The 144,179-nt window shown below is 40.8% G+C and overlaps 2 protein-coding genes across 2 annotated transcripts; both read left to right on the top strand.

Annotated features, from left to right (window-relative positions):
• The first annotated feature begins 14,136 nt into the window (after positions 1–14,136).
• Positions 14,137–78,192, top strand: LOC134587340 (alanine--tRNA ligase, mitochondrial-like). The gene is made up of 22 exons (XM_063443640.1): positions 14,137–14,399; positions 19,174–19,362; positions 20,361–20,506; positions 35,487–35,678; positions 37,068–37,212; positions 39,197–39,342; positions 40,144–40,252; positions 41,366–41,404; positions 41,664–41,775; positions 44,151–44,278; positions 47,220–47,367; positions 47,836–48,005; positions 55,453–55,566; positions 55,722–55,862; positions 56,460–56,597; positions 57,585–57,694; positions 57,832–57,940; positions 58,180–58,302; positions 64,239–64,349; positions 69,065–69,148; positions 72,309–72,419; positions 77,897–78,192. Exons 1-22 carry the CDS (start codon positions 14,184–14,186, stop codon positions 78,053–78,055), a joined length of 2,940 nt encoding a protein of 979 aa, XP_063299710.1. The 5' UTR covers positions 14,137–14,183; the 3' UTR covers positions 78,056–78,192.
• A 26,836-nt stretch (positions 78,193–105,028) lies between these two features.
• Positions 105,029–128,135, top strand: LOC134585880 (NLR family CARD domain-containing protein 4-like). The gene is made up of 8 exons (XM_063441363.1): positions 105,029–105,064; positions 110,503–110,763; positions 112,264–114,156; positions 115,062–115,154; positions 115,960–116,130; positions 119,673–119,765; positions 119,852–120,019; positions 127,500–128,135. Coding segments are annotated over exons 1-8 (3,009 nt in total). The 5' UTR covers positions 105,029–105,063; the 3' UTR covers positions 127,829–128,135.
• Positions 128,136–144,179: the final 16,044 nt, after the last annotated feature.

Below are 144,179 nucleotides of genomic sequence, written 5' to 3' on the forward strand. Positions count from 1 at the left end.
TCTAAAAAATCCTTTCGTGGATTTTGGGGTGTTTCCTCTGATAAAACTTCGAAACGATTCTTCGTATTAATATTCTTTTGTTCTCTGTGATAAGGCCCATTTCTTGCTTTTACCTTCGTCCATTCCCCTTGTGTCTTATGTTCAGGGGATCTCCATGTGGTCTTTTTGTATGTTCCATAGCTATTTAGCCTTTTTCTTTGGAAATTATCTTGTGTATTTATATTTTCCCTGTTCGGATAAGGACCATACTGGTTATTCCTAGGTCTGTCTTTCTCAAATCTAGAAAAGTTTCTAACTTTGTTATTTTTATAATCTGACATATCTCTTTTGTATTTTTTATGTTTACCAAACTTTACCTGTTCCTCAAGTCTACCCAGATTTTCTTTGGTTTTCTTTGTCAGTTCTTCGTAATCCCTTGTCTCTGATGCCGGTTCTAGTCTTTTTTGAAACATTTCTATATCTTTATCTAGTTGAGATAAAGCTTCTAATCTGCATGCTATCACTATGTTCATCATTTCTACAGAAAATCTTTCCAAAGCATCATTCCAAATATTTACATATTTTTGATTATTTTCATTTTCAAAGGTGGGTGTTTTAAAAAAACGAAGACCCCTAGGCATGATTTTATCCTTTAGGTACCTCTCCATTGTTGCCACCTCCCATTTATATTTGATTTATTTTGCTAATAATTTCTCTAGATTCTTAAAATTCACTTCTATATCATCATTTCTAGAGACATTAATATCATCATATTTGAGACTTTCTGGTCCATCAAAACCGAATTTAAGACTTTCTCTAAAATCAAACAAAGACATATTACAGCAGCCTTACTTGGTGAGAGCTAAATACAAAATATACACAAAAAACAAGTAAAAAGTAGGCGCTCGTAAAATACTAGTCTCCAATAGATGTTATCTACCTTTAAATGAAGCTGCACCAAGAAATAAGTGTAAAAACTTCTCTAAACACTCTTGTGAATACAATAAAATGATAAGGTGCGCTGTGTCTTTAAGACCCAAGTGATACAAAGTGCAACTAGTGCAATATTTTATAATAAAGTGCAAAGTGTTTTAAGTGCACTCAAATGTGTAATAAAATGTTATACATACATATGTCCTCTCGAATTATACATAAAGGAGAAAGAGAGACATAAAGAACACAATAGTGTAAAATCGTTTTTTAAAAAAATATATATAAATAATAAATGCCAGAAGTGTGCACTCACAAACATAGAGCAGAATGAGCCTGCTCTAGCTTTAACTGCTTCTTCAGATATAGGACTGCATAAACGGAGATACTTCAAAATATTTATTTGCCCAGCACAGCATAGAAAAGTCACCTTCCTTCACATCCAAATTTCAAATAAATACAAAGTTCGGTAAAGTGCAGCTTCAGGGTGTCGACTGTTCCCTTTGTTGTGTTCGCCGCTGTAGTTACCGTCTGTATCCGAAAAGACTTCCGGGGGGAGGGACTTCCTTGTATGCGTGACGTAAGGTGCGTAACTTTGCGTGATGACGCGTTTCGCCGTATTCACGGCTTCATCAGATCTGCCCATACATGTCCTATTCGTTCTTTTATACCCATCTCCAGGGGTCAAGTCCTGGGGAAAAAAGTGTGGGAACTCACACAAGATCCACTGCCACCCCCCCCCCCCCCCACCCCACCTAAATAAATATAAATTTCGCAGAAAATTTTCAGTGCATTGAAATTCACAAGATTGGTTATGTTGCCTTTGAGACCGTATGGTAGCCCAGGAATAAGAATTACCCCCATGATGGCATACCATTTGCAAAAGTAGACAACCCAAAGTATTGCAATGGGGTTTGTCCAGTCTTTTTTAGTAACTGTGACTAAGTAGCTACTAAATAAGACTGAACATACCACATTTGCAATACCTTGGGTTGTCTACTATTGCAAATGGTGTGCCATCATGGGGGTAATTTTCATTCCTGGGCTACCGTACAGTCTCAAAGGCAACATAACCAACCTGGCAAATTTCAATTAGAAAAAAACTGAAAAGCAAGCCTTATATTTGACTCTGTAACTTTTGAAAACCCCATAAAACCTGTACATGAGGGGTACTGTTATACACGGGAGACTTCGATGAACACAAATATTAGTGTTTAAAAACAGTAAAACATATCACAACAATTATATCGTCCGTGTAAGTGCCATTTGTGTGTGAAAAATGCACTTTCACTGACGATATCATCGCTGTAATACATTTTACTGTTTGAAAACACTAATATGTGTGTTCAGCAAAGTCTTCCGAGTAAAACAGTACCCACCATGTACAGGTTTTAGGGTGTCTTGGAAAGTAACAGTTAAATATAGTGCTAACAAATTAAATTCCCTGGACTTTCAGCCTGGGTTGTCAGGCAGGTCCCACAAATTTTAATTAATAAAAATACCTAATTATGTAAAATTATTACATAAATATATACGTAGATTATTTATATATATATATATATATATATATATATATAATTTTTTCAAATTCTTTTTATTTATATATAGGTATATATAGTTATGTATATATATTATATATATATATTATTTAGTTATACGTGTATTTTGATATATATATATATATATATATTAATTTTAAAATACAGTTAGAACGAATTTACACACACATATATTTATTTAATTTTATTTTTTAACGTATTTACATACTTATTTTATATTATATATAAATATATATATATAATGAAAATTATATATATATTTAATTAATATCATTGTACGTGTACTCCAACCCCCTCTCCAACCACCCAGCCCCCATCTGCATCCACCCTACCCCCCCTCCAACCACCCAGCCTCCATCTGCATCCACCCTACCCCCCTCCAACCACCCAGCCTCCATCTGCATCCACCCTACCCCCCCCAACCACCCAGCCCCCATCTGCATCCACCCTACCCCCCCTCCAACCACCCAGCCCCCATCTGCATCCACCCTATCCCCCCCTCCAACCACCCAGCCCCCATCTGCATCCACCCCCTCCCCCCCCTCCAACCACCCAGCCCCCATCTGCATCCCCCCCCATCCAACCACCCAGCCCCCATCTGCATCCACCCTACCCCCCCTCCAACCACCCAGCCCCCATCTGCATCCACCCTATCCCCCCCTCCAACCACCCAGCCCCCATCTGCATCCACCCCCTCCCCCCTCCAACCACCCAGCCCCCATCTGCATCCACCCCCTCCCCCCCCTCCAACCACCCAGCCCCCATCTGCATCCCCCCCCCTCCCTCCCCCCATCCAACCACCCAGCCTCCAATAGTAGTAAAATATACTTACAGTTCTGACTCAGGGCTGGCTTGGCCTCAGGGGTGCTGGCTGGCTTAGCCTCAGGGGTGGGTGCTGGCTGGCTTGGCTGTTGGCTTCTTCTCCCTCCTCCTAGCGATACACTCCGTGACTCCGCCTCCGCGTGACGTCACATCACTCCGCGTAGCCGCGTACGCAAAGGGCAGGGGAGGTTGGAGGAGGAACAACCCGGAAGTAAGTCCTCCGTCGTCCGTCCGCTCCTGAGTCCTGACTCCTTCACTATGCGACGCCGCGCCCGCTTGCATAGTGAAGGCTCTGCTCAGGAGGAGCACCGGCTGGGCTCAAAAGGCACCTGCCTTTGTCCTGCAGGAGCAAAGGGAACGGCGTTCCTGCCATGAAAAAAGTGCAGGAACGCCGTTCCCACGCGTTCCCGCAGGACTCGAGCCCTGCCCATCTCAATGGGTAAAATCAGATGGTTGGCAATCAAAGTCCATTACTTTAACGTTAGTATCAATTGAATACATATATACAGAAAAACCAAAATCATACTTTATTATGAAAAACTTCTTAATTAAAAATATCTTTGTATTACTATACTTATATAGAAAAACTTTATAGGTATCATAAAACCTTATGAATATATTAGAAATGTATTAAAAACAGGAAAAGTTTATATATTGTTACAAATCACATAATTTCCTAAATAAATATATTTAAATAGACATACTTGAAGAGACATATTGAAGAGGCATTTTAAAGAGACATACTTTAAAACATGCAATTTATAAAAAAACGGCATATTGCCTAAACTACGTATTTACAATTAATGTATATTATAAAAAAGAGAAAAATATATCTAAAAATAAAAGAAATGGGGGCGGGCCGGACCGCCATGCCGATAAGCCGCATGTCTGATGGGCTCCTGAAGCCTATGGCTTTATAAATCGATTAAAACCGGCTTCGACACATTCTTGACGCCAAAAGCTGTGCCATAAAGTAGATAAGACCGGGGACAACACTGAATGACCCAGCTACAGAAACTTTGAAGCTCCGAACAAACTCTGAGACAACCGGAGGTCTGCGGCCTAGCCGAGTGAGAGGTGAGGTGGACGGCCGCCTCCTTACCTTTCTACCGCTTACTGATGTCTAGCAAGTCGGAGGCGAAGGCTGCGAGTCCCCCCCCCCCTTTGGACCGGTGGGGGTTATCCCGGTCCCCGCGGGAACGGTATTTCCACATCAAAACTAAAGGCTACTATCTGCGACATGGAGAGGACTGCGGTTCCCAAGATGGCGCCCGGACTCGCTCCTGAAAAGCGGAGCCTGAATCAAATCCATTGCGACATGCAAGATCACATAGACAAAACCCTGCTACACCTTGAAGAGATTTTTGATCGCTTCTGGGCAGCACTAGAAGAACGTGCAGCAGCAGTACCACCCCTGCCCCATGAGAGAGGCCAGAGAGGTAATAAGGGAGAGATCCCTCCAGGCAGAGCACCTAAACCAGCACCTGTCAGTACCGTCAGAGGCCCCCATGGGCCGAGGTCAACTCAGGAGTCAGCCCCGCCACACAAACAGAAGCCTGCAAACCGAAAGAAGCGACGGACCGCCAACACCTCCTACAGCTCTCCACTGAAGTGGGGCAAGGACTTAGCATGCTTCCGAGTCCATGTCTCGGTGATCACTGCCCCAGAAAGACTCGGGGTGAGAGAGGCGCCTTCCCTCAGTGACTCTCCTGTAAGTGCCCGGCCCTTACCGACTGTGGGAGTCGGGTGACTTTCGCTGCCTCATAGAATGATGGACTGCTATTTTCCCACTACGTCCATGCAAATCTAATAGACCCTCTCTTGTTTTGTTTTGTTATGCTTTGACCATTTTGATGTCAGGTTAGAGTGCTAGCCTACTAAGGTACATCGTTTCAGTGGTTGCTACATGGTATAACAGCCTGATTTTGACACTAGAACGTATTCAACACTCACCATGTCTATAATTTTTTTTTAACTACCGGTACTTACTTACACCAGCCTTTTTCAGCAGTAAGACATGCATATCGTTATCAGGGCTTCCGCTCTAGTTTCAGCCCGCTATAAGCAATATGAGCAGAGAACCCCGGCTAATTAAACACTATGAGAATGCCCCTACTTGTTTAAATGTTGCAAGCCTGACACCCACGACGCAAACCACTATAACAAGACTTAAATAATCAGCTTGTATTTTGCTTGTTTATAAACTTTTAAAAAATTGTGCATCTCTTTGCATGCCATGTAACTGTCGACTTGTTTCCAATTTGCCTGTGAATGCTGTTGTGGCATTAGACATGCGTATGTTATTTCACTTCATGCACAGCAAAAATAAAGAATATAAAAAAAAAAAAAAAAAAAAAAAAGAAATATATCTAAAAATGAGGAGAAAAAGAGGACAATATGTTATAAAAAACAATAAATATATACCATATACCAAAATTAGCTATCCTACACCTATCCTAAGGATCCCTGATACACACTGACACAGAACAGAATAGGGACTGTTCCTCCTACATAGGGTCACTTCGCAGATATGGATTGACACCTATCCTAAGGATCCCTGATACCCACTGACACAGAGCAGAATAGAGACTGTTCCCCCTACATAGGGTCACTTGGCAGATATGGATTGACACCTGTCCTCAGAGACCATGATACACACTGACACAGAGCAGAATAGAGACTGTTCCCCCTACATAGGGTCACTATGTGCCTTTTTTTTGGTTTGGTTTTTGAAGCCACAGTGCAGCACCAGAGGGCCGAAAAATTAGGCATGTACACATGCCTGAAAAATTAGGTATTGTTGCAGCCGCTGCTGTAGCAGCGGCCATAAAAATTGATGTTTGTTTCCCAGGCAGAAAGTGCCCTAAAACATTGCGGATTGAACCCTAGTTGGTGGCGGATAAGTCACGCAAGTCAACCGGCATTCAGAGCTAAAATACAGCAGCGTGTGGACCATTTTTAGCCCAAGGCAGCTCATCTCATGAGGCCTTTTTTAGTCAAATGTATCGCCCAGTGTCAGTCCCTTTGGGATCCATCCCTCATTCATCTTAATAAAGGTGAGGTAATCTAGACTTTTTTGACCTAGGCGACTTCTCTTCTCAGTGACAATACCTCCTGCTGCACTGAAGGTCCTTTCTGACAGGACACTTGAAGCGGGGCAAGCCAGAAGTTCTTTCGCAAATTGGGATAGCTCAGGCCACAGGTCAAGCCTGCACACCCAGTAGTCAAGGGGTTCATCGCTCCTCAGAGTGTCGATATCTGCAGTTAAGGCGAGGTAGTCTGCTACCTGTCGGTCGAGTCGTTCTCTGAGGGTGGATCCCGAAGGGCTGTGGCGATGCGTAGGACTTAAAAAGCTCCGCATGTCCTCCATCAACAACACGTCTTTAAAGCGTCCTGTCCTTGCCGGCGTGGTCGTGGGAGGAGAAGGATGACTTCCACCTCTTCCCCTGTTAGATTCCCTTTGTGCTGTGACATCACCCTTATACGCTGTGTAAAGCATACTTTTTAATTTATTTTTTAAATGCTGCATCCTTTGCGACTTGTTGTAATTCGGTAACATTTCCGCCACTTTCTGCTTATACCGGGGGTCTAATAGCGTGGACACCCAGTACAGGTCGTTCTCCTTCAGCCTTTTTATACGAGGGTCCCTCAACAGGCAGGACAGCATGAAAGACCCCATTTGCACAAGGTTGGATGCCGAGCTACTCATTTCCCGTTCCTCCTCCTCAGTGATGTCAATGAAGGTATGTTCTTCCCCCCAGTCACGTACAACACCACGGGTACCAGATAGGTGACAACGAGCACCCTGGGATGCCTGTTGTGGTTGGTCTTCCTCCTCCTCCTCAAAGCCACATTCCTCCTCTGACTCCTCTTCCTCACAATCCTCTTCCAGCGTTGCCGCAGGTCCAGCAAGCGATGCTGATAAGGCTGTTTCTGGTGGTGATGGTGACCACAACTCTTCCTCTTCCTCTTCATGCTCATCTACGGCCTGATCCAGCACTCTTCGCAGGTCACGCTCCAGGAAGAAAACAAATGGTATGATGTCGCTGATGGTGCCTTCGGTGTGACTGACTAGGTTTGTCACCTCCTCAAAAGGACGCATGAGCCTACAGGCATTGCGCATGAGCGTTCAGTAACGTGGCAAAAAAATTCCCAGCTCCCCAGAGGCTGTCCTAGCACCCCGGTCATACAAATATTCATTAATGGCTTTTTCTTGTTGGAGCAGGCGGTCGAACATTAGGACTGTTGAATTCCAACATGTCGGGCTGTTGCAAATAAAGCGCCTCACTGGCATGTTGTTTCGCTGCTGGATATCGGCAAAGTGCGCCATGGCCGTGTAGGAACACCTGAAATGGCCACACACCTTCCTGGCCTGCTTCAGGACGTCCTGTAAGCCTGTGTACTTATGCACAAAGCGTTGTACGATCAGATTACACACATGTGCCATGCACGGCACATGTGTCAACTTGCCCAACTTCAATGCCGCCAACAAATTTTTTCCGTTGTCACAGACCACTTTGCCGATATCCAGTTGCTGTGGAGTCAGCCACTTTTCCACCTGTGCGTTCAGGGCGGACAGGAGTGCTTGTCCGGTCTGACTCTCTGCTTTCAAGCAAGTCAAACGCAAGATGGCGTGACACTGCCGTATCCGGGATGTGGAACAGTACCTGGGGAGCTGGGGGGGGGTGCCGTTGATGTGGAGCAAGACGCAGCAGCAGAAGAGGACTCAGCCGAGGAGGTTATGGAAGAGGATGGAGTAGGAGGAGTAGAGGAGGTGGCAGCAGGCCTGCCTGCAAGTCGTGGCGGTGTCACCAACTCCTCTGCAGAGCCACGCATTCAATGCTTGGCAGCCGACAGCAGGTTTACCCAATGCGCAGTGTAGGTGATATACCTGCCCTGACCATGCTTTGCAGACCAGGTATCAGTGGTCAGATGGACCATTGCCCCAACACTGTGTGACAGACATGCCATTACTTCCTTTTGCACAATCGAGTACAGGTTGGGGATTGCCTTTTGTGAAAATAAATTTTGTCCGGGTACCTTCCACTGCGGTGTCCCAATAGCTACACATTTTTTGAACGCCTCAGACTCCACCAGCTTGTATGGTAAAAGCTGGCGGGCTAATAGTTCGGACAAGCCAGCTGTCAGACGCTGGGCAAGGGGGTGACTTTCTGACATTGGCTTCTTACGCTCAAACATGTCCTTGACAGACACCTGACTGTGGCCAGATGAGCGGGAACTGCTCAAGGCGGGAGACGGAGTGGCGGATGGTTGAGAGGGGGCAAGGAGGACAGCAGTGGTTGACGTGGCTGAAGATGCTGGACCAGGAGTAGGATGGCGGCTTTGAGTTTGCGTGCTGCTTGTACTCATGTGTTGATCCCATAGGCGTTTGTGATGTGCGATCATGTGCCTACGCAAAGCAGTTGTACCTAGGTGGGTGTTGGACTTCCCACGACTGTGGTGCTAGTTTTGGTGGTGGCAGCAGGCGGGTGAGTGGTATCTTGAGAGGTGCCCGAAGCTAAGCTGGAGGAGGATGGTGCGTCAAGGTTCCGAGCGGAAGCTGTAGAAGATTGGGTGTCCTGTGTTAGCCAGTCAACTATGTCCTCAGAACTTTTCAAGTTCAGGGTACGTGGCCTCTGAAAACTGGGCATTATTCTAGGGCCAAAGGGAATCACAGCACCACGACCAAGATGGCCCCTGCGGGGTGGCCTGCCTCTGCCTGTCATTTTGTTTGGACTAGTGGTACCATGCGTGCAAGCTACTGTGAGACCAGATATGAATGGCACTGTTCAGTGGCAGAGGTTGGCAGAGTACACGCTGTAGGCCTGACACACCCGCTTGAAGACTACTAACTGCTATTCAATCTATAACAGTGAAAAACTTTTTTCTTTGCAAAGGCACGCTATAGAGACACCAGATATGAGTGGCAAAGTACACTTGCAGAGGTTGGCAGAGCACACGCTGAAGGCCTGACACCCGCTTTAAGGACACTGACTGCTATTAGCTTACAGTGAAAAACTTTTTTTCTTTGTAAAGGCACGCTATAGAGACACCAGATATGAGTGGCAAAGTACACTTGCAGAGGTTGGCAGAGCACACGCTGAAGGCCTGACACCCAGACGCTTGCAGACAACTAACTGCTATTAGCTTACAGTGAAAAACTTTTTTCTTTGTAAAGGCACGCTATAGAGACACCAGATATGAGTGGCAAAGTACACTTGCAGAGGTTGGCAGAGTACACGCTGAAGGCCTGACACCCAGATGCTTGCAGACAACTAACTGCTATTCAATCTATTACAGTGAAAAACATTTTTTTTCTTTTTAAATGTCAAGCTTAAGCTATTGTGACACCAGATATGAGTGGTGGCACTGGGCAAGTGGGCACAGTATCCACTGTGAGCCTGACACAGAAGCTGGCAGACAACTAACTGCTATTCAATCTATTACAGTGAAAAAAAAAATTATTTTTAAATGTCAAGCTTAAGCTATTGTGACACCAGATATGAGTGGTGGCACTGGGCAAGTGGGCACAGTATCCACTGTGAGCCTGACACAGAAGCTGGCAGACAACTAACTGCTATTCAATCTATTACAGTGAATTTTTTTTTTCTTTTTAAATGTCAAGCTTAAGCTATTGTGACACCAGATATGAGTGGTGGCACTGGGCAAGTGGGCACAGTATCCACTGTGAGCCTGACACAGAAGCTGGCAGACAGGCAACTGCAATTAGATTACACAGGAAAAAAAAGCAGACTGATGTTCTAGCCCTAAAAAGGGCTTTTTGGGGTGCTGTTCTTACAGCAGAGATCAGGACTGTAGTGGACACTGAATACCCTAGCCTAGCTATCAATTTCCCTATCTAATGAGCAGCAGCTACACTTTCCCTCCTCTATCTAAGAATGCAGCTTCAGAATGAATCTAAAATGGATGCTGTACAGGAGGTGGGAGGGTCTGGAAGGGAGGGTCTGCTGCTAATTTGCTGGAATGTATCTGCTGACCGTGAGGCACAGGGTAAAAGTTTGCTCAATGATGACGAATAGGGGGCGGATCGAACCGCGCATGTGTTCGCCCGCCGTGGTGAACGCGAACACGCTATGTTCGCCAGGAACTATTCGCCAGCGAACAGTTCGGTACATCACTAGTTTTATATGTTAAATAGAGGATCTCTTACTAACTATATAATATTATAGATAAGTGTGACAAAACGCCTTTTGTCACTGGATGGTTAGGTGACCAGCGGCCCTTTTCCCCTGGCTGTTGGAGGAGCCTGATTGCCAGCCTCCTTCCGCATGACTATGGCCCCTGGGAGATTGGACCCTTTAAAAACATTATTCAGCCATACCGGATAATATTTCACTACTTCTGGCCCTTTAAACACTATAGGGGAGGATTGGTACCTTTTTATATGGCACTTTTGATGCAGCCGAAGTGCCGAAGTCGTCGAAGTGTCCGCCATTCGACAAAGGAATAAGTGGCGGCGGCCATTTTAATTTAGTCGAACGCAGTCAGCGGTGTGTGCTAGTAAATCCATGGAACTAAAATCGGCTACACAAATACAGCTGACCCTTACTGTCTCCTCCAGTTCCACGCTTCGGCTAAAGTCGAAGTGCATTCGACAATTCGAACTCCATGTTACACTGTGCTATTTGCACGAATGGGGCCCGTTCGCGCATTCAAATGGGACTTAGTAGTTTTTCTAAGTGAACTGCCTTTAACATCGGAAATAGACCGGCCGCACAGCCCAAATCTATGGAACTGTTTTGGGCAGGAAAATGTGCTTGCGGTCGGTCATAAAGGACTTCCGTCTAACTTTTTATGTACTGGAGGGATTTGAATGATTTTTGGTTATGTCTATATTTAAAGTATGCTGATTCCGAATACGTATGTTTAATGTGAATATGATGCATATTTTTAAAGTTATAGTATATGGATAAAAAGTGTATTTTTTCCTGCCTGTGATAAATTACATTAACCCATTGAGTTCAGTAATTATATCACAGGCAGAGGGGAGGGATTGTATGTGTGTGCTGGGTGTGTTTTACGGTTTGCCTGCAAATGATTGGCTGTATTGTGTCCCACCCTGTGGGATGTCCCCTGGCATGGGGACTTGCATAAAAGCCGGTGTATGGTCATTAAAAGTTCAGATCATCTTGGACCTTCATGAAGTTTCGGCTCATGTTTGGGGGATTGGAGAACTACACTCTGGGGATTGCTATAATCACTATACTCCCCAGGGTATAATCACTAAGCTCTGCTAAGAGCTGGTTCTTGTTCCTGCTCTCTGGAATTGGAGAGGTTGACCTACTGGAGCTGGACCCTGGTCTTGGGTCCAGAGTGGGTGGAGACGGCGAGACCCCAACCAAGCTGTGGTGGTTCGTGGGGTCTGCAGTGGTTATAGTGTCTGGCGGAGTGCTTGGAGTCCTCGGGAAGCACTAGGAGCATCCATCAACGGAAGGTATCCAGTCGGGGTGCCAACGGTTCCGTTACACTAAGATATCCGTATAGTTAGCCCTGCTAAGTTCTATACTTTAAGACGTTATAGTGGTAAATAAGGGAACAAGCCGCGGTTACACTGGGTTAGGGATCGACCCCAAATTATTTTTTTTAGAGCCGATACCTATAATCTGGGAACTTTCAGGCCGATAGCCGATAGCTTACCAATATTCTGTACATTTACTGTTTTGAAAAAAATAAAAATTACTACACAAATCTACTGTTAACTGAACATGATGATTATTTTCCTTCTCCCCCCTCTTGAACCACATCAGGCAGGTGGTGACAAAAAGAATTATAAAAGCCACCTAGGCTTTCAAAAGATTCAGATTGGCTCAATTGGATCAATTGTACAGCTCTAAAGAGGATAAGGATTTCTTTCAGGACCAACAGTTGAGCTCATCCTCTAAGAAACTGATTAAGTCAGAGCAGTATCGAAGGGCATGGTATTGTAATAGCAGCAAGAAGGGACCGATGGCTTAGGTCATGATCAGGAGATACACCTTCTAAAAACAGGTTGTGTGCTCTTGCTTTCCTTGGTGAAAATCTCTCCTTCAAACATCTAGAGAACAGCATTAAGAAGAAGATATTAAGTATGAAGGGGTACAAGATGTAAGGTCCTTTTGTAAACAGGCTCTGTACAGGAAAGTAGTAGTGTAACAGGCAAATAGAGGTTGACTGTGACAGGCAGAGTTGGGAGGTTAGTGTGTCAGATTGGAAATGTCATATTGCATCTCAGTTTTGCTCCCTGTTATTTATGCTTATTGTGCGTAGTTGTCCGTAGTCCGTAGTTTTGAGGCCTCCCCTTTCACTGTTCGATGTTTAAACAGTTAAAACCCTTTTTTAACTTACCTCTTTCAAGGGCCAAGCCTCCCTCTATGCTGGCTAGGTCTGCTCCTCCCACAACGTCATGGCGAAGATGGAACCTAATGCGCATTCAAGCTTCCCCACAGGAAAGCATTGAATTAGTTATTTCCTGTGAGGAAGTTTGCACGCGCACTAGGTCCCACGATTGCTACCATGTGAGGAATACAAAAGATGTTCAATGTCCTCATGCAAAACGTGAGCACGTCCAATGTTGGATAGAGGAGTAAAACTTAGAGAAGGACCTGGAAGCCCCTCGAGGAGCTGTCTGGAAGGCAGCCAGTAGAGGTGGAGTTAACCCTGCAGTTTCTCCGAAACTATGTTTTACATTGCAGGGTTAAATAGACAGGGGCACTTCTCCCAGACCACTTCATTAAACAAAGTGGTCAGGATGAATATATAGTGTCACTTTAATGAGAAAGTGCATCTAATGGCTGTATGCCTGACAGACACAAGAATCATTCTGACTGATAAATGTAACCATTACTGTATCTTGAAAATTATGTTTACATTTATCCGAGTGAGGGGACATATTTGCACCATAACCACCAAATTAAGATATAGTTGGTTTGGTGCCCCAACATTTCAAATTTAAAGGACCATTATAGGCAGCAAGACCATTTCAGTTCAATGAAGTGGTCTGGGTGCCAAGTCCCCCTAGTCTTAATCCTGAGAGAAACGGCTATGTTTACATTTCAGGGTTAATCCAGCCTCTAGTAGCTGTCTCCGTGATTCTCAGAGTGAGTTCAGATGCCCATTTGCTCCAACCTGAAGGAGTTTTAACCCCTTCAGCCCAGCGGAATGGGGGAACCTAATAACCCTATAGTGCCAGGAATACGGGTTTGTTTTCCTGGCACTTTAGTGCTCCTTTAATTTTAGGGGACGTGGGTGGGGGAGTAGCCAGGTGACTTACTAATAACAAATTGTCCAGCAACAATAGAATTTAAAACAAGAACTTTATTGTAGTTTACAGACACATTGTGGTGAGTATTATTGCAGTAGAGTTGTGCTATACACTCAAAAATACACTGTGGACCTCATAGAAAAAGAGGGACATTAGAACAGAATAGAGGTACAAATGGATTTATGTCCCTTCTATATAGGGCCAATTGGGAGGTGTTGTGCTTTAAATTCAGCAGACAGCAAGGTTTTCTCTCAGGGATGAAGACAAGGAATGGACACAGCAGAAACACAAGCTCGTATTTCTGCTGTGTCCATTCCTTGACCTTCATCCCTGAGAGAAAACCTTGCTGTCTGCTGAATTTAAACCACAACAGGAGCTATGGCTTAGAAGAGAGTGCCTTTAAAAAAAAAAAAAAAAAAAAAAAAAATGGAGCTGTACATAACACTGTTAGTATACGTTATTGTATTTACAATGCTTTTCAACTGTTTAATTTCCATTAAGTTTCCGAAGCATGTTTCTAAAGTGTATAAATAAAGCTAATTTAGTGAAGAAAAAAAAATACTATCCCTACGTTTACATATGACACCACTTCCTATAGCCTCGCCACTTCCTATGCCTTTGCCAGCCACAAGATGGCGGCTCCCTGGCGTTTTGTGGTTCCAGCTGCCTGTGTTTGGGCTCATGGCTACCGCTCGTTTTCATCGTCCAGTTTACCGACCTCAGCGGCCATCCGGCGCACATTTTTACAGTATTTCCAAGAGTTACACGGCCACAAGTTTGTCCCGTCCTCCTCAGTGAGGCCCCGAGGTGACCCCACGCTGTTATTCGTCAACGCCGGCATGAACCAGGTGAGCGTGTCACGTGACATGGCGCAAGCGCTTCCGTATTGGCGCTTTTAAATGACGCGGTTTTTTTTATTCGTTTCCCTGGCAACAGGTATGCTAGGACCGTGCCGTGGAAATCCTAATGCTAGTTGTTTATCACAGCTGATTATAATAATAAGTGTGATGGAAAGGAAACAACTCGGGTCTGCACGTTAATAACGCTCCGTGGAATATTTGGAAGTTATCACAATGTGTCAAAGCAATAAAACATTTACAGTAACGTGTTTGTGTGTATAATTGGAAAGCTCCCACGTTTGTCACTTCGCCCTGAGAAGTGACAGTCCCTCCATAATGCATGGTGTATAACAAGAAACAAAAACACAGATATTTGTTGTTTTTGTTTTATATATATTAAAAAAAAAATGTTTTTTTTTTTTTATAGTGTGATAGTTATTTTGCAGATATTTAGATAAGTAAACACTATGAGTGCCGTGTGCACGTCTACTAAACAGCGCCTGATTGGTTACTTGCATGGCTCAAGATTTACCTATCAGAGCACTCTTATTAGTTCACTTTAACCAAACTCTGAGTCAAATTGCAGGGCGTGGGAAGGCTTTATAACCCTTTCCCCGCCCTGCGGAGCTCAGTCTGCGCGGTGCCCTCACTGGGTGAAGATGGATCGTTTAGTTTAGTGGCCGCCAGTTGCGGTGCACAAGTGGGCACTGGAGTCGGGGTGGAATCTTTACTTGGTTTTAGTAAATTTGTCTGAAAAACCAATTTAGGTCTTTAAGCCTTTTAGTAGATAACTCCCTAATACCATTGGAATTAGGGAGCTATTTACTAAGGGGCTGCAAGATGCAGCCGTGGCACAAATAGGATCGATATTTAATTAATTTGAATTAAATTCCGATTCAAACAAAAAGTACAGAATTGCGTCCTAACACGAATGGACAAACTGTTCTCATTCTGTTAGAGCGAAACTCAATAGTTTCGCTGGCGTTCGAACGGTGAATGAAGCAACAGGAGGAAAGGTGAGTATTGTGGGAAATTGCTTTGACCACAGGGAATGGCGCGGACGTAGCTTCTTCTCTGGGTCAAAGCTGGTCAAGCATAGGAAAAATACTTTGTCTTATGTTTTAACGAAAACTAGATCAGTTAGGAAGAAAAGAAGAACAGATCCTGAGAGAGGAAGAGAAGAGGAAGTGATTGGGGGAAAGGTAAATTTGGCATGACAAAGCCTTTTTAAGTGATCTGATGTGGTCATCGTGCTAGGAGTCTATATTTGCAGAATTTCACTGGGAAATGCTGCACATAAGGAATTAAAGTAACTCAACCTCTGGCAGCATCATAAGCCAGCCCAAAACAAGAGTTCCCGTCTGGCTAATGTTAAATTTGGGCGTAATGGGCGTCAGCACCCTTGGCACACTTAGCATATGACCAATGGCGTTTTGTGCAGTGATGGGAAGTAGGGATTGACCGATTATCGGTCTGGCCGATATTATCGGCCGATATAAGGTATTTTCGGCAATATCGGTATCGGCCTATAGAGATACCGATATTGCCGATAATACATACCAGGACCGCCGATCCCATTACAAGCCCGGCGGTCCTGGGGAGCCCAGCAAGCACTTACTGACCTTTCCAGCAGCTCCCTGTGTAAATATTGCGAGTCCCGCAGCTGTCAGAGCGTTGCCACGGGTCACCATGGCAACGCTCCGCGCGGCACGAAGTCTGCGAGATTTACACAGGGAGCTGAAGCTGGCTGCTGGAAAGGTAAGTAAGCGCTTGCTGGGCCCCCACTGTACTTTCCATGCCACCGGACCACCAGGGAATACTATATCCCACCTTCCTGGTAAGAAGCAGGGAGGGGGGACTAAAAAATAAATTAAACATTTAAATATTAAAATTAAAAAATGCCCCCCCCCCCTTTTTACACAAATTATATCCCTACACAAACACACACACACACTCTGCATTATATACACACACACACACACACACACACACACACTCTGCATTCATTATATATATATATATATATATATATACATATACACAGGGAGTGCAGAATTATTAGGCAAGTTGTGTTTTTGAGGATTCATTTTATTATTGAACAACAACCATGTTCTCAATGAACCCAAAAAACTCATTAATATCAAAGCTGAATATTTTTGGAAGTAGTTTTTAGTTTGTTTTTAGTTTTAGCTATTTTAGGGGGATATCTGTGTGTGCAGGTGACTATTACTGTGCATAATTATTAGGCAACTTAACAAAAAACAAATATATACCCATTTCAATTATTTATTTTTTTACCAGTGAAACCAATATAACATCTCAACATTCACAAATATACATTTCTGACATTCAAAAACATAACAAAAACAAATCAGTGACCAATATAGCCACCTTTCTTTGCAAGGACACTCAAAAGCCTGCCATCCATGGATTCTGTCAGTGTTTTGATCTGTTCACCATCAACATTGCATGCAGCAGCAACCACAGCCTCCCAGACACTGTTCAGAGAGGTGTACTGTTTTCCCTCCTTGTAAATCTCACATTTGATGATGGACCACAGGTTCTCAATGGGGTTCAGATCAGGTGAACAGGGGGCCATGTAATTAGATTTTCTTCTTTTATACCCTTTCTTGCCAGCCACGCTGTGGAGTACTTGGACGCATGTGATGGAGCATTGTCCTGCATGAAAATCATGTTTTTCTTGAAGGATGCAGACTTCTCCCTGTACCACTGCTTGAAGAAGGTGTCTTCCAGAAACTGGCAGTAGGACTGTGAATTGAGCTTGACTCCATCCTCAACCCGAAAAGGCCCCACAAGCTCATCTTTGATGATACCAGCCCAAACCAGTACTCCACCTCCACCTTGCTGGCGTCTGAGTCGGACTGGAGCTCTGCCCTTTACCAATCCATCCATCTGGCCCATCAAGACTCACTCTCATTTCATCAGTCCATAAAACCTTAGAAAAATCAGTCTTGAGATATTTCTTGGCCCAGTCTTGACGTTTCAGCTTGTGTGTCTTGTTCAGTGGTGGTCGTCTTTCAGCCTTTCTTACCTTGGCCATGTCTCTGAGTATTGCACACCTTGTGCTTTTGGGTACTCCAGTGATGTTGCAGCTCTGAAATATGGCCAAACTGGTGGCAAGTGGCATCTTGGCAGCTGCACGCTTGACTTTTCTCAGTTCATGGGCAGTTATTTTGCGCCTTGGTTTCTCCACACGCTTCTTGCGACCCTGTTGACTATTTTGAATGAAACGCTTGATTGTTCGATGATCACGCTTCAGAAGCTTTGCAATTTTAAGAGTGCTGCATCCCTCTGCAAGATATCTCGCTATTTTTGACTTTTCTGAGCCTGTCAAGTCCTTCTTTTGACCCATTTTGCCAAAGGAAAGGAAGTTGCCTAATAATTATGCACACCTGATATAGGGTGTTGATGTAATTAGACCACACCCCTTCTCATTACAGAGATGCACATCACCTAATATGCTTAATTGGTAGTAGGCTTTCGAGCCTATACAGCTTGGAGTAAGACAACATGCATAAAGAGGATGATGTGGTCAAAATACTCATTTGCCTAATAATTCTGTACTCCCTGTATATCATCCCACACCATCCTTCAACCACACTCAGCTATTGTCCTGAAGGAATAAAAGGAGTGGGATAGAGGTATGTTAATTCTCGGGGGCAAGAAGAGCAGGGCATGAACCCTGGTAAGTAATATTAAAGAGAAGAGAAGAGGAGAGGCTCTTTGCCCAGGTTGATAAATGATATGGTAATTAATACATAGCTTTTAAAAATGTATTAATTAAGAAGGCATACATATATATTGTATGGTCGCTAGGTAGAAAAGGACAGAAAAAAGTGACAAGATTGATCGATGTGTTAAACATAAGATACTAAGTAAACTATTTACAATATATACAAGAGAAATAAAATGTATACAAATACTGAAGTTTACTCCAGGATATGTGAGGGAGTAGTTGCAGGCAGACGAGAATGGCAACAATAATGGAGAATGAGGTCCTTTAAAAATATTAAGGCAACATGTAGCCAGTGTCAAAGAGATACATCTTTTGCTTGATTAGTGCTGCTATACGGTGCAAATTTGATTGGCTGGGACCATCTTCATTATGTGGCTATATATGTGTTGTATAGGAAGCATTTAAAGAAAAAAGGACATCAAGATAGCCAGGACACTTGCCATTCATGTACATGCATTCTGTTGTTAAAAAAAAGGACAAAGTTACTGTGTGTGTATATATATAGATCTTCCAGTAATAAAACTCATAGGTAGCAAGTTGTTATTAAAATTCAAAGTAATATATGTAGACTTGTATCGCAGAGATGCACAACACTAAAATCGTAATGAACATTGTGTAGACGGGTATAACAAAAGTGTGCATTCCGTATATCGGAGCTCTATATCCATATAAAACAAAGTGCAGGGTGGGGGTGTGTATAAGTTTGTTAAACTTTACATTTTGGTGAACAACCAGGGAAAGAGTGTATCCCTGAGTATTTATTTATAAGACCAGATATGTATAAAAGATTGGTCATTGAACTCTTAAATTTATCAGTATCACTGTATTCTATTTTTAATTTTGATAAAATGTGAAGCTTAGGTAAAAACAAGGAAAGAGGGAGAAATGAAACCTTTGCTCAAAACAAACATAACAATTGCAGTTCAAATATGAATATTTGCCAAGCCCAGCCCTACTGTTTCACTGTTTTGCACCTTGCAGTGATAGTTGCATAATAACTTTTTTTGCATAACACCGCCTTTACAGTTTAAACCCATTTTCCTTGGCATGGTGGATCCTCGCAGTGAGATGGCACAGTATCGTAAAGTGGTAAACAGCCAAAAGTGTGTGAGGGCAGGCGGGAAGCACAATGATCTGGACGATGTTGGGAAAGATGTATATCATCATACTTTCTTCGAGATGCTCGGTAACTGGTCTTTTGGTGATTACTTTAAGGTATGGCTCTTGCTGTTGTTAATTGTTAGCAGTCAGCGTTTTTGCTAAACCAATAACAATTACAATAAACTGAAGACTTTGGGGATGTTCCTTAAAAGGGAAGTTATTTGGTTCTGTATGCCAAACATCAAATGACTGGATGGACAAACTTTGCTGAAAGTGGTGGGATTTTGACCGTGTTGACAATTCTCATATCATATACAGCCAGCACACACCACACACACACATCACATACAGCCAGCACATACCACACATTACATAAACAAACATTGCATATAGACAGCACACACCACATATATGTAAATCGTACAGACCAAGCACAGTGGTGCAGCACTCATTGCACAACACACACATGACATAAAATCAACACACACATTATGACAGTGGGATACACTCGGGGAGGTCATAGGGTTAGGCACTCAAGGGTAATTCATAAAGCTGAACAACTGATGCAAATATAGCCATGGTGTGGCTGTAGTGGAGTCACAGAATTTCCAGACAAACGATTTTGTATTTGTGAAAACTCCATGAGTTTATGTCAATGTCCAGGTCTCTTGCCAGAGATCCAAATCTTTGTAAACTATTGTATTTTGTGTCAGGACAAATAGATTGTCATGGCGGACAAGTACATTTTTTTTTTTTTTTTATTCCACACCTCTGCATTATTCACTGAATACATTTGTGTCAATTTGAAAATCATCTTTTGTGCTTTCAAATAATTTCAAATACTATAGAAATGTAGAATGGGACATTTGGGGAAAAAACAAAACTTGTCAGTGAATGTCATTTAGAAAGATACGCATTTGCAAAATTACCAAGTTACCATTCATTGCTTTTGCAACCAAACAATAATTGTAAATACTATTTGCCTCGTGGCAGCGCTAGCGGGCAACATGACCACTTCAAAGTTCTGATAGTAAAAAAAGGGTATTACAAGATACTAGTTTCATCTGTTATTTATATACCTTTCTTAAGGTTACCTATTGCCTTTTTCTTAGGAGAAAACATGTACCATGGCCTGGGCTCTCCTCACTGATGGATATCAGATTCCTGCAGAACGCCTCTACGTCACTTATTTTGGTGGAGATCCAGCGCTGGGACTGGCAGCTGATGAGGAGACTAAAGAAATTTGGCTCAGCCTGGGGTAAGTACAAAATAAATCATGTGATAAAAAATATCCTGATAGCTACAGGTTACTAGAATTACATACATAATGTGTCATAGCACATTTAATGCATGCAGAAGAAGAAGGCACATGTTCTCCACCAGCAGTTTTATTGATGACACAAAAGCAATGTTTAATGAGAGCCTTTTTCAAGCCTGAGGCTCACAATGGTCCTTTATATATATATATTTCACTTCTGAGCTATTCAACCTCCAACTCAAGAATAATGTAGATCAGTATGGTTTTGCTCATTTTCATAAAGTTCAATTTAATTTATCGGTAATTTGGCAGTTAGTATATATAGCAAATTTCAGTTACATTAAAGAAGAACCATCTTTTCTCTGTAAACTACATCTTTAAATAAAACATTGAAAGTCAGCTATTAACAGGGTGGGTTTAATTTAAATCAAGTTGATTTAAATCAAGGTAGCAACACAGTTATCTTAAACAAGACTGATTATGTTTCTATGTTGCAAAGATTAATTGAAGATAGAGATACCTATGAATACTAAGCAGGGATCCCACGAAAAAATACTTAGTAGAACTCAAATATATTCTAGACGAAGCATTTTCACTATCTCTGATCTCTAAGGATGAATATAATTTTATGTTTATAAAAAAATCCTGTGACTGCCACCTTTTATTCACTTCCAAAAGTACATAAACAGCAACCTGTACTTAATGGTAGACTAATTGTCTCAGGCAGATCCAACTTGACTCAAAATGTGAGTGTATACGTGGATCAGATTATGAGGAAATCAGTTATCGAACTCCCTTCATATCAAAGATACCAAACACACATTAAATACTATATATGGAACAAAGTTGTCTGATAATGCCATCCTATGCAGTCTGGACATTGAGAGCTTATATAGCTCTATCCCACATGAGGTAGGCTTGCAACATCTAAAAGCCTTGCTAGACATACACCCAGCAGCATCTCCAAGACATAACCAATTTGTTCAGGATTTGATGCATTTTATCCTGACACACAATTATTTCATTTTCCAAGGCAAATACTACCACCAGGTGAGAGGGACAGCTATGGGACGGCTTGTGCCCCCTCATATGCCAACCTCCACCTGGGTTAGTGGGAAAAGACTACGGTGTTTGGCACAAACTTGGATAGGTACATCAGATATATCAGACTTCGGAAAAGATATATCGATGATATTCTAATAGTATGGACGGGTGCCATCGAAATTTTCAAAGAATTTGTTGCAGTACTCAACACCAATGACATTAATCTGAGACTGACCAGCAAAATAGGGGGGGGAGAAAATTAATTTTCTAGATATCACTATTATGATTATGGATGATGGTTACCTGATGACTACACTGTATCGCAAACCGACAGCGACCAATAATTTCCTAAACTGGGATAGCTATCATCCTCCAGCCCTCAAAAACGGTATACCAGTGGGACAATATTTGCGCCTTCGACGCAATTGTTTCACAATAGAGGATTTTAAACTGAAGGCTAAGACACTGAAAAACCAGTTTAGAAACAAGGACTATCCAAATAGATGCCTTAAGATGGCATATAAGCGCGCACTTCTAGCGGACCGCAAGGAACTTCTAGCAGAGGATATCCACAAAGAACCCTCACAGGAGACCATTAGATGCATAGGGAACTTTGATGCCGGCTGGCACTCAATAGTAAAGATTCTTGGAATACTCTTGCCCCTATTGCACCAAGATCCACACATACACAAAGTGATAACTCCTCATGCCTCAGTTACAGCAAGAAGAGGACGCAATATCAAAGACATTTTGGTCCCTAGTCATTTCAGAACCACCCCACATAAGCAAACATGGCTTAAATCTCCAGTGATGTGCACCTACCAGTGTGGCAGGTGTAAGGCCTGCAAATTCATACGTCGACCATCCAAGAAATTCTCAGATTCCACGAACACTTAAGAATTTAACGTTAGAACAGGTCATGTCAAACTAACTTGATTGCGTTCTACGAAGAAGTAAGTAGACGTATAGATCAGGGTGTTGCAGGCCTTTGATACAGTTCCACACAATAGATTAGTGTTCAAACTCAAGGAAATCAGTCTCGATGAAAATGCTTTTTCTTGGGTAGAACATTGGCTTAAAAACAGAGTACAAAGAGTTGTCATTAATGGTAAATTTTCAAGCTGGACAGAGGTGGCAAGTGGTGTCCCTCAGGGGTCTGTTCTGGGACCCCTTCTATTTAACATGTTTATATATGATCTTGAAGACAGCGTTGAAAGTCATGTTTCAGTGTTTGCAGATGACACCAAACTCTGTAAAGTAATACAATGTGAGCAAGATATTACCTTGCTGCAGAGGGATTTAGATAGACTGGGGGACTGGGCACTCAAATGGCAGATGAAATTTAATGTTGAAAAATGCAAAGTTATGCACTTAGGCGTAAAGAATACACAAGCAACGTATACCCTTAATGGAAGCGAATTGGGATAACAACACATGAAAAGGACTTGGGAATTGTTATAGACAACAAACTGTGCAACAATGTGCAATGTTCCAAGGAATGGGACATATCAGCTATGAAGAAAGGTTAACAAATTTAAACCTATTTAGTTTAGAAAAACATCGCCTGAGAGGTGGTGTAGCGGAGAGGTAGTATAATCCACAATATCTCCGCTGGTAGACAGGAACACAGGCAATAATCAGCATAGGCAGGTACAGCATACAATATTCCAGGTAGCGTAGTAAGAATCCTTCCCTCCCAAGAACTAGACGAAACATAGGCTGGGAGTCAACTGAGTTCTTTATTCACAGGTCACAGTATTTATGTGATTCCACATGCAAGGGGTTTCCCTACTGCCATTACAGGGGTTGTACAGTAGGGGACTACATGGGGAACTTAACAACCTGGACATTTCTCTCATAATACACTGCTGCACGAGAGGGACACTCCCACTAGAATATGCAGTTAAGTGGATTATCCCCTCGTGCAGCAGAACCACTATTCTATATAAAAATACATAACTTACATTTTATTCGGTAGATTTATACGAACGGACGTTCGGTAGATAGCTGGGGTCTGAGTGCACATTGCGTGAAAGTGCCGCTCCGATCCCAGCTTAAATAACCGAACGCCGCACGAAATACACATATTTTCTAAGTTACCTTCAAACTACCGAATGACTCTATAGAAACACATTACCGAAGGACCGGGGCTCCCGAACGGCTTGGAAGTCCAGCGGTATCCGTGCCGCCGAGTAGCCGATTTTAGTTCCAGGCGCTCGACGACCAAATACCGCTGGGCTAACAAAGGATCCAAGATGGCCAACCGCCACGTGGTCGGTAGCCGAATGACGGCCACCCCGAATCCTCTTAATTACCGATTGCAACAATGTTGCAATCCTTAATGGGAGCCACACGACCTCCTGTGTGTGGTCTTCATTCGGTAGTTTGTTCATTTCACGAATGGTGTTGAAATTCACCGTTCGTGAAACGATTGTAGGAATGCTGGCGGTTTTGTATGCCGGCAGCATACGAATGCTATCATTCCCCTGAACCATTTTACACAGAATACAAGCGCTTGGTTCTTAAAGGTGTATACACGTATGCAGAACAGTATATAGATACATAAAGGACAATGTACAGTGGCTGGATTTGCCACAGGTGGTTTTATCAGAGTCCATACAGATGTTCAAACAGCTACTAGATGCATACTTGCAAAAACAGAATATTCAAGGATATAATCTTTCAATGTAGGGTAATAACTGTTTGATCCAAGGATAAATCTGACTGCCATTCTGGGGTCAAGAAGGATTTTTTTTCCTAGCATGTTGCAAAATTGTGCTTCAAACTGGGTTTTTTGGCCTTCTTTTGGATCAACAGCAAAAAACAAATGTGAGGAAGGCTGTACTTGATGGACGCAAGTCTCTTTTCAGCTATGTAACTATGTAACATTCAATTTTTTTTATTTTTATTTTTTTAGAGTTGACATAAAATACAGATATATTCCTGGCAGAGTTTCTGACCCAATGCAATATTAGTACAATAGATATAAAATAGCAAATACAAATCTATTTCACATCGTTCGCGTTAAGTCCTCTCCTTGAGGTCGGGGATTAGTTACAGCTAATAAGATAGATAAAGATTAGATAGAGCAAGATGAAAAGAAGAGCGTGGGTGGGGGGTGGGGCGATATGATCGCGTTCTGGTTCTCGTTTACCCAGAAGTACAAGTCCCTAGCTATACGGGGGGGGGGGAGGGAGGGGCTATTCGCTCATGGGTCCCAGATCTTCTGAAAAGTTTTCAAGGTTCCTCTAACTCTGGCTGGTAGGTCATCCATTAAGTGTACCTCCTTGATCCTTTTTATGACTATAGAGGGTGTGCTTTGTTTAAGCCAATCTGAAGCCACCTCTCGTCTAGTTGCTGAGGTAATTTTGTGTATGAGCTTTTGTTCATTCCTGGACCACCCGTCGATTGATCTACTTAGTAAATATAGCCATGGGTCTAGCGCGGGGGCTCTAGAAAATACTTGGGTTAATAGATCTTTAATCTGGTTCCAGAAGCTTTCTATCTGTGGGCATTCCCACCAGATGTGGATGTATGTTCCTTTCATTCCACACCCCCTCCAGCAAATGTCTGTTGGAATCTTGTTCATGTGATACAGTTTAACAGGTGTTAAGTAAGTCCACCCCGTTCCCTGGTTTCCGAGCAGAGGTGGACGTACAGCAGCATTATGAGGCCTCGAGGCATGGTTTCCTGTATACATATGCGTTCGTAGAACGTCAGTGTTTTTTGTGCCGCTGCTTGGATGTGCGGAAGTTTTGCAAAATCTTTAATATGTAAATATCTAAAGAAATCAGATGGTGTAAGGTGACCCCTTTGCCTCAATGTGTCAAATCACACGACCTCTGTGCCCTGATAAAGATGGCAAATGCGTTATAGACCTACTTGTTCTAGATTTCGGAAATCCCTAGCTGACATGCCTGGAGGGAAAGCCCTATTGCAGAGATATGGCATCAGGGGGGATGGGGCTGATGCCAGACTATATTTATGCATGGAGGAGTCCCAAATGTACAGGGAGTTGAGTATTGTTGGGCACGTGACCCTTATCAAGGGCCTATGGTCTTTAGGAACCCATATGAGAAATTGTGGAAGATCCGCTCCCACCATGAGGGACTCTAAATCTACCCACGTCCTTTCTCCCGGTGGTGAGTGCCACATTGCTACTTGCGTCAATTGTGCCGCAACGTAATAAAAATATAGGTTTGGTAACCCCAGTCCACCCCTCGTTTTTGGCCTGTATAAGAGGTGTCTCGATATCCTGTAACGTTTATTTTGCCATATAAAGTTCCCTATAGCTTGCTGCAGGGGTGAAAGGTGTGCCTTAGAGAGGTGTATAGGTAGTGTTTGGAATAGAAATAGGATCCTAGGCAACACATTCATCTTAACAGCATGAATCCTCCCTATCCACAATTTAGGATTATTAGTCCATGTTTCCATTTCCTTAATCAGCTGTTTTATCAGTGGTGCATAGTTTTGTTCAAACAGCTACTAGATATATATAAGTTGTCTGTGTTTTCCGTCAATCGAATACCTAAATATTTAATCGAAAGGCGTTCAATATGTATGTGATGTGTGTCATGTATTAAGGTTATATCTGTCTCAGGGACACTGATCGGGAGGGTGCTAGACTTAGCCATGTTCGCTTTGTACCCAGAGATTTACCCTTATTCTCCAAGGACCTCCTGTAGAGTCGAAATGGGCGGAGTGGGGCTCCTGAGATCCTCACCTGCGCTCGTACATTGCTGTACATAGCTTTTATTAAAGTTATAGCCTGCTCTGGAAAGCCTAAATGCGACAACAGTGTAAATAAGTAGGGCCATTTAACTCTGTCGAAAGCTTTAGAACGTTCTTTAACTGTCAGTCAAAAGGCTTGGTATACCTCCTCACATGCTCATGCAATAAACTCTATGTGGGTAAAACATCTCATAACTTTAAGCTTAGGATAGATGAACATGTGAACCCAGGAGATTGATACTCCTGTCTCAAAACACCTAAAATTACATCATGGGGGTTCACCTGAGGGAATCTGATTCTGTGGCATTGAAAAAGTCACACTTGGACCGAGAGGGGGTGATTTAGACACAAAACGCTTACAAAGAGAGAGTTTTGGGATAGATAAGCTTAAGACTTTATCCCTTCTGGGTCTAAATTAAGGGTTTTCTTATACATCCTTTATCTCAGACTAAATTATAAATATATTTTTTTATTTGGCCGATACACGTGTAAATAGTAGTTATAGTGGTTTAATTTTATTTAATTTTGCTTGAATATTACAAATACGGATACCTAGCTTTTGGTGTTTACTATATGATTTCCACCTAGTGTATGTATGTATGTATATATGTATGTATGTATGTATGTATGTGTGTGTGTGTGTGTGTGTGTGTGTATATATATATATATATATATATATATATTCACATAATGGAAGTTAAATTTGCTAAGGGGATCTCCCAAGTATCTACTAATTATGTGAGCTTGACAACCACCGGATATAGTGTGCACATGTTCCAAAGAAATATATGGAGCCGATTGCATAAGAATCAATCTATAACCCATATGGTTATTGTTAGCCCAATATATGTATATAGCCATATTATAGAGTAATAGAGCGTCATATAAGACTTCTTGTATATATTGAACCAGACGAATATGTTCAAATAGACAATGAAGAAAATTGTTCCAATGTGGTAAGAAATGGCACATATATGAAACCATGGGACCTATATATAGGTATAGGGTACATTCTAGGGATCAATCAATATACAGTATCTATGTGTCACACTATATATATATATAAAGGAAGTTCCAAAGATAGCACTCCAGGGACTTTATAAAAATTAACTTTTATTTTCTTTACTAAAACATCAAATGTCAAGCACCGGGCATTGAAAAACTGGACAGGTGGAGTGCAAGATCTTTTGTGTTTTTTTTTCTTTTTCATATATATATATATTTTTTTTTATTTTTTTTTTCGATATACATTTTTAGACTTTTATATTGGGACAGTAACCCACCAGCCAAGGGATGCCTTAACATGATGGGAGTAAATACCCATCACTGAGATACGTTCCATGAGAATATAGTCGTAATGGGTAACAATTCGCCGTGTTGGACGGGTTCATTGGTATATCTGCCCACTCATTACTCATTGGACGGGTCCGTTTGTAAACCCGCCCAATTACTAATCATTGGCGAACCCGGAGTTGTAGATGGACGTTTCATCCCGCCCTGCATACACCACATGGGGAGGGACCACGGCTCCCTCCCACTAGAGCATACTAACCAATCAAGATTAGACTGACAATTCGTCACAAGGCACTAATCAAGCCGGTATTGCATCATGATGTGGATACTCTCTGTAGAGGAGTAGTAGTATTATCCACGGTATCTCCGCTGGTAGACAGAGTGAAGCAGGTAAAAAGTAGGCAAAATGCAGGTAGCGTAGTTATAATCCCTTTCTCCCAAGAACTAGATGACACATAGCTTGGAGGTCAACTGAGGTTTTAATCACAGGTCACAGTATTTATGCAGTTACAAATGTAAGGGGTTTTCCAAGTCACATTACAGGGGTTGTCCAGTTGTGAACTACATGGGGAACTGAGCTTACAGGCTGATTACCCATCATACACTGCTGTGCTAGAGCGATAATTACCCCAGAATGCATTGTTAATGGGATTATCTCTTGGTACAGAAAAATACAGTTTATACATAAAAATCTATAACTGACATAATATTCCTGCTATGCAGCTAATAAACCCCTTATTACATAGCTGGAACTTGCGCTCAGATCCCAGCACAAAAAAAACGAACGCCATTCATTTTACATGGTCAGGACCACTCGGCTTAAAACAGTTGTACTAACTGAGGGAATGAGCTTCCCGAAAGAAGAAAACCCCCGAACGGCTTGGAAGTCCAGCGGGGCTTGTGTTGCCTAGTAGCCGAATTTAGTTCCAGGCACTCGACGACAAAACCCCGCTGGGTCTCCGAGAACAAAGATGGCCGCTGCCACGTGTACTGTACACGAACGGCGGCCACCCGCAACATACATTAATTGGGCACGGATACAATGTTGCAAAGTACCTAATTGGAGACACACGACCTACTGGGGGTGATCTCCCATTCGGTACTTTGCTTGTTCCATGAACAGTGCGGAGATTCACTGTTCATGGCTAACCAAGCTGAATGCTAGCGGTATTCGTGTGCTGTAACACACAAATGCTTTATACATGGATCTTTTAATCGGGGAAACAGACGATACGGGAAATAGCAGAAAATATACAATTACATTCAGTAAGTGGCTATGTTTGCCACACTCTCCCTCAATCACACCATTGGCTGCAGGTAGATCGAATTCTTGGCGATACCATGTATTTAAGCTAGATTCTGGTCATTAGACTGTTGGCCCCTGACGAAAGTGCATCTCATTTAGCACCGAAACGTGCGTCAGGCGTTTTTTCTTCCTGGGTTATGGGCACTGGGCACTTTTTTGTTTAGCACACTTTATTTAATTATGATATTATAATATAACTTTATTATCTGATCTTTTTGCTCCTATGTCTGTCTAGCTAGTTTACCAGGGAGAGAGGCTTTTTAACTTTGAACTGTCATCTTCTTTTAAACTGACTACGGAACTTCTACTGCCTACTCTCTTCTCTTACAAACCTTTGACAGCATTTATTCTCTGTCACGATTCGGGAACCTAACACGCTAACAGGTCACAGAAAGTAAAGGGTGTAATACCGGTCCTTAGAATGGCCGGGTTAAGCAGACTAAGAATAGTCAGGAGACAAGGGAGCCAGAAAACAGGAGAACGGGAAACAAGCCGAGGTCAAAGGAATGGAGAATACGGGAAAATCGGAATAACAAGCCAAATAATCGGTAACCAGAGAGAGACGCACGAACAGACTGCAATACAGGTATCACAAGACCACAACAGGGCACTGAGAGACAGGAAAGGTAAGTATATAAATCCTATGGTTAATTCTGATTGGATAACTTCCAATCAGAATTAACAATCACACGTGGGAGATATGGTACTGTGACTTTAACGCCGGGTCGCGTGACCGACCCTGGCGTTCGCATAAATGCTGCCGCTGGGAGGCGAGGAGGTGGACGCGAGCGGCGCCTGGAGCAGAGAGGACGCCGCTCGCTGACAGGTAGGGGAAGGGGAGACCGGGGTGCCCTGACATCCTCTGTACCATTTGAGATATTGGACATAAATCCATACATTTTTTACTATATCCCATTAATCACTACTAATCCAAGACCATTTTTTCTGGTATCCAAAAGGAATGCTACAGATTGTTACATTTGATGTCCTTTATGGAACTACCAGTTTATACAATATAATAGGATTTGAAGTTTAACAATACTATGGGACAGGAACTTTAAGGAGAATCTTTATAGTATCCAACAGGTATGAGATATACTGGTGGTGGTTCTCTTCTATTTAGAGCCGCTTTCAATAAAGCTCACATTTTATTTTTATATTGAACTACACCTGTATATATGATACCTTGACCTGTTCTATACTCTTGATACATAGGAGCTTATTAGGTTACTTAGTATTATTTTCGATCAGTTGATCTAGCGATATATACCTACTGCTTATAGCCATTTGGTATTCATCTTTATATAGATTATCCACAGTACTATCTGTATTTCCAGGAGATGCTTTTAGTCTCAAGACATTGCTAGTGGTGTGACTATTTGCATATTTCTTTCTGTGTTTGTCATTTCTATTGGGGTTAAGTCCCTAGAGAGCCCTGGAGTCTCATTTCGGTACCTAAGATAGGTGGACACTCCTGGCACTGTTCCTTCGGGTATAGCGCCTTTGGTGGTGCCCACTATCTTATTTTCTGTTCACTCCTTTTTAGTCCATAAGACTCAATTTAAGGTAAACCGAATTCTATATCGATGCATGTCCTTGCCTATGCCTCTGTATGAAGGCATGGGCTTGATTATGCATCTGTATGTTTTCAGTTTGTTCCTACTATCCGTGGTATGAATGGCTGAGTGTAATCTGCATTCACCATACCATCATTGGAGGCCGAGCTGCAGGCTCTGACTCTGACTGTTAATCCTTCTAACAGCAACCCCTACACTACAACCTATATTACCCATAAGATTGCCATACCTTAGTAATAACTGTAGCACTGATACAAAAACTGTAAGATAAGCTGCAGAGTTTATTTATTTATTATTTATTTATTATTGCCATTTATATAGCGCCAACAGATTCCGTAGCGCTTTACAATATTATGAGAGGGGGATTTAACTATAAATAGGACAATTACAAATAAACTTACAGGAACAATAGGTTGAAGAGGACCCTGCTCAAACGAGCTTACATTCTATAGGAGGTGGGGTGTAAAACACATTAGGACAGGAATTTACAATCAAATAAGGTGGGCTGCCCTTTAGGAGAGGGCAAGAGACAGGTATGTGAGGTAAGGGTTAGTCTTGGAGGCCATAAGCTTTCCTAAAGAGATGGGTTTTAAGGCACTTCTTAAAAGATGCAAGACTAGGGGAGAGTCTGATGGCGGTAGGCAGGCTATTCCATAGGAAGGGAGCCGCCCGTGAGAAGTCCTGCAAGCGCGAGTTGGCCGTACGAGTGCGGACAACGGACAGGAGGTGGTCACGGGCAGAACGGAGAGACCGAGAAGGGACATACCTATGGATCTGTGAGGAGATATAAGAGGGGCTAGAGTTGTTCAGTGCTTTATAGGTGTGAGTTAGTACCTTGAATTGACTCCTATAGCATACAGGAAGCCAATGTAAGGACTGGCAGAGGGGTGAGGTGTGAGAGAAACGACTAGAGAGGAAAATCAATCTAGCAGCAGCATTCATTACGGACTGTAAGGGTGCAGTACGGCTATTGGGAAGACCAATCAGGAGAGGGTTACAATAATCCATGCGGGAAATTACTAGAGCATGGACAAGCTCCTTGGTAGTATCTGGTGCAAGAAAGGGGCGGATGCGGGCTATGTTTTTAAGATGGAATCTACAGGATTTGGCAACATGCTGGATGTGAGGCTCAAAGGTGAGACCAGAGTCAAGTATGACGCCAAGACAGCGCGCTTGCAAGGATGGACTGATGTTGGTACCACAAACTTGGAGGGAGAGCGAAAGAGGAGGATCAGTATTAGGAGTTGGCATCAAATATTGCAGAGCCTATATTGTGTGCTCCACCTGGCACCAATTCCCAGACATAAACACCCATACAAACTCACTTACAGATACACATTCCCAGACATACGCTCAGTTTCCTGCAAACCTAGATAAATAAACTAATTTACAGACACACACAAATACACACCACCAGACAGACACAAAGATTTACCCACTGATCTACACTGTTAGACAGACACCCTACCACCCACATTTAGAGACATGTTGCCACACTCACAGATTTCACACGTAGAAAAGTCATATCTCTCTTACTTTTGGCTCCAGCAGGGACAAGGGACCTCACACAGCACCAAAGGATTACTAAAGTTTGAGGATGCAGAACTTGAAGAGTCGAGTTGTACTTGGTCTTCAACCAGGAAGGTCCCTCTAGTGGCTTTCATCCTAAAAGGCACTGGGGGGGGGGGGGGGGGGGGTTAGCTGCAGAAAGTAAATATTGCTGTTTCTATGAAATGGCAATGATTTACACTGCAGGACAAGAATGACAGAGGCACTGGCCCAGGATGAACTCATGAAGCTAAAGTGGTTTGGGTGCGTTCTTGATGTTTGTTATGAACTTTAACATTTGGAACCAGATGAATATTTCATTTTGAGAATAATATCGATAATAACTTTTTAGAAATTAGAAATACATATATAATGATGACATTATTGCAAGGTGAACTATCTCCAGTTTAATAGATTAATCACTCATGTTTGTAATACACGCCTATATTCCACTTTATTGTTCCTGGCCCTAAGTTTATGGTCCTCTCCCATTCGGCATAAAAAGTATTAAAAAATAAATAAAAATTATTTCACTTTTTTTTTTCTCCCCATCGCTGAGTCTCCCTTGGCACGGCTTACCTCTCATCCTCTTACAGCGTCACAGATGAGGCATGGCCTGGTGACAGTCCAATCCAACACATGCATCAAATCTTCCCATAGGAAAGCATTACGTCAATGTTATCATATGAGAGCTCTAGTCAAGTGATAAAGTTTTACTCTGTTACTGCAACAGGAAGCACTTCCAGTTTTTGTCAGTATGACAGCCATTGTAGTGTGTGTTTAACCCTGCTATGTAAACATTGCAGTTTCTCCAGAACGTCAGTGTTTTACATTGCAGCGTTAAACATACAGTACAACTGCAGCCAGACCACTTTGTTGACGTCTTGGGGACTTTAGGTCTTTTTCTGTTTTAAGGTCTTTTACTGTTCTTTGTTTATTTTATAAGATTTTTTTTCTGTGAAAAGTGCATGTTATCTCTGCAGACAGAAGTTCAATTAAGTTGGCCTAATATTATTTACCAATAATTTAAATGTGGCATTAATAATACAGTCTCATGCTACATAACTAATCCATATTGTATGCTGAAAAGCATTTGCAGTACTATGTATCTGAAATAGAAATCTATTTTTAGATCGATTTATTTTTTTATTTCTTCAAAAGAAAAGAAAACCAATTTAAACTTAAACAAAAACATCATGAATGCTGAAATCAATAATAAAGAAATAGTGTTATGTCTCACTGACAGCAGGCACTCAACAAAAGAGATGTACTGCTCTTAATGAGACAGTGTCAGTGTGGGTAGTACCAGTCTACCCAGGGCATAAACCCAAATATATATACCCGAGAAAGCTCTATCCAAAGACAGAGACCCCTAGCTGGTAGATAAGAAATTACAGACAATCATACTCTCTAAATTGTGTCTTAAAGTAATATGATTAAATAAAGGTATAGAGGAGATTCCCAGAAATGGCTACAAATATACAGACTTTATTAAGTGCGGTCAAATGTACAAGGTAACAACGGCTAAATAGCGTTGTATAGTGGTAGAGACCTATATTAAAATAAGTAAGTAGTACACAGGGGTTTAAGAATAAAAGAAGATGGATACAAGTTTCCTCAGATAATCCTGTAAATAGAGGAAGGGGTCAGTATCTGTGAAGCATAGAACCCTCCTCAATGAAATGACTTTTAGATACCATTCAGCGAGTATGATTATCTGTGATTTCTGCCAGTTAGGGGGCTCAGTTTTTGGATCGAGATTTCTCCAGTATATGTATTTTTTGAAATAAATAATAAAATAAGTTAAAATTTGCTTGAAATATAACATTCAGTGACGCTTTCAGCGATGTTCTGCACTCTCCTGTCTGATGACACGGCCGCTGTCACGAGGTCCAATCAAAGGCTTCTCATAGAAAAGACTTTGGTTGGACACTTTAATCGTCTGAGCGCACGCACATGCTCTGCCTTCAGGGACGAAGCTAATTACATCTGTTTCTGGCAACGGATGTATTTTTTTGCATAGAATTGACATTTGGCAGCCCAGACCTTTTCTGGATTTCCAAAGTCACATATGCAAGGGTTGTAACTAGCCCCAGGCACAAAAGTGCAAATATCTCGATGAGCAATGTTTCAAGCAGAAACGCTACAGACGCCTACCACTAGAACCACAACTAAAACCAGAAGTGGTCATGGTGGTTGAAATAACCCTTTAAAGTAATCAAATTGCTTTTTGTTTTAAATAACACTCAAGATACTCATCCATTTCATCTTTAAAAAAGGATCAAACTGCAAAAAAATAAAGTGTGCATATGTATATGTAAAAATAATACATTGTTATTAAAATGTAGGTAGAATTTTAAAATTTGAACTGTATCAACTGCTAATGTAATTTCATTACTTATTGTAACTTTGTAGTATTGCATTATTTGTGCTTCCCCGTAGGGCTACAACTAATGATTATTTTCATAATCGATTAATCAGCCAGTATTAATTTTTACACAATTAATACATTATAACACACTTCGACCATTTAGCCTATCTGGTTTTGTTAGGCTCCAGGTCCATCCCAATGTGAATTGTTACATTGTTTGCGGAGATTTAAAAACAAAACTACCAATACTAATGCTATATGTCTGCGAAGTGCGAGCCAGGCTACCACATCTGTTTATTGTTTATGCCTGCTACATGTCTTTGCAACAAATGAATCCCCAGGCACTCAAAGTGTTAAAGCCGCACAAACAAAACAAACAAAAAGAAACCGCAACGTTTCGATCGCCTAAGAGGTCTTTTCCAAGCTTGAAAAAGACCTGTTAGGAGGTCGAAACATTGCTGTTCTTTTTTGTTTCATTAAACCTGCCTGGGGAATTTCTTTGTTGCCTTGTCGTTGTGGGATTGCTGGTCCTGCTCCGGAGCACGGGGTGGCTGCTGGGGTTGAGTGCGGCTCCTACCATCATCTTTGCTACATGTCTTTGGAAATCTCTCCCATGACCACGACTCCTCCATTCCTGCTTTTATGCTTTGCAGCATTACAGCAGAATTGAGCAAGACTTACTTAAATGTGGTTGCCAGTGGCTTTTAAATTAATGGTTAAAACTGAATATTAAAAACTAGATAATAAAAATTTAAATGGCACAAAGCATTTCACAGTTTTTTACGGCTTTTTCGAAGAGCAATTGTAACAAAATATTTTTTATCGCAACGATCATAACACAATGAGTAAACATGCCCTATGCCCCTGTGTAGATCAGCAATTCAAAAAGAAAATTAGTAGACAACGATTTTCATAATTGATTATTATTGGTTTTATCGATTTAAAAATTGCGTTAGTTGTTGAGCTCTGCACTCCAGGGTATAGTTTTTCCCTATTCCAAACACTCCATCAATACATAACCATAAAGCGTACAGTCAGTTTGCTATTATGTGCATATATGCAAAGTACTGAAAAAATGCCTACATTTTCCTTGTCTCATGTTACTGTTAGCATTCCCTCATCTCACCTGCTGCCATTTGGATTGAAAGACAACTTCTGGGAAATGGGCGAGACTGGCCCATGTGGCCCCTGCACTGAAATTCATTATGATCACATTGGAGGACGTAATGCTTCTACATTGGTGAATTGTGGCAACCCAGATGTAGTGGAGATCTGGAACCTCGTATTTATACAATATAACCGGTAAGTAAGTAAAAGAAGGATCTATATACCAATAAGTGTAAGTTAAGACTTTCAAAAATAGAAATGTTAAAATAGTTTATTTGTATAAATTAACAAAATGCACGGTGAGTGAACTGAAGTAAGTCTAAATCTAATCACTATTTGGTGTGATCACCGTTTGCATTCAAATTGGCATCAATTCTTCTAGGTACACATTTTTTTTAAGGAACTCAGCAGACCATTTCTTCTGTGGATTTAGACAGCTTCAGTTGCTTGTGTCTCTTCATAAAAACCCCAGACAGACTCGATAATGTTGAGATCAAGGGGAGGGTATACCATCACTTAAAGGACTTCTTGTTTTTCTTTATGCTGAAGATAATTCAAGTTTTGACACTTCAGTCAACAGTAGATGGGCATCACTGGTTTCTGCCAATTTTGAGCTGATAACACTACTGTACATCTGCTGATTATAAAGAAAAGTAAGCATGATGTGTCTTTTATTTCCTTCACTGTGTTTTTTCGGCGAGCCACTGCGTATATGGTCCTCAGTGGTGCCTGTTTCTTTGTGCTTCTTCTGAAAAAGCTTTGACCACATATCTGGAAATCCCTGTCTGTCTTGAAACGTCTGCCTGGGAGAAACCCTACTGATGCAGTTTAGCTACTTTATGTTTTGCTGTTGTACTCAGCCGTGCCATGTTGTGTAACTATTGATATTAGACTGCCTTCTGCAACCTCACCTTGTTAGCAACGTTTGTCTTTTCCTCGCAGTTGTATTCCTCCTACACGGCTATTTTTGTTTTACTTAATTTGTGTTTCAACCCATATATTAAATTAATGTTCATTATCAACTATTAAAACTATAACTATAACTGATTAATCATGCTCCTGAAGATATGCCTACACAATCCCTGATTTTGCTTTCAAAGCAACATTAATTTTTGGAGTACAATTGAACAAAGCGTGTTCTCATCAAAAATTGATTCAATTTTTTTTTCTGTTCACTCACTTTGCATTTTGTTCATTGACAAAAAAAAACAAAACAAACACATTAGCAACATTTCTATTTCTGAAAGTACAGATGGAAAGGGTAGCTATCTTTAGGTAAATATATTTCTATTTAACATTTATCTTACCTACCTGAAGAGGACATTGTAATTAATATATTTTGGAGATGCCCATGATGCTTTGAATGGCAAACAGAAAACAATGCCTGGAATGAGGAGAACATTAACAAATAAGAATAAGAACGAACAGTGATCACAAGAAGAAAATATAATTATTTGATCTTACAGGAGAAACAAATAGGGAATATATGGGGATGATCTGTAGTTGCTATTTAAATTAATAGCAGTTGGCTAGTAGGACTGTGGCATCCTAAATAACCTGTCTCTTCTCTGTGTTTGTGGATAGCGAAGCAGATCGGACTCTGAGGCTGCTCCCACAACGACATGTGGACACTGGAATGGGTCTGGAAAGGCTGGTAACTGTGCTTCAGGGAAAGAGGTCAAATTATGATACAGATCTATTCACACCGATACTGGAGGCCATTCACAAGGTACACTTGATGAAGATCTCCTTTCCAAGGTTCATATTGTAGCACTGACATGGCATTTGTTGACATAAAGCCCATTCAGCCAGTTCTATTGCTTGGCTGCCGTAATATCTGACAAATATGATACAAATACAGATCTATAATATCTGCAGCTTTTAGTGGGTAATGATTTTTTTTCTGCAACCAAGAGGAGCTAAATGTAGGTTTTTTTTTTGTTTTGTTTTTTAATACGAATATTTACCTTGTTGTCAGATCTTGAATCCAGTATTAATTGGTTCTCCCATTGTGTCTATAGTTGATAATGATATAATAAAGGGATAATAGAATATTTGGAACCATGGCTGCTTATTCCTGTTTTCATGAGAAGTTTTCTACATTTAACAAAGACTCACATCGTTTTGTAAAAAGTAGTTTGTTTTACTTACCGATCACTCTTCCATTTGGTCACTAATTGAGGTACTCAACTTTGCAACATCTCATGAATTACTCAAAGAGTGCAAAAAAAGTCTGAGGGTTTGAGAGACTTTCTACATAAGCTTTACTTTTTCCCAAAGAATGCAATGTATTAATGGCACGGAAGTATTCTCCTTACATCTGTAGGAGTGTTTATATTGTTTACAGAAAAGTATTAGTAATAGCATGTTACATTATAAGTCATAGTATGTTATGTGTTAATGCAAAATAACCACAAACATGTTGTTTAAAAAGATATTTTAGTTGTAGAAAACAGGATGCAAGTGTATAGAATATATATATATATATATAATATATATATATATATATATATATAATATATATATATATATGTAAGTTTATGTTAAAATACATACACATACATAAATAATATATTTGATATGTTTAATATATTTAATATAATAATATATTTAGATGGAGCCTTCACAGGCGACAGGTGGTGACAACTTGATATAGGTATGACAGTGGAACAAAGCTTTGATATATGCTGTTTTAAATCGACACTATAGACACCATAACCACTTCAGGCAGGAGTACGGCCATCATTGGAGGCTGGGCTTCAGACTGCTGGTGAATCGAAAATCTCTACTAAAAGGTGGGTAAATGCGGGAAAGGGGGGACCCCATGCCTGCCGACAGCATGCACCAGTTCAAGCTGTAGAAGTGTTCATGGTGCCTACGGTGTTCTTTTAAAGTGGCTAAATCAAAGACAAGTTTTAAATTTAAATAGTTCAACTAAATCCCGAGTGCTTCATCCCCTTGAAGATATATATCCAGCCAATCTTTTTTGGCAGTGATTGCAGCCAATCATGGAATTGTTTGTTATTGTGTATTAGATGAACTGTCTGTTTAAAATTGCATATTAAACCATGTGAGATCATGCAGTATGGGAAAATGAGCCAAACAGTGAAATTAAATGGTAGGCTAGTTGCAGTGACGTATTTTGCAGGAGAATATGAATATCAATATAAATATATCCATCACCCATCTAACATTCTAACTTAATAAAAGTGTGATTGCGTGTTTAGGAGGATTGTGTTTGACTAAGTTTGTTGCGTTTTCCATCTACAACAGCTTAGGATTCTCTGTTAGTCCAGTAGGTTTAGAACAAAAAATAAATTAAATTAAAAACAAATTTTTATTACAATTTGTTTACCAAGTGGTACACTGTTATCCTGTCATAGATGTGGTGATTTGCGAAAGTTGGCAATGTTTGTACCCTCACTCCTCTCACTTTCACTGTGAGTATGAAAGTACATAAGTGTTATGGTATTCCCTGTTTTTAATACAGATACTGGAAAGCATATATTTTAAATAACGCATTTTTTTCCTTAAAACAATTAAATTATAATTGATGCGTAACTATGTTATCTGAAAATAACATCTTCGAGTATGGAGACATCTCACAACAACTTCAGTCTCATGTTTCTAATGTCACCAGAATTCCTCATTTAAGTTATTGATTCATGATAATTGTCTTCTAATTTTATGAATTATGTGTGCCTGTTTTTCAGGGTTCCCAGGTGTTACCATATCGGGGTCTTCTTGGGACAAAGGACTTAGGTCACATAGACATGGCTTATCGCGTAATAGCAGATCACATCAGGACGCTGTCTGTTTGTATAGCTGATGGCGTTTACCCTGGAATGTCAGGTGCAGAGTAAGTACTGGGGAACAATACCCAGTTATTACTATTGGGATTTTATCTGCATTGCTTGTATTTTGCTTATTTCCTGCTTCCAGTGTGGATTCACATCAGCTCTGACATTGTAAGTGATACTGAAGTGTTTTAAATACTTTTAATAATCTAATCAAAGCTGATTAGTTGAGTGCAACCCGTATTGTAAGATGCACGATTAAATAGGGGGAAGCTAATTCCTGATTATATGCAACCTCTCTGTTCAGTAGTAAACCCTTCATTACCAACAACCAAAGTCATCCTGAAGATGTCTATTTTTGTCTACATGCTTGTATTTTCGGTATCTCAACAAGCAGGGTTTGTGACTAATTTATATACATATATTTAATTAAATAGTTGCAGAAATATTGAGATTAAACACTATGATTTCACAGTATTCTTTATCTTGCAACATTTCATGTAAGTTGGGAAATACCATTTTGCATGTATCCTCTATCAACATATACACAAAATTACTGTTTTTATCTTTATTGTGTGCTACCCATGTATACCGGGTTTAAAATAAATGTTACATTGATTAAATTTTTTTTTTTCCTTAAAAATTTTAACTTGATAATGAAGGATTTATGACTTCTAATGGGACATGCTTTATAATAAGTAAATCTTAGTAGCATATTGTTCTATCGCTAACACAAATTGCTATGATTCCATGAACTTGTAATAATTTCATGGCTACCATGTTGCTGATATTGTCCATTGTAATTGTCAGACAAGCTAATTTGGACCTAAAAAAAATAAACAATCGGTTTCTTTACAACTTAGACTTGTTTTGCGTCGGATCCTGCGCAGAGCTGTCAGATTTTCCTCTGAGATTCTCCGTTGCCCTCCCGGCTTTCTCTCCTCTCTGGTCCCTACTGTTGTACAAATTCTTGTAAGTATAACATGTCTACATCATATTGCATGGTATGATATCTTATCTAAGCAATCAGCTATATTTAGCATTTAGCAGTATATGAAGTAATTTTTTTTGCAAATACAGTACTCTGCCAGTGGCTGACTATGCATTTAGGCATTTAGATGATTAATAAAAAAAGTTACCTTTTTTCCAAGGCAGTATTCTCTCCACAGCTCTGCCAATGCAATGATTCTCATAGAGAAGCCCTACCAATAGTCTCATAGAAGTGTTGAATCAAATGGTTTTGTATTACACGTGCTCACTACCACTTTAAATGCTCATTAAAACTAAGCGAGCAAGAAAAACCCTCACCGCTCTAAGGACTCTTTCTTTTTATTTATTTATTTATTTATAAAATTGCAAATTTCTCTTGAATCCGCACTTTTCTATGGAAAAAAGTGGGTACAACCTGAAGTGCTGACTTGGCTTAAAAGGAGTGAAACATGCAATTATTTGTTCCAGTGCTGGACAGTAAAATAGAGGATAATGTATCAGTAAATCGGACTTAAAGGGATACTATAGTGCCAGAAATACAAAGCTTTTTGTGGATTTGTGCCCAGTTTTTCACTGCATAATCTATGAGTGCATGACACTCTAAACAACTGAGAGTGCTAGACTAACCCACTCTTAGCATTCTCCATCAGGCACTCCCTCCAGGTTGGACAAAATTGGTATTTAATAATGCAGATTAATTAATTCATCATGATCGATTTGGGAGAAGTCTTAGACTGACATAAAATTGGGCATGGCACCCAGAGGTTTTAGGCAACCTAACCTCTACAGTGAGCTGTAGAGGTTATATTGCTTAGTGTGTCCATTTATATTATAAAGAGGCCAGTTCTTTTCATGCCCATTAACCTTTAGTTTTCCTATTTATGGGAAAGTTATAAAATGAGTTTGTTATTGAATCAATGTGATATCATCTCCCTAGATTAGCATGACTTTCATAAAGGTGACACATAGCCAATTCAGTAACACAGGGATACTTGTGCTTGTTTTTTTTATTATTATTAAAATTATGCACTGCTATATTGAACATCAAACATAAACATTACACTTTAAGTATTTTTGTGTCTAATCTTTTCACAGCAGGAAGCATATCCAATGCTACAGAGGGAACAAGAGCAGGTCAGTCACTTTATTTGTAATGAAAAATCTCATTTTTATTGTTGTTTTATTCTTTATGAGACAATTACATGGCCTAAAGACCTGATGGAATATTTTGTTAATTACAGGCCTGCTCAGGCAATGGTCCATTTATTAACCGTACAAAACAAATTTCAAATTATGTCATCTGTTCTCAACGTTTTTGGTACTCCAAAGCATTTTGTTATATTTGCTCTCTGTTTATTAAGCTGGTGGTAAACTTTGATTTCTTTTACTTTAGATAATGAGCATTCTTAATGAGAACGAAGAAGCATTCCTCACCTCACTCCAACGGGGGAGACGTATTATAGACCGAACACTTCAGCAAGAACAGTCTTCAAATATTTTCCCAGGCAAGTTCTGCCATTATTTTTTAGTGCAAGTGTCTTATGTAAAAATAGTGTTTAATGATTGGCACTATTGTAATGTCAAACACGGGCCCGGATAAAAAAAAAAAAAAAAAGGATCAGAAATATTTGCCCACGAGCATCGCTAGCTGCTCAGTAGCATTCAGTCTCTACTCATGGTAGAAACTGTGCTATGTACATATTCCCAATACGATACTTTGTATAGTGTTCAGATATGAAAAGCACTTGTTTTCAATCAGACACCGAATGCATCCAACTGATTGGTGCAGATTCAGCCAGGCTGACCGAAATCCAACCAGAATTAGTTTTAGTAAATGTGAGAATTTCCATTCCAGTCGGAATTTGTTTAGTGAGTTACTGTGTAAATCTCTTATCTATCACTTGACTGCGAAGTCCACTAATTCATCCAAAATGGTTTGAGATCTAGGCTGTAGTAGTTATGGTGTTGGAATGTTCCCTTAACAACTATTCACTGCACTCCATCTGTTAGACAATGTGCAATCCTATAACTAATTGTCGTCTCCCATCTTTCATTTGCATATTAATCCTTTGTTTGAAATTGTATCAAATACATTGGCAAAATTCAAGGAGATTACATCCACTGGGTATGCTGAGTTATATTTTTACTGACTTTTTCATAGCATGCAATTAAAAGGACCCTGTGGGCTAAATATTGCACACCATATATTTCATGTGCCTTTGATATTGTCACTGCTATTTTTTTTTTTTTATTATTGTGAATTGAATAAAATTCAATATTTAGTGCCTTTTCTTCTGCTTCTATTCCTCTACTTGGGTGTTAGTCTGTCATTTCCTCCTCATATCCAAGTCTTCCAACTGTCAGATTGGTGTCATTCACAGTACCAAGTGATACGTGAAGTGACAGCCATGACTTTCACTGAGAGATAGATCTGTGTAATGCTCATGCAGATGTACCTCCCGTTAATAATTATTCCTATCACTTCATGCTTTGATCACTACTCTGAGTAGCACAAATCACACACAGTGCAAAGCTATCTGGCAAATTGTGACTGGCTTTTGCAGATTGTGATTAATACTATACTGTGACTGTAGCTGAAGTGAAGAATTTTCGTTTCCATTTTTTTAAGTGAGTTCTAACAGATATTTAGTCTGAATGTTGTCATTTGAATTTTCATTTTATTACTCTTGTTACTGTTTCATTTCATGGCCTTTCTCTTTTCTTTTTTTAGTTTTCTCCACTAACAAAAGATTGTGTCTAGCCATGCTGCCTAAAAAACAAGCAATTAACTGAAATTCTATTCTTGTTTGTCAATTAAATCAGCCTATTGGCAACACATAGGAGGTATGCCCTGCTTAAGGGTAGTGTGTGCCTTATTGAACAAATTGTTCCTTTCAATTATTTCATTAGAAAAGGTGCACTTCTTGCGTTAACATCTGCAGTGGTAATATGATCCTAGCGCTAGTTACTTCTGCTACTGCAAGTCTTCTTTGCAATGAACCACTTAGTACATCAGTACACTGACTTGAGATCTGGTCTCAGCAGCAGATGAGTCATCACTAGAACAGTACACTGACTCAATGAGCCTTCACTTTCCCAAAGATTTGTAATCCTTTTGGACCCCCTTTAACCAAAGGCAGTGGTTTCCAAACCAGTCCTCAAGACACGCCTACCAGTCCAGGATATAGGGATTACCCAGCTGTAACTAAGGTGTTTTTAGAAAATAAAAATAAAAATGCCTAAATCCCTAAATCCTGGACTGGTATACGTGTCTTGAGGACTGGTTTGGAATCACTGCCCTAAGGACTCCTGTCAACTTAGCCCCAACCTCCCCTAACCTTCAACACCCCAAATATGAACTCTATAGATAAAGTGATGCATCTATGCTACTGCTGCCACCAGAGTAGGCAGGCAGCATTTAACAGTGGCATCACCATAGCAGTTTTGAGTGTTTAGGTGAGTCATTCCCAGAGACCAGCTCACTTAGCAAGTGAACTAATGAATCCGTTCATGAACCATTTCTTTTTAAGAACAATCTGAAATAAACTGATCTAAGTGAATCCGACTTCCCATTACTAGTGTGCACTGTGAGGAAGTGAAATAATTTTCACCACTAATGTGGTACAGAAAAGCTGTTAGAGTTTGTTCAGTTAAACAGTGGGGAGATATTCCTTTTTCAGCAACCAGACTGTTAAAGGGATCCCAGCACTTGATCAGGCCCCTGATACGATTGGGCTGGTGATAGACATCATATTATTTTAATTTACAAAGCACCGTACTATTCTAGAAATTGCTCTTAAGGTGCCACCAACTTGCATATTGAATGCATTATATGTTGTGAATACCAAAGTTGAACTCATTGCTATTTTGCCTTTTCTAGTGAATGTGGCATGGTCTCTGTACAGAAATCTTGGATTTCCAATGGATCTTATTGGGCTTATGTTGGAGGAGAAGGGAATGTCATTGGATAAGGCTGCTTTGGATCAGCTTGCACTTGAGGAATCAGAGGTAATGTATTTATTTCTGGAATTGCTACATTGCGAATACTAGCAAAATGAATGTAGCCCTACTTCATGTACAGTCATATCTCCCACTAAAAGTAATAAAGAAACCAAGCAAGCTATATACATGTACATAAACTCTTAGTGTGGCTTGAAAAGTGATTAAATATGTTTACATTTTGAAAAGGGCATATTAAGCCTGGGGATTTCAGAGAACGAACCAGAGGCCCTGCTGAGTGCTGATCTGCAGTACTATCAGATTGGTCCTGCATGGTTTAATATTTTTAGTACAAAGTGCACATTTTGATGTTATTTTAATTTCCCATGATTGTGCCCCAAAAGAGCGGTCGACACAAGCGGAAACCAGAATACATCGTATCCAAGATCAGATACAGGCGTGTGAGGTCGAACATAAGAAATAAGAAATTGTTTGGAATGTCCAGGTCAAAGAGAATCTGTGATAGAAACTTATTGCTAAAGACAATGTGCTACGCTGAGTTTTTGTCTGTAGGTGAAATATGCAAAAGAAATGTATGAAGAGAAAGATTTAGTGTGACGTGTCACAAAGAGCGTGGCACCCTCAGAATGAAAGGAAATCAGGTTCACATTGAAGGCTTGGATATCTGAACCTCTTTGGAAAGACACTGGGCAAAGGAGTAAAGAAACCGTGCCTGAAAGTTGGCAGAGAGCTGAAACCTCTTGTCTGGCCAAGTCTCGAGAAAGGAGAGGCGTGAGCTGCCAAGATGGCAGAGCAAAAATCGTGTAGTAAGACTTGTCTAGGGTAAACAAGGAGGAGAGAAAATTGAAGATGACAACTACAGGAACGATAAAAGAATCAACGTGTTCCATGCACTAGCAATGCCAAACTTACAGGGAAGATTGCCTGGTGTCTGGAGTCAAGAGTCCCAGAGTAGGTAACCATAACATTTATAATAAGCCTGACATATCTCAAGAACCCTGGAAAATGTCCAAATGAAAGCCAATCATGAAGTTCCAGTGGGTCAAGATTCCTGTCAGTGTCCCAAAGAAGGCATGGAGAGTGGGGATGCATGCAAATGCCAGGACAATCTCTGGGTACAGCATCCATTTGCTGGAGTCTCTCCAGTAAACAGAGAATCAGTCCGCCACCAGATTGCCTGTTCCTGGAAGATATTCTGCACATATGGAGAGGTTTCTGTCCAGATCAAATTTGTAGAGGTCCTTGGTCTGTTCAGTGATGAGCCTGGATCGAGAGGTACCTAGGCGGTTAATACAGCAAACAACCTACATGTTATCCTTACATAGCACAGAGGTGTGGTCATAAAAATAAATTTAAAAATCTACTTGGGCTAAAGTGGTAGCCCAATCTACTTTGCAGTCATGACAATACAAAATTAAAAATTAGAAAGTTTGGAGACCCTGGAAGAACCCGATCTTCTTCCTGATAAGGAAAATGTTGCACGAGAATACAGGAGGTCCAGAAGCCAGTCCGATTTGAGTGCTTGGTGAGTTAGTTTGCCTCTGCATAAATGACACGGTTTGGAGCAGGAGGAAAAAGTTTAGGAGGGAGGACAAAGCCTATGAGATTACCTGAAACAATTTGCAGGATCCATTGATTGTGAGAGACATTCAGAATGGAAGGCAAATAGTTAACATAACAGCAAGTGGATGATGAGAAAAAGGAGAACTGCTTACTTGTGTTGATTTGCCCTGTGGCTGCAGGAGCCACGTTTCGGGAAGAAGGACCTGTGTTTGTACTTAGGATTGGCAGACTGGAGTAACTCAGAGATTTGGGGTCTGTTGCTTTTAAATGCTGTGTGTTTGGTGACCTGACCACGTGTTTGGCCTGCCCTGGCAGGAAAATTCTGAGTGACATTTGACCTTTATTGAGGAAACTAAACATCACCATATGACTTATGTTATTTGACAAATTTTGCTTAGAAGATCATGCATTGGACAAAGTTCTTGTTCTTCTAGGTTAGTCAGCTTTGGATCTAGATGATATAGAGCCGCTTTGTGGCATTCGGTCGAGATGGCCACATTTGCATTGCCTAACAATCATATAGCATATTATGTCCACTCCATAAGAGTGTGGTAATCTGGTGTAGATCGGCCAGAAACAACGGTTAATATGAAGAGAAGAGTTAAATGGTCTGTAATATTTAGTAACTTGTCTTAGGCTTGAGACTTTAGACTTCAGACCATGTTCCAGGCTTTTTCTTGGGTTCCAGCTGACTTGATCAAAGTACACGTCTATGAGGTCAAAATCCTTGGTGGACAGGTCCTCTTTGTGGGCTGTAGCATAGAAGAACTAAGACTGGTGGGAGGAAGCGGTAGCTTCACTGGTCCTTTGCCAGCAGAGAGGCTGCCACTCTTCCACAGTCTTTTGCATGGGAAAACATTAGGGCAGGATTTGTGATAAGCCCATGGAGTGGTCACCAGATGGCTGCAGTGAAAGTGAAGCATCAGGGCATTAATGGTATCTCACCCTATGTTGTGAATAGGAAGCTATTTGTAGGCTGAGAGCATCAGACTGCAACAGAAATAACTAGGCTGAACTGATAGGTACCAGATTCAAGATTTTGTGGTTAAACTGTTAACGCTTTAACACCTTGAGGTAAGTCGGCACCTATAAACCACCTCACACCAAACAATTAATAACTTAATTGTTACAGTTATGGTGCCTGGAGTGTTCCTTTAAGGTAAGAAGACGCCCAGGAACTCTTGGCACCATGATAACTTAATTAAGATGAAATTGTCATGGTGCCCACAGTGTTCCTTTAACACTGAGGTGTTTTTTCATTCATAATTTTAGTCAATCTTTTATCAATAGTTAAGTTTTGAACCGTAAAACATCAAGATAAATAATTTTGAACAATTATTCACCTTTTTTGTTAGTACCGGAGATAACACCTAAGCACAATTTACGAAGTGTCTGTGTTTTATATGTCCCCTTGTATTGTGTGCAGAAGAAAGTGAGGAACCAGCAGGTGGATGATGCTGAGACTGGTCTAGAACTGGATGTACACTCCTTAAATGAGCTACATCGTGCAGGGATACCACCCACTGACGATTCCCCAAAATATGCATATTCCATGGGGGCTGATGGGAGATATGGTAAGCCATTTTCAAGTTTTGCAACAAAAAATTAAATACGTACATATAAATTAAGAAATGTATATTTTTAATAGTAAAGAGTTATTTATTTTCCAAAATGCCAATCTGATTTTTCTCTTTAGATAAACAAGTTGATAATGGTGCTAATATCCTACCAGTAAAGCATCCAGACCTTCTTTTTTTTGTTTTTGTTTTTTGAATGGGACATAGAAGGGATGTCTTTTTAATCAGGGAGGGGCTGATTACCTAAATGTCGCTCCACTTCTTGTAATATATTTTTGAAATCTTCAATTTCCCTAATGAATTTTTGTAGACCATTGCCTTTTTTTATTATTGATTGAATTTTCATAAACCTACTAGCAAGTTTGGGTCCAGAGTCGGGTGAAACCTGAATAATTTAACCCTCTTCAAATAATGTGTACAGTTGTGTCATTCTGAAAGTAACACCTAGCCATTCTCACCCTGCAGTGTTTAGTCCATGCCAGGCCACCATACTCATGCTCTATAAAGACCAGACCCTGCACTCTGAGATCGGAAGGGGTGTGTCCTGTGGTGTCATTTTCAATCAGACCAATTTCTATGCAGAGCAAGGAGGACAGTCCCATGATGAGGGATACTTTGTGCATCAGGGTGCTCAGGTAAGATTGTAACGCCTTCATATTTTTGGTTTCTAACTTGTTATATAGCCACATGCCACCATAACAATGACAAATGAAACAAGGTAAAAATGTTTCCATACAAATAAACATGCTGCAGACAATGCAGTTAAAACAGAAGACAATGAAATGCACATGGGTTGACTGTGCAATTTAACTTATAAAAATGTGGCACAAACCAATCAAAAATACAGCTAAAACAGGGAATGTCTAACACTGTATATTAATCAATCTGCTTTCTATAATGTATAAATGTAGGGAGATGAAGTTTGTGATATGGTCTTACTCATACTTCAGAGCATCAGCTTGCTCTAATATAAGGATTGGTGAGTTGCTAAATAGAACATGTTAGTGAAATGTTTGTGTTCATGTATTTACGTCTATCCTTGAGTAACAAGTGGACAGACACTTTTTGCCTGCCCACTGGTTAAAAAAAACCCTGGTTGGGGTTGAGTTACAATAATGCATGTATTCCACTGTTGTAAAAAGCCCAGATTTATATTGCCTCAGAGTAGAACAGTAGCAAACATCTAGACCTTTGCCAGACATTTGAGAAACGATCGGGTCAAATTACAGATGTGCCAGTTTAAAATTCACAATTTTCACTGATTGATTTAATGGGACCATACTTTTCTTTACGACAAATTAGTAGCTCCTGGCTGCACTTTATCCCCATTATGACATTCCGTTTGTTAAAGGGGACACTCCAGACACCATAGCAACTTCATTTAAATAAAGTTGTTATGGTGTCAGGGCGCCCTTACGCACTTTCTTACATAGTTACATAGTTACATAGTTACATAGTTAGATAGCTGAAAAGAGACTTGCGTCCATCAAGTTCAGCCTTCCTCACACCTGTTTTTTGCTGTTGATCCAAAAGGAAAAAAAAAAAAAAAAAAAAAAAAACCCAGTTTGAAGCACAATTTTGCAACAAGCTAGGACAAAAAAAAAAAAAAACAAAACAAAAAAAAACCTTCTTGACCCCAGAATGGCAGTCAGATTTATCCTTGAATCAAGCAGTTATTACCCTACATTGAAATATTATATCCTTGAATATTCTGTCTTTGCAAGTATGCATCTAGTAGCTGTTTGAACATCTGTATGGACTCTGATAGAACCACTTCTTCAGGCAGAGAATTCCACATCCTGATTGTTCTTACAGTAAAAAAACCTTTCCTTTGCCTTAGACGAAATCTTCTTTCTTCCAGTCTAAACGCATGGCCTCGTGTCCTATGTAAAGTCCGGTTTGTGAATAGATTTCCACACAATGGTTTGTATTGGCCCCGAATATATTTGTATAATGTTATCATATCCCCTCTCAGGCGACGTTTTTCTAAACTAAATAGGTTTAAATTTGTTAACCTTTCTTCATAGCTGATATGTTCCATTCCTTTTATTAATTTTGTAGCCCGCCTCTGCACTTTTTCTAGTGCCATGATATCCTTCTTTAGAACAGGTGCCCAAAATTGCACAGCATATTCAATATGTGGTCTTACCAGTGATTTATAGAGAGGCAAAATGATATTCTCGTCCCGAGAATGAATGCCCTTTTTCATGCATGACAATACCTTACTGGCCTTGGCCACTGCTGATTGACATTGCACATTGTTGCATAGTTTGTTGTCTATAACAATTCCCAAGTCCTTTTCGTGTGTTGTTATCCCTAATTCACTTCCATTAAGGGTATACGTTGCTTGTGTATTCTTTACGCCGAAGTGCATAACTTTGCATTTTTCAACATTAAATTTCATCTGCCATTTGAGTGCCCAGTCCTCCAGTCTATCTAAATCCTTCTGCAGCAAAGTAATATCTTGCTCACATTGTATTATTTTACAAAGTTTTGTGTCATCTGCAAACACTGAAACATGACTTTCAATGCTGTCTTCAAGATCATTTATAAAAATGTTAAATAGAAGGGGTCCCAGAACAGACCCCTGAGGGACACCACTTGCCACCTCTGTCCAGCTTGAAAATTTACCATTAACGACAACTCTTTGTATTCTGTTTTTAAGCCAATGTTCTACCCAAGAACAAGCATTTTCATCGAGACCGATTTCCTTGAGTTTGAACACTAATCTTTTGTGTGGAACTGTATCAAATGCCTTGGCAAAATCCAAATAGATCACATCCACTGCAACACCCTGATCTATAATTCTACTTACTTCTTCGTAGAACGCAATCAAGTTAGTTTGACACGACCTGTGCTTCATAAAACCGTGCTGATTTTTGCTGATAACCATATTCTTCTCAAGGAATTCTTGAATATTATCCCTTAATAACCTTTCAAATATTTTACCAGCCACAGAAGTTAAGCTCACAGGTCTATAATTTCCAGGCAAGGATTTTGAACCCTTTTTGAATATAGGAACCACATCTGCCTTCCTCCAATCCTCCGGAACACTTCCTGAAAGAAAAGAATCTTGAAAGATTAAAAACAGAGGTTCACTTATTTCTACACTTAGTTCCTTAAGTACACGTGGATGGATACCGTCAGGCCCTGGAGCTTTGTTTATATTAACTTTCTTTAGTTGCTGCAGCACATTACCTGATGGGTATGGATGTTTCAGGTAGATCCTCAACTGGTTTAGTAAAACAAAATCATTTTAATGAAATAATGCAGGAAATATTACAAGAAACTCAACCAATTACCCAGGAATTGACAAAGCAGTATTTAGGGAAAGAATTAAAGTAAATTAACAAAAAATGAGTCAATGGAATTTGAACTAAAAAGTGTAATGGATGATTGCACACTATTAAAGAAGAAGCTACACGATTTGGAAGAAAAATCGATTGACATGGAGGACAGAATGCGCAGAAAAAAATAGAGAATTAGAGGTATAAATGAGAATCTAGATCCCAATTTATTATCAGAATTCTTATTGGATCTATTTAAAAACATGGGAGTTTCAGAAGCACAGAAGGAAGACATAATAGAACGAGCACATAGAACAGTAAAACCCAAGGGAATCTCAGAATCCCCTCCAAGAGAGATAATTGTTCGATTTTCATCTTTCTATGTCTGGCAAAAAATCCTCCAAACTTCAAGAAATTTCAAATCCAATGAGGAAAAATATAAAAATCTGCTCTTCTTTCAAGATATATCTAACGGCATAAGGAAAAAGATATATGCTTTTTAAAGACTTAAATATAATATTGAGATCCAGACAAATCAAATATACCTGGTGATTTCCTACTAAATTATTTTTGTGGCATGAAAATCAGCGATACATCATACATAAAGTTGAAGAAGGCCACAAATGGTTAGAGGCACATCCAGCAAAATAGAAAGAAGTTCCAAGAATTAAAGGAAATTATTTATTTATTTGTTTTCCTACCTTACTCTCATCATTTTTTTTTTTTTTTAATTCTTTATTTTTGTTGTGCAGGTAGGTACAAAGCATAGTCATGCGCCACAACAGCGAACGATTACATATAAACATAAATAGGGTGAACAATGGCATGTGAAACTTGCACATTTTGTTTAAAAGGTATAGTTAACAAAGCAGGTACGTCTAAACTATAGACTATTAGTGAACGTGCAGGTTGGCATCGTCCTGGCTTCCGTGGACCTCAGAATTGCACGTAAGATAAAAAACAATAAGATGGTGTCAGCATTTGTGTCTTTCAACTATGTTGTGTCGTGATGATCGTTGTGTTAAGTAATAAGTATTTGTTGTGTGACTACTCGTTGGTTAACCCATTTTGTAAGTTGCTAGCCCGAGTGATGCTCTTCAGTGAGTGCGAGGGTAGTCATGGACTTGTCGGTCTGGGATGTCCCCTAGGACGTTGGCATGTCCTGACTAGAGTTGGGTGCGGTAGACTGCTATTTAAAAAATAATGTAAAAAAAACGCATAACAGATAAAAAGCATTAACAGTTAAAGTAAATTTGACGCCCCTCCGGTTAAGGTCGTGTTGAGCCTGCAATATGTGGCAGTGTGTTGTGACTAGGGGTGGGGTGGGGGTGGGGGGGGTTAGCATTCGCTGTGTAGCCTATCCGTCTGGGTGTGTGTTAGCTTCTTTGAGCTAGGTAAATATGTAGTGAACATTGTAAGAAACAAATATCGCATCAGAGACATGTTTCAAAGGTTAAGAGAAAATTTAACAAAGGTAAGGAACAAAGTAAACAAACTATGTGAGGATCTGCTGGGGTTGGCTGGTAATAGTCCCGTTTCACCTTGTTTCCAGGGTAGGACTTAAGTTGCCGTTGCCGCGCCGGCGCTGGCTGTCGCTCGTTGTGGGACAAATGGGGTGATTTTAGTGGGGTCCCATCTGCGTGATACCGCTGGGGCCTTCTCCCGTCTGGGGGGTCCCAGACAGTCCCGTGTGAGGCCGAGTGCCTCCAGTAAGGTATCCGCCTCGGACAGTTCATGTATTGAGTAGGTGGCTCCTCCGTGCATGACCAGGGGTGTCCGCCAGGTGTATCTGATGCTGCGGTCTCTGAGGAGAGTGGTTAGTGGCTGGAGCGTTCTTCTCCACTCCATCGTGCTCCCGGAGATGTCCGTGTAAAATGTAAGTCCCATGTTCTCGAAGGAGTATTGGGTGGTACCCTGCAGGGCCGCAGTCACTGCCGTTTTGTCTTTCATGGTTTGGAAGCGGATTATCAAGTCCCTTGAGGCCTCCGCTGGGGCCTTCCTCGGCTTAGGTATGCGGAACACACCATCCAGAGTGACGGCCTTGGCGTGCTTGGGAGTCGGCAGCGCTGCCAGCAGGCGTCTCACCACATGAGGGAGTTCAGCCTCCGGGGTTTCATCAGGTATTGCTCGTATTTTAAGGTTCTTGCGCCGTCTTTGATCTTCCAGGGCGGCAAACCTCTTCTCGGTGTTTGCTTGCTGGCACTGGAGGTCTCTCACCATGTTTTAAAGTGTCGCAATCTTCTGTGCCTGTACGTCTGAGGAGGTCTCTAGCGTGCCTAACCTTCCCACTAGGCCTGTGATATCTGTGCGGAGTGAGGCCACATCGGCCTGGAGATTCCTTTGGAGGCCTGTGAGTAGGTCTTTCAGTTCCCCCATCGTGACCGGTTGGGAGTCTGGGCTTTATGTATGATATTACATGGCATGTAGGAAACATGGCAAATATAAATACTGATAAATATCTTGAAATGTTCTGAAGTCCCCTATACATTTTTTTCCTCTTATACTTCTTTATTTGGAGGAATTTATATAAACCTTGACTCAAAGAATCTATGCAGTATAACTCATGTTTAATTATATCTAAGACTATAATAGTAATATATTGCAGATTATAAAAGGGATAAGAGTTAAATAATAATATTACGGTACTCTTATTTGAGGGATTTGTTTAAAATGTTTAATGAAAGAACCTATGCAGTATAATATATGCCTAATTATATCATATATAAATTATATAATATTGTATCTTATAAAAAGGACAAGAGTTAAATCATAATATAATATATAATTCTCCTTAGAGAAGGAGGGTATGTTAAATGGGATACAGTATGATGGGGATACATGGAGGGGAAGGATTAAATGAGGAAAAATTAATTTAAAGACAAATGCTACTTGGTTTATGGTAAAACAAAAGGGATAAAATAATTTATGTAGCATAATCTATGCCTATTATTTTATTAATCTGACAGCATGATATTAGAGGTTTTAAAAGGGATAGTCCCTGAGAGTGGGTGTGTATATATATATATATATGTATATATATATATATATAAATAATAATAAAAAAATATATATTCTCCTTGTACCATCAAAGAGTTATCGGATATAGAGACATCTCCTTGTCTCGCCTAAGCTCACAATATATATATAATTTTTTATTTTTTCTTCTTTAGCATTGTCGTTATTATTTGGGTAATAGAGCAGATAAAATAATGACTAATCAACTTAAAAAACGTATATATATATATATATATATATATATATATATATAAAGGATAGAATATTCAAAATAACTGAAGAGGATAAGGAATACACTAACCAAGAACATATAGGGTGAATGTTTAACATTTTTTATTCAGAACTATAATATCTCGGATCAGTTAAAAGATAGGGAACAAATAAGAAAATATCTATTTGACTCTAAATTAAAACGATTTATCTAATGAACAGTCCAACTGTTTGGATGTCCCTATTGAATATAAATAATTTATGAGTGCAATTAGAACTCAGAAGCCTTATAAGGCATCCGGCCCTGACAGATTCCCAGAGGAATTTTACGAAAAAATGTCTATACTTGATGGGTATATTTAAGGAGGTCAGAGAATCTGGATCCTTTCCCACTAATATGCTTCAAGCATTTATTCTACCTATTTTAAAGACAGGTAAAAAGGCGGTAAAACTATCTAATTATAGACCTATTTCCTTGATTAATACAGATACAAAGATATATTCTGCTATTGATGCACGTTTAAAAAATATATGTCCAATTCTTATACAAAAAGATCAGGTTGGATTTGTTAAACGACAATCTAACGATAATACAAGGAAAATAATTTCTGTCTAGTCTGTAGAAGTATGTTTTGTATTTTTATGTGTATCGATTTGTCAAATTCCTATTCATAATGGTGGTCTGTATGGTATGAATAATGATTTAATGCTTGACCTTCTATATTGATATGTAGAAAATTGTTTGACATAGTTGAGTATTTGTCAAAAATAAATAAAAATGATTAACTTAAAAAAAAAAAAAAAGGAATAGAACTTGCAAAGGCTGTAGACAAGAAATTTGCAGCTTTTGCAAGCGGTTTTAGATTTACTGCTAATTAGCACATGCACATTTAAATGCATACATGTTTCTATTGGGGCATTTATTTATTTATATTTTTTATTTGGGCAGTGGAGTGTCCCTTTAAAACATTACAAACAGTATAATGATGAATGGGAGAACAGTGTACCAGGGACTTTAAACATTATAACAACTTTAGTGTGATGAAGCAGTCATAGACATTTTATTATGTGGAAATATGCAGTTTCTCATATATTAAGCAATTATTTAATATACGGTAGGTATAGCCATTTTAAAAATGTATGTTTACATTTTAGAATATATATACACTTTTTAGACTTTCCACTAAAATGTGCGCATCTTCTTGAAATTGAATTGTTTTAAAAGCATGGAGAATTTAGTGACTGAGGAAGTGTTATGAAAAGTGATAAAAAGGGGAAGTATGGACCTGAAGTACTTGATTGTTTTTCTTTTTGCGTTTTTTTTTTTTTCTCATCATTGTGGGCCATCTTCAGTCTCCTTTCTTCGAAACTAATTTGTGCTATATTTGGAAAAACAATCTGTCATAAACAATCAGCCCTGTTGATGTTCCTGTTAGGGATATATTTTATTTGTGGATTTGTACAAAGGTGATGGATTGCCTGCATCTCCCAGGGTTAACGTGTCTAATATGACAGAGAGCTAAATGTGATCTAGCAATGCACATGTCATCTGGAGTTTTTTCCCCTGCAGGACTTGATGTTCCCAGTGGAATCAGTGAGGTTATCTGGTGGCTACGTTGTGCACAAAGTTACAACTTCAGAAAAACTGCAGATTGGAGACAAGGTCCTGCTCTTTCTGGATGAGGTACTAAGTGGTTGTGAGAAACACTGATTAGTCCACCTCTTGGTGGCTGATATTGATGTCCTCCACTGTATCATATACCCTGGAGTGTGACTTGATGCTAATTATAAAAACAACAGATTAATATGCTCGGACTCTCATTTGTTCTTATCTCACAGGCACAACGCCTTTCCTGCATGATTAAGCACACTGCCACTCACTTGCTGAACTTTGTCTTGAGTCGGGTCATAGGGGAGAGTACAGCCCAGAGAGGATCACATGTCACAGCAGAACGCCTGCGGTTTGATTTCAGCGTTAAGGTAAGAATGGGATTCCTAATATAAAGAATAGTAAAAGAGAAAAGCAAAGAAAGAAAATTCTGGTTTATAAAAATCTGCATTTCTGTGTATGTCATCAGTTTGTGCATGGAGATTCATGGTATCGTTGTCTCCTTGACCCACGAATGTGTTTTTTTGTTGTTGTTTTTTAAATATTGATAGGGGTATTTACTAAAGTAAACTGCATTGTTTTAAATTAAATAAGAATTTTAGGTTTAAGGCCAAAGTAGTCCAACTGGAAAAATTACCCTTAGTCGACAATGCTTCATGTAGAGCTCTTTTTGATCATATATTTGAAGTTCACTTCATTTTTCTGACAGTTCTCACAATAGCGAATAGCCCTCGGTGCTTTAATGTTGCTCTGGACTTCAGAGTCTAACCATAAAATGAAAACTGCAGCCCACTGGAATAGTTAAAGTTGATGTTTCTTCTACTGAACAGTGTTTATAGATCAGGATTTCTTGTGTTGTGTCCTAATAATGTCACATAGAACCTACATTAAATCTTTGAGTTTTCTACACTCCATTGCCACACTATGTTGTCACTATTTGTTAGGTTTTTGTCTGTCATTTCTACTAGGCCCCTATTACAACCCAGCAGTTACAGGAAGTGGAGCACGAGCTGCAGAAAATTATTGCACGTAATGAACAAATCCACACTGCACATGTAGCACTCGGAGATGCCAAAAGTGTCAAAGGACTCCGTACTGTGGATGAGGTATTTCTATTCTTCCCCAGTATTAGGGTGATTTATATTTTTAGAAAATATTCAGGGATACAGTTTTTTTAGAGTAATTGAAATTACAAATAAATAATTTAGGGGAAAAAGTCATCAATACTTTTCATTAAATCAGGTGATCTCAGTACAGAATTAAAATTTTGCACAATTTGGGGCAGTATGTAAGTATCTGCTACATACTGCAGGGTTGTTTGAATGTACCAATCATTAGAGCCACATTATATATTGGGAAACAAATATCCACCAGATTCATAGGAAAAGGTGAATAGATATCTCTGATGCATCTTTGCAAACCAGATGCTTAAATATTACTTTTCCCATTTTACACATGCAAGCATAACATTACTGATGTAACATGTCATGTTCATTTTGTTGTCTACAGGAAACTGCCAAACAGTTGCCTGTGGATGTGAGGCTATAACATTTGGTTCTAAGCATATTTTATATTGTTTTCTCATTTCTCTTAAAAGGACACAATAGTTACCCCGACTACTTCATCACATTGAAGTGGTCTGGGTGCAATGTCCCTGTCCCTGTCCCACTTAGTCCTGCAATGTAAATCATTGCAGTTTCTGAGAAAGTGCACTTATTACCTTGCAGGACTAAGACTGCCTTTAGAGGCACTTCCTTGATGCTAGGTGATTCCGTGTCTCCTAAATGACGCAAGGCAATGCTTTCCTATGGAGGGGGCCTAATGCACTTGCAGCGCATTTGCAATAGCCCCTTAGTCGGATAACGTTGGAGGAGGCGGAGTACCGACCCAGCTCCGAGGGACAGATTTGTATTCCTAACACTGTCAAATCCCTTTAAATGTATTTTCCTTATTTTTTTTATTTTATTTCTGTATATTCTAAACAATTTAACTGTCTTAACTTTTATCCTGTATAGCTGAATTATACATTCCACTCTATTACCTTCTTTATTTCCTGACATCATTTAATTTTGTATTTCTTCTCATGCCTGCAGGTTTACCCTGATCCAGTGCGTGTGGTATCTGTGGGTGTTCCTGTACACAGTTTGCTGAAGCCAGACTCACAAGCTGCCACGCAGACATCAGTAGAGCTTTGCTGCGGCACGTAAGTATTTTTACCATCTCACCTACTGCTCTATTACAAGTATTTGTATGATTGTTTTAGTCCTTTTTAGAATAATTCCTTAAATCACTCACAAGTCCTACTCTATATTATTTATTTACTGTATTCTTTACACACAGACACTTGCACAGGACAGGGGCCATTGAGGATCTGGTGTTAATTTCAGAACGGCAACTAGTAAAAGGTGTCTCTCGTCTGATTGCTGTCACAGGAAAAGATGCCAAGCAGGTCTGTGACTTTGAAGCCTGCCCCTTTTACCTCTTTATAAATTTGCTCATAATACTGAGGCTGAGCCCACAGCTATTCTATATACTGTGTATACAGGTTTAATTTACTGAGTGTGTCCCCTCTATACTGTATAATTTTGCCAGCAACACATAGACGGTCTCTCTACCCTATGTTGAAATGTTCTTTATGTTTTAACAGTGTTGCTTCAATCCATACTGAAATAATTGTTATTCCTGCAGGCAAGAGAAACCGGAAAGGAGCTGTCAGTAGAAGTGGAATCCATCACAGAACGCCTTCGGATAAAACCTACTACACTTGATGAAGCATTTCGTCTCTCAAGGGAAGTAGGGGCTCTTTCAAATGTGAGTGTAGACCGCTGCTCTGACATTTCCCAAGGAAAAACTACTTTGTTTCTTCTGAAAATAAAGAAATGGAGATAATGAGTGGTCCCTTTTATGTACTAAGTGTACCAGCTAGATTTACTTTTTTTTTTTTTTTTTATTAATTATGTTCTGTATTCGAAAGTTATTAGTTTTTCACAATATGTAAAACATCACTAAAAACTACATATCTACGGAAAATACATATTATTACAATAGCTGTGTTATACAGTATTTTGTAAGGACCTAGACTGTAGACAATTTGGATGCGTGCCACCGATGGTCCAACAGAGATTAAAGGGCATATTTTTAATAGCTTATAACTTGCTACACCAAATCTTATCGAAAGTCAGGGGGTAATTTGTAAAGTGAGAGAGTACTATATTTAATCGGTTATCCTGGAAGGCCACATTTAAAATCATCGGATTGCAAGTTAAAGTGTGAGGGCTTTTCAATTAAGGTCCCTATCCATGGAAGCCACCTTTATTCAAAGACTGAGCTTTCTCCTAATTGAAAATAAATGCCCCTTTCCATATTAAATTGATATTTAAGTTGGGAGAGGACCTGAGGCCAGTTAGGCATAGTTTGTTGTAACCAATGTCTTGATAGAACTACTTTTGTTGCCATTATAGTTGTATTATTAGATATCTTTTTGGTAATGGAAATTTTGATATATTAAAATGAAATAGAGCTGTCATAAAATTTGGATCCAAGTCTTCTAGAACCAGAACAGGGAATTTATTTTATGGCCCTACTCCATAAAGGACTGATCAATACACAGTCCCAGCAGATATCCAACATAACTTTGAGTTGTTAGAATTCATTTTATTTAAAATATTTGGAACCACGTTCCATTGATGCAGTATCTTATAATGGGGTTTCAACAATATTCAGACAGTGAATTTATTTTTTTCACCTCTAGTATGGATTTAAATGACATGTCAGGCTGTGTAGTATATCCAATTTCTTTGTCCCAATTTTAGGCTCTAGGTTTAAGTTCGACCTCTTCCAGGTTCATAATCTCATAGCACTATGCTATGGAACTAAATTTTATTTCATTTTTAAATAAATCATTTATTTTTTGATTTAATACATTTATCTCTATTATCAAATGGGAAGCCAGATAATTATTTACTCTTAGGTTATTAAAGATCTAATTTGAAGGAAGGGTAATGGACTGCTGTAATTGCGGGAAAGATTTTATAGTATTTCCCTCTATATTATCTATTATTGTAAGTGGGACATGTCTTAGCCAATACTTTAACTGCAGATCCCCAACAGTTTGTTCAATTGTTTTAAATTTTATAAAGTAGTTTATTTATTTTCTCATAGTCCATCCAATAAGAATATAATTATTTTAAATGTGGGCACTCAATTTTTGTAAGGAAGCTATTCCCAGCCTTCTTATCGAGCTAAATCAGATCAGCAAGGTCTCATTTAGTTTATTTAACCCCTTAAGGACTCAGCCAAATGTACACGTTGTGAACAGAACAAAACGTAAACAAAACCTGGCATTTGCGCTTTATGTCTGTCCAACCGTAATTCACCTCTTTCATATTAAATGCACCCCCCCCTTATTATATATAATTTTATTCAGGGGAAACAGGGCTTTCATTTAATATCAAATATTTAGCTATGAAACAGAATTTAATATGAAAAAAATATAAAAAAATGGGAGAAAATAAGATTTTATTTTTATTTTTTTAGTTCTACATGACATTTTAACTGTCAATGTCATAATACTGTTTGCTTTTACTGCAATAAAATACACATATTTGTATTCAGCAAAGTCTCACGTTTAAAACAGTACCCCCTATGTACAGGTTTTATGGTGTTTTGGGAAGTTACAGGGTCAAATATAGCGTGTTACATTTGAAATTGAAATTCGCCAGATTGGTTACGTTGCCTTTGAGACTGTATAGTAGCCCAGGAAATAAATTTACACCCATAATGGCATACCATTTGCAATAGTAGACAACCCAAGGTATTGCAAATGGGGTATGTCCAGTTTTTTTTAGTAGCCATTTGGTCACAAACACTGGCCAAAGTTAGCGTTAGTATTTGTTTGTGTGTGAAAAATGCAAAAAACGCCAATTATGGCCAGTGTTTGTGACTAAGTGGCTACTAAAAAAGACTGGATATACCCCATTTGCAATACATTGGGTTGTCTACTATTGCAAATGGTATGCCATCATAGGGGTAATTTTCATTCTTGGGCTACCCATAGGGTCACAAAGGCAACGTAAGCAATCTGGTGAATTTTAATGTGAAAAAAATGAAACACAAGCCTTATATTTGACGCTGTAACTTTTGAAAACACCATAAAACCTGTACATGAGGGGTACTGTTGTACTCGGGAGACTTCGCTGAACACAAATATGTGTGTTTCAAAACAGTAAAAAGTATCACAGCAATAATATCGTCCGTGTAAGTGCTGTTTGTGCGTGAAAAATGCAAACAACTTCACTTTTACTGGCGATATCATCGTTGTAATATATTTTACTGTTTTGAAACACTAATATTTGTGTTCAGCGAAGTCTCTCGAGTAAAGCAGTATCCCCCATGTACAGGTTTTATGGTGTCTTGGAAAGTTATAGGGTTAAATATAGTGCTAGCAAATTAAATTCCCTATACTTTCGGCATGGGTTGTCAGGCAGGTCCCGCTAATTGTAACTAATTAGGATACCTAATTATGTAAAAATATAACATAAATATATGTGTAGAATTAATATATGTGTGTATATATATATATATATATATATATATATATATACATATGTGTATATATATATATATATATGTGTATATGTGTGTGTGTATATATATATATGTGTATATGTGTGTGTGTATATATATATATATATACATTTTTTTAAAATATTTGTATTTATATATCGGTATATATATATAGTGATATATACGTGTATATATATATATATTTTGTTCTACGTATATTTTGATATAAATATATATATATTAATATCACAATACAGTTAGAACGAAATAACACACATCTATATATTTTGTAACTATTTTTTAATTATTATTTATTTTTTTTACGTATTTACATTTTTTATATATATATATATATATATTTAATCAGTATCAGTCTACGTGTAATTTGATATTAATATATATATATATATATATATATATATATATATATATATAATAATATAATATATATATATAATAGTAAAATACACCTTGACAGTAGAGATGTCCCGAAATATTCGCCAGCGAACATAGCTTGTTCGCGGTCGCCGCGGCGGGCGAACATATGCGATGTTCGGTCCGCCCCCTATTCGTCATCATTGAGTAAACTTTGACCCTGTACCTCACAATCAGCAGACACATTCCAGCCAATCAGCAGCAGACCCTCCCTCCCAGGCCCTCCCTATGTTCGCCGGCGAACTGTTCGGGACATCTCTACTAGACAGTGTATGTGTGTGTATGTATTTGTGTATATATATATACTTAAATCATATATATATATGATCTAAGTATATATATATATATTTTTTTTTTTAACACTGATTTAATTAATTTTAATTTATTTCCAGCCACCAGGGGGGACTAACTGTCATTACAGTTAGTCCCCCTGCTGGCAATACCTGAGCCAGCTATCCCTGCCATGTGATTGTGAGGTCCTCGCAAGGACCTCACTCTCACATGGCCGGGGGGTGTCGGAAGAGGACGGATGTGCCGCGGGGGGCTCCCTGGGAGTCCCCCCAACCGCGATCGCCGGCGTGGGATTGCCGTTGATCGGGTAAGTAAGAACAATTACGCCCGGCTGCGTTTAGAGCCGCTTAAAATAGGGCGTAATTGTACGCCCTCCAGTCTTAAGGGGTTAATATATAGATACTTAAATTTTAAACCGGGTATCTTCTCTTGAACTTGGGTCCTGCTATCTCCACAAGTGATACATTCTCCTTGCCTCATAGTATTTTATGATATTGGGAACCCCAAGATCCCACCCTATCTGCTCTCTTCATTAAGTGGGAAGCTGCAATTCTTGGTCTCGTTTTGCCTCCAAATATAACTCATAAAGAGACTATGTATTTGTTTAAGTTTCCATTGTGGTATAGTTAAATGATTACTATAGTCCCCCTAATAAATAAATCTGAGTGCTTTTAAATGTGTAAACTTACCTCCGTTCCAGTGCAAAGATCCTCGGCAGGCCACGCCCCCTTTTTCATCAAAATTACGAAATAGCAGGGCTCAATCAGATGCTTCTCTTAGAGAAGCGTCATCGGTATGTGGTGCGCATGCGCAACTTCACGCTGCACCAATCTCATTGTTCTTCATAGAGCGGCATTGAAATCTATGCATTCACGTTCACGAGCTGAGCTAACTGACCACTCAGCCCGCTGTCTATGCCCGCCCCCCTCCAGCGCAACCTTCCTAAGCCAAAAGTTTGTGTGTGCATAGAAACACTATATATAGAGATATTTTGTATACAAACATCCAATTTTTAAATATTGTAAACATACACACACTCTTTCTATCCATCTATCCATCCCTCTCTATCTATCCCTCTCTATCCATCCCTCTCTATCCATCCCTCTCTATCCATCCCTCTCTATCCATCCCTCTCTATCCATCCCTCTCTATCCATCCCTCTCTATCCATCCCTCTCTATCCATCCCTCTCTCTCCCTCCATCTCTCTCTCTCCCTCCATCCCTCTCTATCCATCCATCCATCCCTCTCTATCCATCCATCCCTCTCTATCTATCCATCCCTCTCTATCTATCCCTCTCTATCCATCCCTCTCTATCCATCCCTCTCTATCCATCCCTCTCTCTCCCTCCATCTCTCCCTCCATCCCTCTCTATCCATCCATCCATCCCTCTCTATCTATCCATCCCTCTCTATCTATCCATCCCTCTCTATCTATCCATCCCTCTCCATCCATCTCTCTCCATCCATCCCTTTCCAATGTGTCTCTTGTATAAATCCCACCGTTACGTGTTTTTTTTTCTCATGTAATCTTACAATAAGTGGTGTTTTTTTTTATCTGTGTTTATCCCCTTAACATTTAGTGTTGCAATTATAAATTTGTCATCCATATTCTTTTAGCCCAAATACCCAACATCTTCTCTGATAGACCATTGGCCACCCACACAAACACTTAACAAACAACGAGCATCGTTAGAATACTAAGACTCACTTAATCTGGGGAGGTGCTGGCCACAACCCCTCATTGTAGACAACAAGTTCCCAGATGAGTGTCCTGCCCCACAACCCTGGTTGGACACTACTTTGCGCTCTACTTTTACGAGCAGAAAAAATGTTGAAATGTTTTTTATGTTTTAACAGTGTTATTTCAATCCATACTGAAATAATTGTTTAACCCACTTACTTGGGGAACAAAAAGGCCTCCCTTTCACAGGTGCCTCATTCCAGGTCCCTATTTAACCTTGTACTACAGAGAGCCCCAGATTAAATTTGTATTCCCCAAGTAAGTGGGGTAATCTCATAAGATTAGACATTAGGTTGTTAGAGTAGGACCTGCCAAAATAGAGATTGTAGCCGTATTAGTCCAGTGATGTAGATGTAAAAAACAGATACAATTTGTATCTTGTAATACCTTTTTTATTGGACTAACAGAATTTTTTCATGACAAGCTTTCGGGAGAACCTCCCTTCAGACGTAAGAAAGGGAGGTTCTCCCGAAAGCTTGTCATGAAAAAATGCTTTTAGCCCAATAAAAAAGGTATTACAAGATACAAATTTGATCTGTTTTTTACATATATATATATATATATATATATATATATATATATGTGTGTGTGTAAATATTACATAAGTAAAAAAAATAGTAAAATATGAATGAGCTAAAACATATGACAATGTTAAACTAATTTACATTTGTTCTGGAAACTATTTTATAACTATCCCTTTTGTTGCTGACTCAGATTGTAGATAGCGCCATCATGCCTCAATGGCAGAAAAAGGAACTGCAAGCAGGTCTGAAAGCTTTGCAGCGTTCTACTAACACGGTCATTCGCAAGCTGGAAATTAAACAGGTAATATCTGAAGGCAGGATTTCTTCATCTCAGTCAGGATTAATTTCTTCTTTAAACTGTCCAAGAAATGATTCTGTTGTCAGGTATATGTAAATAATACTCATTCATTTATAAGAATGCCAAACCTGTAGTCCTTTTTATAATTTAGACTTCTTGGTTTGCTTTTGTGATGAGCCATGATTATAAATAAGCTCTGCAGAGCCAGGCAGTATTTTCTTAGCTCTGCATGTCCATAGAGCATAGTAGATTTTTGCAAATTTCTAAATAGCAGTGATAGATATTTGCTTATTAAACATGAATTGGGTTAATAAAGAGAAATAAAACAAAAAAATGTTTTTATTTTGTATAATGTAATTCCAGCAATTATAATCTAAAAGAATAAGAACATGATAGACTTTGCCTAAAAACTCATAATAGAACCTATCAATAATACAAGTGAATTGATATGTCTAACTTTACACAGGTATACAAAATAAACATACTTGTCTCATTTCTTAGTAATTTACTTGATACATACATAATCTACTAAAATGAATGTATTACATGGTACAGTCCGTGCATTTATTTTCTATTGCAGAAATAAATAAAGAGAAAGAGGGACATTTATCTCATTATCCATATGTATAATTTCAAATAATGCATGACTCAATTCATACGCTCCTTTTACAAAAAATGTTTAAATTCAGTAGAGAAATAGAATAGAGACATTAATCTCATATTTTCTTAATTTACCTGTTCGTATATAGAATCTAAAATGTATGGCTTAAATAGTACGTACCTCAAAAATATGTTCCATGTAAGTTTCTAATTTGTTTTTCTCAATGGGAGGCCAATTATTTTTGGCCTATCACTGAGACCCAGCTCATTAAAGCCAGGGCTGAAGGGTGAAACAGAGGAGGTAGGTGCCATCTGGAGCACTTTTGGGTTAAACCATTTGTAAACGGTTTAACCTCTTACAATAAGACAGTGCTCAGGACTTCCACACACCTTAACATTTAATTGCTTTCACAGGCCAAATGATTAAACACTCCTTACTAACAGGTCCTCAATAACAGACTCCATCAAAGAAAAGCTTTATCCTGTATTTTGAACTAGGAGAAGCATTTTGTAACTTGTTTGTGGTTAGAATACGTGTATGCATATATGTATATAAAATAACATAGCATTGAAGAACAATAATAATAATAACACACCAAATATACACTGAACAAAATTATAAATGCAACACTTTTGTTTTTGCCCCCATTTTTCATGAGCTGAACTCAAAGATCTAAGACTTTTTCTATGTACACAATAGGCCTATTTCTCAGAAATATTGTTCACAAGTCTGTCTAAATCTGTGTTAGTCAACACTTCTCCTTTGCCGAGATAATCCATCCACCTCACAGGTGTGGCATATCAAGATGCTGATTAGACAGCATGATTATTGCACTGGTGTGCTTTATGCTGGCCACAATAAAAGGCCTCTCTAAAATGCGCAGTTTTACTGTATTGAGGGAGACCGGGGGGTCCGAAAACCAGTCAGCATCTGGTGTGACTACCATTTGCCTCACGCAGTGCAACACATCTCCTTCGCATAGAGTTGATCAGGTTGTTGATTGTGGCCTGTGGAATGATGTTCCTCTCCTCTTCAGTGGCTGTGCAAAGTTGCTGGATATTGGCAGGACCTGGAACATGCTGTGGTATATGTTGATCCAGATCATCCCAAACATACTCAATGGGTGACATGTCCGGTGAGTATGCTGGCCATGCAAGAACTGGGATGTTTTCAGCTTCCAGGAATTGTGTACATATCCTTACATGGGGCCATGCATTATCATGCTGCAACATGAGGTGATGGTCGTTGATGAATGGCACAACAATGGGCCTCAGGATCTCATCACGAAATCTCTGTGCATTCAAAATGCCATCAATAAAATGCACCTGTGTTCGTTGTCCATAACATAAGCCTGCCCATACCATAACCCCACTGCCACCATGGGTCACTTGATCCTCAACGTTGACCTCAGCAAACCGCTCACCCACACGCCATACACGCTGTCTGCCATTTGCCCTGTACAGTGAAAACCGGGATTCATCCGTGAAGAGAACACCTCTTCAAAGTGCCAGACACCATCGAATGTGAGCATTTTCCCACTCAAATCTGTTACGACGACGAACTGCAGGCAGGTCGAGACCCCGATGAGAACGACGTGCATACAGATGAGCTTCTCTGAGACGGTTTCTGACAGTTTGTGCAAAAATTCTTTGGTTATGCAAACCAATTGTTGCAGCAGCTGTTCGGGTGGCTGGTCTCAAACGATGCTGGATGTGGAGGTCTTAGGCTGGTGTGGTTACACGTGGTCTGCGGTTGTGAAGCCGGTTGGATGTACTGCCAAATTCTCTGAAATGCCTTTTGGAGATGAATTATGGTAGAGAAATTAACATTCGATTCACGGGCAACAGCTCTGGTGGACATTCCTGCAGTCAGCATGCCAATTGCACACTCCCTCAAAACTTGCGACATCTGTGGCATTGTGCGGTGTGATAAAACTGCACATTTTAAAATTGCCTTTTATTGTGGCCAGCCTAAGGCACACCTGTGCAATAATCATGCTGTCTAATCAGCATCTTGATATGTCACACCTGTGAGGTGGATGGATGATCTCAGCAAAGGAGAAGTGCTCACTAACACAGATTTAGACAGATTTGTGAACAATATTTGAGAGAAAATAGGCCTTTTGTGTACATATAAATAGTCTTAGATCTTTGAGCTCAGCTCATGAAAAATAGGGGCAAAAACAAAAGTGTTGCGTTTATAATTTTGTACAGTGTATAATAAAAATGCAACATTCTACATATACTAAAAAGCAAAGACAGATGAAAACAGTGATTATTTGGCTGCACTAATACTGACATTATGCAAATGGTCACATTTCTGGTCGACTAACGGCAGGCACTGTAGGGTTGTCAAAACTATGTATTGCATGTCATCCTATTAATAAGATGTTTGCTTAAATGTGTTTAAAACCATGACTTAAAACAAATTAAAATAAGGATGAAATAGCCATATTTTAAAGTGAGTATTGTGATGTAAATAGGCAGTAGTGTATTTTTTATAGATTATAAAACAGAACATTTTGAAAAAAAACTTACTGTAATTTTCTTTTCCTTGCTAATCACTAATGGGTTAAGATCCTTCCTCTCAGCTGCTATGACATGAATATTCAAATTCAATTAAAGATACAAAAGGTCACATCTTCCTATTACCCTTAGTGATGAACCCAAGTTAATCCAGAAAGGGAGGGATTGCTGGTGCTGGATATTACCCAGGAAAAGTAAATTACGATATTTTCAAGATTTTCTGTTTTCCTGGCTAATCCATGTCCGCATCACTAATGGGACTTCCAGAGTTCAAAAAAGAGTGGGAAATAATTACCAAGTCAGGAATGGGTATATGCTATTAAATTTGCCTTTTGTGAATAGACGCTTTTCTGGTCTTTGCCATTCTGTTTCTATCAGTTCTTTAACAGAAGAATGAACCGGGACAGATGTTTAGTTTCTCCACAATCTTTAGGAACAAATCTCTAATGAGAGAGATGAGTGTATTCACTGTCTCCCCATCCAGATTATATGGGTATTCCCGAGTATCGTCATAATCTGATGAGTCAGATTAGAGATTTCTATATCTGACTGGGAACTAACCTTGGTCTTTTATTTTTCTTTGAGGAATGACTTATAGAAGTCGCCTCCTTAATTCCAGCAGCCACAGCTTTAGATATAATTTCAGCCAGTCACGAACTGGGAACCTCAGCCAAAGTAGCGATAATGCGAAAGCAATATTTGTAAAAGTTGTCTTATTTTCTCCGTGGACACTCCTTTTTTCTCAGGTGGTTTTGGGCTGCAATATACATATATGTCCGTAGTAAGAATATATATAGGTTTGTATATATATGTTTGTATATATATATATATATAAATATATATATATATGTATGTGTATATATATATCAGGGCCACCTAAAGGATCACTATAGGGTCAGGAACACAAACATGTATTCCTGACCCTATAGTGTTAATACCACCATCTAGCCCCCCTGGGCCCCTCATGCCTCCATAAATATAGTAAAAATCTTACTGTATTCAAGCCTGAAGCTGTAAATCTGCATGCTGTTAGACTCAGAAAAACAAGCAGTCTGCTGACATGTGGTAGCCTGATCCAATCACAGTGCTTCCCAAGGGATTGGCTGAGACTGACAAAGAGGCAGATCAGGGGCAGAGCCAGCAATTGCCCCGTTGATCCCCCCCCCCCCCCCCCCCCCCCCGGCCACGGCGGTGCAGCTCAGCTCATGACTGGGATCTGGGACAGACTCTCTTAAAATGTGGGACTGTCCCGGGTTATCTGGGACATGTGTGCACCCTACCATCGACCTATGGCTGTGTGCTTACAGAGAGGGCTCGGCATGCCATAGGTTCGCCATCGCTGCTCTAGGGGGTGCATATTGAAAAACTTATGGCAAGGTGAATAAAATATAGAGCTGCCTAACAGGAGGACAGGAAAAAATACTAATGGTAATAAATGAGGTGTGATCTTTTTTATCATCAATTTAATTTGAGTATTTCTGTCCTAGCAGCTGAGAGGGAGGAACTTAACCCATTAGTGATGCTGACATGTGATTATTGAGTGCAGAATGTGAGTGCTTGTCGTTATAACACTGTTCTTGTCCTCTCTGCAGGCTGCAGAAAAAGCTCAGAGCCTCTTGGTAAAGCATGCTAATCAGCCACTTATCGTAACCACAGTATCCGTGGAGTCTCTCTCTGTAAGTTAATTATACTTTGACCAGAATTTCGTATACATGTTATAGGTTTACAATCGCCATTATAAACAGCTGGGTTGCAAAACCTTGTTTCCTATATTCCCATTGTGTGCAACAAAAATAGAATGACAGGGAACTTTTACTATTATTTGTGATTTATGTGGAGTTTATTCACCAATCTCTAAATTGTAGAGAAATTAAATGTTTGGCGTGTACCTTTTGGATTCAAGAACAAGTCAGCGTTTAGTGATTACACCCCTCTGTCTAGTACAGGGAATTGCTGAAATGGTAAGTGGTTCAGAAAGGCAAGATTAAAAGTAAGAGGAGAGGTTGGGTATGAAGAAGGAGGGTGAAGAGAAGAAAATGTATATGTCATCTGCAAAAGAATGAGAATTGAAGCAATGAGAGTAAATTAGTCTTGCCAGGGGGCAGTGTACAGAGGGAAGACAAGGGGGTCAAAGAATGAGCCTTGCAGTACAAAAACTGAAAGAGAGATGGATGGTGTGTACTGTTGAATGAGACCAAAAATATAGGATGAGAATCCAGTATCCGTAATGCCAAGGGTTGTGAGGGTAGACAGAAGGGTAGGATGAACAACTGTATTAAACACAGCAGAGAGATCAAGGAGAATGAAAATGGAACCGATCTTATAATTCTGAGATTGGGCAAGAAAGGAGTATGAAAGGAGTGCAGTTTCAGTTGAGTGGCCAGACTGAAAGCCAGATTAGATGGTCAGGAAAAATCATGGGAGCTGGTACATAGCTGTTTGTGGATAGCACGCTTAGAGAGCTTGGAAAATGGGAGAGAAGGAAGATTGTTTGGCAGCTAGTAAATAGGCTAAGATTGAGGAATGTTTTTTTGAGAAGCGGAGTTACAACTGCCATTTTGAAGGAATCGAGATAACATCCAGAAGAGTGAGACTGAATATGGAGGACAAATAGGATAGAGTAACAGGAAGGAGGGAATGTACGATAGAATGCGGGAATGGTTCTCCAGTAGAGCAGGATTGTTTTCTGAAAGTATGAAAATCATTGATGTTGTGAAATCCGAGAAGGTAACTCAGTAAGTAGAGGGAGAGGATATAGGTGTACTTTGGGTAGCAAAGGTTGGAATAGCTGAGATTTTGTTTGTAAAGTGCACAGCTATACCAGATGCTATAAGGGGGATGCTGAAAAAGGGGATGGTCAGAGAAGGTTGTTCAAAGAAGCAGAAGGATGATGTGGATAAGGGGAAACAGTGGTAGTTAATTGTAGTAGGTATTTTTACAAACCTTAACAGAGATAGAATATTGCTTACACTAAGAAGAGAATAGTGGTACGGCAGATGGAGAGAGTGGGGACTTCCAGGAATGGTCAGAAGAACATAAAGTGCCTTGAGGTCATTGTTGAGCCATGGAGATGATTTGGTTGAAGAGCAATTGTATTGAGAGATGAATAGAGTGAATTGTTAAAAGAGGAAAGTGTAGCGTTAGGTGAGAGAGCAGAATAGGATGGAAGGGGGAGGTTGTGACGATAGACCATGGAAGCTAGTGTTGTGGGGTCAACCGAACTAAGCTTTTTACATGGAATGTGGGCAGCTTGAGAAGGTGCAGAATAGGTAAAAGGGATTGGGATAGAAATATAGATAAGTGGTGATCATCAGGTGGAATGTGTATGTTAGAGGGTATGACCGCATGATAGCCAAGATTTAAATGTGGTCAAGGGTTCCAATATGGATGTGTATTTGGGGACACATTTCTGCTGCTCTGTCCTGAATACATAGAAGCAATGTTTTAATTCACTTTAATGGCTGAAAGGAAGGTAAAACTGGGTTAGATAAGCATAATCAATTAACCAAAAACACAGCAGACATAAGTATATAAGACCAATAAAATAGTAATTATTTTTGTGACTGGATAGCCACATTGCTTAGTAGTAATCTGAGTAATATTAAAATTAATATGTTAAATGAAGATTATTGCATAACAAGCAAACAAATTGACCATTGCATAAAAAGATGCAAAAGGATGAAACTAATCAGTTAAATGTTACACCAGAGTATACAAATAGAATAGTTGCATGAAAGTATTGCTAGTTGATAGTGCATTAGTTTCTTCCCATATCTTGGTAGTTTCTTAAATGAAAGAGTGACGGGCAAATCTGTGCCGTTCTGTGCTTGGTAGTTTCTTAAATTAACAAAGACTGAGGAGCAAAATTGTACAGGTCTGTGCTTGGTAGTTTCTAAAATTAACACAGTCTGAGGTAAATTTCTGCAGGTCTTGGTAGTTTCCTAAATTAACAGTGAGAGGGGCTAATTTATATAGTACTGTGCTTGGTAGTTTTCATCAGAAAATAGTTTAGTATTGCTTGGACCAAGACTGATTTTAAACACATAGGAAGAGATTAAACACTCTTAAAGGACCACTCTAGTGCCAGGAAAGCATACTCGTTTTCCTGGCACTAGAGTGCCCTGAGGGTGCCCCCACCCTCAGGGACCCCCTCCCGCCCGGCTCTGGAAAGGGGAAAGGGGTTAAATCTTACCTTTTTCCAGCGCTGGGCGGAGAGCTCTCCTCCTGCTCTCCTCCTCCGATCCTCCTCTTCTCCTCCCCTTCGGCTGAATGCGCACGCGCGGCAAGAGCTGCGCGCGCATTCAGCCGGTCACATAGGAAAGCATTCATAATGCTTTCCTATGGACGCTGGCGTGCTCTCACTGTGAAAATCACAGTGAGAAGCACGCAAGCGCCTCTAGCGGCTGTCAATGAGACAGCCACTAGAGGACATAGGGGGAAGGCTTAACCCATTCATAAACATAGCAGTTTCTCTGAAACTGCTATGTTTATGAAAAAATGGGTTAACCCTAGAAGGACCTGGCACCCAGACCACTTCATTAAGCTGAAGTGGTCTGGGTGCCTAGAGTGGTCCTTTAATATGAGGATAACCTCCCTAAATCCCTTATGCGGTTTATATAATGTTCTGGATAACTGTCTGAGGTGACATTGAGGTAGATTTCAAATTCTATCCATCTTGTCTGCATTTTGCATTAATGTCCAACGATTACCTACACTATGTTTGTTTTCACAGACCTTTAGTATGGTCACCTACAATTGTCATATTTACGGTAATCACCAACAATTTCACAGAGAATGAACCCCCAGTCCTAATCTTTTACCTTGTGTGCCCTCTAGGTTCTAGTTAAGGTGGTTAATCACATATGCGATAAGTCCCCAGGATCTGCAGTGATGCTTCTCAGCCAACAGCATGCAGACAAGGTGTTCTGTGCATGCCAAGTTCCAAAGGTAAAGCTCTCTTATCATGTCTGCAAAACTGTGCCAAGAATGCACAACAGTGACATACCTGCTTCTTTGTGTGTCTCTGCAGATGTAACATAATTTATAAAATGTTTATTACTGGAAAATAGTGGCATTGAGATTTTGGAGATGTCATAAATCATGATACCAACGTGGTATAATATATCTTTTATTTATATATATATATATATTATATATATTATATATATATATATATATATATATATTTATAGGATATAACCTCACAAAGAGCCTCCCTCATGCAATACCCCAAGCATCCCCATAACACAAGCAGAATACGGCAACATACACACACACATCAATTTAAAAAAAAATAGGATCCGCACACCAAGAGACTTCAAAGTTTTGATTTGGCTTAGTACTACTCAAAGGTTTCTTACACCTGGTATAGATTGTGCCCCTGCACTCTCACTGCTCAATTATCTGCTATTTAGGAGTTATATCACTTTTGTTTCTGTTTATGCAAACCTAGTTACACCCACCCTGGCTGTTACTCGCACAGCCTACATTAAAAAATGGTTTCATTTTCAACCAGATGTAACTGCACATTGTGTTTACGTTAGAATTTTTTATCTCCTGCTCTGTTAATTGAAATTTAATCACACACGGAAGGCTCCTGAAGACTTTAGCTAAATTAAACAGACTGTCTAATAAAGTTTAAGCATTAGATCTCTCTTTATAGGAAGTATGTAGTGAGACTGTGTAGATCACGCACGGGCAAGGTGTGACTGGGGCTGCATTAAGAGCCTGTAAAAGTGCTCTCTTTCAAAAAAAGAGATGACCGCATTTGAACTTCGCTCACGTGACAATTCATATATAGCAAAATCATATGTGCAATATAGAAACTTTAGTGGCATAATAACATTACTTTATATTAAAATAGAAGCACCATTCCTTTCCACAGTAGACAAGAAATTAATCAATATTTTATGTTGTGTATATTCTTTGTATTTTATATTTTTTTAAATTATGAAATACTCCAAAAAATAATTTCATAAATTTAAAATATATTTGTATATACCCTAAATTGTAAACCAAACTCTTCAGAAGAGTCGGGATATACATTGATCCCAACTAGTACTCTCAATCTCCCAGTCATTTTAAGGTGATTTTAAAGGGTTACTCCAAGCACCATTATCACTGTATTTACTTGAAGTGGTCTTGGTGTCTGTAGTCTGTATGTGGAGCATTTTGCTTTGAAATGCTGCACGTAAAGAGATTGACCAATAAGCAGCCAGTGGTGTAACTCCACCTCCGGCAGTATCATTAGCCAGCTTAGAACAAAGTTTAGGGCTGACTAATGTCAATTCTGTGCAAAATTGTCATCTGACACCAGTACGCATAGCATGCTGGTATCCAGACAACCAATGGTGGCATGGCCTTCAGCTATGTGCCACCCCTGTCTATCTACCCTCCCCCTCCAGCAAGGGAGAGTGACATAAGGCAAGGAGAATAAGGCTGCCTTCTCGGTGCTGGACTCCTCCCAATAGTTAAACAATACTTCACAAAAAAATGATCCGCACTCGTAGGTAATCCCAAACAATGTGAAAGAAAAAATTCATAGAAAAATGCACATTATTTATATAAAAAAACAAGTACAGATGGCCTAATGCTGTGACACCAATCCTCATATGTGCTAAAGTGGTCCAAACATATAAGCTGAAAATATAATATTACGTAAATAATACAATTGAAAAAAAATCAAAAAAAGAAGGAAAAGAATTATACCAGAAAGCAGGACCACGCAGAGCTGTTGGACAGGGGAGCGACAACCCAGAAAAACGTTAGTGAAGCCCTGGACGTGTTTCGCACCCTTTCTGGTGCTTTCTCAACTTGGGCATTCAAAGTGTTAAGACACTCCCAGCTTAAATGGGTGAAACCGCCGTTTAGTTGATCTTCCCCCTTTCAGAGATACAGGCTCTATTGCAGTAGACCGCCAAACTCCCGAACGGAGTGCAAGGGAATGCGGTAAATCCACGAACACAGAATCAGCCGAACTCCTTCCACGGCTAAAACAGGCGCAATAAATACTTCCAAGTATCAATCCCCCCAAACACGAGACCAAGCTCCGTCTTGAGGGTAAAACAGGAATCTGCTTTAATGAGGGCTACCTGCCCGGTATTTATGCAGGTCTCCCACCTGGTGGGCACTCCCCTAGGGGACCAGATGGAAGACTGGGACACATAATGTACAGTAGCCAATCACAGTGGCTCAGGTATAAACCCTCCCCTTTATACAAGTAAATCCCTCCTCTCTATCCCGGAGATAATTGGGAAGAAATCCAATTATCTCCAGGGATAGAGGCAAACCGCCATCTTACATGGTACATTAAAAACACATAAAAATAAATAATTGTAGGAATACCGAATACATTGGATTCGTGTTACGTATCCCCAGATAGCCTGGATCTGAGCGCATATTATTACCGAATAGCGCTCAGACCCAATGCACACAGTTCAATCGCCATGGAGTCAAAGTCTTTCACATGTCTTTCGGTATACGATTGACTCCATGGGATGGCTATCTGGGTTAAGTCCATTCGTATCATCCAAAGTCCTGAACGGACCGGTGTTTGTATGCCCGACGATAAGGAGGGCGATCGGCAGTTTCAGCAGTGTTCGGTAGGAAAAAGTGTCCGTTTATAGTTCCATAAGTTTATCGTCGAACACCGCTGTTCATTCGCGTGTTTAAAATGGCCCCGCCTCGTGGTCGGCATACGAACGACAACCACCCTGCATACGGTTAGAATGAAGAGGTGTCTGCGGTTAACCACAACGTTCTAATTGGGGCCAAGAGGTTAACCAGCAGCTCACTTCTCTTCTGGGTGGCCGTCCGTTCGGTAGTTTTGTTTGGTATAATCCTGCAATAAACGAACAGACACATACAGGCAGGTAATTCCACAAATGGAGATAAAACAGACGAACCAGCAATAGTAGTTACACAGATGGATCTGTCACACAAAGGAATTCCTAAGTGTATATATAAGTATATAAAGGAAGTGAATGCAAGAAAAGGCTGATCTATCAAGAATCATTCTCTCAAAACAAGGTGTACAAAGAAGACTTTACTTTAATACTTACATACTTTAATCCCCAATCCTAAAAGTGAAGCAAACACCTCCTCCAAAAGAAATTCTTAAAGATACCCCATCAATGTAATGTATAGCATAACGAAAAAATTATTGAAATCAAAAAGAACATGAGAACAGCAAGTAGAAAATAGATTTAACTGACCTATGCTTTTGTATAAGAAAGAAGTAACTATTAACAGGCTAACCTCAGGTTTCATTAGGTACCTGGGGCACTCCCCTGTCAAGTGGGGCCACAATTAGTGGCCCCATGCTTACAGGTGAACTGTATGCAGCAATGAAAGTGAGAGCTTCACTCAGCCAGCACTTTAAATGGACATTTAAATCTCCTGATGCTACTACTTGGTGTGAACAGGGTTAAATCTGCTTTCCAATCCATCTAGATACAGTTTCTGTGATTTTCCTTTCGGGACAAGCACTACCAGTTCATCTCACTGCCCTTGTGGCCAGCCGCAGGTCTCAGAATGTTTACTTTGGTTGCCTGCTGGCACTGGTTTGTACCAGAGGAATTGTGGCAGCCCTCTGCCTTAATCATATCCTGGTACAAACGGTTTCCTAGGATCTTGCAGCCCTCCTCACTTACCTTCCGGTCTCTCTGGTGCACCACTTGGTGCATCAAACATTCCCAGAACCCTGTTTCCATAAACCCGGTGTCCTTTCTGGGGACCATTGTGAGTTTGCCAGAAGTGTGGTTGAGAAAGCTATGGGCTGCCTGTGTTTGCCTGCATGTTTTCTTGGAGGAGGACTGCATGAAGGTGTTGGGCTAGATGGTGGTATCACCAGATGCAGGATGCTGACACCTCAATCAGGGTCTTACAACAAAAGCATATCGTCTGCGTATGCAGACATCTTATGGTCCATGGTAAGCGTGTTAAGGCCCGCTTTGTCAACATTCTGGTGGACCGTCTAAAGCAGGGGTTCCAGTGTTGGTACAAACAGTAGGGGTGATAAGGGACACCCTTGTCTGGTGTAATTTGTGATCGGGTAGGTGTCCATTATCGCCCTGCTCACCCACACCTGAGCCGTCGGAGTTGTAGAAAGAGATTGTACGCCTCTACAGAACTTATCGCCTAAGCCTATCAACTGCAGCACAAGGTGCAGAAATTGCCAGTCCACCCATTTAAAAGCTTTCTCCACATCCACGGATAACGAGTAATGAAAGTTGTCAAGATTTAGCTAGATGGAAAGCATTTAATACTATGGTCTTTCCCTGGCCATTTGCCCCTGAATAAAACCGCTCTGGTTAGACCAGCCCCTGCACCACGCTCTCAAGCCTAGAAGCTATCATTTTTGCATACAGCTTGACGTCTGCATTTAGCAATGAAATGGGTCAGTAGCTAGAGCAGACCTCTGGGTCTTTACCCTCTTTAGGCTTGTCGTTATAGGTGCCGCAAGCGAATCTTAAGGGAATGACTGACTCTTGCTCTAAGATTGAATTGAACAGATTCAACAAACAAGGCATTTGGTATCCCTGAAGTTTTTATAACATTTAAGCGATAGCCCATTTGGGCCATGCGCTCTGCCAGTTTTAGATTTCTTAATGGCCGCCTGCAGCTCTTCCATTGTGAACTTTGCATCAAGTGCCTATGTTTTTGCCATGTCTTTTCTTGTCTTAAATAAAAACCACACTTAAAAAATAAAACCATATGCATAAAATCAGAATTTGCTGCCTTTAGAACTTGGAACGCACCACGGGCATTCATATAGTGTGAGAATTCCACTGCAATAGGGCCTAACAGTGCATTATCCTTGCACTTGAATGGAGTGCAGACATGGCTCCATCTTAAATAGGCACAATTGGGCATATTACACAGTCTGGCATGGTGTAACCATTGCTTATTAATATTTCAGGATACATTTGCATTGTACACTATGTGTTGTATTTTTTATTGTTCCACGATCTACATTTGTAGAAGAAACCGCAGTATCTCTGTTTATAAGTATTTTTTATTTATTTATTGTACTCATTATAAGGGTGCAATTCACATTGTGATTTGTCACACTGTGTATGTTTTATTATTTACTGTATGTATTCCATGGAAAGGTGGAAACACTATATCCCCCCTAATTTTGAATACAAAATTTGCATACATTTCTGATGTCTTGTCATTACTGGGGATATTGTGATGGTGCAATGTCTCTTTAGGACAAAGTAGTAAAAGTGTGAGGTGTACCCCAAATTTTTGAAACCTTGGGTACATTTGGTAAGCAGTCAGTCTTGCTGGAGGTAAGAAGCAACACCCACAGGTATGAAAATCTGCAGGTGTACTCACTTTGACAGAATATAAATTCTGTAACAATGTCAGACTATTACAGTTTTATAAAACTAATATATTTTTATTTCTTCATTCTCTAGGGTTTCAAAATGTCTGCTGCTGAGTGGGCCTCGTCTGTGTGCTTGGAAATGGGAGGTAACGCTGGGGGCTCAGACATTGTTGCTAAAGGAACAGGCACTAGCCAAAATCTGGACCACGTCATTAATTCATCTCTAAACTTTGCCCAGAGAACGCTCTAAATCACATTCTACACGCATGGGAAAAGGTGCTTTTTATATTTATCTCCGAGAAGAGAGTATTAATATTTAACTCTGAGAAATTAGACATCTGCAAGGCTGTGCTGGCTACAGCAGTAATCATAATGTCAGAAACAGTTAATACATATATTTTCTGGTACGGACTGTGTAGAAACCAAGATAGATTTTAAATAGTCATCTACCATTACAAAGACTGCTTTACTACCACAACTACTGTGTTGTTACTTGGACTGTGCATGAGATGGATGTGAAGATTATTTTATCACTCTGTTAAATATACAATATGGACACAGAAGACTGGTCTAATTTATACGGAAGGACTCTCTCTCCAGTAACAATGACTCCATATTTAATTTGGATATAGAGCGTGCAGATTTGTCATAAAGACATTAATAGGCTGGATTCATTTCAGTGAAATATTTTTCACAAACCTCTAAACTGCCAAGGTTAGCCATCAATGTTTTTAATGGTAGACCAGATTAATCATATGAAAATTTGCCAGATGGTGGGTTTTCCTTTTATTCAGTTGTGTTGACCAACGTTTCATGTAGATGGCTAAACAGTTATTAGAGAAACAAGTATTCATCCAGCTTCATTCTGTTTGCCTTTGTTACCTTTGGACTTGTTTTGATGTGAACCTCCAATGCGCAAGACCAAGACTGTGCTACATTCTTGTGCCATGGGATTCTGTGGATCTCTACCCTTTTTGATATTCTCCTGAGAAGATGGAGTGTCAGCTTTTCTAAAGTGTAAGCAATATATACTTTGGTTTAACAGTTGGAATAAAGACCAATGTAAGTAATTACATCCATTTCATCAGTGTGAATTACACGCTATTTACTCATATGTTGATATGAGGACATTAACTGACATATGTGCACAGCTTGCATGGTGCTAGGAGAAAACTTTGCATAAGTGACAAGGTACAGCTGCAAACAATAAAACTACTTTATTGTATTCAACCATAATGCCATCAAACTTGTTTCAAAGAAAAAAAGATGTGTTCTGTTACAGATCTTGTTGAGAATGAGCTGTACGGAGAATCTGAGCAGGAGGTGTTCATGATCAGTGGCACAGAGGGATCTAAACAACAGATGAAGCAGCCTGAGAGAGCATTAACAAATCATGTCTGTTCGGTCCATTCACAGAGTAATACTTAGATATCTGACGTTTCAAGAAAACAACTTACTCAAAAACTTTGAAGAGCAGCAGAACTGAGTTTATTAATTTTTTTTCTATCCCTAGTTTCCTTGTATTTTTAGAAAAGTTAAATACAGATGACATGTACACATGCTTCAGTGGGTGATTCTCTTAATGATGCCATAATTTTTCTTCTTAATATTATATGTCTTAAGAATATATTTTAAGAGTTCAAAAAAAAAAAATAAAAAATTAATAAATAGAAAGCCAAAGTAGCTTGTTGACCTTTCTTGTAGTACACGATAGAACAGATAAGAAGGCAAGCAATGTATGGTCCCAGAGAGAGTTACACATCTGATTTCGTAAACTCAATTAGCACAGGGCAGTGTGAATGCAGTACCCCACTACTATAAACCGTTCATTAAAAATGTTACATTTTAAAATACTTACATTATCATTAGCAACTTCCTTAATTGGCAGGGCCACTCATTGACAGGCTGCCTGCCCCTCCCCGAGCCTTCAGGACAATGCAGGAAGCACTGTTGAAGCATCCCCTGCATGGCCCTAGTACCCGCGGCACGGCCCGAATGCATCTAATGATGTGCTTGTGCTGTATTGTGCATTCTCTACAGACAAAACACATTACAAATATATCTTGATTTCTAATTTTGCTTCTGTGCTAGGTATAAAAATATTGTCAGAGTTTAAAAAAAAGAACTGTCAGTGACAGTTTTCTCCCTAACACCAGCAAACGTTATAACCGCATCTACTGGCTTAAATTAAAAAGCTAAATATGTTAATAAAAAACTAATTTACCTTTGCTGCATTTCGACGGTTTTTGTTTTTTCTGTGTTTTGTTCTTGGTGACTTCCTCAACTGATGCATCAAACAGAGAAACTCTATACATGGCATTTTCTTTAGCCGTGCTGTTCGCATATGTGCCTTTTTTGTTTTGGCACTGCAATAGTTACTTTGGCAAGTTTTGAATAATTTAAACGAAGTATTGGCGCAAAAAATAACTAGCTAGGCTCAATGGAGCTGCAGTCTCACGATTTCTGGCCAACCAGGTTGTTACCACAGCAACACTCTAAAACTAGCTGAGATCATGATACATAGTCAGCAGCTCTGCAACTGGAGGAGCTGCAGAACAGATATCATGGCCATTGGACCACCAGGGAATGGATTTCTTAAAAAAAAATATCACCCCCACACACACACTGGAACCACTCTTACGTCCGCACACGCTTTTTCTAATAAAAAAGAACTTTGTAAAGGATACTGTGACGAAGTGCCCTTCGCCACTTTGTCCTGGAGAGGCCTGCTTGCCTGCCTCCTCCCCTGCGACTATGGTCCTGGACTATATTGCACTTTAAACACTATATTCGGGCATATGGATTTGTATTAGGCTGACTCTAGCCCTTTAACTATGCTGTAGGTCTGGACTGCTAATATAACTGAACAGCCAGGGGATTTAGACGAATATATTGCATGGGAATACCATTACTGGAGAATACAGCCGTTCGTATGATTTCATACGAATTCTTTGTGCTCTGAATAGGTGGCCGCCATTTCGGGACTTTACACGTGTTCGCGGCCATCTTGCGTACGAACAGCGGTGTTTGCCTGTGAACGCATGGAACTGAAATCGGAAGCGCAAACAGGCGAATACCGCTAAGACCTCCAGACATCCAGAACTTCGTACGGAAACTACCGAACGACCGGCCGTTCGGTAGTTATACTTATCTTAGTATGGGGATTCTAGCGATCACGAAGATGCGAATGGATGGCAAGAATTTCGTATATTTTACCGTGCGAACGGAGACCGACCGCAAGGCCAAAACTCATGGAACTATTTTCGGCTAGTTGGTCTGTGCGGTCGGTCAAAACTTTGGAGCTCTGTATCTCCCGAACTATTCATCCGAATGGGCTGATTTTTGGACAGACTGTTCCCCTGATCAAGGGCTATTTGGGGATACCAGACTTAAAGCTGTACCCCCTGTTTTTGGGGTACATCCAGAACTTGGGTAAAATAATGTACGTTTTAATTGTGTTATGTGTTTATCTGAGGGGAGGAGACGTGGGGGTGTTACCATGCATGTGATTGGTCAATTTCATCCTCCCCCTGGGAGTGTCCTGTGTGTACCTTATCCTAATAAAAAGCAGGCTGGGTGTTCCAGTCCTGAGACCTCTTCTGACCCTCAATACGTAGCCTTGTCTCGTTATTGGAGGGAATTGCTATATCACACTGGGGATTGCTATGCGCTGCATATTCCCCTGAGCTCTTAATCACTTAGCTCTTGTAAGAGCTTGTTCCGGATACGCTCTCCAGGAGGAGAGATCTTCCCCACACGTTCCTGAATGCTGAAGGTTCATTCCAGGGTGGACGGAAGACGGCGCGGCTCCAGTTAAGCTACGGCGGTTGTGGAGCCTTCGGTGGTTGTGGTGTCGTCTGCAGTGCTTGGAGTCCTCTGAGAGCGCTAGGAGCATCCATCAACGGAGGGTACTCAGTCGGAGTACACGGAGCTCCGTTACAGATACTGCCAAGTGGCATCTACACTTATCAGAAATTCATCCTTGGTTTTCGTAATTGTTGGACTGCAGACTAAGTCAGATCACACCATGGTTGATTCTTAAAGAGTTTGTTTGATAGGTACACCTATGCTTTGCAGGGGATAATCAAAATGCAAGATTCTGGGGCTGGGGCAATCACACACTGACTATATATGCTAGTTACAAATTTGAAATTAATAAAGCTTAAGAATATCAATATTCAGGTATTGTACTAGAGGATTGGAGGAAGGCAGATGTCGTTCCTATATTTAAAAAGGGTTTAAAATCCTTGCCGGGAAATTATAGACCTGTGAACTTAACTTCTGTGACAAGGAAATTTGAAGGACTATTAAGGGATAATATTCAGGAATTCATTGGGAAGAACTTTGTTATTAGCAATAATAAGCATGGTTTTATGACACATTGGTCATGTCAAACTAACCTAATTGCATTCTACGAAGAAGTAAGTAGAAATATAGATCAGGGTGTTGCAGTGGATGTGATCTACTTGGATTTTGCCAAGGCATTTGATACGGTTCCTCACAATAGGTTAGTCTTCAAACTAAAAGAAATTGGTCTAGATGAATATTCTTGTTCTTGGGTAGAACATTGGCTTAAGGATAGAGTACAACGAGTTGTCATGGTAAATTTTCAGGCTGGACAAAAGTGGTAAGTGGTGTCCCTCAGGGTTCTGTTTTGGGACCTCTTCTATTTAACATATTTATAAATGATCTTGAAATAGACATTGAAAGCCATGTGTCAGTGTTTGCAGATTACACGAAACTTTGTAAAGTAATAAAATGTGAGCAGGATATTGCTTTGCTGCAGAGGGATTTGGATAGATTGGGGGAATGGGCACTAAAATTGCAGATTAAATTTAATGTAGAGAAATGCAAAGTTATGCACTTCGGGGGCAAGAATGCACAAGTAACTTACACCCTAAATGGTAGTGAATTAGGGATAACCACACACGAGAGGGATTTGGGAACTGTTATAGACAACAAATTATATAATAATGAAAGAAGGAGCACAACCAATACAAATGCAAAAAACCTGATTGTACAGGCTCACATATAACAGGTATCAACAAGGACACCATAGAATGACAATATACTGTTTTAGATCAAACCATGTGTTTGCTTGAGTATCTGCCCCCTTCCAGATTGCTTAAAATAGAAAGCGTGAACGCTGAGTAAATCACCACTGACACAAGTTCAGATAACTGAAAAACTATGGAATGTTTAATTAGGGGGGTGGCAAGCCCCTTATAAAGGCAGAAATACATCATATGCAAGATAACAGAGAGAATACATCTTTAATTGGTCAAGTGTCTTATCTAATGCACTTCCTCCAAAGTGTGATGTCGCCATCATCTCGTGATTTTTCTCCGGACGGAGATGCCATCTTGTTACACGAGGTGTTCAGTCGATGAGAAGGGGTGCTCAGCAGCCATTTTGAGTAAAGGTATACAAAGTACAGGTATACAAAGTAAATAGAGATTTTACCTACATTAACCGTTTACGCCCTTACGGCGTTCTATGCCGTCGCGGCTTTAAAGGGCTTTAAAGCCGTTGCGGCGGCATAGAACGCCGTAACGGCTTGCAGCCCCAGGAGCTAGGAGGTACTCACCTCCGCCGCGATCCTCTTCTGGGGGGCTGTCTGAGAGCCCAGGCAGCCCCCCTCCGGCAAATGAGGCCCCCGGGGGCCATGTGATCGCTCTCAAAGAGCGATCACATGGCCCCCTATAGCTGGCTATGGATCTGCCAGCAGGGGGACTGTCTAAAATATTAGACAGTCCCCCTGCTGGTAGGTAGTGTAAAAAAAAAAAATATTAAACATATTATAAAATAAATTAAATGCATTTTTATATATATATATATAATATGTATATATATATTATATATATAATATATATATATATATGTAACGTCATCCGTAATGTATTTTAATATTAATATTAGTATATATATTAGTATTAAAATACACTTAGAATGACGTTACATATATATAATATGTATATATATTATATATATATAATAGATCTACATATATATATTATATATATATACGTATAATTACAATAATAAATAAATAAATAAATAAAATAATTAAATAAATAAATAAAATATTGAAACAAAATTTAAAATAAATTATATATTCATATGTAATTTCATTCTAACTGTATTTTGTTATTAATATATATATATTGGAAACAGAATACACTTAGAATGACATTCTATATATATATATCTATATATAAAATACAAATAACCGCAAATATATATATATAGATAAATACATATAATTACATAAAAGATTACATTAGTATACACGTAGAATTTGAATACCTATAAATGCATATATATTAAAATTCTACGTGTATATTTAAGTAATTTTTTAACATAATTATGTCATTTGATTAATTAAAATTTGATTGACATGCCTGACAACACAGGGAGAAAGTGCTGAGAATTTAATTCGCAAGCACTATATTTGACCCTGTAACTCTCCAAGACACCATAAAACCTGTATATAGGGGGTACTGTTTTACTCGGGAGACTTCGCTGAACTCAAATATTAGTGTTTAAAACTGGTAAATTGTATTACAACGATGATATTTTAAGTAAAAGTGAAGTTTTTTGCATTTTTTACAAACGAACTGCACTTTTATGGACTATATTATTGTTGTAATATGTTTTACTGTTTTAAAACACTAATATTTGTGTTTAGTGAAGTCTCCCGAGAATAACAGTACCCCCAATGTACAGGTTTTATGGTGTTTTGGAAAGTTAGAGATTCACATATAAGGCTTGCATTTCATTTTTTTCACATTGCAATTTGCCAGATTAGTTATGTTGCCTTTGAGACCGTATGGTAGCCCAGGAATAAGAATTACCCCCATGATGGCATACCATTTGCAAAAGTAGACAACCCAAGGTACTGCAAACTGGGTATGTCCAGTCATTTTTAGTAGCCACTTAGTCACAAACACTGGCCAAATATTAGTTTTTTGCTTTTTTCACACAAAAACAAATATGAACGCTAACTTTGGCCAGTGTTTGTGACTAAGTGGCTACTAAAAAAGACTAAACATACCCCACGTTCAATACCTTGGGTTGTCTACTTTTTCAAATGGTATGCCATTATGGGGGTAATTCTCATTCCTGGGCTACCACACCGTCTCAAAGGTAACATTACTAATCTGGCAAATTTCAATTTGAAAATGGAACGTTCTATATTTGACCCTGTAACTTTCCAAAACACCATAAAACCTGTTAATGGGGGGTACTGTTGTACTCGTGAGACATAGCTGATTACAAATATGTGCATTTTGTTGCAGTAAAACCTAACAGTATTATGACATTTACAGCTAAAATGTGAGGCGGAACGACAAATGTAAAAAAAAAAATTAACATTTCTCAGTTTTTATTTTATTTTATTCATAATAAATTTTCATATACAAATATTTTATATGAAATGAAAGCCCTGTTTCTCCTGAACAAAATGATATATAATAAGTGTGGGTGCATTTAATATGAAAGAGGTGAATTACGGTTGAACAGACATATAGCGCAAATTCCAGTTTTTGTTTACGTTTTGTTTTGATCAGAACGTGCACTATTGACTCCGTCCTGAAGGGGTTAATTTCTATCCATAACAATGCTTAAACATATCTACCCAATATGTAAGCAATGACTAGGATCAAAGAAAACAAGAGACCATTATAATCTAAATAATCCACATTAAGTGGTATAACCCCTGATACAAAAAAAAGCAATGTTATGATACCTTTATAAAATAGTGAACCAAAAATTACACACCAAACAGACCCTATCAACGAACATGAGAAGAGGGTGAAGACATCAAACACAAAAATAGCCCCCAACGTTTCTGCGTTATCCGCCTTTATCAAGGGAGCATAAACAACAAATTAGGCTGCAATATAAAATGTCAATCTGCAGTTGCTAAGGCCAGTAAGGTTTTGTCATGTATAAATAGAGGCATAAATTCTCGGGATGAAAATATAATTTTGCCTCTTTATAAATCACGGGTAAGACTACACCTTGAATATGCTGTGCAATTTTGGGCACCTGTTCTCAAGAAAGATATCATGGCACTAGAAAAAGTGCAGAGACGAGCTACCAAATTGATAAAAGGAATGGAGCATTTTAGTTACGAAGAAAGGTTAAAAATTTGAAATCTCTTTAGTTTGGAAAAACGGCACCTGAGAGGGGATATGATAACATTATACAAATATATTTGGGGCCAGTACAAACCATTATCTGGAAATCTATTCATCTACTATTGGGTTAAAAGGGCTTTTAGTGGCTGTAGTCGTGTATAGGAGCAGCAAATGGGTTAGGGGTGGTAGTAGGGTATAGGGGCAGCAATTTGAGGGTTAGGGCAGGGCTTGACAAATTTGCTTGGAATCTGAGCCAGCTAACTAACAAAGCTCCATTTTCAGCGACAAAAATACAATTCTTAAAGGGACACTATAGTTACCAGAACCAGTACAGCTTAATGTAGTGGTTCTGGTGTCTATAGCCTGTCCCTTCAAACAGTGGCGGAACTACCACGGTCGCTATGCTGCGACTATGAGCTGCCCGAAGGTGTGGGTCTGTCAGTGAGTCTGTGTCTGTGTGTGCCTTTCAGTATGTATGTGTGTCTGTCAGTGAGTGTGTGTGTGTGTCTGTCACAAACTTTGGGGGTGGGTAAGAAACATGGAGCGGTTGGGGTGTGGGAGAGACACAGAGGGGCTAGGGGTGGGAGAAACAGATGGAGGGGCTAGGGGGTGAATGAGACATGTGGAGGGACTGGGGGGGAATGAGACACATGGGGGTCCCCTGTGCACTTTTCACACTGGGGCTCCGGTGGTTTCTAGTTTTGCCTCTGCGTTTTAGAGAAAGGCAGTGTTTATATTGCTGCCTAGTAACACCTCTAGTGGTCATCACTCAGACGGTCACTAGAGGTGCTTCCTGGGTCAGTGCTACACAGTGTGCAGCACCTACGTTCAGCCTCTCCACCCTCTGCATAGAGGTGCTGAATGTTCCCCATAGAGATGCATTGATTCAATGCATCTATATGAGGAGATGTTGATTAGTGCATGCACAATAGCCTCCTACTGCTTTCCTGTGGGAAAAAAGTTAAGTAAAATCACTATTCCCATACCATCAAAGGGGACTTGTCACCTAACCGGACACACACATACTGACAGACACACAGACCCTGACAGACACACACTCGGAAATTATAGGGGCAGCATTTGGATGGTTAGAAGCTGTAGTAGGGTATAAGGGCAGCAATTGGATGGTTTGAAGCTGTGGTATTGGGGCAGCTATTGAGGGGTTAGGGCTGTAGTATGGTATAGGGGCAGCAATTGGGGGTAAGGGGCTATAGCAGGGTATGGGCACAGCAATTGGGGGATAAGATGCTGTAGTAGAGTATATGGGTAGCAATTGGCGGCTTAAGGGCAGAAATTGGTTGGTTAGAGGCTGTAGTAGACAGTAAGGGGCTGTAGTATGGATGGGCTAGGGGCTGTAGTAGTGGGTTTAGGGGCTCTAGTAGGAGTAGTTTAGTGGCCTTAAGTAGTGTGTTTAGGAGATGTAGTGGGGGGGTTAGGGGCTGTTGTAGTAAGGGGCTATAATAGTGGGTTTAGGGGCTGTAGTAGTAGGTTTAGGGGCTTTAGTAGGGGTAGTTTAGTGGTCTTAAGTACAGGGTTTAGGGGCTGTAGTGGTAAGGAGCTGAAGTAGGGAGTTTAGGGGCTGTAGTAAGGCGTTAAGGGGCTATATTAGGGCTAAGGTGCTGCAATTCCTCCCTCCCTGAGGCTTACCTTTGAGGGAGGGATCCAGGAAGGGGGGAGGGATCACGTTCCTTGGTGATACCAGGTGCCTTGTGAGCACAGCAGAGCCTAATTCTGGAGGCAGAGCCACATGCAAGAAGGCAGAGCTTGACACTGCTATGGGCCTGCAGCTACATCGGCCCTGGGTCCAGTGGATGTATTGTCTGGTCTCAACCCCTGGCAGTTGTAGACCATGTGCACTGGGCTCCTGTGTTTTAGCATGCTGTGTGCAGGCTGTTGAGGGAGATCGTTTATATCCTCAACAGCCACAGAGTTCCCTGTATGGCCCGGAGGTCAGGCAGCACCAGCCCTAAAAGGCTCGTGGGCAAATCCCTTTATCTCCCTTGCTGGCTTCAGCCCATGGCCATCGCAGCCCATTGGGCATTTGCCTGGTTTGCTGCGATGGTCTGCATACACACATTCAAAGTTTATCAGCAGTTATTTTTTTCTAGTTTTTTTTTTTATAAATTCTTTATTTTGGAAGATTTTTAGTTTTATGGGGTGGGGGTACAGAAAAGAAAATGGGAGGTTCAAGGTTTAAAATACACATTGCACATAACAAACGAGTGTTTTTAACAGTATGTGAACTAAGCAAACCATTATATCATTTCAGTGTACATTTTTATCAACTTTGAGTATTTTGATGGGGTTTCAAGGGTACAGAATGGAAGCGGGGGGGTAAGAGATTGGTTAAATAAGAGTATATGATATACAATACGTTTACATATAGGCATTTCGTTGGTTTATACATATGGACAGTAGCTCTGTTTTGTTCGTTGTCGGCAATTTTGTCCGAGTGAATATTCAAGTCTCATGTAATGTAACTTGTTCTGGTGGTCTGGGTAGCGTATTTGAGACTGAGGGGTTCATTTTATGTCATGGTTTCTTGGGGGTTTTGTTGTGCCCCTCGTGTTTGCTTACTGAGGTAATCGGGTCAGTTCGTTGGGGTTCGGGCTCCCCTCGTGTGAGGGGGGGTCGGGGTGGGTGATTATTCGTGTCGTTCTGGTCTATGTCAGACGTTCTTCGTGCTTTATGTAGTTCGTTGGCTGTCGTGGGACGTCGGTTTGAGTGCAGGTTGGGTGACTTTTCGGTGTAGTATGCAGTGTGGTGTGGAGTGCGAATCTCTGGTGTGTCGGTGTTCAATTGAGCATTGGTAGGTGTTCATGTGTGCCCTAGGTGTCCAATGTGGAGCTGTCTCCTGGTTATGTGGGTCCTTTATCCTTGGGTTGGCATTTGGTTTCGGTCCGCGCAGCGGCTTGGACAGTGGGGGAGTGCGGGGGGGGGTTTGGGGGGGGGGTGTGGGTGGTCTTCTGGTTCAGGGAGGGGGGGGATGGGAGGGATGGGGTTGTGGTCTTAGGGTATGTGTGGTTATTGGGTTTGTGAGGTGTTGTGTTATGTTAGTGTTGACTGTTGGCTAGGTCGTTAATGGGAATGCATAGAACCACGGGTCCCAAATTTTTTTGAAATGTTTAGTTGTGTCGTGGACCAGTGCGGACAGTTCGTCCATTTTAATTGTGTCCTTAATTTTTCTCTTCACTGTGTCCAGTGTGGGTGTGTCTGGGCTACCCCATTTTTCGGCGATGGCTCTTCTGGTGGCGAGCGCGATTTTGGCTATCAGTTTGTTGTGGGACCTTGGTGTGTTGGCCATGGGTTTGGATAGGAGCCATATCCATGGGTCATGTGGGATGTCAGTGTGGAGGATCTGTGAGACCATTATTTCTATTTGGTTCCATACTTGTGTGGTATGGACACAATCCCACCACATGTGTATGTAAGTGCCTCTGTGTCCACAGCCTTTCCAGCATAGGTCAGTGTTTGACCTGCCCATCTGTTTAAGTTTTAGAGGGGTGACGTACCATCTTAATAGCGTCTTGTACGCTTGTTCCTTGTGATTTACACATATGGATATGGAGGCTGTGGCCTCCCATATGTTTGCCCAGTCTGATGGGTCTTCGGCCTGCCCTATATCCCTCTCCCAAGCCGACACGTATGTGAGTGCGCCGTCCTTAACATTTTGGATTATGTGGGTGTATAGCTGGGAGATTTGTCCTTTATGCGTTGGGTTTTGTAGGCAGTGTTTCTCAAAGGGCGTGAGTGGTTTTGTGCCGGCCTGTGTGATTGTTGGCGTTTCTAGGAAGCTTCTGAGTTGTAGGTGGCGGAACATGTCAAAGGTGCGGAATGGTGTGGTTTGTGGAAGTTCTGCGAATGGTATCGGTTGTCGGTTTCTGTAGAAGTGGTGTAGTCGTGTGAGGTCGTTTTCTTCGAAGCGGGCGAAGTCTTTCGGTGTCATGCCGGGTGGGAAGTGTGTGTTGCGAAGTATCGGCGTCAGTGGTGAGGGTTGCGAGGTCAAGCCGCTTTTTGGGGTTACTTTGTCCCATATATTGATTGTGTTGAGGATTGCAGGTGATGTTTGGGGTAAGTGGGGTCTGGCTGCTCTGGGGAGCCAGATATACAGTGAGGGGAAGTCTCTACCAAAGATGTCGTGCTCTAGGTCTACCCATCGCTTGGTACCGCTGGGGGCGTGCCAGTGTTGTGCTTGCGTTAGCTGGGCTGTCTGATAATAATGGATGAGATGTGGGAGGCCTAGACCCCCTGCTTTGTTGGGGACGTATAGGGTCTGTCTTTTAATCCTGGTACGTCTATTGGCCCAGATGAATTTGTCGATGGTAGTTTGTAGTTGTTTGAAATCTGCGTGATTGATCGGGATTGGTAGGGTTTGGAATAAATATAAAAGTCTTGGTAGGACGTTCATCTTAATTGATGTCAGCCTGCCCAGCCATGATATCGGCATGTTTTGCCATTTGTCTATGTCTTGTTTGATTTTTTGGATCGTGGGGGTGTAGTTTAATTCATAGCTGCGGGAGAGGTCCGTTGGTATAGCAATACCTAGGTATTTGATATATGTGGGTGTGAAGTCAAAGGGGTAAGTTAGGCGTATGGCTGTTTTAGTGGGGGTGTCTATATGGATGGCAAGGACTTCGGTCTTGTCGATGTTTAGTTTGTATCCAGATACTTCAGCGTAGGTCTCTAGGGCTTGAAGAAGCGGTGGGAGGGATGTTATTGGTTCTGTTATTGTAATGAGTAGGTCATCTGCATATGCAGCCGTTTTATATTCCTCCTCGCGGATTCTCAGTCCTTGTATGCTTTCGTCTGTTCTGAGTGATTGCAGGAGTGGTTCTAGGGAGAGCGCGAAGAGGAGTGGGGATAAGGGGCATCCCTGACGTGTGCCGTTATATATTGTGAAGGAAGGGGGGTATGTTAATGGTAGTAGGAGATGGGCTTGCGGGGTGGCGTATAATACTTGTAGAGCGGTTATGAATGTTTGTGGGAATCCGAATTTGAGTAGGGTAGCGAATAGGAAGGGCCATAACAGTCTGTCAAAGGCTTTTTCTGCGTCAAGTGATAGAAAGAGGGTTGGTATGTGTCTAGTCTGTGCCGTCCATATGAGGTCGTATGTCCGTCTCGTGTTGTCACTGGCCTGTCGTGCCGGTATGAAGCCTACTTGGTCTGGATGTATTAGTTTGGGTATGAGGGGGTTCAGTCGGTCGGCGAGGATTTTGGTAAACAGTTTTATGTCAACGTTGAGGAGGGAGATCGGTCGGTAGTGTCCTGGTTCTAAGTGAGATTTGTTGGGTTTTGGGAGGAGGCATATGTTGGCTTGTAGCATGTCTTTTGGTAGGGGGTCGCCGTTTAATATAGCATTGTACAGGTTGCATAGGTGTGGGATCAGGGTGGGGGCGTACGTTTTGTAGTAGAGCCCGGTGAATCCGTCTGGGTTTCAGGGTTTTTATGGCCCTTGCAATTTCAACTGTCAATATGGGGTTGGCCAGCGATTGTGCTGTTTCTCCATTAAGGGTGGGTAATGTTACGTGGTTGAGGTAGCGTTCTGTGAGTGTTTCGATAGGTGTTGGGTTGTGGCGTGCTTCCGGTGAGTGGTCGTATAGAGCCTCGTAGTATTTTTGGAAGACGCTGGCGATTTCGTTTGGGGCCTCTGTGACTGACCCGTCTGGGGTGCGTATCTTGTGTATCTGTTTGTTTTCTGATCTCTGTTTGAGTTTTCGTGCGAGTAGGGTGTCGGCTTTGTTGGCTTTATCGTAAAAGAGTTGCTTTGACCAGAGCAAGGCTTTTGTGGAGTCTTTTGCCATGTGTGTTTTGATGTCTGTTTGGCATTTTTTAATTTGTTCGGTTAGCTCCTGCGTTGGGTCGATTTTGTGTTTTGCTTCGAGGGTTCTGAGGGTTTTGAGTGCGCTTTCTAGATGTGCAATCTGTTGTTTTTTGTGGATTGTCGCCTGGTTTATTAGGACTCCCCTGATTACTGCCTTATGGGCTGCCCAAAGTGTCCCTTCCGAAGTGTCCGCGTCTGTGTTTAATTGAAAGTATTCTGTGAGGGCTCTGTCTACCTCTTGTCTGATTCGTGGGTTGTGCAGCAGGTGGGGATTTAGTCTCCAGGACCATGGTCTGACTGAGCATGGCAGGCTGATTGTGAGCGTTATTTCTGCGTGGTCAGACCATGTAATGGGGCCTATGGATGTGGTGTGGACTTGTGGTGCTAGTGCTGGGGAGATGAGGAAGAGATCGATACGGGAGTATGAGTGGTGTGGGTGTGAAAAGAAGGTGTAGTCCAGGGATGTTGGGTGTTGTGATCTCCAAGCGTCTAGTAGGTGGGTGCGTGAGATGAATGATGAGAGCAGTTTGTCGGCTTTGGCTGTTGGTTGTTTGTGTTGGGTGTGTGTGCGCGTGCGGTGTCTGTCTACTGAGGGTGATGGGGCGGCGTTGAAGTCCCCTCCAAGTATGGAGTGGTGGGAAGGAAAAAGGGCTAAGTGCGCTTGTAACGTTTGCCAGAATGTGCTAGAGGGTATGTTAGGGGCATATACGGAGGTGAAGGCGTACGAGTGTGTGCCTATTTTGCCTGTGACTGTGAGGTATCGGCCTTGTGGGTCTGCTATTGTGCGTTGGATGGCGAGTGGGCACGATTTTCGTATGACGATAGCTACTCCGTTATGTTTGTCGTGAGGGGAGCTGGCGAAATGATTGATTCGGTAATGTCGGCTTAGGAGAGGGAACTGTTTGGCTTCGGTATAGTGCGCCTCCTGGAGGAGGAGGACGTCCGCCTTGGATCTGTTTGCCCATCTCATTAGTTGGTGTCGTTTGGCCGGGTTGTTTAGCCCTTTGCAATTTATTGATAGGCAGGTCAGTGTGGCTGGCATGCTGGGAGTCGCTGCGTTGTGTTTGTTGTGTGTGTTGTCTGGTTTCTGTTGTTCGCGTTATGGGTACGTGCGTGGTTCTTGGTAAACTGGGGGGGGGCGAGAGTTCGGGGGGGGGAATTGGTGAGGGGTGGCGGTATGGGGGGGGGGTGTGTGGGTGTCGGGTGTCCCGAGTGGGACTGAGTCTAGGGGGGTTTGTTGAATCCTGGTCTTACTATCGGGTTGCCAGGCGTCGTGTGGGCGGTTGGGTTTGCGCGGGTGGGTATTTGTTGGTTGTGTGCTATGGAGGGTTCGGGTGTTCTTGTAGTGGCTCAGTGGTCGGGTGGTTCCAGTGGTATACGGTTGGTTGGGGTTTTGAGGTAGGAGGTGGGTCGGTGCTTCGCCTCTCCCTCTCTGTCCCCGGGTTTTTTGTATTGGCTCCGATGGTGCATCTCGAGTAAGGTGGTTTAAGTGAGGGTGTCTAATGTTCCAGTGTTTTGTCTTGTTTTGCGTGAGAGTGGGTATGTTGGGGGTTCAGCTGTTCGGTGGTTGTGTTATTAGGTTGTGGGTGGCTGATATTTGTCTAGTGGGTAGTGAGGCTGTGAAGGTGTTTTTCATGGTTATGGTGTGTGTGGTTCTGTTCCCAGTTGGGTGTGAGTGTGGTTCCTTGGTTGCGTATGCTTATCGCGGTGTCTTGGGAAGGTGATGTAGGGGTTGATGTTAGTTTGGTGATATAGTGGCTGTAGTGCATGGGTCTGAATACGTGCGGGTTCCAGTGGGTGCAAGGTATGTAATTGTTTGCTTATCATTGAGTGGGTAGTCTTGGTTGCTCAGGCAAGGCTTGCGGTCTCATCTCTACGGTTCGGGTGTTAGGTGTGGTTTTGCTGAAGGGCAGGGGTGCGTGTGGGGGCGGGGTGTACAGTCTCAGTTGCATGTCTCTAATTGTCTGTTAGTCAGGATATAGTGTCCATATGGGATTGGTGGGATGCTTGTTGATTTCAGGGGGTTAGATGTATAAACATAGGCGGAGCGGTGCCATGTTGTCTAAGGGGTAATGGGTGTTGTGTCATCCAGTGGGGTGCTGTATATAGCTAACTGGTATTGCTCCCATGTGCAGAATAACTCAAAACAGTCCTATATATACAGTACATAATAGAAACAGTAGATTATGTTGGACTTTTGCAAACATAAATATATACATAAGAAGTGCTTCAGGGTGAGACAAATTTTACAAAACAGTCATAACGTTTTTAGAGTAGCATCCGAGTGTGGGAACCTGCGATTCCCCTTAGGTGCTCTGTGATCGTGTCAGACCGGTTCGATCCGGTTAGGAGGCCTTGCAAATTCTGTGGGCCTCTACCGTATATACTTTCCCCCCCCCGTCCCCCCCCCTCCACCCCCCAAACCCGTTTATTGCCAGAGGGAGATAAAGGGAGAAGGGCAGCAGGGGCTGAGGGAGAGGAGCTGGCCATTGACTCCGGTTTGTGGTCTTGGTGTGTCTCGATTCTTAGTGTACCGGGTTGGGTTGTGTATGGGTCGGTCTGATGGAGTTGGTCTTAAGGGGACCGGGGGGGCCCTCAGCCCTCTGCTTTAAGTGCTGGGAGTGGGGAGGAGAGACCGTCCGGTGGCACCGGTGTGTGGCCTTAATGTGAGTCGTTACTCGAGGAGCTGGGTTGGGTTGCACAGGGGTCGGGTTGATGAAATTGGGCTTAAGGAGACCGGGGAGGTCTTCTACTTAGCCTCGCGGCCTGTTATGACCCGAGGCGAGTGGTTAGTGCGGTTGGGAGGCCTCTTCTCTTCCCGGTTAGGGTCTGGGGTTTGTGGGATTTATACATTGCCCCCTGCGCTCGTAAGTTTTACTGTGTGTTTGGGGTTTGGGTCTAGCAGGTCTGGGCCTTGTGGGGAGCGGGTATAGAGCCCTAAGGTGCCAAGGTCTGGCGGTTAACTACAACATTTGTGATAAACCATAATAACAATCAAAAACATTAACTGGGGTGTAACCTGTCGTAGAATATACTACCAGAAGAACAGTGTCCTTGGACCGTGTTCGCGGAGTGGGTCTGTCCGCCTTGATTGGGTCTGCCAGGGTAGTACTGGCGGCTGCTTGTGGAGCCGTTCAAGTGTCCGTTTGGGTAGAGTCCTGTGAGGCCGGTGTCGGGTTGCGCCTTGCTTGCATGCGGTTCGCGGTAATGCGGGGTCTGTCTTTACGGCTGTTATCTCCAGGGGTAGGGCGGATGGGGTCTGTCGGAGGATATCGCAGGGGGATTCCCAGATGTGCTGCAAAGTCTTGCATGTCCGTGACCTGATGGAGGGTGAAGGTTTGTTCTCCTTTCTTTACGGTCAGTCTAAAGGGGTGCCCCCACATGTAGCGCCATCCAGATTCTAGTAGTGCGGTGGTGAGGGGTTTCAGTTCTCGGCGTTTCCGCAGTGTGGAGGGTGCCAAGTCTTGATAAAAGTGTAGCTGTTGACCTTGGTATAGTGGTGGGTGACTTCTGGCCGCATTCATAAGTTTTTCTTTTATCGGGAAGTGTAGGAGCTTCACGATTATATCTCTGGGGATGTTTGTGTTGAACATCGGTGGCCTTAGCGCCCGGTGTGCCCGCTCAATGTAGATGTCCTGCTCTGGGGTATCCGGTAATAGGGAGTGGAATACTGCAGTAACGGTCGGCAGTATTGCGTCTGGTAAGACTGTTTCTGGTAGGCCCCGTATGCGGATATTTTGCCTGCGGGATCTGTTGTTTAAATCTTCCAGGCCATCTTCCAGAAAGTGTACCCTGTCCGTCAGGTTTTCAATTGTTTTGCCTTGGGAGGCTGTTTGCGTCTGGGTTTCTTTCATGAGGCGTTCCGTGGCGCCCGTGCGGGAGGCCAGAGCCTCCATGTCTTCTTTGAGGCCTGATATTTGCTTTTCAAGCGCCGCGGTAGTGTAGGCCTTGATGTCGGCCGATGTTTCTCGGAGCATTTTCCGGAGGTCATCTTTGGTGAGTGGAGATGTGTCTGAGGTTTCTCGGCCGCTCTCGTCGGAGTCTGAGCCTGTGTCGGCCTGACTCTGGGCCCAAGATGGCGGTTTGTCTTCCTTGGCGCGGAACATTGTGGCCACTGACGGCGTGGATTCTTTTCTTTTTTTAGTTCCCCCCATCTGGTTGTGTAGTGGTGGGGTTGCTGTGGGTCTTCGGTCGGTTTTGGGGGTGAGATGCACCTTTGTGGAGGCTGATGGATGCTGATTGTATGCCCGGGGTAGGAGAGCTAGGAGAGCACACGTCTTACTCCATTGAAGGTTAGGCTCCGCCCCCTTTTTCTAGTTTTTATAAGTGTTTATTCATTAAAAAAAATGATGCACTTTATCTACAAATGCTATAATCTTTACATGTGTTAAATTATAACCAGAGGGGCAGGTTGGATAAGGGGTGGTACATGGGGGAGCAAAGCGTTGTTCTTTCCCGTAACTCTGGTTACACCTCTGCATACAGTCACATGCACATAGTCGCATACAACATTGTCATACACAACAAAAATACACACTGTAATATATAGTCACAGGCACATAATCTCACGCACACACAGTCACATGCACACAGTGCCACACGCAGGCATACAGTTACACAAACACAAGTGTAGTAATAGGCACACAGTAACAGGCTCACAGTCACACATTTAAAGGCACATATCCACATGCACAGACACAATTCCAGGCACGGTTTCACACACAGTTAAAGGAATACAGTCACATATACAAAAAAAGGCACAGAGCCACACTGAAACACAACTAACTACTGGGTAAAGGTTAGTTTACTATGTCACACAGATTTGCCTGCAAATGGGTTTGTGTTGATTCCCATTATACTGTATGGGCATTCTCTTTAGCCAATCACTCTTGTCATTCCATAGAAAACATTGATAATCCCACTTAATCTCAATTTAAAAAATTGACACTGAGCTCGGAGAGTATGTCAGCAAAAGATTTACTTGATATGTCTAATAGTTTTGTCTCTAATTGAAATATTTTGTTTCCATTATTGTCTATGGGCACTCCTTTCACTTTCATTATTGTCTATGGGCATTCAGGGCCGGCGCCACCTGTAAGGCCACCTAGGCAGCCGCCTAAGGCGCAACTTACCAGGGGGCGCCGGATCCCTGTCCCCGCTGCGCCTCCTCATGCTGCGCCGCCTGAGCGCTTTAACAAGCCCCAGGCGGCGCAGCACTGCTGCATGGAGGGCGGCCGGGTTTGTGACCGGCAGGAGGGAAGCGCAGAGCGCTCCCTCCTGCCGGTCTCTCCATGTAGCGTGGCCGGGCAGCGCGGAACGGGGACAGGAACCTTTGTTTCCTGTACCCGGCCGCCGGCGGAATGACAGGAAGTGCTCACTGAGTGAGCACTTCCTGTCATTCCGCCGGCGGCCGGGTACAGGAAACAGAGGTTCCTGTCTCGCGTTCCGCGCCGCCCGGCCATGCTACATGGGCAGGAGGGGAGGTTAAGGACCACTAGGGGAGGGAGGGGGGGTATAAGGACTACGAGGGGGGTAGGGTATAAGGACCACTAGGGGAGGGAGGGTATAAGGACCACTAGGGGAGGGAGGGGGGGGTATAAGGACCACTAGGGGAGGGGGGGTATAAGGACCACTAGGGGAGGGGGGGGTATAAGGACCACTACGGGAGGGGGGAGGTATAAAGACCACTACGGGAGGGGGGTATAAGGACCACTAGGGGAGGGGGGTATAAGGGCCACTAGGGGAGGGAGGGGGGGAGGGTATAAGGACCACTAGGGGAGGGAGGGAGGGGGGTATAAGGACCACTAGGGGAGGGAGGGGGGTTAAGGACCACTAGGGGAGGGATGGGGGGGTTACGGACCACTAGGGGAGGGGGGGTTAAGGACCACTAAGGGAGGGAGTGGGGGGGGGGGGATAAGGAGCACTATGGGAGGTTGGGGGGGGTAAGGACCACTAGGGGAGGGAGGGGGGATAAGAACCACTAGGGGAGGGGGATAAGGACCACTAGGGGAGGGAGGGGGGATAAGGACCACTAGGGGAGGGGAGGGGGGAGTAAGGACCACTAGGGGAGGGGAAGGTAAGGACCAGTAGGGGTGGGGAGGGGGGAGCAAGGACCACTAGGGTAGGGGAGGGGGAAGTAAGGACCACTAGGGGAGGAGTGAGTCAGGACCACTGGGGAGGGGGGTGAAGGAACACAGGGGGAACGGGGGTGGGGAGGTCCACTAGGGGTTTGGGAGAGGGAGGACCACTAAGGGGGGGAGGAACACTAAGGGGGGAAGGACCACCAAAGGGGGGTAAGGAGGGAGGACTACTAAGGAGAGGGGAGGAGGGTAAGGACCACTAAGGGGAGGGGAGATTACCACTAAGGGGGTGGGGGGAGTAGGGGGAGGTCTACTAACGGGTTTGGGACAGTGGCGTACACACAACCCATGGGGCCCCGGTGCGAAAACTGATCCGTGGGCCCCCCCGCGCGCTTACTCTGCGCGGGCTGGGGCCGCAACACATGGCGGCGGCACCAGGTCGCAGGGCTGCGACCTGTGTGACCGCGGTATGTACGCCAGTGCATGCATAAACACATACACTTAAAGGACCACTACAGACACCCAGATCACATCAGCTCAATGAAGTGGTCTGGGTGCCAGGTCTCTGGTTTTAACCCTGCAGCTGAAAACATAGCAGTTTCAGAGAAACTGCTATGTTTCACTGAGGGTGATCCAGTCTCTAGTGGCTGTCTCATTGACAGCCGCTAGAGGATTGTCTGCGATTCTCACTGTGAAAATCACAGTGAGAAGACGCTGAACGTCCATAGGAAAGCATTGAGTAATGCTTTCCTATGGGGGGTTTGAATGCGCGCGTGGCTCTTGCCACGCATTCGGAGCTGAGAGGCGGATCGGGGCGGAGAGATTCCCAGCGCCAAGGGAGTCCAGCGCTGGAGAAAGGCAAGTGCTTAAGACACACACACACTCATGAACAGACGCACACATTTACTGACAGACACACACTCAGTGACAGACATACATACACACTCACTAACAGATGCACACAAACATACTCAGTAACAGACACACTCACACACACACACTCACTAACACACTCACACTCACTAACACACTCACTAACTCTAACACTCACTAACACACTCACTAACTCTAACACACACTCACTAACTCTAACACACACTCACACTCACTAACTCTAACACACACTCACACTCACTAACTCTAACACACACTCACACTCACTAACTCTAACACTCACACACACACTCACACACACTCTAACACACACTCTAACACACACTCTAACACACACTCTAACACACACACTCACACACACACTCACTAACTCTAACACACACTCACACACACTCACACACACTCACACTCTAACACACACTCACACTCACACACTCACACACACACACTCACACTCACACTCTAACACACACTCTAACACACACTCACACTCTAACACACACTCACACTCTAACACACACTCACACTCTAACACACACTCACACACTAACACACACTCACACACTAACATACACTCACACTCTAACACACACTCTAACACACACTCTAACACACACTCTAACACACACTCACACTCTAACACACACTCACACTCTAACACTCTAACACACACTCACACTCTAACACACACTCTAACACACACTCACACTCTAACACACACTCACACTCTAACACACTAACACACACTCACACACACTCACACACACTCACACTCTAACACACACTCACACTCACACACTCACACACACACACTCACACTCACACTCTAACACACACTCTAACACACACTCACACTCTAACACACACTCACACACTAACACACACTCACACACTAACATACACTCACACACACTAACACACACTCACACTCTAACACACACTCTAACACACACTCTAACACACACTCCCACTCTAACACACACTCACACTCTAACACTCTAACACACACTCACACTCTAACACACACTCTAACACACACTCACACTCTAACACACACACACACTCACACACACAAACACTTTTTTTTAATCCCCCCCAGCCTCCTTACCTGTGGGAGAGCTGAGGGGATTCCCTGGGGTCCAGTGGTGTCACCCGGCAGTCACCCGGCTGGCCGGTCCTGCGGGCGCGCGAGGGAGCACTGTCTCCTGGGTGCTTCCTCTTCAGCTCCCTCGCGCACCGCAATGATACCGGAGCCGGAAGATGACGTCATCTTCCAGCTCCGGTATCAGTGCGGTGCGCGAGGGAGCTGAAGAGGAAGCACTCAGGAGACAGTGCTCCCTCGCGCGCCCGCAGGACCGGCCAGCCGGGTGACTACAGGGCCAGCCTCGGGGGGCCCTGAGGTGGCCGGCTCCTGGGCCCCCCAGGAGAAGAGGCTGGCCCAGTGACCTACATACCTGGGTCGCAGGGCGGCCGGGCCCCCTGGTGGGCCGGGCCCGGTCGCAGCCGCGACCCCTGCGACCCCGGTATGTACGCCACTGGTTTGGGAGAGGGAGGACCACTAAGGGGGAGGGGGGAGTGATAAGACCACCAAGGGGGGACTGCAGAGGGACAGGGGGCCAAGGGAGAGCACTAAGTGACAGAAGGGGAGAACACGGAGGGACAGAAGGGAAGGGGAAATCAATAATTGACCGGAGGGGAGAGCACTATGAATTTTTTTAAAAAAAATAAAGAGCTGTTCCCCTCTCAGTCCCTATCCTACCCCACAAACCCTCTCTTTTACACTACACACATACACAATGCTTCCCCCCCCCCACACACACACACAGAAACATACAATGCATTCCTACTCACACACAGACACACCCGAAACACACAATGCATCCCTTACGTTCTCTTACATAATTAATGCACCCCTTACAGACACACACTGCATTCAATTACATACACAGAAACAAACCTTGCACCCCTTACACACACACACACACACACACACACACACACAGAAACATACAATGCATTCCTTACACGCAAACACACACTACATGCCCTATAAACACACTACATCCCTTACACAAATTGCACACATAAAACATCCCCAAACTCATGGATGGGTCATGTAGGTGGATTTATGGGTGGGCATTGTAGGCGTATGCCCCCTGGGGGCCCAGACCTTGAGCTGTGTAAGGGGCCCTAAAAAATGGAGCTGCTTCCTGTTCGTTAATTGTTGTGAGCACTGTTAAAAACAGTCTCCAGAGAGCCTCTTCTACACCAGACCTGTGGAGCCAGACTGAGCCCATCATCAGCCTCTTGTCCTCATCTGGTGGTAAGTAGGCAATCCAATATATTATTAGTGGCACTAATCTCTAATTTACCTCACATTAAATGGATACTATAGTCACCAGAAGCACTACAGCATAATGTAGTGGTTCTGGTGTCTATAGCCTGTGCCTGTAGGCTTTTTAATGTAAACACACTGTCTTTTCAGATAAAAGACACTTTGTGAAGACTGGCGTTGGCCCATATGGCAGAGCATATGGGCGGAGCATTGTGATGTCACATGGTGGGCAAGACATATGGGAGGGGGGGTGGCAAATTTTTTTTTGCCTAGGGCGGCAAAAATCCTTGCACCGTCCCTGTGGGCATTCCACCGCCTTGTTAAAGTCTATGGGCATTCCAATCTGTCATTCCTTTTAGTATGTAATGTAGGTAATTGCTAAACTCTGGTGCACCATGGGAGAGATCCGCAATCATTATGAAGAAGTCCATGGATTCAATAGGATAGGCAGATAAAATCCAGATTTATTGTTAACAGGAACACAAGCCTCCAAACCAAAACTGTATAGCCCTCCCCTGTATTAGTGTTACACAAATATAAGGATATAGCACAGAAATCACACACACGCACAGTATAAATATATATGAATATATTTTATGAGCTACAATAATACATGTATGACTATTAAAGGAACACTCCAAACACATATTTTTTCATGAGTGTAACTATTGCACTTACTGTACCTGTCCTGTATATTTATTAGCAATACATCAATTAAAATAAGTATATATTTGTCACACTTCCATATCTAACCTCGATCCCTTTTGTGTCAAGACATGCCTTATTGTCCCTTAAGGGGTTAACGCATTGCAGTAATGAATAAACAAAAGCATTGAGACACACACACATTGCTGATTTCTTCATAGCATTGCAGGAACAAGAGTATCCAGGAACAGGAAGTTAAAAAAGTCATTTTAAACTTCGTTTCACCAATTCAGCAGGAATCAGCAGCTCAATACGTTTCCTGCACCTTTCAATAATAAAAAGACACTGACTGAACGTATACATGAGACCACATGATCTACAGCGAGGAAGACTGTACTACACCATCTACTACTGCATGCTCCTGTCAGGTAAAGTATACTAATGTTTCTTCCAGATAGTGTATAGTACAGAAACTTTCTGTTTCTGCCAGATAAAGTATTGCTTTAACTCTTCCATTGCCAGTGAGCTTTAGAGAACTGGAGTTGTTTGCTTTCACATTGATTTAAATGTAATCTGTTGAAATCAATTAAAATATACAATTTGTGAAGAAATGGATGATTTGAAAATCATTGACTAAAGTATTCACCAAACATTAAAACATTATAGCTAAACTAAGGCTTAAATAGTAATCGTTCAATACACTGCAATTCATTCTTTAGGTAACACAGTACAAGGTAGTTATATGTAACTTTAAAGGGTTACTCCAAGCGTCAAAACCACTACAGCCCGCTGTCATGGTTATGATGCCAGAAGTACCCTGGCCCCTGGTAATGGGGCAAACTGTTTTGCAATGGGCTCTTAGCTGCAGATGCCCATCTTCTGGCAGCAAAAGGGTTAAAATTGAAGCGTTTTATAGTGAAATCACTATTTAAATCACTGAAGTGGTCATGGTGCTTGGAGTAAACCTTTAAATAGTTTGCACACTTAAACCATGCTCAGGGGACAAAACACATGTCAAGACAAAACAAAAACTATACAAGAACTGCATATTTTTTTCCACATTCTTTTTTTAATGTTTTTGCAGACATAGAAATTATTTTTAAAAAGTGCAAAAATATTTATCTAAGTAACATTAAAAAAAAAACACCAAGCACCATAACCACAACAGCACACTTGAGTGGTTATAGTGTCGAGAATGCCACGGCATAGCAACCACTCCAACCCCCAACTTGTAAGAAGTCAACCTATTTTAGAGCAGACTGACTTCTTATCTGGAGTCTTTGGGGTACCTCTCTTTGCCTCTGCTACTGACGACAGAGAGCCAGAAGCTCCTAAGCTGGTGCTTCAGTTAGCTCTTCCGAGCTGTAAGCCGATCAGTTGCTGTAGTTGTAATGGTGCTTGGAGTGTTCCTTTAATTACACTAACAAGAGCAATAAAAATTTACCCAGCACAGATAACCTTAAAGCAATGCAAACCATAAGACATGATCAAAAGAGCAGGGCTCTCCAACCTGCGGCCCCCCAGATGTTGCCGAACTACAACTCCCATGATTCCCTGGCTATCTGCTTCATTAAAAGAATCATGGGAGTTGTAGCTCGGCAACATCTGGGGGGCCGCAGGTTGGACAGGCCTGGTCTAGAGTCTGAACAATAGGGAATCTCTTAAGCTGAGTTTTTGGAGGATTAGCCACTTGGCTTTAGTTATTTTCTTTTCCGTTTTTGCCCACCACCTTTTGGTTATGGAGTTGGTTTGATAAGCATTTATTTATTTATTCATTCATTCAGATATTTATTATTTCTCTATGCTAATTAAGATTTCCAGCTGACACTCTCCTGCCGAATTAATATTCCTACAGGAAGAGTGTTATTTGTATTTGTTTTACATTTGCAACTCTGCCTTTAACAAGGGGCTGTCTCTTTACACTGACCCTCGTAGGGTCCTCCATATGCATTCAAGCATACATTACATAACTCAATATTCAGTACATGTTTCTGTTCGTTCAAGAAGTCCAACAGGATATTGAGTATCTGTCTACATTTCAAGTAGACTAGGATACAGATTGCATACGTTACCACGCAGATTTGGGATGTATCTGTTATGCTAATAATTAGGATAAGCCACTCCCCCCTCGTACATAGAAGCTGCTATGCTCATTCAGGGCGAAATTCACTACTAGTACAATTCAGCTTCTCATCTACATATAAGCATCACAGCATGCCTCTTTCAGCTTACGGTATTGGGCCCCTTACTAAGACATATTATTTTCTATACTATGTCATTCAATTTGGCTCCCCTAAATTGCAGGTGTCACAACTGACTGGATCAGGGTTATACCTGGCTCAAAGCTGTAGATAAGCAAAATATACATATCTACATATGTAAGTATATAGGTAGGTATATGGTGGGTGGGGGTGGGTGTACGCAAGTATATTTATATATATGTATACGTGTGCCTGAGTGTATTCACACATGCTCTGGATCATATATTTTGAACTATTGCTTTCCCTGTCAAGTTGGTAATATGCAATTAAGTTGTCCTCGATTCCTATTTCAAAACTCAAGGGTCGTTCAATTATTCTTGCTCACCTATGTCATATCTTACGTGTCTATATGTGCCTCGAGCAGATCTTGACATATGCACTTCATGACAATACTGACTTGGTCAACTGCTATTAACTACTTTCTTGATATAGGACCATATCCCAGGAATTGACAACTTTGTCATTGATTACGTATCTTGTTCTCCATTACAAGCTTTCCGCAGAGAGTGTACATTTTCACGAGTTGGCTGGAATTTAATATTGTTTAACAATTTTCTGTCATCTTCTAAATTGGTTAGGCGTTAAACATCAAGTACTTTTCATCCACCCTCCATATTACCTATCCTCAGATATCTTGTCGGTCATGGTCCTATCTCATTGATGCAGCACCTTTCGAACCACACACAATCATGACATTCCTCAGTTTAAGAGAACTTACTATCATCTGTTCACTTCACTAGACTACATTAAGATATCTCAACATGAGAGACAAGACCACTACGTATTACCCTTCAGCCAATCCAAATCTAGCCTAATCCCTCATTACACTACCTATAACCAGGGTCTGATTCCCTCCAATGACATTTAAAGGCACACTAAAGTGTTAGGAATACAAAACTGTGTTCCTAACACTAAAGTTTCCCTATGCCTCTTGCTTCCACCCCTTCCCCCATGCATGAAATGGTAAAATAATCCTGTAAAGTTTAAACACTTCCAATGTTTGTAATACTGTTTGTTTTATTTATTTCCCAGGAGAATCAGAATTTTTTTTTGTAACATTAACTCTACAATTTGACTCACAAGTAAGTGTTTATACTATTTATTTAATTTCAAAAAAGTGTACTATACTACTTACACACCATAATCAAAATGCTCTATCAGCACAGTCAGATAACCTATAAGCGAGCCTAAGGCACCCACCTAGGTATCAGACAGAACCTTTCTGTTCATGGACCAGTGGCCTTGTCACCTGCGATATGCAGAGAGGTGATGATTATATGTCTGTTGGTCCACACAATGTTTTAATGTGCCCAGCTAGTAAGTCAGGTCAGATGAGTAGTGAGGTAATAAATTGTGGATGATGCAGCTAGTAGTATCTGTCTGAGCCCATGTCCCTGTATGAGGGACTGAAATTTTTAACCTGTCTAGGAACCAGTGAGATATAAATCCAACTCTGTGTAATAAACAGAAACGAACTGAAAAAAAAAAAAATAGAACTGTGGGACACACTCAGAATAGGCATTTTATAATGATATTGCTGATTTAAAAAAAAAAAAAAAAAAGTATATGCATATTGAACATAGTAACATTATCAGATTTGTTAGTTTGTATCATCTTCATGGTTACAAACATATGTAAATCACTTGAAAACATTGCTATGACAGCAAAGGGAACTCTCTTAGGTCGCTATAGAACTGGAATTAACGAAGCCCAACAGAAATATGGATGTGGTATGACTGTGTATATTGGATTTCATTATTGAAAAGTATTAAATGTGATTAGATTCAGTTAAAAAGGTTAAGTCAGTTTACACCTTCAGCCAATGTACTAAGCCCTGAACTGCAGGGCTTAGCTTAGGGGAGATAATAGAAGTTCCTCCTCAAGAACTTCTGGCCCTCAATGCCTGTCCCTCAGAGCAAATTAATCTGTATTGTATATAGTGCATTCAAAGCTCAAAATAATTAGTTTAACACCTTAAGGACCAAACTTCTGGAATAAAAGGGAATCATGACATGTCACACACGTCATGTGTCCTTAAGGGGTTAAAGTTTTAAATTCCCGCTTATTTTAAAGTGACACTGTAGGCACTATAACCATTTCATCTCATTGAATTGGTTATAGTGCTTTCAAGTTCCCTGGCGCTGTTCCTCCATTTAGTGTTAAACCGGTTTTTAGCAGTTAAAACTAAATACATGTTGTAACGGATCGCCTGGCACCCCGACTGGGTACCTCCGTTGAAGGATGCTCCTAGCGCTCCTGAGGACTTCAAGCACTGCAGCAGACACCACAACCACCGACTCTGAGAAGCATAGAAATCCTCTCTAGCATATGAATGCAGAAAACGAAAAAGAGAGAGCACTCCCAGGACTTGTAAGTAAAAATAAAACTTAACTTTTAATCAATCGGCAAGAGGTCGACGTTTCAGTCTGTTAACCACAGACTTTCATCAGGACTGATGAAAGTCTGTGGTTAACAGACTGAAACGTCGACCTCTTGCCGATTGATTAAAAGTTAAGTTTTATTTTTACTTACAAGTCCTGGGAGTGCTATCTCTTTTTCGTTTTCTGTATTTTGCTGGACAAGCACCGGGCATTCACGTTTGGATTGTGGAGTGCAGGATTATTTTGTTTCCTAGCATATGAATGCTGTATACAGCCGAATAGGAAAAACCATACCATAGGTTTACACTCCTAGCAGTCAAACTGGAACAGCATCCAACGAATCCTTCCCCCCAATAACGAGACGACACATCACTTTGAGGGTAAAACAGGAACTCTGGACTGGCTCATCCAGCCTGGCTTTTATTCACAAACAGGTACATACAGGACACTCCCAGGGGGAGGATGATATTGACCAATCACATTGATGTACCTCCCACACATTTCCTCCCCTTAGATTACCACTTAACCCAATATGTCCATAGATGCTGTTAAAAGGGCCAGTAGTCGCACAATAAAATACAATATGCCCCAAATAATCCAGGGGCCATAGTCAGCAGGTAGGAGGCGGGCAAACAGGCTTCTCCAGGGCCCAGTGGCGAGGTCGGTTTCGCCACATTTCTCCCCTTTTCCAAACAGACTAACAGGGTATCTGACCTCCTGCCGGTCAGTGCCCTGGTTAGTCCAGCAACCCACCCACAAAACAGGAACAGCAGTACAGCTCACCCACAATAACTGGTTACTACACCTGAGTAGAGGAGAACTTTGTCCATGCCCAGGTGCCTCACCACGGCTGTGCTGGGGGCTGGTAGACTGCCTTGGTGGGTTGCTGAGTGGGCAGAGACCAGCAGTACTCTGCCCGGATGCCAGCACTACCACGAGAGTAGTCGGGTTGAAGCCTGGTTGCTGGAGACCGACGGTCTCCCCTTGAGTTACACAGCTCTGCTGCTGGAGACCGACTGTCTCCCCTTTAGTTACACAGCTCCGCTGTTGGAGGGGGAGACCGACTGTCTCCCCTTTGGCTAAACAGCCCTGCCGTGGGGGGGCAGGGCCGACCGTCCCTACTCCCTGTGCTGGAAGTGCAGAGACCACTGTCCCATCTGCACAGGTGTGGGGCTTACAGTCTCCCCCTGGTACATTTAGCTGCCGCTGGGGAGAGGTGGTAACCAGCTCCTCTCCCATTAGAACACTCTGCCGCTGGGGAATGGAGACTGGGCTCTCTATTCCCTGTACATTAATGATCCGCCGCTGGGGAGAGGTGGTAACAATCTCCTCTCCCATACATACTTCCCGTCTCTGCGGAGGGAGACCGACTGTCTCTCCTCCCAGCACAGAGTCCTGCTGTGGGGGAAAGGGGGCTGGGCTCTCCATTCCCTGCTGGATACTCTGCCCCTGGGGAATGGAGACTGGGCTCCCAATTCCCAACAAATCACACTGCCGCTGGGGAGGGAGGACGGCCCCTTCAGCTCCCTGTAACTTGGGCGCAGAGACCACGGTCCCATCTGCGCTGGTGTGGGGCTTACTGTCTCCCCTTGGTGTGCTAAGCTGCCTCTGGGGAGAGGGGGTAACAAACTCCTCTCCCTTACACACTTTCAGCCGCTGGGGAGCAGGGCTGACCCTCTGTACTCCCTGTAGGCAGGGCGCAGAGACCACGGTCCCATCTGCGCTGGTGAGGGGCTTACTGTCTCCCCTTGGTGAGCTGCGCTGCCGCTGGGGAGAGGGAATAACAAACTCCTCTCCCTTACACACCTTCAGCCGCTGGGGAGAGGGGATAACAGGCTCCTCTCCCTGCACCGTAGACTGCCGCTGGGGAGCAAGAACGGCACCTTCAGCAACCTGTAACGCACACTGCCGCTGGGGATCTGGGCCGACTGCCCAGCATCCCTGTAGGGCCGGTAGAGAGACCGCAGTCCCATCTCCAACTGCCATCTGTGGGTCTTCCCAGGACCAATCCGTGAGGCCCCTCAACATTTGTGAGTAAGGGCCACCTGCTTCCCCACCTGACAACTCTGGCTGCTGCTGGGGATCTGGGCCAGCTGCCCAGCATCCCGGTGGGCCCGGTGGAGAGACCTTGGTCCCATCTCTACCTGCCTGTTGTGGTTCCTCACAGGACCAGTCTATGAGGACCCCCACTTCGGGTTCCTCCCGCCGCCTCAGGGAAAGACGGCTAACCTCCTTGGATGCAGCCTCTACTCGGCTGCTGTAACGCTCCTGCTGCTGAGCATACTTCCTCTCTTTCGCCAGCCGGAATTCTCGGTCCAGCCTTGTGTTTCGCTCGGCCATGACCTGGTTCCAGATCACCCGGCGTGTCTCCATGGGTATATCATCCCCATACTCGGCCACTCGCTGCCTCACCTCGGCCAGCCAATCATCTCCAGAGCCAGAACCTTCCATACCTGTCTGCTCCCAGGGGCGCTGCACGACTGCTAGCGTTGCCCTCAATTTGTAAATCCAAACGCACTGTGTCTCCGAGCTGCTTTACCTCGCACTAGGACGCCATCCCACCGCTGCCACCAATGTAACGGATCGCCTGGCACCCCGACTGGGTACCTCCGTTGAAGGATGCTCCTAGCGCTCCTGAGGACTTCAAGCACTGCAGCAGACACCACAACCACCGACTCTGAGAAGCATAGAAATCCTCTCTAGCATATGAATGCTGTATACAGCCGAATAGGAAAAACCATACGATAGGTTTACACTCCTAGCAGTCAAACTGGAACAGCATCCAACGAATCCTTCCCCCCAATAACGAGACGACACATCACTTTGAGGGTAAAACAGGAACTCTGGACTGGCTCATCCAGCCTGGCTTTTATTCACAAACAGGTACATACAGGACACTCCCAGGGGGAGGATGATATTGACCAATCACATTGATGTACCTCCCACACATTTCCTCCCCTTAGATTACCACTTAACCCAATATGTCCATAGATGCTGTTAAAAGGGCCAGTAGTCGCACAATAAAATACAATATGCCCCAAATAATCCAGGGGCCATAGTCAGCAGGTAGGAGGCGGGCAAACAGGCTTCTCCAGGGCCCAGTGGCGAGGTCGGTTTCGCCACACATGTCTCTGGCCACCCCCAGCCCAGCCACTACTGGAGGTATTGCTAAGGCAGGAATTATACACTTCTTTCTAGCCATACCAAATCATCAAGAAATGGACTGATGCGATAGTCTGCAAGCGGTCAACTGGCACTCACAGACTCCCATTGCTCAGGCTAATACTTCCATGGTAGTCCAAGCAGCACAGAGGGGATGAACTGTCATCAACATTTCACTTAAAAAAATTTTTTTTTTATTTAATCAAATTTAATGAAACAACAATTTTCTTTAAATTATGTAAATGTATTCTTTTTTTTTTTTTTTTAGAATATTTTAAGTTTTTTTGTTTGTTTGCTTCTGTTGTTATTCGACCCACTGCCACCCAGCCCACCTTGCCAGCTGCCGCACTTTCGCATAGAGCAATTACAGAGGCAAACTAGTAATGATGAGTAGCAGTGGGTCAGAAAACAGTACAGCCTGACCCAAAATGACTGCTCAGCCAGATACAAAGTGAATTTTCCTCACAAACAAAAATCAACATACAGCATCTAAAATAATATAATTAAAGAATACTAATACAAATGTAAATTCCTAATGCTATAGTGCCCTGTTTGCCGTTTAGGTCACTGGGTCCAAGCGGTAGGGAGTAAAAAAAGTGGTTACTTTCCTTTTCTTCATATTGACTAATGTCTTTACAATCTCACTAACGTTTATTCCTTGTTATATGTTCCCCTAAGAGAACTTAATATCTAAATGATGTAGATTGATTTTCTTAATATCACTTTCAATAACATCACTTTTGAATCTGGTTGAACAGCCATGTTGGGTCAGACAATACTGTTACCTGACCAATGGCTGCTCAACTAACATGCCTGGTCCATCAGTTTCACAGCAATCACAGCGTCAGTTAAGGAAAGATGAGTGGCCGTCAATCAGAAAAGAGTAGAGTTTTCATGTTCACTTATGTCTTCATAATTTTACTTTCCATGTTATATGTTTGTTTTTATGTTGATTCCATGTTATATGTTTTCCTTAGTGAACCTAATACGGACAAAGTTCTCAGAGCTTACCCAGAGATTAGGAAGGGTAATTGCTAAACAGATTGCTGATGAGCTCTATGCACAATGCATCCTTTCTATGGATGAGATGGAGTTTGTACTTTCTGCAAAGGTAGATCAAGATGTCGCAAGAGAATTGGTTACTATGATTTTAAAAAAAGGGAATGAAGCCTGCATATGTTTTCTGAAATTGCTTGAAAATCGAGATTCACATTTCTATCACGATCTGATTGGACAAAGTGAGTATTATATCTAATATGTTTTATGCTAAAAAAAATAAAATCCCTGATTGCACTTGATGCCTTATTACAAATGTGATAAAAATATGAGATAATAAAAAAAAGTATTATTATTTTTATTAAATTGTGTTAAATATTGATAAATTGCAATTATACCCCTCCACAGCAAATCATATTATCCATCGATGTGTTGGGACCTCAGTAAAGGTCCTTTCATTAAACAAAATATGTATCATATTAATAGTTCCTTAAATGACTGGATATATTTTTTTATGCACACTTGCATTTTCTGATACTCATAGACTATTTTAAACCAGAGAAATTTAACATCAGCAACCCTTGCTTGGTTCCAACTTATTTTGTCACATTAATGCATTCTCTCTGTGACTGACCTTTTGGTATATTATTATTTCATCATAGTGATGTAATATGTGTAAATGACTGATTCTGTCTATAAACTCTGTGCTGTTTCTATGAACATTCTTAAATTGTGTTGACATCCATCCAGCAAGATTACCTGCTGTATGTAACATTGTGGAACAACTTGATTTACTAGTCCACAGAAATAAACCCAGCACCTGCAAAGACGAAGCAAGCCTATTCTATTATTTTCATAAGCATCAAATAAAATACTGTCCCCTAGACAAACAAAGTAGTGTCAACAGCTAAGTATCCCATTATTCCCTATCTTACACAATCCCTATTCCGACAGCATGTTCATAATCATATAAGTTAAAAGTGTCCACCAACCATTTACACTTCCATGATTTCTGTTGCTGATCCAAATGAAGGTGAAAACCCCAATTTGAGGTGATTTCCATTGTGTCCCTGAAAGGGGAAAAATCATTCTTCTCCACTCTTTCTCTGTGTACATCTGGTTAGCATTAGAAGATTGTATTTTTTGACCTCATTATTTTACATAATATTTTGTACATAGGATTTAGATAGTAAACCCTACTGCAATGTAGTTGCACATGACTATGACTGAGATGGGAAAAATCCGTTGTGGCCAAACCCTTCCCTCCCCTTCACCATCAATGTTTAACTGTCTCCCAGATATCTACCTGTTCTCCAAATGTTGTATCCCTTCCTGTAGACTAGATGTCCTCACAACAGTTCTGCTTAGGGAGTAGTAACTCCTCAGCTGCAATTGCTTCTATGGTGTAGGCCGTGGTCTACATGTAACGACTGTGACTTTAGTTCTCCAACTTTGATAGCACTTGTCATTAATCCAGAAGCAGCAATACTTTGGAAAACTAAATATGTAATTACCTACAATGCTCTCACTACTGTGTTGCTTGACTGTTGTGACAGTTTTACATGATAACCCAGTGGGAAAGATCTTGAATGGATGAAAGTACCTTACTTTCTTGTTGATCAGTTATAGAACTAATGTTTTCTCTCTAATGTCCCACTAATTTAGCAGCAGAATTATTTCTTGTTTAAAGGAATGCATTTTATTCTAGATAATAACAGACTGATTTCTAATTCTCTCATTAGATACGATGGGCATTGATACAAAAAAGGAATTAGAAGATTTGTCTAAATATTTAAAGAATTTATATCAATCCCCGTTGTTTCAAAAATTTAATCCTCTGGGGGACGAAACAGGTATTGATATCTTATTTGATTTGGAGACAACATTCAAAGATCCCTTGTTATGGGAAAAAGACACACTTAATCGCAAGAAGAAACAGCTGACCCTAGTGGAAATTTTAAACAAGCTCAGAAGTCCTTGTATTATTGAAGGAGAAGCAGGGAAAGGAAAAACAACTATTCTCAAGAGAATTGCTCTTATGTGGGCCACTGATGAATGTAAATCATTATCAAGTTACAAACTTGTTTTTTTTGTCACTCTTCGCAGTGCAAGTGATGCGCTGTATGAAACTCTAGATGACCAACTTTTTCCCATTAATTCACAATGGCAAAAAAAAAAGTTCATGGATGAAATATGGAAACTAGGGCAGGAGGTGTTGTTCTTATTGGATGGTTATGATGAATTTCAAGCTGACAGCTGCAAACAAATCGATGAACTTATAAAACAAAATCCCAGATTCAATAGTACAGTTATTGTTAGTACAAGAACAGAAACAATAGGGAAAGTTAGAAAATTTGGAGCTTTGATAGTTGAAACAAGTGATTTCACTGAAGAAAGTGCTAAAGAACTGATTGAAAATGTTCTGGTGGAAGATGAAGCTAAGGACTTGTTGGCCACTTTAGAGGATTCTATTTTCATTAAAAATCTCATGAAGACACCTTTGTTTGTAGTAATAGCCTGTGCCTTACGGATGGGGGAAAAAGATTTCCAGATGAACACCCAAACAGCTTTGTTCTGCACTTTATACGAACTGATGATTGAAAGAGGCAAGTACAAAACTAGTAAAATAAAAAAACATATTGTAAAAGAGAACATCAAGTGCTGTGGAAACTTGGCTTTAAGAGGATTGTTTGATCATATGTTTGACTTTCGAGAGGATCACTTGCCCGATATCCAAGAAGATGTGTTGTTAAATATTGGCCTCTTGAATAAATATACTGCCCAGAGACATAGACCTACTTACAGATTCTTCCATAAATCCTTCCAAGAATATGTCGCAGGAAGAAGACTCTCTCAGTTGCTATGTTCTGAAGAGACAAGATATGTTAATGAAGGGCAGTCATACTTGAACAGAATAGACTCCATTCACGATATTACTAATAAGTACAGCAATCTACTTTTATATACTTGTGGATCATCCAAGACAGCCACTCATAAAGTTCTAAACCACATTGTTGCAGTATGCAACAAAGATATTACTAGCAACAGTATTGATTTAGCTGAGTTTGGAGTTAATCTTTTTTATGAAAGCTCAACCAAAACAGAGTTGAGTAACGAATTTAAATCACTTTTTGCAGATAAATATTTATACATTAACACCAACAACATATCATCCCAGCATTTTGAATTCTTTGAGCACTTACCAAATTGTCTAAGTGCATTGGAAATTATCAAGTTGGAGTTATCTGGAATTTGTGAAAGTAACCCTTCAAAACAAAGAACTCCAAACGATCAGATCAGCACTTACATTTCTGAAAAGGCAGTAAAACTATTTTTTAATTGGAATCAAAATCTACAGACACTAGAAGTCACACTTAAGAACTTTGATAAGCTAAATAGACAAGACATACGGTACCTTAGTAAAATATGCTGCTCGGCTAGACGCCTGAGACTCAAGATAAAAAATAGTGCAGGAGTCACTGGTGCTATTACAGGCATTCTGGAGTCTTGCAGAAACCTGCAAGATCTAATTGTTGACCATACACCACTTTGTATTGAAGATGAGAGAAGAATTGCAGACATGACAGTAATAAGAACATTAAGTATTTCCAATAGACAACTTCAACACCAACCAGGTAAACAAATGTGTCTTTCTTTTGTTCTTTCTCCTGAGACTTTATGAAACAATAAGTACTTATAGTTGCTTAGACATAAACCAACCTAGTCATTAATCAGTAACAGATAATTTAAACCTGTACACATATCTATATATAATCTAGTAATCTGTGAGTTTTTGTTCCCCCTCCTCAAAAATAACAAACAAAAAACATAGACCTAAAAAACACCTATGGTTTATTTCCATGCTTGTTGGTAAAAAAAAAAAAAGGATCTTATTTGTTAATACCAACAGACAGTAAATGTTTGCATCTAAAATAAGTGTTTACTTGGGTCCACCTTTGTATTTAAGTCTGCAAGTTACTTGGGTCCACCTTTACTTTCCGACCTCCACTTAGCGTTTTCCGTTACAAAAATGTACGTCAAGAAAAAGAACTCCAATTATTTGTTATAGCAATTCCAATATGACACTTTAAACTGTGGTGATTATGGTGTCCTAGTGAATTTGCTTTGAGAACACCAGCAATTTTATAATGTTCTGAGGATAGGTGCTATAGCCAGGACAGTATAAAATATTAGTTCAGTGCATGCACACTTTATTTGCTTTAACTGTTATACACCAGTCTTGACAAACTTCACAATTCTCTAAAACAGGGTTCTCCAAACTCTGGCCCTCCAGATGTTGCTGAACTACAACTCCCATGGTTCTTTGAATAAAATAGACAGCCAGAGAATCATGAGAGTTGAAGTTCAGTAACATGTGAACTGCTCTCTAACCATTACTTTTTCTAAATTAAGAGTGCAACAAGGTGGACATTGCATACAATATTTTACATGTATAGAAAGCACATGCAGCAAGAATATTTTACATTTTATTATGAACAATAGTATGTATATTTGATTATTAATTAGATATCTTTTATAGATGGTCTTCTCTGTGGAATATGTAAATTAGTGAACATTGAAAAATTAATTTTAGAAAACATAAAAATGGTTGAGAAGGATGCACAAATACTTGGTGAGTATCACAATGTTTTATTAATGTATATAAATATTTTTGGACATGGACATGAATATTGTTATGTTATCAATAGTTTGCAACCTGTTATTACTCAAAATTCCGAATTTGCAACACACACAGATCCCTTTTAAAAGGATAGTTCTTAACATTATAATGTTAAATAGTCTCCCCCCCCCCCCCCCCCCCAAAAAAAAATATATACATTATCTGTAGGTTGTAGGTTGTTTTAATACAACAAAATACAGAGCTATCAAATGTAAAACAATTGCTACACAATATCTCTTCCTGTTTGGAAAAAGTAAGCCCAGTATTAAATCAGCAAAAAATAAAATGAAATAAAATAAGTAATTATATTTACAGCTGAATTACACAAACTCAGGAATAGCTCAAATACATTTTCTTTCTTTCTCTCGGTTGCAGAATGTTTATCCAGATTTGTTGTACAGCATATGTGTAAAAGAGGTTATGCCTCATAAACTATACTGCACTCATATATAAGACATATTATAGGGCATTTTGATATGTTCTTGTAGTGTCTGTGTAATATAGAGGTATGCAGCCCGCTTGTCACTGTTTCACTGGGCAGTATTATTATGCATAAGCCTATTCTATTGCTATGTATGTTATCTTTAGTATAAAAATAAATGTGTATAAAATGTTTTATGGCTATCTGTTATGTAGCTGTCTGATAGCCCTGTGGTTTGTGAGAGAGTAAAATATTTTAATCCAATCTTACTCACTCATATTGGTAATTCAAATATAAAATCATTTCGTACTAAAATTGTTTTTATTAAATTTACAGCTGAAGGTATTGAAAAATTAAGCAAATTAAAAATGTTGAATTTATCCATTTTGCCTGAAATTGGGAAAGGCATTGAATACATAGCTCGAGCTATTGCATCCAGCTGTCCACAGCTTGAAGAACTCAAGCTATCTAACTGCAGTTTGACTGGGAATGCACTGAAGATTATTTGTAAGTACTAGGTTCCTAATGTTTTACAATACATCCTTATCTTCTATTGCAATAACTAGTGGATACATTTAGTGTGTAACCATAAAACATTTAGGGGAAGAAATTACTGCTCGTGGTAAAATACAAAAAAATGTTTTTTTGTTAGGCCAATTATTGGTTTTCCGAACAAAAAGTTTCACATTTTACTATGGCGTTTAACTCCAGTAGTGGTGTAAAGCTTTTTGGACAATAGAGGTACAAAAGTACAGTTAAAGTTGTGTTTCTTGCTGACGATGACTCTAGCGTGTGCAAAATGGCACTTGCTAAAACTAACATCAAAAGAAAGGAAATTACAAAAAATAAAATATTAATGTTTATTATTGGTTCTGATAAATGCAGTCATATGCAAGAAAATTATTCTCCAAAAAACCCTGTTTATGATGGACCATGTGTGGTATGGGTTTCCTTTTCTGATTTCGGATGTTTAGGTTTTCTTTAAAAGAGGAGATAGTGGTCATCCCCGTTGAATATCATCGGACATATTAAATAACATAGAGTAGAATATTGAGAGACATATTAAAGGACCACTATAGTGCCAGGAAAACATACTTGTTTTCCTGGCACTATAGTGCCCTGAGGGTGCCCCCACCCTCAGGGTCCCCCTCCCGCCGGGCTGGATGGAGAGAAAGGGATTAAACTTACCTCTTTCTCCAGCGCCGGGCGGGGAGCTCTCCTCCTCCTCTCTGCCTCCTCGGCAAGAGCCGCATGCGTATTCAGCCAGTCTCATAGGAAAGCATTAACAATGCTTTCCTATGGACGCTGGCGTCTTCTTACTGTGATTTTCACAGTGAGAAGCGCGGAAGCCCTCTAGTGGCTGTCAATGAGACAACCACTAGAGGCTGGATTAACCCTAATATAAACATAGCAGTTTCTCTGAAACTGCTATGTTTATAGAAAAAAGGGTTATCCCTAGATGGACCAGGCACCCAGACCACTTCATTAAGCTGAAGTGGTCTGGGTGCCTATAGTGGTCCTTTCTAAATTAAACCGAATTTGCAATAAGGGAAGTGTAAACATTAGATGACTCTTTACAGGAAGTGTTTAAGAAGGCTTTGCAAGTCACATGCAGGGAGGTGTGACTAGGGCTACATAAACAAAGTGATTTAACTTGTAAATGACGGAGAATTTAGCAGTAAAACATCAGGGGCATGATTTATACACCAAAGCTGCCTTATTAAGCTAAAGTTGTTTTGGTGACTAGTGTTCCTTTAACCCCTTCAGGACCGGCCTGTTTTTGCGATGTTTGTACGTTAAGGACCAGAGCAGTTTTAACACTTTTGTGGTGTTTGTGTTTAGCTGTAATTTTCCGCTCTCTCATTTACGGTTCCCATACAAGTTATATATTGTTTTTTTCACGACAAGAAGGGCTTTCTTTACATACCAGTATTTATATTATGTCATATATTGTATTTAAAAAAAATAATAAAATATGGTGAAAAATAAAAAAAAAAACATGTTTTTGGACTTTTACTTGAAAAATCTTTTACTTATCTACAAAAGCTAATGAAAAAAACTGCTAAATAGATTCAAAATTTTGTCCCGAGTTTAAAAACACCCAGTGTTTACATGCTTTATTGCTTTTTTTTGCAAGTTATAGGCCTATAAATACAAGTAGGAAATTGCTGTTTCAATATATATATATTTTAAATGTATCAATAGTGACATTGTTACACCGTTATCTGTCATAAATCCCCGAAACACACCTAACATGTACATATTTTTTAAAGTAGACAACCCAGGGTATTCAAAATGGGGTATGTCCAGTCTTTTTTAGTAGCCACCTAGTCACAAACACTGGCCAAAGTTAGCATTTATATTTGTTTGTGTGTTAAAAATGCAAAAACCGCTAACTTTGGCCGGTGTTTGTGACTAAGTGGCTACTAAAAAAAGCTGAACATACCCCATTTGCAATACCTTGGGTTGTCTTCTTTTGCAAATGGTATGCCATCATGGGGCTAATTCTCATTCCTTGGCTACCATACGCTCTCAAAGGCAACCTAACCAATCTGACAAATTTCAATAAAAAAAAAAAAAGTAAAATCAAGCCTTATATTTGACCCTGTAACTTTCACAAACACTATAAACCTCTACATGTGGGGTACTGTTATACTCAGGAGACTTCGCTGAACACAAATATTAGTGTATCAGAACAGTAAAATATATCACAGCAATAATATCCTCAGTGAAAGAGCTGTTTGTGTGTGAAAAATGCAAAAAACTTCACTTTCACTGACAATATCATCGCTGTGATATGTTTTACTGTTTTGAAACACTAATATTTGTGTTCAGCGAAGTCTCCCGAGTAAAACAGTACCCCCATGTACAGGATTTAGGGTGTCATAGAAAGTTACAGGGTTAAACACAGTGCTAGCAAATTAAATTATCTGGACTTTTGGCCTGGGTTGGCAGGCAGGTCCCTCAAATTGCAATCATTAAAATTACTTAATTAGGTAAAAATATTACATAAATATGCACGTAGAATTTTAATATATATACATATTTATATATTTGACGTCTACGTGTATATTTATGAAATTATTTATGTAATTATGTATGTGGACATATGTATATTTCGTATTATTTTTATTTATTTATTTATTCATAGATATATATATCATTACATTCTAAGTGTATTTTGATATAAATATATATATATCAATATCAAAATACTGTTAGAATAAAACTGAATATATAGATATAATTTTTTTTTAATTATTAAAAATTATTTTTATTTTTTGTTATTTATTTTTATTAACATATTATTTGTATTTTATAATAATATATATATACCATATATATAGTTATTATATATATTGTATATATTCGTGTGTAATTTAAATATAAGTGTATTTTTATAATTATATACGTATATATAAATATAAAAATACACTTAGTGTGACATTATATATATATGATATATATACATATATTATATATAGGTATATATAGATATAATACATGTATATATAGCATATATATATATACACATATTATTATTTTTTTCACACTTATTACTTTATTTTAAAACTTTATTTGTGATTTTTCACTTGCAGGGAGACTGCCTGTCAGCACAGACAGTCCCCCTGCAGGCAGATACAAAGACCCCTATTGCGGTCATGTGATCGAGTGAGGGTCCTGATCTGCCGAGGGGGGGCTGCCCGGGCAGACAGGCAACCCCCCTGGACCGGGAGGAGAGCTGATCGCCGCCGTGGGACCGACGGCGATCAGGTAAGTAGCCCAAAACCGTTATGACGGTTCAGGACCGTCAGCGGTCCAAACGCACGTTTTACCGCTGACGGTCCTGAACCGTCAGCGGTCCTTAAGGGGTTAAGCATTTGTCTGGTGAGTGTCTCTTATGCCCTTTTTATAAAGAAATCAAATGCATTTTTTACAATCTGTAATATTCCACACCGTTATAAATACATTCAATACATTTAAGCTCACATGTGATGCATGTTTCTAATCATAAATTAATATTCTCACAATTTTTAATATTTTTATAGCTCAGAATTTGAAAACATTGCCTAAAATTGCCGTGCTTGATTTCTCTGAAAACTATTTAGAAGAGGATGAAAGTCAGTCAATGGAAGAACTTGGTAGGCCTCTAAAAACATTTTTGTACGTTTCAGATTCAATATAAGGTATATATACTAAAGAAATAATAATTTCTGTTTGGTTACAGTGAAAGCTTTGATCTATCTGCCCACACTGAAAACACTTTTGCTGCCTGGAGGTAGTGATGTGAAACTTTGCCTAGATGCATTACTGTTTCAACTTCGGAAGGCAACGGGTTTGTCAAAACTTGCAATTAAAAGATGGAACCTGGCAGACACTGACATGATAAAATTAGGTAAGCCCATTTAAAATGTGTATGTATACACTGAACAAAATTATAAGCGCAACTCTTTTGTTTTTGATTTTTTTAATGAGCTGAACTCAAAGATCTAAGACTTATGTACACAAAAGGCATATTCCTCTCACATATTGTCCACAAATCTGTCTAAATCTGTGTTAGTGAGCACTTCTCCTTTGCCGAGATAATCCATCCACCTCACAGGTGTGGCATATCAGGATGCTGATTAGACAGCATGATTGATACACAGGTGTGCCTTAGGCTGTCCACAATAAAAGGCCACTCTAAAATGTGCAGTTTTATCACACAGCACAATGTCACAGATGTCACAGATTTTGAAAGAGCATGCAATTGGCATGCTGACTGCAGGAATGTTCACCAGAGCTGTTGCCCGTGAATTGAATGTTCATTTCTCTACCATAAGCCGTTGCCAAAGGTGTTTCAGAGAATTTGGCAGTACATCCAACCAGCCTCACAACTGCAGACCACATGTAACCACACCAGCCCATGACCTCCACATCCAGCATCTTCACCTCCAAGATCGTCTGAGACCACTGTGGCAGGCTGGCCGGGTCTTGGGTCATAAACAACAGAAATAGTTTTTTCTTCCAATATAAGGAAAGCTTTATTTAGCAAGCAGGCCCCAATTGAGCCACAGCAAAACATGAAAACCCCCCAAAAACTCCTACTCCACACTGGAGACTAACTAACATAGAGTACCCGTTCTATGCTACTGGGCAGCTAAGATGAACCCAGTAGTTTAACAAATACAAATAAAGGCTTGCAAAATACATTTTTGTTCCCATACAGTTTCAGCAGTCTTTTTGACTCACAGTCTCTCTGTCTCCGCCGCAGCTCTTCACAGGAGAGACTGATTTCCCTCTGCATAGGGTTTATGTAGCTCCCTAATTGATGTACTAGAGCAACCTGATTTTTAACCCCTCTAGTCAGGGAACACTGAAAGTGCCATTCTGGGGCTAATATAGCAGTGTTCCCTCACACTGCCACACCAGCCACCCGGACAGCTGCTGCAACAATCGGTTTGCATAACCAAATCATTTCTGCAGTCGTCGTAACCGACTTCAGTGGGCAAATGCTCACATGCGATGGCTTCTGGCACTTTGAAGAGGTGTTCTCTTCAGATAAATCCTGGTTTTCACTGTACAGGGCAGATGGCAGACAGCGTGTATGGCATCATGTGGGTGAGCGGTTTGCTGATGTCAATGTTGTGGATCGAGTGGCCCATGGTGGCGGTGGGGTTATGGTGTGGGCAGGCGTATGTTATGGACAATGAACACAGGTGCATTTTATTGATGACATTTTGAATGCACAGAGATACCGTGATGAGATCCTGAGGCCCATTGTTATGCCATTCATCCACGACCATTACCTCATGTTGCAGCATGATAATGCATGGCCCCATGTAAGGATATGTACACAATTCCTGGAAGCTGAAAACATCCCAGTTCTTGCATGGCCAGCATACTCACCGGACATGTCACCCATTGAGCATGTTTTGGGATGCTATCAATCGGCGTTTACGACCGTGTACAGTGTGTTCCAGGTCCTGCCAATATCCAGCAACTTCATACAGCCATTGAAGAGGAGTGGACCAACAACAACACAATCAACAACCTAATCAACTCTATGCAAAGGAGATGTGTTGCCCTGCGTGAGGCAAATGGTGGTCACACCAGATACTGACTAGTTTCCCCCCGTTCCCCCTCAATACAGTAAAAGTGGCCTTTTATTTAGAGTGGCCTTTTATTGTGGCCAGCCTAAAGCACTCCAGTGGAATAATCATGCTGTCTAATCAGCATCTTGATATGCCACACCTGTGAGGTGGATGGATTATTTCGACAAAGGAGAAGTGCTCATTAACACAGATTTAATTTGAGAGAAATAGGCCTTTTGTGTACATAGAAAACGTCTTAAATCTTTAAATTCAGCTCATAAAAAATGGGGGCAAAAACAAAAGTGTTGCATTTATAATTTTGTTCAGTGTATATATATATATATATATATATATATATATATATATTCATTGGATATATAAAAATATCCAATGTAAAAATAGAAAAAATCTGACAGTAAGCATGCCAAAGTGATGAATAAAGGAGTGAGAGTGAAGAAATACAAAACATGTATTTCAAAAACATGTGAAATGAATATATGAATGAAGTGAAAAAAAATGTAGCACACAAAAGTGGTTTAAACTGTCAGTAATACATAAGGGTATTATACATTATATATACCTGTATCCCAAAACGGGATCATACAGTATAATCCATAAAGTATACATATATGAAACATGATTTTAAGAATTGTGTAACTATACAAATGAATATTAAGCTTATATAGTGTGTAGAGAAGATAAATGCCCCCACTCTGGGACATCATATGAATTCAAATATCTTGTTCAATATAAACTAAATAAAATTATAATATGTATATAACTGTACCCATGACTAATAAGTATAGATGAAGAGACAAAAAATAAAATAAAGAAAAATAAAAAAACTATAAAAAATAATCTCAATCCGGGGCATACCATCTTATCTTATATATGATGACAATTATAAACAAGACAAAAATATAATAATAATTCAGCCATATAATATCATCCTATCTTGCGGGAGGAACATTGAGTATACTATATTTTCATTAAGTCCAGTCCCTGGGGGGCCACTGTATCCAATTTATGAATCCAAAATGCCTCACGCTGTAAAATAAATTTAGATCTATCAACCCCATGAGGGACATGATCAATTGCTATAATAAGTAGTGTGGGCAAACAATGTTCGGTTGCCAGAAAGTGTTTAGCCACTGGTTTATCAGTCCTTAGGTCACGGAAGACTGTCATAATCCCTGACCGATGTCCTCGAATTCGGTCTCTAATGGTCAGGTCTGTCTTCCCTACATAGGACAGTCCGCAGGGACAAGTGATCATATAGATCACATGATCTGCTGCTGCTGATCATGTGGCTGCATGTAAAGCAGCCAGAGCGATTAAAACACCCTTTTGTTCTTTAGTGTGGAGGTTAGTGTGGAGGTTTTTTAAAACACTGTATGGCAAGCATGACAAACATGCGGCCCACAGTGAACATATTTGCGGCCTGTCTGCCCTGGGGCCGCTTTCTGCTGTGACTGCGACAGAAAAAATATTTCCAGATTCTTGCTCTCCCAGCCACAAGAGGACAGAGTGTCTGTGTGTCTGCTGAGCAGACCAGAGTAGCCACTCCCCCTTTCCTCCTGCTCGCAGTGCCAGAGGAGCGTCTGGGCTGGAGCTGGAACTGAAGGACAGACAGCAGATTGTAAGGTAGGAGAAAGGGGCTTGGGGTAGGGGGGCACTGTATTAATTTGAGGAAGAGAGGGGGCACTGTATTAATTTGGGGGAGGGATGGGGCAATCTATTATTTGAGGGAGGGAGCACTCTATTAATTTGAGGGAAGGGAACTGTATTAATTTGAGGGAGGGTGGGGGCACACTATTAATTTGAGGGGGGCACTGTATTAAGTTGAGGGAGGGAGGACAGTGTATTAATATGAAGGAAGGGGCACTGTATTAATTTAAGGGAGGAAGTGCAGTGTATTAATTTGAGGGAGGGGCACTCTATTAATTTGAGGGAGGGATGCAGTGTATTAATTTGGGGGGGCACTCTATAATATCAGGGGTGCGCTCTCAGGTCTTGTGAAAGTAAATCGTGAATTAATAGCAAAAAAAGTTTACATCTGTAATACGATCGACGTTTTGACCCCTAAGGGTCTTTTTCAAGATCACAGAGTTTACAGTAATGTGACATTATATGCATAAAGCAATAAAACACTTACCAATCAAATGAGTGACAAAATATATATAAATAAATAAATATATATAAATGAAACCAAGAGGGCTGCACTCACCTGAATGAGGTACATTAACGTTGTAGCAGGATTATGCAATATATGTTCATATAATGTAACAAAAACCTCCATTATTTTTTGCCTTGGTGAGGTGTTTTTAAATAAAACTATTACAATCTGTAAGATTTTAAATCATTGTTTAGTAAATAAGCGAGTGTGCTGGATTGTGTATTTTGTATGATAAATATATATATATATATATATATATATATATATCTTTCTTATCTACCAATTTTAAAGTGGTTTCACATCCAATGTGCAATTTAATATATAAGTAATTCAAAACCCATTCCAACGAATAACATTTATTTCCACAGAACCCTAAAGAATATAATAAATAAAAGTTATTTATTTGAACTACTTATTTTTTCTTACAATACTCTTGCTTCTGATTAGCTTACTCATACGCAACAATTTTAACCCCTTCCCGCCGTTACGACGTACCATGCCGTCACGCATTAAATGGGCTTTAACCCCTTAAGGACACATGACATGTGTGACACGTCATGATTCCCTTTTATTCCAGAAGTTTGGTCCTTAAGGGGTTAAAGCCGTTGCGACGGCATGGTACGCCGTAACGGCTTGCAGCCCCAGGAGGTATGATTTACTTACCTCTGGCGCGATCCTCTTCTGGGGGACTGCCTGAAAGCCCAGGCAGCCCCCTTCCGGCAAATGAGGCCCCCGGGTGCCATGTGATCGCTCTCAAAGAGCGATCACATGGCCCCCTATAGCTGGCTATGGATCTGCCAGCAGGGGGACTGTTTGAAATATCAGACAGTCCCCCTGCTGGTAGGAGGTGTAAAAAAAATAAATTAGACATGTGTAAAAATAAAATAAATATAATTTTATATATATATATATAATATGTATATATATTTATATATAATATATATACATATTATATATATGTAATGTCATACAAAGTGTATTTCAATATTAATATAAGTGTATATATATTAATATTAAAATACACTTAGAATGACGTTACATATATATAATATGTATATATATTATATATATATAATAGATGTACATATATATATATATTATATATAAATACGTATAATTAAAATAATAAATAAATAAAATAATAAAATAAATAAATAAAATATTGAAACAAAATTTAATATAAATTATATATGCATATGTAATTTCATTCTAACTGTATTTTGTTATTAATATATATATATCGGTAACAAAATACACTTAGAATGACATTCTATATATATCTATCTATATATAAAATACAAATAACCGCAAATATATATATATAGATAAATACATATAATTACATCAAAAATTACATTAGTATACACGTAGAATTTAAATGCATATATATTAAAATTCTACGTGTATATTTAAATAATCTTTTAACGTAATTATGTGATTTGATTAATTAAAATTTGATTTACATGCCTGACAACACAGGGAGAAAGTGCAGAGAATTTAATTCGCAAGCACTATATGTGACCCTGTAACTCTCCAAGACAACATAAAACCTGTACATAGGGGGTACTGTTTTACTCGGGAGACTTCGCTGAACTCAAATATTAGTGTTTCAAACTGGTAAATTGTATTACAACTATGATATTTTAAGTAAAAGTGACTTTTTTCGCATTTTTTACAAGCGAACTGCACTTTTATGGTCTATATTATTGTCTCCCGAGAATAACAGTACCCCCCATGTACAGGTTTTATGGTGTTTTGGAAAGTTAGAGAGTCACATATAAGGCTTGCATTTCATTTTTTTCACATTGAAATTTGCCAGATTGGTTATGTTGCCTTTGAGAGCGTATGGTAGCCCAGGAATGAGAATTACCCCCATGATGGCATACCATTTGCAAAAGTAGACAACCCGAGGTATTGCAAGTGGGGTATGTCCAGTCTTTCTTAGTAGCCACTTAGTCACAAACACTGGCCAAATATTTGTTTTTTTGCTTTTTTCACACAAAAACAAATATGAACGCTAACTTTGGCCAGTGTTTGTGACTAAGTGGCTACTAAAAAAGACTAAACATACCCCACTTTCAATACCTTGGCTTGTCTACTTTTTCAAATGCTATGCCATTATGGAGGTAATTCTCATTCCTGGCTACCACACTGTCTCAAAGGTAACATTACTAATCTGGAAAATTTCAATTTAAAAATGGAATGTTCTATATTTGACCCTGTAACTTTCCAAAACAACATAAAACCTGTTAATGGGGGATACTGTTGTACTCGTGAGACATCGCTGATTACAAATATGTGCATTTATTTGCAGTAAAACCTAACAGTATTATGACATTCACAGTTAAAATGTCAGACGGAAATGCAAATTTAAAAAAAAAAAATCTTATTTTCTCACATTTTTTTCAATTTTGTTCATAATAAATTATGTTCCATATATGAATAGTGAATGATAGATTAAAGCCCTGTTTCTCCTGAACAAAATGATATATAATAAGTGTGGGTGCATATAATTTGAAAGAGGTGAATTACGGTTGAACAGACATATAGCGCAAATTCCAGTTTTTGTTTACGTTTTGTTTTGATCAGAACGTGCACTATTGACTCCGTCCTGAAGGGGTTAAGTGGACTGTTAATGAGTAATATTTTACAGTCAATCAGAAGGAGGGGGTGTGATCATGTTGTTGCAGTTGCAAATGTTGGTCATCTAAGGCAATGGAATCCCTCAGGTTCTAATGCACCCCTTCTCTACATTGTCGCTTAATAGAGTCTGGCTGAGTAAGTTGCAGCAGAGGCTATGCCAGTTCATCAGTCCCTATCAAGGCCCAGAAAGTCTTAATGCAGTGTAAGAAAATAAGTGCCCCCCTTAACTGAACTCACATTGAAACTGACAATTATTTAAAACTGATGGTTACAATGTGTTCCTTTTTCTGGGTCTTCTTATACCCTGTTTTAGTGTATTTACATATGGTTAGGGTCAAATTCTAAAGTCTAGGGTCTAATTCACTAAGTGTAATTCACATGGATATCTTTCTCAACAACACTAGAAAGGTTTCTGATGCACATTCCGGGAAAAGGTCAAAATGATTGCGTATTTTTGCTTTATCTTTTGTGTAGAATAGATTTACATGGCATTTCTCTACTGGGCCTCATTGTGAGTGAGATCACACTGATATGTAAATGAAATAGATTCCCTTTGTATAGGTACACTATAAACTGCACAGTCTTGTGTTGATAGATACCAGGGTAATAAGTCACAGAAGAGAAGGCTGTTTACATCCTTGTGTTTTCTGACTGTTATCTCATAAAATAGTTTTGCCTCATCTTCTAAGCTATATTTCAACAGGCGTATAGGTATCTGGTGTAACATTGTAGAACTTTTTATTGTGCCAAGCCCAATTTAACACAAGTACTGCTCATGTCGGGGACCTGTTTTATTTATTTATTTTAATATGAAACATTACTACTTTGTTATGTTATTTTAATTATTTCTGTCAAGACGTTTAGTCAGTTTTGTAGGTGAATTTCTGATCATGTGAAAATTTACAAGAGAAACCTCACTGACATTTCATAAACTGCAGTATATTCAGTAGATCATTTACAATATCACACTGTCTTGTTTGCAGCTACCCATTTTAGGAATGAATCTAAAAAACTTGAATTTCTGGACTTGTCGAATAACCGTGCAACGAGTGACGGATGGATTGCCTTAATGGACGTACTACAAAATCTAACAAAACTCACATACTTAAACTTCAGTACAGAGAATTTGTTTACACCAGATTCAGTCTTGGTGGCAAAACTGAGTTGTGTAATTTCTGATTTACAGTTTTTATGCACAATGGAACTGAATAATTGGGAGCTGGATACTTTTGACTTGGACAGAATCAAAAAATCGAAAAATATGATCCATAGGCAAGAAGAGACAGGTGTCCACTTTTTTTCAAGCTGTTAACTTAGAAGTTGAAAGCAGATAACAGTGTTTTTTTCTTTTTGTAATAATATTCATATAATTAATCTAAAGCAGCAGATACTTGAGCTGATTTTTGCAATGTTTCTACATATAAAGGAGTATTCACTAATTGAGAATAATCAGGAATTCAAAATGAATAGAAAGTGAATTTAAAATTTAAGGCCAAAATTACAACATAGTAACTTTAAATGGCTCTTATAAAATTGTATCCACCCATTGCTGCATTATTATTTTAGTGTTACTGAGTTAGAGAGCAATAATATAGAGCAACCATAGGCACCACATTACAACTAGTTGTGTAGCCAGAGAAAAAATAAATACCTAAATATCATTTTGATTCTATATCAGGCGAAAGGGAACTGCCCCCGTATAAGAGCAGTAGAATAGGTAATAATCAAGATTTTAGACTTATCAGTATTTAATTCAAAGTTGGACAGGAAACCATTTTCCCGAAAAACTTTTAGAATATTTGTCAATGAAAAATGTGGGTTCCCAATCATAAACTTAACATCATCTATGTATGCAGCAACTTTATGTCCTATTCCGAGAAAAGAGAAAAATACCATCCAAATGTCTCAATATTTAATTTGGAAACTATATCAGGTGAAGGGGAATTGTCCCCGTATAAGAGTAGACTGGGACTTAGTAAGGGTTATGTTTAAGATTTTGGACTAATCAGCATTTAATTTAAGGTTGGACATTAAACCATATTCACAAAAAGCTTTCATAATATTTGTCAATGAAATTTGTGGGTTCCCATACATAAGAATAACATCATATGTGTATGCAGCTACTTTATGTTCTTCTCAAGATGTACCACCATCTATTCTGACCTCTTCAAAGAATGGCTTTAGAAAAAACCCAAGCAGGAAATGGGACAGCGGAGAGCCCTAGTGTGTACCATTGCTGATTTTGAAAGAGCTCCTTACATACTAACCCAGGCAGTAAGGATAGTGTAGGGCAGGGGTGCACAAAAGGTAGATCCCGAGATGTTATAGAACTACAACTCTCTTGATGCTTTGCATACCTTTGGAATGCTTTTAGAATGACATCATGTAAGCTGTAGGTTTAAAACATCTAGGGATATACCTTTTGGTGGGGTAGAGTGCATCAATCAAGTATAGAATGTTGAGACAGATCCTCATATGCTTTGGCAAAACAGCAGTAAGCTGTATCAAGCAGCTAGTACTACCAGGAGCAAACTTTGAGTGGAAGATAGGACATTGCCACTTGGGTTGGTAGGCATTTTCTCATAAATCCTAGTGTGAAACTATTTTTGCAATATACAGTTTGTTTGACTTTTGTAACCCCTTAAGAACAGATGCAAATGTACAAGTTTTAACCAAAACAAAACCTGGAATTTGAGCGATATGTCTGTTCAACCATAATTTACCTCTTTCATATTAAGCACATCCACATTTATTATATATCATTTTGTTCAAGAGAAATCATTTCAAATTAAATATTTATATATGGAACACAAAATTCAATATGAATAAAATCTAAAGAAGTGTGAGAAATTAAGAAATGTTATTTTCCAAACTATGCATGGCATTTTTACTGTGAATCATAATAAAACACACATATTTGTATGCTGTGATGTCCCAAGTGTACAACAATGCCCCCCAACATACAGGTTTTATGGTGTTTTGGAAAGTTACATGGTCAAATAAAGAGCTTGCCTGTTTGGAAAATTACAGGGTCAAATAGAAATCTTATAAAATACAAAACGATCAGGGATCCAGCTTGTACCACTAAAATGGAAACATGAAATACAACATAGTGTAATAAAGTTACAACTTTGAACATTCGCTTCACATTTCAAGGTTACACTCACAAGATGACGAATTAAGTCAGGCCCTCAAGGTGCCTCCCCTTAGATAGTTTTTTTTTTCTTTGCTGGTTACCACGCCAAATCCGGTTATAAGGAAGTCCGCACACTCCCAATGGTCGGTTTTAGAAAAGATTTATTGGCTTTTAAAAAAATATTATATATATATACACTAAATAAAAGATGAATAATAAATAACGGTCCTACGCGCTTCGTTACCCTTAGGGAACTTCCTCAGGGACCAAAAATAAAAATAACAATAAAATATATAATCACATACACTGCCAACAAAGTGACAAATGCACAAATAAGCCTAATAGCCCCCTCCCTCTCCTTCCCTTAACTATGGTGGAGCTGGAAGTCCATTGGTAGTGTGGTGGGTGTTGTTCTATCTTCTTCCTTTGATTGGGCTTCCTCTTCTCCGGTAATTATCGTGAAGAGTTGTCCCAGCTGATGATTTTCTTTTTTCGCGGTCAAAATCCGCTTTCGGCGTTTACTTCCGGTCTTGCGCACATCCGTGCATTCCACTTGATCCTTAGTTATGATGGCCGTGCGTTTCATTCAACCCAGTTCAAAACATTCATATCACTGCCATCTAGTGGTCGCCAGAGGGATTACGCCAATTTTGACATGATATTGCAGTCCATAGTATGCATTATGAAAAAGGAAAAACAACATTAAGATTCATTCCTATCCTCTGACAATACTATGTTTAGTACCTTTAGTTCCATACTTGCTCATCAGCAAACAATTGTCCTTCTAATGACTAAATTAATTTATTTAACTACCGGTATATATTTATTTTTAATTTTTTTCGATTAACTAATTAATTGCATTCACATTAATCAATCTAGTATGTCTCATATAACAGGACATTGTGTACTGATATCCACCCACATACATAGTGAGATGGTTAATTGGTTAGTTACATTCACACCAATTCATCTAATATGTCATTTATAACAGGACATTGTGTGCTGATGTTCATTTACATGCATCATAAAACATACCCAAAATTTTGGCCATTTACATAAAATATACTCCCTTTCTTTCCTATTTTAGATTGTGTATATTATCTTATGTTTCTATTATTGTGAGTGTTTTCATTTTTATTTTTATTTTGCCTCTTCTCCTTTTCCCCTTTTTAATATTTTATTTTATTTCCTGTTTTTTCATATTGTATATAATGGTTGTGTTGCATTTTTTTTATATTACAATTCTCATATTAGAATCTGATTTTTACACTTCTCTTTCATATATTTCTTTTGATTTTTTTATGAGGTCACTACCAATGTCTCTATCAATGTCACTACCTTTCCAACAGGTTAAATCTGTTAGCCCAGGAAACACACAAAATCCACATCGATATTCAGTCCCAAATGCTAAGTGTCTGTAACTTTTGGATCTAGTATGTTGTTTCTCTCTGGGCCAACCTCTGATCCCTATTGCCTCCCCTCCAGTGTTGTGGGATTTTCTTTATAGCTGTACATTTAAATTTTTTTAGGTCAAATAATGGACATGAATTACAGTGTACTGGTATCGAATGGGATTCTAATTGTTTTTTAATATTGTTAATATGTTCCATTGCTCTGATTTTAAATGCCCTTTTCGTCCGGCCCACGTATTGCTTGCCGCACGGACACTCCAGCAAATAAATGACATGGTCTGTGAGGCAACCAATACTATCTTTAATAGAAAAAATGTCCCCAGTAGTTTTACTATTAAAAAAATGTGTAGTTTTTCCCAAAGTTACTGTAAACCATACCTTACATCCAGTGGCGTACACACAACCCATGGGGCCCCGGTGCAAAAACTGATCCGTGGGCCCCCCCGCGCGCGCGCTTACGCTGCGCGGGCAGGGGCCGCAACACATGGCGGCGGGCACCGGGTCGCAGGGCTGCGACCTGTGTGACCGCGGTATGTACGCCAGTGCATGCATAAACACATACACTTTAAGGACCACTACAGACACCCAGATCACATCAGCTCAATGAAGTGGTCTGGGTGCCAGGTCTCTAGTTTTAACCCTGCAGCTGAAAACATAGCCGTTTCAGAGAAACGGCTATGTTTCACTGAGGGTTAATCCAGCCTCTAGTGGCTGTCTCATTGACAGCCGCTAGAGGATTTTCTGCGATTCTCGCTGTGAAAATCATAGTGAGAAGACGCTGAACGTCCATAGGAAAGCATTGAATAATGCTTTCCTATGGGCGGTTTGAATGCGCGCGTGGCTCTTGCCACGCATGCGTATTCGGAGCTGAGAGGCGGAGAGATTCCCAGCGCCAAGGGAGTCCGGCGCTGGAGAAAGGTAAGTGCTTAAGACACACACACACAGACTCTCATGAACAGACGCACACATTTACTGACAGACACAAACTCAGTGACAGACATACATACACACTCACTAACAGATGCACACAAACATACTCAGTAACAGACACACACACTAACACACACTCTAACACACACACACACACACTAACATACACTCACACACACACTCTAAGACTAACACACACACGCTAACATACACTCACACACTAACATACACTCACACACACTAACACACTCACTAACACACACTCACACTCTAACACACACTCACACACTAACATACACTCACACACTAACACTCACAAACACACACTAACATACACTCACACACACTAACATACACTCACACTCACAACACACTAACATACACTCACACACACTAACTCACACTCACACACTAACACACACTCACACACACTAACATACACTCACACACACTAACATACACTCACACACACTAACATACACTCACACTCACAAACACACACTCGCTAACACTAACATACACTCACACTCACAAACACACACTCGCTAACACTAACATACACTCACACTCACAAACACACACTAACATACACTCACTAACACAAACACACACTCACTAACATACACTCACACTCACAAACACACACTAACATACACTCACTAACACAAACACACACTCACTAACATACACTCACACACTCACACTCTAACACACACTCACTAACACTAACACACTCTAACACACACTCACACTCTAACACACACACACACACACACTAACATACACTCACACACACACTCTAAGACTAACACACACACGCTAACATACACTCACACACTAACATACACTCACACACACTAACACACTCACACTCTAACACACACTCACACACTAACATACACTCACACACTAACACTCACAAACACACACTAACATACACTCACACACACTAACATACACTCACACTCACAACACACTAACATACACTCACACACACTAACTCACACTCACACACTAACACACACTCACACACACTAACATACACTCACACACACTAACATACACTCACACACACTAACATACACTCACACTCACAAACACACACTCGCTAACACTAACATACACTCACACTCACAAACACACACTCGCTAACACTAACACACTCACACTCACAAACACACACTAACATACACTCACTAACACAAACACACACTCACTAACATAAACTCACACACTCACACTCTAACACACACTCACTAACACTAACATACACTCACACTCACAAACACACACTCACACCCTAACACACACTCACTAACACTAACACACTCTAACACACACTCACACTCTAACACATACTCACTAACACTAACATACACTCACACTCACAAACACACACTCACACTCTAACACACACTCACTAACACTAACATACACTCACAAACACACACTAACATACACTCACACTCTAACACACACTCACTAACACTAACACTCACACATTTTTTTTTAAATCCCCCCAGCCTCCTTACCTGTGGGAGAGCTGAGGGGATTCCCTGGGGTCCAGTGGTGCTCCTGGGGGGCCGGTCACCCGGTGGGCAGGCAGGCTGGCAGGCGCGCGAGGGAGCACTGTCTCCTGAGTGCTTCCTCTTCAGCTCCCTCGCGCGCCGCGTACTGATGCCGGAGCCGGAAGATGACGTCATCTTCCGGCTCCGGTATCAGTGCGGTGCGCGAGGGAGCTGAAGAGGAAGCACCCAGGAGACAGTGCTCCCTCGCGCGCCCGCAGTACCGGCCAGCCGGATGACAGCAGGGCCAGCCTTGGGGGGCCCAGAGGTGGCAGGCTCCTGGGCCCCTCAGGAGAAGAGGCTGGCCCAGTGACATACATACCGGGTCGCAGGGCGGCCGGGCCCCCTGGTGGGCCGGGCCTGGTCGCAGCCGCGACCCCTGCGACCCCGGTATGTACGCCACTGCTTACATCTATTGCATCCCTTAAAACCTTTCACCTTATCTTTTTGTTCCTCTTTTTGTTTTGTGGCATAACTCGGAGCCAGATAATTTTTTAAATTTTTTTTTATATATTATTGTTGGTTTTTTAGGTACTATCTCTCCTAATAAAGGATCTTCTAATAATATCGGCCAATATTTCTCCAAACTTGTTTTGATTTTATGATGGTCTGTATTATATTGGGTAATAAAAGCAGTATTTCATTTTTCTCCATTTCTTTTAGTTTTTTGTTTATCCTGTAATAGTTCTTCTCTTTTTGTTCCTGACATGATTCTAATTTCTTTATCAATTGAATGCTTATTATATACCTTTGTGACAAATTTTTTCTTTATATGTTGTGCCTGTCGTGTAAAATCATTTAGAAAACAGTTACGTCTCACCCATGTCAGCTGTCCTTTGGCAATTCCCCTCAACCAGGGTTGGTGATGACAACTATTTTTATGGACGTAACTGTTCCCATCTGTGGGCTTAAAGAAACATTTGGTCTTTATTTCACTCCCTTCTCCAAACAGAGGGATATCCAAAAAATGTATTTCATTTTTGTTCCATACTGGTGAAAATCTTAAATTGTAATCATTCTCATTGAGATAACTTACGAATGATACAAATGATGTTTGTGTTCCTCTCCAAATAATTACCACATCATCAATAAATCTCCGCCATAGGACCAGGTTCGCCACCCAGTCATGACCACACCACACAAAGAGATTTTCCCATCTCCTCATGTATGTGTTAGCATAACTGGGGGCAAACCTGGTACCCATGGTAATCCCTGTGATTTTCAAATAAAAACACCCTTCAAAATAAAAATAAAAATAAAGGGTCAAATAGAAAGTTTGCTTGTTTCAGTTTTTACACGTTAAAATTGCCAGATTTGTTTGCTGGGCCTATGTTGTCTTTGAGACAATATGGCAGCCCGGAATGAAAACTATCCCCATCATGACATACCGTAGAGACATATGCAAATGTAGAGAAACCAGGGTATTCAAACTGTAGTGTGTCCAGTCATTTTTAGCAGCCACTTAGTTACAATCCCTGGCCAAAGTTAGTGTTCATATTAGTTTTTTTGCATTTTTCAAATAAAAAACAGCTGATGATAATATTATACGTTTTAATGCTGTAAAACATTTATATTTGTGTACAGTGATGTCTCTCCAGTACAACAGTACCACCCATATACAGGTTTTATGGGGTTTTTGAAAATTACAGAGTTAAATATATGGCTTGCAAATAAAATTCTCTGGACTTTCTGCCTGGGTTCTCAGACTGGTCCCTCAATATATAATTAATAAAATCACCTTATTATGTAATACATACATATATACAGTCATGGAAAAAGAAAGTACCCCTCTTTTCTTTCTATGGTTATACATATCAGGATATAACAACAATCAAATGTTACTTAGCAGGTCTCGAAATTAGGTAAATACAACCTCAGATGACCAACAACACATGATATATTACACCGTGTCATGATTTTATTTATTTTTTAAATTCTTTATTTTTGTCGTGCATGTACCAACAACAGTTACACAGAGCCAGACCAGCGTCTGTGTGCATCTTACAGTATTTGAGAACATCATAGATTAATACAGCACATTTTTAAAGGTGGAAAAGTAAAAAAGAAAAACATAAAACACAATTCTATTTAGTAACAGTGAGTCGGATGACACGCAGCACTCCATACACAATCAAAATCGAATTCTGTGATGATGAGTAATGGCAGCCTTGCTACTTGCGCAGCATGTTGATATAAAAAGAGGCACTATGGCTGTGAGAGAAGCCCAGAATAAATCGGGGAAATAATGAAAACAATACATTCATTGTGCCTGGCCATAATGTATATTGTTATATTGACATCACATGCCAATCCCTAAAATATGTCCAAGGTGTCCGCTGTCTAAAGTTAGGTATTGTAGAGTGCTACTTGCATGGCAGCTAGACCGTGATCCCAATCTACGTGCCCAACTTGCTCACAGACTACATTGTTCATGCAACTGTATCTTCGTATCTGAAGTAGGTGAATGTCAGGGTACCTGTGGTCTCTACCTCCAAAAGAGGTAGAGACTTAGCTGTTCCACCATCCAGACGGTCTGATGACTCCCTTCCCCGCGGTCTATCTGGTCATGCAAGGCCGGCCGCGAGGGAGTGACTGCCTTTTACACCATCTAGGCAGGAAGTCATCATCAGGACACTCCCCCGGATCGACCTGTCAGTCAATTGCTGCAGGACCAATCAGGACGTCTCGGAGGTGTGGTTACTGCTCTGAACAGGGTATTTAACAGAGCTTCTTTCATTAGCTCATTGCCCTGTCGTGGTTCTAGCTTGTTCTAGTCACTCAGTGCTTGTGTATTCTATTATCCCTTTTGGTTTTGACCCGGCTTGTTTACCTTACTCTGCTTATCTCTGTTACCCTTGATTCGGCTTGTCTCTCGCTTACCTGTCTTCTGTTACCCTCGACCTCGGCTTGTCTTTGACCATTCTATACTGTACTACTTACGTTAGTCCGGCCATTCTAAGGTCCGGTATACGTATCTGGCTACTGTTTGTACTCTGCGTGTTGGATCCCTGTCCCTATCCTGACATTACGACAGGGCCAATGGATCCTGCAAGTACAAACAGTCAGCTGGCTTCTCCTGATCCTAGGTTTGAAGCCATGGATCACAGAATGGATCAGATGGCGCTTGCGCTACAGGCTCTATTATCTCATGCCAATAACCCACCAGAGGAGATACGTAATACCCCTGTTTCTCCTGTCAGTTTAGGTAGAGGTAGCCACAGTGGGTGCTTCTTCTCGCATTACCCCCCCAGTACGCTATGGTGGGGCTCCTGAGAAGTGTCGTGGTTTTTTAAACCAAATTAGTATCCACTTTGAATTGCAACCCCGCTCTTATCCTACAGATAGGGCAAAGGTAGGATTTATTATCACCCTACTTATTGAGAAAGCTCTGAGATGGGCCAACCCACTATGGGAGAACGATAACCCATTAGTGTATAACTATAACGCATTTGTAGCTGCTTTTAGAAGAACATTTGATCCTCCAGGTAGAAAGGTTAATGCAGCCAGATTACTGTTGCGCCTGAGACAGGAGAACCGAACACTGGTGGATTATGCACTAGAGTTCAGGTCTCTGGCGTCAGAAGTCAAGTGGAATGAGCAGGCGTATATGGATGTATTTTTGAATGGCCTATCTGAAGTAATCCTTGATGAGGTTGCTACCAGAGAACTCCCTGAGAATTTAGAAGATTTAATTTCGTTCATCTCTCGTATAGATGAACGTTTAAGAGAGAGACAGAACACTCGAGAGAGGAACCGGAGACCTTCTTTTAGGTTAGCCCCCGCTTTTCCAAGTCCTGACTCCACGGTATCTTTGCTTCCTGAACCTATGCAGATAGGTTATACCCGCCTCTCTGAGGAGGAAAGACAGTACAGGAGAAGAGAGGGTTTGTGTATGTATTGTGGAGCCAAGGGTCATTTACTCTCGAACTGTCCTAACCGTCCGGGAAACGCTCGCACCTAAGTCTCTCTAGAGGACAAGCCTTGGGTGTTTCTATTTTGTCCTCTACTCCTAATTATAAAGATCACAGGCTTCTGCTACCAGTTTCCTTAACTTGGGAGAAGGAAGTAGTAAGGGCTATGGCATTGATAGATTCCGGTGCTGCTGAGAATTTTATCGACCAAGCCTTTGCTATTAAGAACAATTTCCCATCCCAGCTAAGGGAGACACCCTTGGCCGTTGAGGCCATAGATGGTAGACCACTACTAGACCCTGTTATCTTTCGTGAAACCATACGCATTAGTTTAAATGTTGGTATCCTACACGTGGAGAATTTATCTCTTTTGCTCATTTCATCCCCTTCCGTTCCCATAGTTCTGGGGTACCCATGGTTGAAGAAACATAACCCTATTATCGATTGGGAGTTAGGGGAGATACTCTCGTGGGGCCAGGGTTGCCAGGATAGGTGTTTATGCAAGGTTTCTCCATTAGCTAATGTTAACATACCTGAGACTCCTATTCAGTCCACAGAAAGACAGATACCAGACCTTTACCTAGACTTAAAGGCAGTATTTGACAAGAAGAATGCCGATTCTTTGCCGCCACTCAGGCCATTTGATTGTAAAATTAAGCTTCTACCTGGGACTATGCCTCCGAGGGGCCATGTATATCCTTTGTCTGTTCAGGAAAACTTGGTTCTAGAGGAGTATATTCGGGAGAATTTAGAAAAGGGATTCATTAGGAGGTCTTCTTCCCCGGCCGGGGCTGGGTTCTTTTTCGTTAAGAAAAAGGATGGCACGCTGAGACCTTGTATCGATTACCGAGGCTTGAATAAAATAACTGTCAGAAATGCCTATCCTATTCCACTTATTACCGAGTTATTTGATCGTCTTAAGGGCTCCAAAATCTTCACCAAGTTAGATCTCAGAGGGGCATATAATTTGGGGAGAGTCCAGCAGGGACACGAGTGGATGACGGCGTTCAATACTCGGTACGGTCACTATGAATACACAGTTATGCCGTTTGGACTTTGCAATGCTCCTGCAGTATTTCAGGATCTGATTAATGAGGTACTTAGGGAGTTTCAACATGATTGTGTCATTGTCTACCTAGACGACATACTGATACACTCTAGGGAGATTGAAACTCACCATAGACAGGTCAGAGCGGTATTACAGAAACTTCTGCAACATGGTCTATACTGTAAATTGGAAAAATGCAGCTTTGATCAGTCTCAGATAGATTTTCTTGGTTACGTGATTTCTGGGGAAGGTTTTAAGATGGACCCTGACAAACTCCAGTCTATTTTAGATTGGCCATTACCTAAGGGACTCAAGGCTATTCAGAGGTTTATTGGTTTCTCCAATTATTATAGGCGCTTCATTAAGGGTTACTCGTCTATTATTGCGCCCATTACCAATATGACCAAACAGGGGGCAGAAACTAAGACGTGGTCTCCTGAAGCTCTCGCTGCTTTCAAGAGGCTCAAAGAACTTTTTGCTTCTGCTCCAATATTAGTCCATCCTGATACGACTTTGCCGTTTCTACTCGAGGTCGATGCCTCTGAGACAGGAGTAGGTGCGGTTCTGTCACAAAGATTAGCGGTAGATAAACCATTACACCCGTGTGGTTTTTTTTCCAGGAAACTTTCTGGGGCTGAGAGCAGATATGACATCGGAGACAGGGAACTGTTAGCAGTCATTAAAGCCTTAAAGGAGTGGAGACATTTGTTGGAGGGGACCCTACACCCTATTACGATTTTGACAGACCACAAAAACTTGTCATATATTGGGGAGGCTAAGCGCTTATCCTCTAGACAAGCTCGTTGGTCCTTATTCCTGACTCACTTCAATTATGTACTGACTTACAGACCTGGTTCTAAAACCTCTAAAGCCGATGCATTATCTCGCCAATATGAACCTTCTACTGTACCTGAACCAGTTCTTTCTTCTATAGTTCCGAAGTGCAATATCATTGCTAATACGAATCTCAGGATTCATTCTCCATTACTGGCCGAGATCATTAAGTTGCAACATCTCGCACCTAAACAGACCCCTGCGGGTCGTCATTTCGTTCCTCCTGCTTTTCAACTGGAACTTTTACAGTGTTTACATAATAGCAAGATGGCGGGACATCCTGGTATTCGCAAAACTTACGCCTTGATCTCTAAGGACTTCTGGTGGTCTACTTTACGGAGGGATGTTGAGGAGTTCATCGCTGCATGTGAAGTTTGTACTAAAACCAAACAACCCCATACGCTTCCATGTGGACTCCTGCAACCCTTGGAGGTTCCAGAGAAACCATGGTCCTGTTTGGCCATGGACTTTATTGTCGATCTACCTATCTCTAAAAGACAGACTGTTATCCTCACCGTGGTTGACAGGTTTACTAGGATGGCACACTTCATTCCCCTGCCTAAACTTCCGTCTTCTCCCGAATTGGCAGAGATATTCGCCAAGGAGATTTTTCGCCTACATGGGATACCCTCTCAAATTGTATCGGACAGAGGCTCCCAATTTGTTTCCCGCTTTTGGAGGTCCTTCTGCTCTCAACTTGGTATTAAATTAAACTTTTCTTCTGCCTATCATCCTCAGTCTAACGGAGCTGCTGAACGTACCAACCAGAAAATTGAACAATATTTACGATGCTTTGTTTCTGAACACCAGGATGATTGGGTCGGTTTGATTCCTTGGGCGGAGTTTGCACACAACAATCTCGTTTGCGATTCTACTCATTCAAGCCCCTTCTTCATGAATTATGGTTTTCATCCGTCTATTCTTCCTTCGGATTCTCCTTCCCAGGGGGTGCCGTCGGTTGATGTTCATGTTGCCAATTTGAGGAAGTTGTGGGATCAAACTCGACAAATCCTTGTGCACAACTCTATGTTGGTCAAGAAACACGCTGATAAACGTAGAAGGGCGGCTCCGGTCTTTGTTCCAGGTGATAGGGTATGGCTGAGCACGAGGAACATCCGTTTAAAAGTGCCCTCCATGAAGTTCGCTCCTCGTTATATTGGACCCTACAGGGTGCTGACCCGTATCAATCCGGTTGCGTATCGTTTAGCTCTTCCTAATACCTTACGCATTCCGAACTCGTTTCACGTTTCATTGCTGAAACCACTCATATGTAACAGATTTTCCTCCACAATAGCCCCTCCTCGCTCCGTTCAGGTGGAGGGTCAGGAGGAGTATGAGGTCAACTCTATTATTGATTCTCGAATCTCCCGGGGGAGAGTACAATATCTGGTTGATTGGAAGGGATATGGTCCTGAGGAGAGGAGTTGGGTACCTCAGGAGGATGTTCATGCTCCCCGTCTCCGCAGGGCGTATCACTCTCGCTTCCCATCTCGTCCCGGTTCATTCCGCCCGGTGGGCGTATCTGAGAGGGGGGGTACTGTCAGGGTACCTGTGGTCTCTACCTCCAAAAGAGGTAGAGACTTAGCTGTTCCACCATCCAGACGGTCTGATGACTCCCTTCCCCGCGGTCTATCTGGTCATGCAAGGCCGGCCGCGAGGGAGTGACTGCCTTTTACACCATCTAGGCAGGAAGTCATCATCAGGACACTCCCCCGGATCGACCTGTCAGTCAATTGCTGCAGGACCAATCAGGACGTCTCGGAGGTGTGGTTACTGCTCTGAACAGGGTATTTAACAGAGCTTCTTTCATTAGCTCATTGCCCTGTCGTGGTTCTAGCTTGTTCTAGTCACTCAGTGCTTGTGTATTCTATTATCCCTTTTGGTTTTGACCCGGCTTGTTTACCTTACTCTGCTTATCTCTGTTACCCTTGATTCGGCTTGTCTCTCGCTTACCTGTCTTCTGTTACCCTCGACCTCGGCTTGTCTTTGACCATTCTATACTGTACTACTTACGTTAGTCCGGCCATTCTAAGGTCCGGTATACGTATCTGGCTACTGTTTGTACTCTGCGTGTTGGATCCCTGTCCCGATCCTGACAGTGAAAAAGAAAAAAGCCTCCATCCATGGAGAGACCAGAGGGAGGGGAGAGAGAAAATGTAGGAACAAGAAAAGGGTGAGACTGAAAAAAGTGAAAGGCCAGAGCAAAGAGAGAGGAAAAAGGCGAAACCGCCGGAGTATAGAGAGCAGAGTAGGTGCGAGGAAAGAAGGAAAAAAGAGAGGGGGGGGGGCCGCAAACAAGACACGGTGCCATCAAACACTGCCCGAGCCCAGCAGACTATTGTCCCATGGTTCGTGTCATGATTTTTAAAACAAAAATAAAGTCATTATGGAGAAACATTGTGTGAAAAATCTAAGTACACCCTATGATTCAATAGCTTTGTAAATCCACCTTTAGGAGAATTAACTTGAAGTAATTGTTTTCTGTATGACTTTATCAGTCTCTCACACCATTGTGAAGGGATTTTGGCCCCCTGCTCTTTACAGCATTGCTTTAGGTCATTGAGGTTTGCTGGCAGTTTTCAAGGGTGCAATTCTGTGAGCAACACAAAAGGTGCAAACCATACTTGAGAATTGCAGGAGAGCTGCTGCTCATTTCCACCATAGTGTGAGGGCTAGCCAAATCTTGAAGTAGGAGTACGAGAAAAGAAGGCTTCCCACACACCATCTACAAAAACATGACAGCTTGTGGTGGGACTCGACTTTAGATATACTGGAAAGAAATTTGAAACAGCAGAGAGCAAATGGGGTGTGAGGGTTGAACAATCATATGACCGCTAGCGACAGCTCTTACTCCATTTAGGGACATGACAGACAGTGATCCCCTTGTTCACCCACCTCATAAGCATGATGAATGACTTCTTGGAAAACGGAATTAGTTCCTGGCTCATCTGGCATTTGCTCCTGGCAAGAACAATGTAGCAGTAACAGTCTGAAACATCTTCTCAATGCTCATCTGAGTGAATACGATGCAAATTGCCCTGAACTGACGCTTGCTTCTCTGTGTAATCCTAGGAATATTCCTTTATTTAGATCTAGTTTTAAGTCAATAACAATTTCAAACTTTAGCAAGATTACCAGCAAATACATGTTGTGTCACTTGCATTGTGATAATGCTTCAAAACATGCAGTTCAGACCAAAGTCCAGAAAATATTATCAATTGCATACTGACTCTGGATTGTGATCCTGGCATATGTGGGTACTTCATAAATAAAATTACTATGAAGTTGAAAAGTCACATACGATATTCCCAAATAAGACTTTTAAGCAAGACCCCACAATGTATATGAACATGCAGTAAAAAAGAAAAATAACCTTGCAGAAGAAAAAGGTGATAGCTTTGTTTTCAAATCAGTCACTGAAGGGGAAAACCTTGAGACACACACAAAATGCATGTTTATTTTACAGTGTTTATTACTCATGTTGTAGCATTTTGTTTGTTCTCCAAATATCTTGTGTAGTTCCATCTATAAGTTAAAAATTCCGAGGTTATTTAGAGACAACACTTATCTGTACATGCTGATGAGCATTTTCTTCCTCAAGAATTGCAAAGAAATCGCATTCTCAAACATATGTTTTATCTACTTTTAGCCACTAGAGGTCACCAACAGTACATTAATTATTTACAAAATTAAAATTGACTTCAAAATAACTAGAGGTAAGAGAAAAGCTTCCATAACAGATACAATAATGCCATGACATGACATTTTATTTTTTTTTCATTTGAAGATTTTTAATGTTTCTCCAAGTACAGTGGGTCGGTTACAGAAAGGAAGAAGGGTAGGATGAGGGGTTAACAGGGGTAACATCGACAACATATCATCCATGATACTAACTAGACAGTAGTAAAGACTATCCATTTGACTGTTCGAGGCCTGCTGTAGCATATTTGGCATCCTACTGTGTACCTTGTCACATTGCAACAACTAGTCCCTTCCATGTGGTGCTGCCATTTCACAATCATTTACAGTTGGTTTGGGTTACCCAATCTCCATGTGTCCCAGATACTCCATGTTTCCCTGGTTAGTTTATTGGGGGAATATGGATGTAATTCGCGTTTCGTAATTTTTCTGTACATCAATGTCAGCCTTTAACTGATGTATGGATGGTATCGAGGTAGTTATCCATTTCCTCGCTATACGTTTTTGAGCTGTGAGAATAATATGCGTGATCAGCTTTCACCTTTTCTTGGGGATCGAATTAGAAAGCTCCAGTAGGAGATGCGTTAAGGCTGTGTGGTTTAAGGTGCAGCCCGTGGTACCTCTTACCAAAAGGGTGCTAACGAGGAGCAAAGCCACCAGATATGTAGCATGGTTTCCTCTGCATTTTGGCATCGCCAACAAGAGGCAGGTGTGCTTGGGAAGAAAGCTTGTAGCCTGGTCGGCACTAGGTACCACCTGTATAGCACCTTTCTTTGCTATTCTAAGAGCGTGGATGATTTGATTAATCTAGTTGAAGCAGTGACTATGGAATCCCACTGTTTGCCGACATTGCATTTTTAATTCCAAGCTAAAGAAATATGAGTTTGATGAGTGAATAGTTTTAACCATTGTAAATATCGTACAAATGACCTCCCTACTCATTTTGTATGTACAATGCTGACTTTTATAGGAGCCTATGTTATGTGCAGGACCAGAATTCTTAATCATACACAAACAAGAATTTTTGCTGCCCTAGGCAAACAAGGATTTTTGCTACCCTAGGCAAACAAAAATGTGCGCCCCCCCCCCATCACAATGCCCCTCCTATATGATTTGCCATATGAGCCA

Source organism: Pelobates fuscus, chromosome 2 (assembly GCF_036172605.1).
Source record: "Pelobates fuscus isolate aPelFus1 chromosome 2, aPelFus1.pri, whole genome shotgun sequence".
Classification (NCBI taxonomy): Eukaryota; Metazoa; Chordata; class Amphibia; order Anura; family Pelobatidae; genus Pelobates; species Pelobates fuscus.

Bases quoted from the DNA above. Each gene is read 5' to 3' on its own strand.
- LOC134587340 (XM_063443640.1), top strand. From the start codon at position 14,184: ATGGCGGCTCCCTGGCGTTTTGTGGTTCCAGCTGCCTGTGTTTGGGCT. The intron at 19,363-20,360 runs GTATGGCTCTTG...CCTTTTTCTTAG, and splicing joins CTTTTGGTGATTACTTTAAG to GAGAAAACATGTACCATGGC. The intron at 47,368-47,835 runs GTAAGCCATTTT...CTCACCCTGCAG, and splicing joins GGGGGCTGATGGGAGATATG to TGTTTAGTCCATGCCAGGCC.
- LOC134585880 (XM_063441363.1), top strand. The intron at 115,155-115,959 runs GTGAGTATCACA...TTAAATTTACAG, and splicing joins GAAGGATGCACAAATACTTG to CTGAAGGTATTGAAAAATTA. The intron at 116,131-119,672 runs GTAAGTACTAGG...ATATTTTTATAG, and splicing joins GAATGCACTGAAGATTATTT to CTCAGAATTTGAAAACATTG.